Source organism: Sceloporus occidentalis, unplaced genomic scaffold (genome assembly GCF_023333645.1).
Source record: "Sceloporus occidentalis isolate IW3139 unplaced genomic scaffold, rSceOcc1.0.p SCAF_3, whole genome shotgun sequence".
Lineage (NCBI taxonomy): Eukaryota > Metazoa > Chordata > Lepidosauria > Squamata > Phrynosomatidae > Sceloporus > Sceloporus occidentalis.
The window spans coordinates 161,666,645-161,810,823 of NW_028316983.1; the positions used below are offsets into that span (position 1 = coordinate 161,666,645).

General features: G+C 40.5%; 1 protein-coding gene across 1 annotated transcript; it reads right to left on the bottom strand.

The window, feature by feature from the left end:
* Positions 1-9,190: 9,190 nt before the first annotated feature.
* Positions 9,191-119,326, bottom strand: F13A1 (coagulation factor XIII A chain). The gene is made up of 15 exons (XM_089516681.1): positions 119,261-119,326; positions 118,469-118,646; positions 93,056-93,244; positions 79,009-79,260; positions 76,376-76,494; positions 67,225-67,332; positions 62,868-63,042; positions 52,449-52,587; positions 44,469-44,572; positions 34,265-34,353; positions 33,252-33,405; positions 31,648-31,929; positions 23,377-23,537; positions 17,094-17,230; positions 9,191-11,709 (listed from the first exon to the last, which is right to left on the bottom strand). Exons 2-15 carry the CDS (start codon positions 118,617-118,619, stop codon positions 11,562-11,564), a joined length of 2,208 nt encoding a protein of 735 aa, XP_089372807.1. The 5' UTR covers positions 118,620-118,646; positions 119,261-119,326; the 3' UTR covers positions 9,191-11,561.
* Positions 119,327-144,179: the final 24,853 nt, after the last annotated feature.

A 144,179-nucleotide genomic window follows, 5' to 3' on the forward strand; every position in this document is an offset into this window, starting at 1 on the left:
CATGTCTCCCAAGACAGCCAGGGAGAATCCCTTCAGAGAGCACAGAGATCAATGGGGGAGGCTGCTGGAAAAGCAGGGAGGGAGCACTCTTCCCAAAAATTCTCTTTCCAGGGTTGGAGGAGAAGGCAGATTCCATTTGAGAAATGGAGGGAGAAAGGCTCTATCCCCCCCCCCCATTGATCAGAGCCCTTCCTTGCCTGGGCGAGATCAGATGCCTCCTCGCGAGGAGCCTTCCCTTCCCTGTCTGGGCGAGATCAGAGCCCAAGCGGGCAGGGAATGCCTCTTTGAGAGGAGCCTTCCCTTCCTGCCTCTCCTCCGTTAGAAATGGGCTCTCCCCACACAGAGGGGAGGTTGCAATCCACCGGGGGAAGCCTTGAGCAGCCGGGACTTCAGGTGTTTAAAGCGCTGAAGAGATTAAGCGCCTGTAAACCATTAAAATAAAAAATAAAAATAATCCTTATCTCTTATTGAAAGACCACAGCGGACAAAGGGGTGAGGGAAGCAAAAATGGCGACAGCCAGATGGATGGGGACAGAAAGGGCAACTCCCCCAAGGCCAGCCCCATCGCACTCCGCTCCTCCCATCCATCTAACCCGATTTCAAAGGTTGTCGTTCCTATTTAAATGCTCCGGTTCCTAACTCGAATCAAGGGAAAAACGTAGGTCGGACCCTAGTGTTTTTTTAACACGCGTTAAATGAGGAAAACTCGATTTAAATTTTTATCCCGCTCTACGATTCGATTTGTAGTGGCGACGATTGCGGGTTGCTCTAGAACCGTTCTAGGTTTAAATCGGATCCTAATAGGAACGCCACTCCTTGGATTCAATTCAGAACGCGGGGTTTCACCTAGTGGGAACAACCCCCTTGACTACCAGAACGGAGGGTACGAGTGGGACTGTAGGGAGAAAGAAGGTCTGATAAATAAGGAGGGGCCAGCCCATGCAGGTGTCAACAACAGAAGCTTATACTGAATATGGAAAGGGAGGGGGAGCCAGTGAAGGGATGACAATAAAGGAGAGATATGGTTGAAGTGGTGGGCGGATGTCATAATGTGTGCAGCTGAATGCTGGACAGAAATTAAAGGCTGGAGTTGAGAAAGAGGAAGCCCTGCCTGAAGGATGATACAGAAATCAAGTCGCGGTACTACTAGGGCATGGACCAGAATCTTGGCAGTAGAGGCAGAGAAAAATGGTTGGATTTTGGCAATATTGTCTAAAAAGAATTTACATGCCTTAGCTGTGGTCTGGATCTGGGGGATACATGACAGAGAAGAATCAAAAATAAAACCAAGACTACAGGCTTCCTGGACTGGTCGAATAGAAATGTCATCAACAGAAACAGAAAAGGAGTATTGAAGAGTAGACTTAGGTGGAAAACTGAGAAGCTTCAAGCGTCGATGCCGCATCCACTGAGAAGCAGCTGTAAGACAAGATGAAACTTGCTGTTCAAGACCCGGAGAAAGGTCAGGGGCTGCTAACAATGGCCGCCAGATCCCTTCATCTAGATCAACCTTGATACCAATGAAGCCTTCAAAGGGAATACATTCTACAAGCAGGGTGCTGTAGCAGAGAAGACCCTTTCTTGTGACTCCACATAGTGTATTCCTCCTACTAGTTAGAAATGGAGGGCTTGCCTACTGCCTAAGTAGGTATATACAAGGGAAGAAACTACCTTATATATTGACATTTATTATCTATATGTCATCTACACTGCTAGATGAGTCTAAAGGACCTACCTTTCTACAACATGTAAAATACAGGAAGTGTGTGGAGTTTATCAGACAAGGGAAACTGGAAGTATAATCCAATGGCAATCTGAACGCAATCGTGGGGTTTAATGTTATTACGTGATAGCCTACTACACGCAAATTCGGGCAATGGGAAGTCAGTCTGAGTGCAATCATGAGGTTTCACATTATTGCATGATAGACTACCACATGCAAATTCAGGCAATGGGAAGTCAGTCTGAGCGCAATCATGGGGTTTTACATTATTGCGTGATAGCCTACCACATGCAAATTTGGGCATTGGCATGCTATTTTCAGGCAATGGGAAGCCAGTTCGAATGCAGTTTATATTCAGGTAAATTCACTGAGCTAGCAAATTCACATGAATGCGTTCTGGCCCCACTTCCCATTCCTCACATGTGATAAAGTCCTGTGTAAAGGCAAATATCTAACTGACCAGAGCTTAATCAAGACATTTTTCTGTCTGAGAAAAGGAAAAGATGGCACACTTTTTCTGTTCCATGTACAGAAGTTGACCAGACTAGCAACTAACCTTACTTCAACACTAACAACATGATAGTATTTTCTATGTTGTAAGGCAGGGAGATGTACATCTGTGTTCCCTAACATATTTCTGCTCTTTTCTACCTGCTAGTATTTGTTGATTCAGGGAGCCACCTTAGCCTGCTTCATAGTAGAGCCCTTCCCTGTTTCTGATCTCCAAGGTTATTGATTTGACCAAGTGATTCATGTTAATTTAAATAGGCCATTATAATGTTTTCATCAGAAATATAGTCCATTCTTGAGACATCACAACTAGCAAACTAGGGTTGTGTTCCTTCCTGGTTCCCACTGGACCACCATGTGATTTGTTTCTTGGAAGCATTGCTTTCATAGTGCTTAATCGGTTAGAGGGTGAATTTTTTATGTTCTTTCCCAGATGGTGCCCCTTCCCCATTTCATGTTGTTGTTGTTGTTGTTTTTGTTGTTGTTGTTGTTACTTTCAAGCTATTTCTGACTTAAGGAAACCCTAAAGCAAATGTGTATCATGGAATTTTCTTGGCAGAATATGTTCAGAGGAGGTTTGCCTTTGCCTTCTTCTGAGGCTGAGAACATGTGACTTGCTCAGGATCACCCAGTGGGTTTCCATGGCTAAGCAAGGATTCAAACCTTGGTCTCCCAATTCATGTGCAGAAGTTAATTGGCCTGACCATTTAAGTTTATCTCAGTGTCAGACAGAGGACAATTCTTCACTGCATCTGAAACTGCAGGCTAGTTTAGGGACCATGGATACAATACTGCCCTCCAACAGAGGTGAACATGTAGATGCTGCTACTGCTGTCCTCCAAGCACCTGCTTCCTGAAGCAATCACCTATGCAATGATAGGCTCAGCTGTACTTTCAAAGAAGAACCCCAACACTAATAACACAGGGAAACCTAGGTTTAGCTAACAGCCATTATTTGCAATATGCACCCTGACAGGACAAATGTGTGCCCCTGTGTCTGGATAACTAGGAGGGACAACCTTCTACAATCAACATTTCCTGGGGTCCCCTGTAAAAATGCTAAATTCTGTAGATAGGCTGGCAGGTGCCCTGCTGTCATTTGACCAAAGACTCTTTAGCCCCATCTAGAGGCAAGAGGGCTAGGAAATATTTAGGAACAAATCTAGTCTGACCTATTTATAGGGAGACTTAGGCCTGTTACAGACAGCCAAAATAAAGCTGCTTCGAGTCACAGTGGAGGTATGGTGTTTCACTGATGCATGCGTCCTAAGAGTCCGGAAGCCACACCAAAGCCACGCTCCAGTCCTTAGATTTTCTCTTCCCAAAATACAGGCCCGTTACAGACGTGCACCCTAGCACGGACTCAGTCCGTACTAGGGTTAGAAAGGGGCGTCTCTTCCAGACACCCCTAACCCTAGCACGGGCTGAGTCCGTACGAAATGGTGGTGGCCGTTCCACACGGCCGCCGCCATCTTGACGTAGCGGACGCGCTGTGTCTGCATGTTGCACCCCGGAAAAGACGCTGTGAGTGCGCGCTTCGGCACTTACGGCGTCTCTTCCGGGGCACAAGAAGGAGCACGATTTTCGCGCTTCTTCTTTGCAGCATCCAGGAACCGCACCGTTTGGCTGCTGTGGTTCCCAGATGCTGCAACTGGCAGCGGCGCGAGACTGCCCCTTCTGGGTGGTCTGTAATGTGCCACAGTTTCCACTTTCTGGATTCCTTTTCAAGAATACAACATAGCAGTGGAGTGGTCACTATTGTATTCTTGCACTAAAGCACTTTATAAGCCTCATCACAAAGGGCAGAACTAGCACTTGGAAAAATTAATTTTCTGAACGATGACTTCCAAAAAGGCACCAACCAGCAGGGCTAGTGACTACAGTGGCTGGAGAACCCTGAAACATTCTCCAAGGTCCAGGTAGGATTATAGCCAAAGCTTCATGATAAAGTATAATGAATAGCTTGAAGGGGCTTCTGTGTGAACTGCATTAAACAATTTCCATAATAGGAGCACAAGCTGATATTGCTGTCAGAACCGGCCCTGTGCTTCATTAGATCAAGGAAGAAATTGGTTTTTGAATTGCCCAGCAAGGCTTTTTGAAATGTTAACTCTGTTTTGGGAGGGCAAAGGCCCTGTCTGATCCATTCAGCAGAGTAAAACATCCACCTTAGGCAGCAGATTTGGAGAATAATCACAAGTATTAGCAATTAATTTGCTATGACTGTATGTTTATAGCTAGAGATAAGAAGTAACAGAATTTTCTGCCTCACATGCCAAAATAGTGTTGGTGTCTTTGGGTCCTGGGCACCGGAACTGGTCTGGTTCGGCAGCACTATGTCATGGGCAGATACAGGGAGAGACCAATTTGGGTTCTATTTCAGACAGAAAAATCTCTTGATTTCTACAGTTCTTTTGTAGCCTGTCCTGCTTAAGAGAGAAATGACATAGGTATCCGGCTTTTACTTTTGCAACATTGGTTGAGCATTTCCAATAGCGTCACTCAGGGAGTGTGGACCATACTGGGTGACACTCAGTTGGCCCCCTGCCCCTGTGGGTGCTCCTTGGGTCTGTGTGAGCGCTTTTCAAGTTTGTGTGGGTGCTTCTCAGGCCCACGTGGGTGCCCCCTAGGGGTGTGCAGGCACTCCTCCATCCCACATGGGTACAGTTCTGGCCTGCCTGGGCGCTACTGTGACCCACACGAGTTCTCTCTGCCCTGGAAGCAGGAAGTGCCACCCCAGAAGTCCGGCTCCTCACACCAGCTCTGACCCGGTGGGGGACCATCACTGAGTATGTCTCTAGCCAAGGTTAAGGTTGTGTACTGTCAGTCTCTGCATCTAATGTAACACACAACTTGCGCTCTGAAGCCTTTGTGCCGTATGGCAATGCTTTACAACTCAGTGCATAACCCAATGTATATATTCATGTCCAACAGCAGTGCACACTTAACACTTTAGCTAAATGTTGCATATTGAACAAAAATGTAAAACCACTTCCATGGGAAAACCGATGCATACGACACTACAGTGTGCAAGGATGTTATTTTTTTCTGTTACTTTATTTAAATGTGAAGGAAAGAATGTATTTGGCAAAAGGCATACATCGAACAGTATAGTGCAAGACACAACCCTAAAAAGATTCCTGAAATGTGTGCAGGCATGCTTCTTTCGAAGACAAAGCTGAAGAATACAAAGCTGCAGGAGAACAACCATCATTTGAAATGTATGGATTCTCTTCTCTTCCTGTTTGCCGGAATGTGATTGTCACTGTTCCAGCTGAACACTGGTGAGATCTGCTTGACAAAGGAAGACTGAGAAAAAATGAGGGCTGGACATTTTCTTTTGAAATCAGGACAGGGTTTTTTTCCATCCTTGATATATGTGCTAGAATATGTGTTCATGTTTTCATGTTGCTCCTCAATATTGTGTATTTGATTCCACTGTTTTTTGTTCTTCAGTGAAGTGCATCAGTAAGATTCAAACTAGTTATTGCTTGAATCTTACTGATTGCTATCCCCCCCCCCCCCTCTTCTTAGTGATATGATACAGTATGTAGTAAAACAACTATATTTAAGGGGAAGGAACTGGAGCAGTGGTGAGAGCGCTGGAATTCCTCCTCAATACAAGAGGAAACCAATGAAATGGAGGGATGGCCAGAGAAATTCCAAGACTGGTGACATTATGTCACATATTTTGATTGGCTAAAAGCTTAGCAGGGTCAGCCCTGGTTAGTATTTGGATGGGAGACCACCAGTGAATGCTGTAAGCCAGTGGTTCTTAACCTTTTCTTTACCAGGGATGCCTTTTTTGTTGCCACAGGACCCCCCCCCCCCCCGCAAGACTTAAGTCAGGTATGATGATGATGATGATGATGATGATGATGATGATGATGACGATGCCAACTGAAGCATTAACAATTACACCATCTATTAAACCTTCCCTCAGAAGTGCTGGAGGGGGAGGGAATACTTTTCTCTTGCTTCTTCCTGCCAGCTTGTGGCTGGAGCAGATTGAACAACAACACACAGGCCCAGCCAGTCACCCAGCCAGCCTTTGCCTTGGCTCCTGACACATAGCCACTTTGCTGCAAGGAGAAAGTAGGCTTCAAGCCTTTGCAGACCCTCTGTAAAGACATCACAAACTCCTGGGAGTGTGTGGAACACACATTAAGAACCACTGCTGTAAGTTATATTTAAGAGGAAGGAACTAGAGAAACTACTTCTGAGTATTTCTTGCATAAGAAAACCCTATGAAATTCATGGGGTTGCCATAAGTTGACAGGTGACTTGAAGGCACATATACTCATAAGCAAAGAGGATAGAATAGCTGTTCTCAATAGGGACTAAACAGAGTGCTCCAAAGCTTATTTTATTTTATTTTATTTTATTTTATTTTATTTTATTTTATTTTATTTATTTATTTATTTATTTAATGGTATTTATACCCCTCCCTTCAGCCCTAAAGGCTATCAGAGTGGCTTACAATTATTATTTTTAGCTTAGCTCTGGCCTACAGTTATTTGCTCATTTTTAGTGTTGTGGAAGGGACACTATAGGGACTCAGAACAAGAGTATTAATTGTGTTCTAATGGTGTTCTCCATTAATCAGCCCTGGAATTTCTATTATGAATTAATAGATTATGATTAAACTAGGCAATATATAAAGAGTGTTTCTGTTTAGTGGCAAATGTGCCATTTCATGGAGGATGTTGGATAGAATGAGGATTATCTTCCTGTTTAAGATTTGCATCAGGCTTGAAAAGTAAAAAAAAAAGTGCATCAAAAGTGTGATACATGTTACTCAAAATAGAGGAAAGAGGCAAATTACTGATACTGACACATGATAATCTGCATATGTAACAATCTAGAACAGGAGTGGGAAGCTAGGTTTTGGTGAGGGTTAGGATGCCCCTCCTACAGCCTTCTGTAGGCCAGATACTATCAGGATTGAGGACTGAGTTGACTTTCTGTACCTGCTAGTGTTTTGCCTGGAAATTTAGCTTCTCTTCTTCTTTTCCTTTTCCGTAGCAGTGAAGAGAAGTTCTGTCAGTTGAAGCTAGCAAATGCCAGTTGAAATTGGTTACCTTCACACTCCTCTCTCAATTCTCATTAGAAAAGATAGCGGCACAACTGATTTCTTGCTGTTATCCCCTATCACAGATCAGAGAAAACAGCAGAATATTCCCCACCCAAATTCCAATGCTCCAGTGGCCAAAAGTCTCCTTTTCAGGTCCTGGCCCAAGTTCAGACTTGTCGCCAAGTCTGGTGTGTACTTTGTGGCAGTGGAATAGTGTTCCCTCATCTCAACATGCACATCATAAAGCCATGTTTGCACCCCACAAATCCTGACATCTTTGACAATTTATCCATCAAGACTGAGCATCTCAATAGCCAGATGAGTAGACAAATAAATTACCTTTGGAGGTTAGAGACAGGTGGCTCTGACTGCTACCGTTTGAAGACACTGTTGTGATTGTATCTTTTTTTCCTTACAGATTTTTATTTTTATATACATAGACACACAGACAGGAAAGAAAAAAGATAGGTGGAGCAATGGAAAGACATGGGAGAGTTACAAATTGAAGACAATGATGTACTGATATCCTGTAAAATTAGGTGAATGAAGTAGGGTTATTGCACCAAAAACTTTCATCAGGAAGCATACATACTTGGTCACACTCTTTACCACTATGGTGAGAGACATTGTCTTTCTATTTAAATTATGGTGATTATTCCCAAGTTTGCACATACACATAAAAGCTGCATACTGTATAAAAATTTTATGCAAAGATGTGTACATTTTTTCCTTCTATTGAGTGATGATGTGGGAATGGCTAGGTTTGTTGTTTGCATTTGTGTCTAACAGCTAGGTAAACCACAAGTCACTTGTCAACTATGAAAACTGCTGGTATAATATTAGTTTATCTGCCACTCCTGTCATCAACACACATTTTAATTGCTTACATTTGATTTTCCCCCTTCTCACGATAGCCAATGGGATTCTTAGGAATTTACTATTCAAGTACCATTCAGATTTATATCTGTTTAGCCTCAGATGTAGAAATAACTAGATATACTGACGAGACACTCAAATCCCACAGTTTACCAATGCAAGAGCCAATCATTATCTATATATTTTTAAGTTAGATGGTACAGATACCTACTGCTAAAATTAAGGATGTCAACATAAAATCATTTAAAGAGGAGTACAAGGATGAGGGAAGAATGGGGGAAGGATTATTCCTAATTAACAAGAAACAAGATTCAAGTCCTCAATGATATGAACTTTAGAAATGGATGAAAGAACAAAACAGATTGGATCTAGAAGTGTCATTGATCATCATGTTTTCCTTCCTGATTGTTCACAGGCCTATGAACCTTGCCTGACATATATTTCCACCTTTCTCCCTTTCCAACCTGTATCCTAAGAGCCAGGGAAAACCAACACATTTTAAAATAGTTTGGCTATACCAAATAAAACTTCTCTGATCAAAATTACTTGATAACAGAAAGCTGGGATTTCTAACATTAAAAATGTTAGTGATTAAATTCATAATCTGCTCCTGTGGCATGGAATGAAATTCTTTGATTTCTCTTCCTAAGAACTATAATGCCCAATACATGTCTGACTGTTCTTAAGATAACCCTGTTTTGATGTGAAGCTGGTGTTTCTGGTAGTAGTAGTAAGAGATGGGGAAGAGCATCTGTAAGAATAAATGTGAGTATCTCAAAGCAAAAGGCTTTACAAATTTCCTCAACCTCTGAAATAAACATGATTGTCACACCTGAACCTATGTGACCTTGCTGTCACTCCAGTATGGCTTGACTACAGTGTGTGAGCGTAGTGGGGAAAAACTGCAGGCATCAGTCCTGAACTTGCCTTATTGTATTTCTATAATATAAATTGTAAGAAAGTAGCTCAGCTAAACGTCAACCTGAAATGGAGGCAACACAACCAAGTAAAGCAATCTTTTTATTGCATTGTTTTGGTTGATAAATGAGACAAACAAGCTTTTAAGGCACAGAAGGCTCTTTTACACAGAAGTGAAAAGCTGGCAACATGATGTGTACAAATAACATAAACCAGAGCTTACATGCAAACTATGTTCATTAACACTGCACATTGTAGTTAAGAGGTTATCTCAAGAAATAAGCTTGACCAAAGCACCTTCAATGGCAATCCTATGCATATTTACCTATGAGGAAGCCCAACTGAACTAGCATTATCAGGCAAAATAAGGGATGAGGCAATTGTACCTTTAATGGTTGTGTAACAAGTGACACTTGTACTCTCCTTTTCTGCACAACTATTAAAGGTATGGAAGCCCTTTACCTTATTTCGCTTGGCAACCCTACACTGAACTCAATGCAGTTGTATATAGGTAGGCATGTATGTATGTAGGCATGTATATAAGGACTGGAGAACCTTCAGCCCACTTGATTCTTTGGACGATCACCTTCCTAATTCCTAACCATGGTGACTGGCGACTGAAGGCTGAATGAAGTCCCTCAGTGTTAGGTTTTAACCCCTGCTCTCACTGTTAAGGCAGGCAAATGTATTGAGCAATGGAAGGGTAGTGACAGTAGTCTTTCAGGACAGTGTTTCTTTTATCCCTTTGTATTATTGTAATAGAATTCTTTTAGAATTTAGTTTAGATGTGTGTCACTGACAGCTTTTATTAATCACGTCTGAGTGATTTTCTACCAGGCACGAACTTATTTAATAATGCTAATAATTGTTTAAGGACAAGAAGTTATGAGTAAGGATATAAATCTACATTTATTTCATTTTGTTCTTGTTTGCTTGCTCTCCACTGGGCAAAATTATGAGTGTTTTTGCTCATGTTTAAATTGTTTTTCACACATTATAGCTTTAAAACAAACAAACAAAAATATTTGCCCAAATGCTCACCCCCCCTCCCCCATTAAGCAATATTTTACACTGAAGAAGTTATGGGATTACAGCTACTTAGTTAATAAAAATGGCCTTTTAATGATATTTGGCAGTTTCTATCCTGGTTGAAAAAATAATGAAATATCAAGTCATAATTACAAGTGAATTTTAGAGAGTATGAACCAGCAGGAAAAACATGACATGATATTTCACTGGACTAATATTATTTAATCTTGAGCAATTTTTGTGCTTTGAAGTACTTTGGTTGTTCTGGTTCCTTCCAACACTGGATATGCACATATCCAATTCAGTGTTAATTCTAAGCAGAGACGATTTGGGGTGGAGAAGAATGGTGAACTTGTGGGTGAATTTGTGACAGGTACCATAATCACTAGTATGACATGGTGGCTAAAGAGGGGTTGTCAGCCACTGAAGTCTCCTCATTCTCACAAAGTCTCAGACCTTGGACAGATGCACCTGCGCCTTTCTTTAAAACTGGAAATGACCAAAGAGTAATTTCTCTCTTCAATCACAGACAAGAGGACTGTATCTGGGAAGAGAACAACAACTCAGTGATCTGGTTCTGGATGCACAAGCGTGAACTTCAGTGCTGCCCTTCCTGTGGGATCCATTTTAATCTGGTCCCCCATTAGCTGCCATGATCTGACAGGTCTGAAATCAGCTAAATTCTGTATTTATTTATGGTATATGGGATCCAAGCCTAAGTAGTGCAGATGTTTTGATCATAATATACCACATTTCCTGCAACTAAATAAAGTATTTGGACTCCATGGTTTAAAAAAACAATATTAAAAAACAGGCCAAGGGATTGAAAGAGCCTTTAAATGTCTCTTTCACAGGGAGGCAGGAAGTGTCCAAGAGCCCTTGGATGTTTGTGGGCCACATGGGAAGCCTTGAGAGTTTGCATTTGATCCACAGGGCAAACAGTTCCCTTCTGTTGGCTAGAGTATTGGGTTTGGATTTAAATCTCCACTAGGACAAGAATCTCATTGACCACCTTGCCCATTCACTGCCCCTCAGACTAACCTTCCTCACAAACACGTGATGAAAAAAGAGTGTATGTACATTATACTAATTTGAGGAAAAGAAGGGTATAAATGAAATAACGGTAAATACTGCCTTGGCTGAAAATCCCCAACCTACTGACATAGTCCGTGTGAGAATGCACTCCTGCAATGTTACACTCTCTTTCAGTGGGGCAGGTTCAGTTCATGGTAATCTGCTTTTTAAAGAATGGGCTTTCTGATTTTTGTGAGGCAGTTTCTAAAAAGCAAAACAGCAAATTACTATGGACAGGATTTATAATTCAACTCTTGGATTATGACCCTTGCAGTTATACTTCTAACCTATGTTTTTTTTTGTAATGAAATTTCTGAAATACTAGGAGGTGGGTGAGAGAAAGAGGAAGGAAAAGCTTTACACAGCACTCTGAATATTGATGTCCAGCTCCCCATAGACATGTCGTAAGGCATCACAATTCAAGCTTGCAATCAGCTTTCGGTGACCAGCCTGCTTTGGAATGCATTTTTCTTCCCAGGTCAAGGTTGAGTTCCTTGGAACCTCTCTGCAGTGAGAGAAAGAAAAATGTAAACACTGTGGCAGATGAGCCATAAATCCAACAACAGGAACTGGCATCTTGGCAAAGGAAAATCTACAATCTATGTCTTAAAGAAACATCCGATCCCAAATTGGGACTTAAAAGAGAAAAGGTGAACTGATCAGACCACCTAAAGTAGGGATGGGCAAAGTGTGCCTGAAGGCTGCAGATGACCCCAAGGGCTGTTTTTGTGAGGCCCAGGGCCTCTCGAGGATGGCAGGTATCCATTTTCCCCCCTCCAAAATTTGTTTTTTTCTGAATTGCCTAAAAATGATCTCTAGGGGTGTGGAGGCCATTTCTACCACAATTGGAGCTCTCCTCCCCCCCCCCCCCCCCGGTTGTAAAACAAATTGCAAATATATATATATATTTTAAAAAACCTCCCCTCAAAATATCTTCAAATGCCCTCTATGGGCTTAGGAAGGACCCAAAACATGCTTCAATGTCCCCTAATGAAAAAGGAAAGATTTCTTTCGCAGGGAGTGGAGTGTGTGTGTGTGTGTGTGTGTGTGTGTGTGTGTAGCTCACCACGGACTCCTGGAGGACTAATACACCCCCCTAGTCTTTCATAGTTGCCCACATCTGACCTAAAGGGATACATAGCTGTCAGGTAGAGAAACAATTTCCACTCCTTTTTTTCAAATTTGATTGTCTGTTTTAAAGTTCAAAGCTGAAGGGAGTCATATCAGAACTGTGCAGAGTTATTGTTAAAGGTTGGCAAAATGAGACCATTGTATCCCCCATAAGAATACTGCCCCAAAATGTAATTTTCCTCTAATTTCTAGCATCACAGTTAACATAAAACTTCAATTAAGCTTTTAGAAATACCATTTAGGCATCCAAAGAAATGGTGCAGGCAAAGCTACCATGGGAATGCAAAAACAACCAATATAAGACTTCTAAGTGGGAATGATTTTCAGTATTTCATTCTTTGCAGTGCTGCAAATTTGGAGAGTGAAGGAAAGTTTCATTTGTGGGACAGAATTCTTATTTGGGGCGGCAAATCATTTTGCTCCTTCCTAGCCATAACCCTGGGACTGCAGTATGGAAAATCTTTTTAAAAAACAACTTTCCATTTTCATCATAAACTCCACTTCTCAATAGAGCTATTTGACCTAAATCTTTCCATTTTCCTTCATGGAACAAGTAACAGCATTAGAGGAAACTTAAAATGCTAAAGATGAAAGGGTTAACCTATCCATGACCACCTCTGGTGCTGTAGTCTCAAACTGAATACAAATGCTTGTATTTTAACAACAGCAACAAAAACTTTGCACGGGATAAGAGATCCTATTTACAATTCTACTCATCATATCTGTTTTGGTCCTTACATCCATGATGCCAGGTAACTAAATCCATGAAGTTTCCTCTTCAGGATTGGTACTATGTTCAAAGCAGAACAAAACCACTAGCCTAGTAATACTGTCAGGATGTCTTCAAAATGACCCTCTAGGATATCATTTTATAATGAAAGCAGAAATGTTGATATAGAAGCCTGGAGGGGGTACTTCCAATGGGGTACAGATATTTTTTTTAAAAAAATAAAATAAAACCAAAATATATCCCAGAGGAAAAGAGTATTATTTTAATTTTTTGCTAATGGGATAAAATGGAACTAATTCCATTTGCCTGGAGTAACCTTAGTGATGGATTATTCTCAGTAATGGGCTAAGCTATCAAAAGGGAGCAGTAATTTATCATTTTCAATACACTAAGGCAATATGGGATTAATAATTTAAATAATCTGCAGTAGTTTCATTTTATATGTGTAATTTCCTACTTGCATCCCACCCAATGAAAATGTGATCAACACTGTTTATTTTTTTTATTTTATTTAAGTATTTCTTTTTCTTTTATTTAGGTATTTCAACTGATTTTAAATAAATAAAATCTTGTACATTCCCATGAATAGTCATTTCTGCATATGCAATTTGTATAGTGATTCTTTGGCTTTTGTCTCTGCCCCAAAAGATCAGCTCTGCTGCTCAATTCTAACCAGATGCAATGGAGGCAGAGAAAAATTATTTCTTTTCTGCTACCATTGCCCCAGACTAGGCCTTCCAATGGGCTGTAATTTGTATTTGCTTGGATCTGCTCTGTATTTTCTACCATCAGTGCTCTAGTCATAGGAGATTATCACATAGGGAAAAGGACGAGAGTGAAGTGGATCACTTCATGCAATCATACTAAGATTATCAGATGATGTCACACTTATCCTGTCATTATCCTGTCAATGAAGTGGAATTGACATTTCATTTTTCAATAACAGAAGTTTACGTTAATGAAAACCGTTGGGACAATTCTACTTCATTGACAGGATAATGATGGGATAAGCGCAACATGTGTGATAATCTTCCAAGTGATTGTATGGTAAGGATGACATAAGGATGGGAGCAATCCGCTTTATTCCTGTCCTCATCCTGCATGTGATGATTTCCTTTGTCCCATCCGTTTCATCACTGCTGGTTCCCTAGTTAACCAAGGATCTTGCAAGCAAAATGTTTCAAAATAGACACAATTTAAAGACAGCCAATTAAAATTTCCCACTAAATGCTCCTCTGCAGCCACTGGAAAGGCCCTCTTCCCACTTCCTAGACATATCTCTGAAACTGTGGGAATATAAAAAGAGTTTATTAAATTGATCACCACATGATCTCATTGACAGAGCTTGAAAAGTTATTTGGTTGACTATGGGCCGGTACACGCCGCCATAAAGCGACGTGCTCCCGGCGATACTAGGGTTAGGGAGCATGCACCGACTGCACATTCCCTAACCCTACTACATGTGGGGGGTGCCACTGTTATGCGGTAATGATAATGTCATGCACGCACATCATCCAAACGGCACGGTGCACATGTGACATGGCCACACTGCCCCAGGCTGCTTACGGCGGCCTGGCAGAGGTGCGGAAAGCTCTGAAATGGAGCTCCTTTTGGCCCCCTGCATCATTGGCGTGGCAACCAAATGGCTGCACCAACGATGCAGAGGAGATAGGAGCCGCGGGAGCCGACCTGTTCTCCTCTTTAGCGCCAGGGTTCTGTGGATGCCTAAAGCACAAGGGCACCCCTTCTCCAGGCCAAAGAGAAGTGGCATTTTGCTGCTTCTCTTTGGCCTGGAAAAATGCTGGATTGGGGTTGCAGGTCTGCCGGTGAGGTTGCCCTGGCCCCAATCCAGTGCAAAAAGGGATAGCTACAGGCCCCAAACTCCCAGGATGCTCCAATATTCTGAGAACTGAACTAAGAAAAAGGCAACCTTTCCAGGTTTATACTGTGTGTTTCATACAGGTTCAAGAATCTCAGCTGTTAGGGCTTTTTTTAAAACAGTGGGTTCTAGTCACCATTTCATAGAACCTCCTTAGGGTTGTCTAAAATCAGATTTTCGTGTGCATTATTTATTTATATTAGTTTTAAATAATGATATCTTCTCTGTGGGTACCTTCAAGAGCCAGCATAGAGCAGTGGTTTGAGTATTGACCTCTGGAGATCAGGGTTCAAATCACCACTCAGCCTTGGAAAGACCTTGAGCATGTCACCCTTTTTCAGCTTCAGAGGAAGGCAATGGCAAACCCCCTCTGAACAAATCTTGTCAGGGAAACCCTGTGATAGGTTCCCCTTAGGGTTGCCATAAGTCAGAAAAGACTTGAAGGCACACAACACCAAACCCCTATGCATAGGCTATCTTATTCAGCTTAAAGGAGAAATCCGATCCTATTTCTTGAACAAATTAAAAGTTTAACATATTCTGAGTTTAACAAGCAGGATAGTATAAAGTGCAGGGAACACTATGCAAATTGTATGGAGGGGGAGATGGCACAAGATTTTCCATATTATAATGAGGTAAGGTAGCAATGAGGGAATGAATGGAGTGGTTTGTGAGTAAAATGTGAGGGGGTAGAGGTATATGTAGGTATATATATAAGTGTGAGTAGGTAGTTATATTTACATTTTCTTTTCTTGGTTTTTTTTTCCTTTTTGTCGGCTTTGTTCGGGGTTTTTTTCTGTATTTTTGTGTTGGTTTTCCCCCCTGTATATTTGATTTATGTTATCATTATTATTATGTGTGTTTATGTGAATGGTTGTTTCTCTTCAAATTTAATAAAAAATTTATATAAAAAAATTTCCATATTAAAAATCAATTGAAATACCTTACCAAATTTAGACACTAAAATGTGTAGTAATTTCTGTCCCCATCTAAACTTTGTAGAGTATAAAAACAAGACTCATACATTTAGGTCCTCGCTGCACTGGCCAGAAGACTCCAGAGGCTTGCAGCCTAGAATATTCCTACCCCAGAGCTGTTCCAACCTCCCTCTGTTACCTTGGCCCTCTCTGCTGTTTCTGGTTGGCTGTTTCCACATGTATCCTGCTGTGCTGCCTGGTATAGTGGCTGCTGTCAAGAGATACTTGCTCTAAGATCAGAACAAGGCATCCAACTTCAATCACATTGCTGAGTCTCACATTCTGATCTCATAGCAAGCATAGCATGCAACACTGGTGGCTGCAGCAAGTGTCACAGTGGGATGCATTGTAAACAGCCACCCAGCAATGGTGTCGAGTTCTCTGGATCTTCTCAGAAGATCCAAAACATATAGTAAGTTTTTAAAATAATAATAACAGTAAATTTTTAAAATTCAGTATGAAGGTGGCTATCCCCTGGTTTTGGTGCTGAATTTGCCAGACCACATCTGGACTGTTTGTACCAGAACTTGGGTAGCACTATCTGAGTGTTGAAAGACCTTGGTATATATATTTTAGGATGCTTACAATGACTGTCTATTGTAGATCAGTGTTGCTATCTCCATAGCAGAAAAGGAACTGGAAATGTTACAATTTATACTGCAACTCCCAGGTCGGCTGAAGAATTCTGCAAGTAACTTTTCCAGGCTCTGTTACACAGTATAGACATGAGAAGGTGAAGCAGAGAGAAATGCTAGTTTAACTAGTATTTAATGGCCTCCTGACTTAGACAAACTTCTAAACCTTGTGCTAACTGGTCACCAAACTATACTATCACACTACTTTATAGGTCAGTGTCATATATCTCTGATGCCATATTGGAAGAAACAAAACCTCATGAAAATCATTTAGAGGGAATCCCCCTACTAATCTACAAAAGGTGATGCTTTGTGATATGGGAGATTTGGAGCCTCTGTGGGACATATCCTGACCCTCCACAGAATGAGTTAATTCTACGGATGAGACCTATCCCAGCCTGGATTTGAGATTTAGATATAATGCAGATAGTACAATAGATGCAGGTCCATTGTATCATCCCTGGTGTAAATGTAACTGCTCATTTTACTATAAATACACAGTGTGGTAAGCCATAGATATGAAGCTTTTTGAAAAACCTGAACAGTTTTGAGGTTGGTTTCAGAAGACCAGGTCCATCCAGTCGAAGCCAGACATTGTTGAGGTCCTGATTCAGTGGGTTGGAGAATTCCACAATCACTGTCATTTCCTTACCAACTGCTTTCTCTCCAGGAACCTGCAGAAAGAATGCAGATCAACATGAGGTAACAGGACACCATATTGCTGCAGGCCTCCCCAGTCTGGACCTCTCCAATTGTGCTAGACTACTGCTCCCATCATCATCAGCCATTATATCTTACACGTTCTAGTAATGTGCATACCATCTCTTGCAACTCACCCTAAGAAGCTCCATTTGAAGACAGTTCAGAAATATAGCTGGTGAAGTATGCAATTATCTGATTGCTTCCAGGGGGTAGGTGATCAAAACAAAAAAGTTCTATTCTGTGTCAGCTGTATATTCAGCCTTTGGTACCCACTGTGGTTTGGTTCCAGGACCCCTTGTGGATAGCAACATCTGTGAATGGTCAAGGCCCATTATATACAGTGGTGAAGTAAAATGGTCCCTTACATAAAATGATACAATCAAGGTTTGCACTTTGGAATTTTACAGGCAGGATATTTTCAAGCTGAGGACAACTGAATCATGGATGGAGAATCTGTGGATACAGAAGGCCATCTGTATACTGTTCCTGATTTCCATCTGGGGTCAGTATAAAGTGTTTGAAAGCCCTAAGTAGTTAGGAACTGAGTTATTTTGCTGCTCTCCCCCCCCCCCCCCCTTTCCTTGGGGCAATAAGAAAGAATCAAAGTGTGAATTTACCTTGAAAAGGGTGTGTTTTCCTTTTTAAGATGTGGAAATTTTATTCGAATTACATACTCTGTGCAACTGTGGCTGTATGCTCAATAACTCATCAAGACCAACTGACCCACTGTGACATCACAGAACTATTTGTGTAGAGTTTGGAAAAAGATCTACACAGTGCCTTTTAACTGGTAATGCTAGGAGCTCCTCATCTGGGAGCACCCAACATATTGCTTTTACCAGTCTAAGAATTCACTCTAGAATAAAAGGTATTTTTTTCTCCTCTGCACTCCATTAAAGCCAAGGTAAGATTGGATACAAGGATCCTGTACAGTTCATTATGGCCTTCATAAAATGCATGTTTGTAGAGAAGGGGACAGATTGCTATTGGATTTCCAACAGTTGCTATATGAGACACTCAGTTGTCACCCAGGGAAAACCTCCTGAGATTTAACTGAGTCTTTTGTCTGGGAAAGACATAAGGAACTAGCACTTAAAAAATAAAAGGGAAGGAATGAAAAACCCTACCATGCTGTGCTATACATACATAATTCATAGCAACATCTGTGGTATGTCACATTTATCTTAACACATGAGAATGAGAGAAGTTCAGCCTATGCTTGTTAGGGGTTTATAAATTATATTAAATCTTTATTTCTCTCTCCCAGGTCTTTCTGAGAAAGCTGAATCAGAAGGCAAAAGCTATCCACTGGAAGGTAATATGCATCATTCTGGATTTTCACTCAAGATAATAAGAACAGGATCTGGGTATCAGATGTATTAAACTGCACTTTAAACAGGAATACAACTAGAAATGTTGACATTGTTCAGGTTTGGGTATAAGAAGAAATGAACCCGGCTTCAAACTAGTCAACTTCAATTCATCTGATATGAAAACTGGCTTGTTTTCACTACTCATAGTTAAGTTTAACTACAGTTTAGGAACTGTGTAACATACTAAACTGTGATTAACCCAAAATGGAAGCAGAACCTTCCAATTTACTCTTTCTGGTGGTGATGGAAGCAGAAAGGAAGTGAGGAGGGAATATACAAACCATCATTAAACCTTAGCCCTATATCAGTGTTCAGATTTTACTCCCCCCCCCCCCAAAAAAAAAAAAAAACCTAATAGTGTTCAAGACCTTGGAGTAAGAGAAAATATTCATTTTCTTTTCTTATTTGTAGGGTATCAATCAATTACTTTATTTTTATCCCACTTTCCCCCAGGAGTCAAGGACTCAAGGGAGCAAATATATAGCAGCGCTGAGAATCATAGGGCTCTCCAGATGTTGTTGAACTGCAAGTCCTAGCATCCTTAGAAAATACTAGTGCTAGGGAATGCCGTCCAACAACATCTGGAAGGTCACATGATTCTCACCCCTGGTATAAAGCATCTATTCAGGGAGTATCCCAATCAACAGCCTGAATAAACAAAGCAATGGAGACCTGGAGGCCATACTGTGCTCCTTAGCTTTAGAGGGATACGATGTTGAAATTCATGTAGAGTGTGGTCCTTCAATGCAGGGAAGGTACCAAGTGATACTTCCCACCCACCACCCACCCCACTCTTCTAAAACTATAGCTAAGATGAATATTACAAGAGGCTGGAGTGAAGGGACTCCTTGCCCAACAGCTTTTCCTTCCTTTCCGCCTTCCTTCCTTCCTGCCATGGAATGTACAATTGTTTTAACTTAAAAAGTCACAGGGTGGTGGTTTGCTTTTCTTGATAACTGGAGAGAAGGCAAACACAGAGAAATAAACAGGAAGTACCATATGAATGTTTGAAGCACATCCATTTGACTAATACAAAAATGAGAGACAGGCTGACAGGTAGGTATCTGGAGACAAAACAGGGTGTGCTAGATGCCAGCTGCTTCCTTTTGAAATATTATGCTGATAAAACAGAATTGCTTGACCAGTTCATAACCGAATTATGTTTTTGTTTTCTGGTTTGTCCATTTTTTTTAAAAAAAGCAAAACTTTAAAGATACTTTTTTAAAAAAAGAAAAGGAAACAACTGGGCACAATCTCAAGTTTTTGTCCCTTTTGAAACATGTAATGTTTTTACTCTCTGCAGAAGCAATGATTCTAGGGTCTGTTCCCTATACTAATATTCCTTTTTCACAGCAGAAGGGTAGGCCTAAGTAATTTAACGGCTTTAACGTAGGGAAAGTCAGTATATGCCATTCAGCTCTGGTATAGATTTGAAAGGATTATACATTTTTAAAATGTGGTTATTGAAGATAGCAGCTCAGAGCAAAGTTTATTTGACTTATTGGCTCCCTCTGTGGAATGCTCGGAAAAGACATAATATTATTTGAGGACACTGCTGATAAACATTTGTCCTGGCTAATTAGATACATGAGTGGTGAAGCTGAAGGAGAGCTTTCAAAACAAACTTTGATGTTTGATAGGGGAAGCAGTTTCATCAAACTTCAAGCCCTTCCAAGTTTCTACTTCTTTTTTTTTTTGCAAATATGTTTTATTTATTTCATTTCTACTTCTGTAATATTGTTACACATTTTGCTTCTTCAAGAGTGCATTTGTGTTTTCCAGGGAATTTACTAGCACACGACATAGTAATGTCTGCCAACTTGGATGACTTTACAAGTAACCTGGGAAAATTCATAAAGGATGGGATTATCACCAGCTGTGGTGATGACAGATAAGCAGTGGTAGCTGCTGGAATTTGGTTCCTGGAACTCCTGTGGATACCATAATCGGTGGGTGCTCAAATGCCATTAAATACAGTGGTAAATAAATGGTGTCCCTTATATTTGGATACACACACACACACACACACCATGGATGGCTGAATCCATGCATAGGAAATCTGTGGATACATAGGTCTGACTGCATGTTCCTTCTAGCATCAGAGGCAGTATGTTTCTATATATCATATATCATTTACACAGAAACATACATATCAAGAAAGAGATCTCACCTATATATTTGAGGAAAGTGGGTGACAGGGTGCTGCTGTTGCACTTAGTGCTTGCTTGTGGGCTTCCAATAGGAAGTGGGTTGGCTACTGTGAGAACAAAATTTTGAACTAGATAGGCCTTTTTGTCTGTACCAGCAGGGCTCTTCTTATATAGCTGTTCCCTGCCCTAAGGCTGGGACCTACCAGGGCAAAGTAGCCCAGTAGAAATCCCTTTCCTGTGGGATTCTGGTGATCCTGGGGCTGCCTTATACAAGGCCTGGAGCCTCCTTTTCATCTCCTCTAATCCTCTGATGTACCAGAATTCAGTAGACCACCCACAACAATGGTTCTCTTTGATTCCTAGATGTTGTTTGACTACAATTTCCAAAAGCTCCAGCTAGCAGCTTTCAAGGCTTCCAAGAATTGTACCATTACTATCGCTATAACGGAGTCAAGGGTGGTGGAAGTTTGCTGATGTAAGAATCAAAGTGTGTGGGGATTCCTGTTTTAGAAGTCACTCTCTTAGCTACCGCTTATGCTACTCCAGCTCTCTAATCCAGGATAGGGAACATAGGGCCTTTCAGATGTTGCTAGAATAAAACTCCTGTCATCACAATTGTTCATACTGGTTGGGACTGAAGGTGTTAGATCCCAACTACATCTGAAGAACCTCTTGTTCCATAGCCATGCTCTAATATCAGGTGATCAATTATGTGTCCACCATTTTGCTCACCAGTGGGGTCATTAAGATTGTCATCACCCGGTGTGGTAGCTCATGGTGTCACCCATCCCCATTGACCTCCTCCCATATCACACCATACAGAATCCTTAGCAATTTTTTTGTACAAATGTTCTTCATAAATCATAATTCCCATATATCACTGAATGTAATGGAAATAGTTGTGACTAGCAAAATTAAAATTATTCCTTTAAATTACCACATCATATGCACAGTCTAAATCTACTTACATATACATAGTTTCATGTAGCTAAAGTGAAAATTTGGTAAGATGTGAAGTTTTTAAAGAAAAAATTAAAGAATTTTTTATTTTTTATTTTAAATTTTAAATAATAAAAAAATAAAACCTGGGGGCTCTCCTTTCTCTTCCCACTTAGACTCACTCCATTCATATCACCTCTTTTGCTGAGCTCCAGCATTTTAAATGGACACAGGCAAACATCACAACCCATTCTGCCAAAAGGCAGATGTTTGGGGAACAGTGGTGTCATTCCTCTTAGAGTGTCACCTGGTGTGACCCACACATCCTGCACCCCCAGTGACATTCCTGCTTCTTCCTAAGAATTTTTGGAAGAATGAGGTGTGGACTGAACTTTGCAAATCTTTTGCAGATTATACATACAGGTGCCCCCAGAAGAATGACTCCTCCCATGCTATAACACTTCTTGTCACTCTCAGTCAAACTAGATGTATCTATAATGGGTTTTCCTTTTTCACAGGTGCTCCTTCAAGAGGTAGAAGACACATGCTCAGTATCACATGCTGAGTGTGCTTTCTGCAGTGAAAGGTGGAGATAAATTTGGATTTAATATTTGAGTCTCATTGCTGATGCATGCACCTTCAAGGACATCCAATGTGAGAAACAATGTGCATTAGTTTGGTGAAATATAAATTCTCCTTAACTTCTTGTTTAACACTCAGATGGAATGAGAGAATGTAGTGAGACAGAGAAGCAGGAGAAGGATAAGTTACTCTTTCTTCTCACTGCTCCCATGTCCCTGCTGAAAGAGGGGTTAATGTCCTAAGGGTTGGGAATTGTATTTTTTGTGGGACAGGAGAAGAAACCAGAAGGGTGCAGAATGTTGCTACTGAACACCTGGGTTTTGATCTAAGTCATTTATAAGCCAGAAATTGTTGTTGTGTGCATTCAAGTCATTTCTGGCAACAGTCCTAAGGTGAACCTATAATGAAGTTTTCTTGGCAAGATTTGTTCAGAAGGGTGTCTTCCTCCAAGGCTGAGAGAGTGTGACCTGCCCAAGATCATCCAGTGAGTTTCCATGGCTGAGCAGGGATTTGAACCCGGTTCTCCAGAGTCATAGTGTAAACTCAAACCACTACACCCTGCTGTCTCCATAAGCCAAAAGACTCACCTCCTATTTTGAGATAGGATGTCCTGATCCTTCCAGATCTGTACCCAGGAAATTGCTTAGACGTTTCTAGTGGGGACAATTCTCCCATCCCATCCCATTCCATCCCATTCTAATTCAGCTACCTATCTGGTGGTGGATAAACCATTGATAGGGCAGGAGATATCTGTGTTCAGCTCCCACTTCTGCCATGAAATTCACTGTTTGACCTTAGGCTGGATGCTATGTTTTAGCTTAACTTTCCTCTCAAGGTTGTTGTGAGAATAATAATAGTGAAGCAGAGCATGTATGCTGCCTTGTGATCCTTGGAAGAAAGGCAGGATACTAACATAACAAACACACTAAACACACAATAGACGTATGTACTCATAGAGACTGAATATGAGCAAAATGCAGTTAACATCACAGTGGATGGGCTGAGCTGCAGAATGCACCCAGACTTGGAGCCGCTCTGTTGGCCTCCTTGCTTGTTGCGTCTCCTGAAACTGACCTTAAGGAGAAGCTGGGGGATTTTCAGCGCTACGCTTTTCTGCCGGGCCAGGATCTTTTGTGTTTCGTTGACACGGGCCGTGACGAAGAAATGCAGGGAGGCTTGTTCCAGCAACTGGCTCATGTACTCCCTCGACTTGATTAGCACCTCGACAGTTTGAGCTGACAGGAGGAACAAACAAACAGAGAAACACAACTGAAGCCTGAAAGCAATATAGTTGCCAGTTATTACTTCTAGACCTGCTGATACTGTATTACCCATAGGCCATCAGATCCAATAAAGATGCTGCATGTAGAGAGGGCCAGTGATTTTGAGAGACACAAGGAAACCTGCAGTCACTGAACTGCTGCTTGTTCCCCTCTCCTTTTTCATTCCTGGCATGGATCCAAACATACTAGTGATGCTGAGGGATTTAAATGTATTTAAAGATTTAGAACACTCCCACTGGTGAAATTAAAAGTGTTTCTCTGTACTGCTGCTAGAACCAGCAATAAGAGGGAAATAAGCCCCCAACCAAAGGTATTTAATTAAAAAGGTACCTCCTTTTGTGTGGTTCTGAGCCACTGTAATAGTTTCAGTTACAAGTGTGCTGTAATTTCTCATAACATATATTTTTTTTCTGAGACAATTTCTCCAGTGGTTTCTCCAACCTTGGAAAAGGAGAACAATTCTTCCAATTTTTCTATGAGTATTTCCCACTATTTTGGGTCAGCAGCCACTAGTTTTACTTCCACAGTGCCCTGCACTTGCTCCTGGTGAGCCTGGAGAATTTTTCTTCCCTCTGAGGAAATACAATGAAATGGTCCCCCACCGTTGGCTTCTTTGTCCACAAACCGGATAAAACATTTTGAGACACCATGTATATATATCTCTGGTTTTGGCATGATGTTTTTCTCCCTTTCCATGCTTATCCTGTTAGTTCATGTGGGCTGGCACCAATTTGAAGGAGTATCCTCTCCCCTGCCCTAACATCAGTGTGTGGCCTCTGGGGAATAAGAAATGGTCTACCAGCAGAAACCTATGCATTTATCCTCAGAAATGATTCCCCCTGAGTTCTAACACATGGATCTGGGGTCACATTCTAAATCAATATAGGTAAGGTGATACTATTGCTTTTCTTTATCAGTCTACTCATATGGGACAAAATAGCTTTTGTGCAAAAACAAATTCTATTTACATTGGTATAAGGGAATCCTGTAGCACCATTCGGATTTAACTTTTGTGGACTCCAGTCCACTTCATCTAATGCTGTCTCCTGCACAATAAAAATCTTACACAACAAAAATGTTGCACAGAAAACAGAAGTGCTGTACAGCAAAAGCCACGGGCCTTTTTTGTGCAAGATTGTTGGATTTTGAACAGCATATTTGTTATGAAACTTTGCTGTTTTCTACATCAAAACAGTAATCTTGCATAACAATATTTTTTGTGCAGAAAACACTAGTCTTGCACAACAAAACCACATGTGGCTGCCCATTCAGTCACCCAAGGATTCCCCCCCCCCCCCCTTTGTGTAACATTTAGGCTGCACAGTTTTCAAACAGGCCAAGGCTTCAGCCTTTTCAAACAGGCAACACTGATCCCTTCACTGTGTTGATTGTATAGGGGTATCACATGCAATGTAGTTTTACATTTTGTGCACTTTTCTCAAGTATATAGAGAAAAGCAATGTGAGTGAATGAAGGTTTTTTTTTCTCTCTCAGAAAGCTTCATGGTTTTTTGTACATAGTATAAAGACTGTGAGTACAAACCCTGGTGGCACAGTGGTTAAATGCCTGTACTGCAGCCACTCACTCCCAAACCACAAGGTTGTGAGTTCTATACAAGCCAGGGGTTGCAGGTCGGCTCAGCCTGGCATCCTTCCATGGGTTGCTAAAATGAGTACCCAGCTTGTTGAGGGCAATTAGCTTACACTTTGTAAATAGCTTAGCACATTGGTAAGCAGTATAGAAATGCACTTGTCATTGCTAGTATAAGATTTTACTGCAAATCTGTGCCATTTCTCAAACTCTGGGGCAGTTCTCAAAAAATGCACAGCTTATGTTGTGTCAGGAACAACAACAACAACAACAACAACAACAAAAGCCCCTGTGTTTTGTGGTAACTTTCAATGTGCCATTTTAATTTCTGCCTAAATTTCTTGAGTGTACAGGAACTGCAAAACTGACCCCAGTCAGGAAATTGGCAGATTTCTCTTGCATCACTATCTTGGAATAGATATGTAGGACTGTTCTCTTAAAATGACTTAATCTGAATAAAACAGCATTAGAATCTGCACAGCCTATTGAAAATATGCACATCTTAGATTGAGCAGACCTCTAGCAGGTGGAGGAAGAGAGAGAGCAATCATAAAGAACAAATCTAGCTATCTGACCTCTTGCCTTGATTTTGTTACATTTGGAAATTCCAGGACTCTGACCCTTCATACTAAAGCAACCCTGTAAAAAAAAGGAAAGCTGCTTTCCCTTCTTTTGTTCCATCAGTATCAAAAATGGAGTCCTTGCTTTCATTCTCATAACTTTTCCCAGGCAACCATCTGACCCAGATTTCCAGGATCTGTCAGAAGTTGTTTGATGTGGCCCCTATGCTGCAAAGGAATTACACAATATGCCTCCAAGTCTTAACCTTAGATAAAACGTAGAGGAACAGATCTCAAACAGAAAGAAAGAAAGAAAGAAAGAAAGAAAGAAAGAAAGAAAGAAAGAAAGAATTTTTTACAGTTTGAACAAAAGTGTATAGGAAACATTTCAGATTAAACCTGCAATCTTAACTGTTTCTAGTAGCATGTCTCATTGAACAGCAAACACAATATGCAGCTGGTCTGCCACGTTGGCAGGCTAGTTATCCATGGATTCAACCACCTGTGGATTGTTATGCCCCATATTATTAAATTGTGGTGCAGGCATGCAGATGTGCTGATGCAGATGCATACACATTGCCACCCACTGAATAATATGGAGTGTAACTGTTCATGTTTTTTCCATCTGCAGGGGAGAGGGAATCAAACCCCCACACATGGGAAGGATCCACTGTAAAACTGTATAGGATCTATGCCCCCCCCCCCCAAAGCATTGGGATTGTGCCAATTGGCCTAAACTTCACTGATTCAATAACTCATCTCCTCAGGGATGGCCCTACCTTTAGGTGGAGTGAGGCACTTGCCTCAGATGGTTGAGCTCCAATAATGGAAAATCACACTATTCTAAATACTGATAACTCCTCTGGTACCACTGTTCCAGAAAGTCTTGCTCTCCAGCACCTTCAAGGCCCCAAATGCCTGCTTTTAGGGATCCTTATATTCTATTCTGTGTCTAAAGGCAACAAGTGACAGGAGAGACAGGCTATAGTAGGGAGAAGCAATTTTAGATGAGTCAAGCCAGTCCAGGTCATATATAGGTAATCAAAGGTGTTAATTGATTCTTCTTCATTTCTAGACTCCTTTCCTTTCACCTGTCCAATCCTACAATCCTGGGGGGAAATGAACTTACTACAGTGTAATTACAGGTGTTTTATATCTGTGCATTCACAGAACTAGCCTACTGTGTTCTGCTACTATAAATACCAAGTTTTTACTTAATTACTTTGGACCTGGAGAGTGTGGATGACAGAGGCGTTGAGGGTGGTCAGTATTTGCTTCAGATGGCAAGATAGCTTGGTCTGCCACAGGACCCGATGGACTCACCTGACATCTATATGGTGAACATAACACTCAAATGGAACTTGATCAGGCTTCAAAGAAACTATCTGTGGTGCTGAACAATATTCCCCAAATAACTTCAGCATGTTGAATAGTTCCTTTAAATTTCACATTAAAATCCAGAATGGTTTCATTGCCCCACTGCCATTGGAGCCACCAGTTAATAAAACAAATAAAGCATAGCAACCATAGGAATTTCATCAACACAATTTAAACAATCATCCCTTCTTTCAATCAAGGGACACCTTGCACTACATCAAAAAAAAGTTCTCCTGTGTGATTTTTAACATCTTTACCTGATGAAGAAGCCAGTGAAGCTTCAAAAGATTGTGACATGTATTTTGTACATTTCAGTTGTTCCAATAAAGGTATCACTGTTTTGTGGCTTTTGGATGTTATTGTACTTTGCTCTATGGCCAACACAGCTACCCCTGGATATGCATCTGATGATGTAAGCTATTGTCTGTGAAAGGCCAAGCTATAAATAAACATGCGCATCCTTGAAGTGCACAAGACTTTTTATTGTTTGCGCTGAAGAAGACTACCCCTGTTTGAAGTACATTGGTCCATTTAATTGTTCATTTTTCTAAATGGGACTAAATGTACAAACTGTGGATTGCCCCACCTCCAAATATAAGTTTCTAACAAAGAAACCTATGTGGCCTACATCATGATGTTGAAAGAGGAAGGAGAGGCTAATCACCTTCCCCTTCTCTCCTGCATGATGCCCCACACACATAACAGACAACCATCCTTGCAAGCTAAATTTAATGGAGTAGAACTGAAGGCCCCTTTGAAGACACTTGAAGTATTCAAGTCTTCAAGTGTTGTTTTCAGTCCACACAATCCCTTTAATCATGATTCAGAGGATCATGTGCTCCATTTCTCCTTAGAAATCTGTTTTGCTCTTTTCTTTCAGTAGCACAGCCTCTGACAAAACTGTAATCATAGCACTGCCATCTATCATCTCTAAAAGATAATTGAATGCACGCACAAGTTTTGCAATATCACTAAACCAGCAAATTCTAAAACCTGTTCAAATGTCTGATCTATGTGTCTGTGTATAAAGTGGGTGGGGGAGTGGGCACTAGAGATACAAAAGGCCTTGTTCAATTTACAAATGGAAATGAATTTATCAGCTTCCTGAATCAATGTGCAAAATGCAGCATAGGTGTCCTTTGGTGTGTGCAGTGCTCCAGATATTGCAATGTAGTTCTCTGAACCAAAACATGTGTGACAATGCACTATATCAAGGGAAAGTGCACAGAAAGGTGTGTACACTCATCCCTCCACATTTGCAGCTTTGACTTTTGCAGCTTTGATTATTCACGGATTTTATAAATATGTTCTCTCTAGGAATCTCTAGGTCTTCCATTGCAATTCTGTGGTCAACTTTAATCAAAAGTTACACTGAAGGACCAAGAGATTCCTAGAGAGAACACTCCATTATGCATTGGTAGCTCCTCCAGCACAATTCTATGGTCAATGTCTGGCAAATGTTAACCACAGAGTTGCACAAGAGGACCTAGAGATTCCTACAGGTGTTCTGTCAGGTAAAAACATACTGTTTTTGTTATTTGTGGTTTTTCCACATTCACATGGGTCCTGTGCCCCTAACCCCAGGAAATGTGGAGGGACAAGTGTATATTTAGGGAAAATATGCACAAGGATGTATATGTCTAATAGAAATGTTTAAAGGGAAACTATTGCAAAAATGCATATATTAGACAAAGCTGAGTACAGAAAAAGTGTGTACAGAATTCACATATTAGGAGAAACTGCAAAAAAAAAAAAAAAAACCTGAACAGATTTCCAAAGACTAAGACCCGGAGCAATGGATGCAAGCTACAAGAAAAGAAATTCCACCTCAACATTAGGAAGAACTTCCTGACAGTAAGGGCTGTCTGACAGTGGAACAAACTCCCTCGGAGAGTAGTGGAGTCTCCTTCCTTGGAGGTCTTTAAATAGAGGCTAGATGGCCATCTGTCGAAGATGATTTGATTTGGATTCCTGAATGTCAGGGGGTTGGACTGGATGGCCCTTGTGGTCTCTTCCAACTCTATGATTCTATGATTCTATGATTCCTGGTGGGTTTTTTAAAAATTAAATTATTGTGAAAATAGCATGAAAAAAATCAGAAACAAACTGAAACTAAGCTTGATGAAATTTACAACTTTGGGCTCTTATTCCATCCTCCATCATGTAAAATATATGCAAACAGATGGCACTGTATATATGACAGAGCTCAACCTATCCAATCATGATGTGGATCTAAGGCCCTGTCCTGTTAGAGTTTGTTTCTGAATGCAAGGTTAACAGGACTAACACAAACAAAGCTGGAAAGCCAGAAAGACTGATCCTAACATATTTATGGTACCTCCTCCCTAATGTCTTATAATGTTCTATAAGGTCAGCCAAAAGTAAAATAAAATAAAATAAAATAGAAGTGCTGAGTTGTGGTATGCTTAATCATCTTCTATTAGTGCCATGAACAAAGATAGAAAGCTTTCTCCAATTGATTGGAACAATTAGTCAAATAATGCTTTTAGCACAGACTAACATTTGACTCACAAGTTTGAAATGGGAAAGTTGGAATTACATACTGTGAAACATTCTAATATTATTACTGCATGGACAGTATTTAAAAAATGATAATTATTTCACACTTCCAATACGCTATAATGCTATTTAACATCTTCAAAACAGGCATCATGCTATGAAGTTTTGCAATATGTGAATGTCACTTTATTTTATTGATTAATATACTTACATCAAGAGAAATGATCAGCTCAAAAATCTTCAGGATACTTGCCACTATAGCTACATAGCAGTTCTCTTCTGACCAGCTGGCCAGAGATTTTTAGCACCTCTTATACTTTGAGACCTTCTACTGTGTTTTTTTTTTTTTTAATTAAAATGCAAATGAATTCACTTTGCCTATGCCAAAAATATAAAAATGGGTTTCTGCTTGATTTCAGGGGTGACTCATAATTCTTACTATCCATCAGTCTCAGGCACTTTATGTGGACCAAACTAGCAGGGCTCATAACTATTGTCTGATATATGATTGGGTCTGCCTTTCTGCTACTCACAAGCAGAGCTAGATTCTGCTAGATTCTGCACAGAAACATCAATTTCATGCCTGCTGCAACTCATTGAATGACAAGTGCTCTTTGCTCCAGAAATCCACACATCTGAGAGGTTTGCAGTATATTTTAGATAAATTAGATTACCACTGAGGCTGCTGCCATACTGCAAGAATTAATGCAGTTTGACACCACTTTAATTGTCATCCTATGAGATCCTGGGATTTGTAATTTGTTGTGGCACCAAGGGTCTCTGACAGAGAAGGCTAAATATCTCATAAAACTACAAGTCCCACAATTCCATAGCATTAACCATAGCAGTTAAAGTGGCATCAAACTACATTATTTCTGGAGTGTTGATGGTTTGTTCATTTTAAACATGTAAATAGATTTTTAAGAAGCGCACCCCTGAAAAATAGAAACAAAGACATTTTAACTGATGAGTCGATATGTACAATAATGCATATATTAAGGGCAATGTTTAGAGAAATGTGCACATTAGGAAGATGTGAACAGAAAATGCATATGAGTTGGTATGTGAATAGAGGAAAAATCATGTTGCAATGTGAAATGAAAGGAGGATGGGGCAAGAAGGTAGGTGGGATTTAGAGAAATGCAATGAGAGTGAAATTGACTGTTTTCATATCCTACTGCCCAAGCACTACCTTTATCAAGTTTATCAAGCAGTAAGAGGCTTCACCCTGATCACCTTTTAAAATTTACCATAGTAATGTCAACAGACTGTGGGATATTTAAAACACCAGCCAGCTCCCAGCAGAGTTTGCAGCTCTGCAATCTGCTACTGGGTTCCAGTAAACCTGTGGAGGACTTTTATGTCTCTGTGTGTGCTGTGTGTCTGTGTGTGTGGAGGTGAAGAGGATGAGAAGACATTTTGAATATGAAGTTGGCCTATAAAGTCAAAAGGATCTGAGTCCATCATATCTGATGGAGCATCATTTATTTCGATGATCTGAACCTCCTATTCAATCCTACCATCATCATCTTAGTTTCTCCCTGCTTTCTAAAAGTGCTAAGAGATTGCTCCTCTCTCTCTTGTGCTCCTGAGTCTTTGGAATGCCTTCTTCAGGGAGACCTATTGGGCACCTGCACTGCCACATTCAAGTGCCAGGTAAAGATCTTATTTGTTTTCACCAAACATTGTCTGACCTGATTCTACTGCTTTGCTGCTGCTCCTACCCTTTTGTTGTTCCTGTTCCAAGGTTTTTAAACTACTTTTTAACTGCTTCATGGGGTATTTATTTTTTGTAGATAATACAAAACACCATATACCTAAGCATACTCCTCAATTATTGCAAGATGCTTTTAAAATGTTAAGAGTAAATTGAAACAAGTATATTTTAAACCAACTTCAACTTCATGAGGAATTCCTTATTATACCCTTATTATCATTAGCCTTCAAGAAGTCATGAGGTTGTTTATTTTAATTTGTGGTACTATATGAGACACGGAAACATATTTATAGCTTACCTTGCTTTGGTTCCAATGTTACATTAAAACTGTGGTTCTTGAATTCATTCTTTGAGACACCAGTATAAAATACAATGTTGCCAGAAAGATAAGATGTCGCAGTGTAACGGCTTTCGGTATTGTTTCGGAAAGTAATATTGACATTGAAATCACTGCCAAGGGCTGCGTCTTCCACCACAAAGTCCATGTCGACCTCCATGGAGGGTGTGATATCTTGGGTCATACTTTTTTTAACACCATACATCAAGGCAGTCTCCAGAGCCAGTCTCTCTTCCTCAGTATCTGAAAAACAAAAAGATGCAAACAACTGAGTACAAATTCATGTTGTGATAAACTGCTTTAGCATGGTATCCAAGTTTAGGAAGGAACTACAGGTTAACCTTGGCTCCAGGCATTCCACCTCCACGAGCACTTTTTGCATTTGCTTCCCCTTAATCATAGTTTATTGTGTCATAGGATGAGATAATCAGGTAATCATAGTTAATCAGTGACTAAACTGAGATTCAACATTGTGTAATATTAATGGCCAGCCTTCTGGTTAATAAGATTCTGTATCAAGTTCTGGGCACCACAATTCAAGAGAGATATTGATAAGCTGGACTGTGTCCAGAGGAGCATGACTAAAATGGTGATCTGGAAACCATGCCCTATGAGGAGCTGCTTACGAAGCATATGTTTAGCCTGGGGAAGAGAAGGTTAAGAAGTGACATGATTGTTGTTACTGTTGTTATTAACTGCCCTCGAGTTGGCCCTGATTCATGGAGACCATATGGATGAGACACTTCTAAGCTCCCCATCTTCCACTGCTCATCTTAAGTCTTGTAGATTCATGCCCATGACCTCCCAAATTGAGTTTAGTCATCTGGTATGTGGTCTTCTTCTCTTTCTACTGCCCCCCACCTTTTCTAAGCATTATTGTCTTTTTGACTGAGTCATGCCTTCTCATAATGTGCCCAAAGTACAGCAGCCTCAGTTTCATCACCTTAGCTTCCAGAGGGAGTTAAGGCTTGATTTGTTCAATGACCCATTTGTTTGATTGTTTTTTGGCTGTCCATTATATTTTCAGCACTCCTCTCCAGTACCACATCTTAAATGTGATGGGTTTTTTTTTTCCATTATTCATTTTGTTCATGTTCAGCTCTCACATCTGTACATGGTGAGGGGGAATAGTATGGCTTGGATGATTCTGACTTTACTGACAGTTGTATGTCTTTACTCTTTAGGATCTTATCTAATTCTTTCATAGGAACTTTTCTGCAAATGATCTACAGTTTCCTTTTTCATCCAAACTTGGAATTAACAGGCTTAAATACAAACTAGGATATTAAGACATGACTTCATATTCTGTCTTGTTCCAAAGTTGTTAACCATGGTTTCCTGGTTTGGAAGAAATCAGAAACTATGATTAAAGATTTTTGGTTGGTCACATGAAGGGACTGCATGTCATGCTCAAAGGACATGTCTCAGTTTATTAAGATGAGATAAGATTGTTCAAATGTGGTCACTGAGAGAAGCTGATCTAAATGGGCAAGGAGAAAGGCTACTCTGTAGATGTGTGCACTTAAATAAATGAAGGTCCATGCTGAGTTTTGCCTTGGAATTACCTTCTTGGAATTTGTATTCTTCAGTGATGTTCTTCATTTTATCTGTACCTTCTTCTTTTGTTACAATTAATTTACCAACCTGGGTCTTGTCAATGTGTTGCACCAACTTAACTCCATTTTTCATTGTTTTTGAGTATACAACATCACTGTTGACCTAAAAATAAAAATAAAAACAGACACAAAGTATCACCACTCACTGAACAGCTCAAGAATCTATAGATCAGTGACTTCACTGTCTTGCAAGAACTACATAGGAAAAATTTTAAAAAATTAGAAGTACTTGTGATCCCAAAGCACACATTCAAAGGGGAGACTCCTTAATATACCACTGCATCATTCTCTACTCTCCATCCAATAAGTGCATGTTTCTTACTCTTTCACACATTTGAGGTATAAACCTTCAGAGCAGGAGCTCAGTAATGTGTGGTCCTGGGGCCTTACATACCTCCCTGAAGCTGTTCTTCAAACCTCAGCCCCTCCAGATTCCAGGTTCTTTTGCACCAACCAAATTCTTTGCACTAATGCATTTTTCACAGAAACACAGATGAGAATGCCGTTATTCTTCAGATGGCCCACTTCTATGAATTTTCAAGAGTTTATAAAAAGCAGATCTTCTAGTTTACAATTCCTAGTACCCATGCTAGCATAGACATTGGTCATACTAGCTGGGGGAATTTGGAAATTGTAGTCAAAAAAATCAAAATTCCAACTTGTGACAGGTAGTATGTTCTCCCCAAGTTTCTGTACAGTACTGTACAGTAGTATGTGTTAAGTAGTACATGTTAGTTGTGCTAATATGAGTAACAATAGTAGTCATAATAGTATGAAATTATGTTTTTACCTGAAAATGTTTTTACTTTGAAAATGGGACACAAATCTAATAAATGAATGTAATTTAATGGACAATGTGCCTTGATTTTATATACACCTTCTTTTCTCAATCACTACACACTTGATCTTAGCCAAAAGGCTTTCTTACTGAGACCATTTGATAAAGAGAACTTTTCACATACCTCTGCAAAAACAAAAGGTGTATCAAACTGGAAGCAGACATGGCCGTGTTTAATGGCTTTAACAGAAGCTGGACCGCATCGATACATGCCTGAATGTGGAGAATCAAAAAGGGATATAAACACTGAAGTTTGTGCACTGTCACCAGCCCCCCCCCCCCCCATCCTTGCTTGTGTGATCATTTTTGATTTCAGATCTTTAAGTACTGTCTATGTCATCAGCTGTCAGTCAGGGGACATTGCAAAAAGCAGAGTTGCAAAACATTTACATAAATTAAAATAATGTCACTGGACACCACATTTACAGACATCTGTAAAAATAAATTCACATCAACACATCAACATGCAATTACAGTGTGACCTTGATATCTGCTGGGGTTTGGTTCCATGTCCTCCCATGGATACCAAAATCTGTGGATGCCCAACTCCTGTTTAAATACAATGGCATAGTATAATGGTACCCTTTATATAAAATGGTCAAATCAAAGTTTGCTATTTGGAATTTATATATTTTAAAAATATTTTGAAATCTTGGGTGATTAAATCTGTGGATAAGGAATCTGTGGACATAGAGGGCTGATTGTATCTGCCTCTTCCTGAGAGCAAAAGCATACGTAATCTCCATGTTTATGTATTTACAAAGGAGCATTCAGACGAACATACAAACAGGTTATAGATGCATCTCATTAAATAATAATAATAATAATAACCCTGTCTAATAAAATAATATTTTAGTTTAGTTTTTTCTCCTTAATTTAATAAAAGATTATATTTTTGAATGGCCACCAGAAACATCCCATGACCATTCACTATGCTTAAACAGGTCAATTTGTATATATGTAGCTACTCTACCCAGAAATAAGTCACATTTTTGTCAATGGAACTTTACTCTGTCCTGCATTCAGAAGGCTGCATGAGAGAACAAGGGAGAGAAAGTAAGTCACACACCCCACTCTGCCCTTGCAAATGGGAAAAAATCCAGCAGTTTGGTTTAGTTTCACTTGCCTGAGAATTAAATGGGCAGTGAATATTACAATTTGAAAGGTATCATTCAAAATTCTGACTGAGTCAAAATGTGTGTATGTCTGTGGATTTTACAGTTTCTTTGTATGAAGCTATGAAGCAGTTCACAAGAAGATGGGTATTAGTATGAGGAGGATGGAATGTGCAGATCTGGTTCAACTTGTTATGGATAGTTGGACAGAATATGGATGTAGATATACATTTGGGTAATCATTCAAATGTATATCCTATTGCAAACAGTGCACTACAGATGGACAACATGTCCATCCAAATGTTTCTCTAATTCATGTGCCCTGTGTTACTTTGAGGAAGGGCTGCAGCAGCTTCAGGGTAGATATATCCAACAATTCCAAGTAAGCCTGGGAAAGATCCCCTCTAACTGAAAACCAGGGAAGACTCTGGGTGCATCAACACTGTAGAAATAATCCAGTTTGACACCACTTTAAGTGCTGTAGCACCATCCTATGGAATTCTGGGATTTATAGATTTACAAGATCTTTAGCCACAGTGTAGATGGACCCTCTGTTCTCACAGCACATCATCTCTACTAACCACACATGCTTTCAGATGTATCAGACTGAGAGTGATGAGGAACATGAATAATCTTGTGTGATGATCGAGTGGGTATGCCACAATCAATGTAGGTCATCTTTGTTCCTTAGAATAACAACTTCCTTTTCTCCCTTTTCACTTTTAAATGATTATTTTTCAATGATTCTTAACCCATTGAAACTTTGAATGGTACAACCAAAACAAGTCTATGCAGAAGTAAGTCCCACTGCCTTCAAGGGAACTTAGGGGTCATTCACATTTATTTTTTTGATTTATATCTCCATGCCGATTCAGAATAAGTTCGTTGTTCCCTGTGATCAAATCTCTCCATGCCATTTTAACCCTGTTGCCATTCACATTTTTCATCATATCAGTTTAAAATGGAGGTGCCTCCATTTCCAGGAATGATGCAGCGTGATCCAAATTGATTTGGTATCATTAAGTTGCAGATTGTTGCAGCTCTTAAAAAAATAACCGCTAAGGAGTCCGGTGCCAAACGCACTGGTTTAAGTGGGCTTTTCAGTTGCTTCCCTGCAAACTGCACCAAGTATAGTTGGGGCAGGTGTGAAATTCATGGAAATAAACTGGTTCCACACTGGTTTATTTCCATAGTGTGAATGGGCCCCCATTTCCTGGTTGAGGTGTGTTTGGTCAGAACTAAGCTGAACAGATGTCATTGGAAGAGTTACTCACAGATAAATTTGTGTATATGTGGCTATTCAAGAGTAAGCTACATTGATGTCAGTAGAACATACTGCCTCTTGCACTCACACAGCTCTGGTGGGAGAACACGAGAGTGAAAACAAATCACTGCCTCCACCCCACCCTTGCAAATAGTAAAAATCCAAGAGTTTTTAAAAAGAAGCCATAGTGTCCTGTAGTGTTATGGCTTTGGAAATATGCTATGTAATCATATGGCTCTGCAGATATTGTTGGACTTCAAGTCCCAAGCACTTTAACAAGAATAACCAATTATGGGAAATGCTGGACGGTGCAGCAAAATAACATCTGGTGCCCACCCCTGCCCTAGACATTTCATTGATTGATTGCTTCATCTTGTTCTAACTTTTTATCTTGTGGATTTTGAATGATGTCTTTTTTGACTGTTGTTACTGCCAATCTGGGGGAATCAAAAGCAAGATAGAAACAACAACTATTATTATTATTATTTTCAATATTGTAGCTCTCTGAAATGTCCTTGGGGGACTGAATTTGAAAAACACCATAAAAATGTCATGCTACACACAGTTCTTTCATGAACTGGATTTTTTTTTATCAATTCAGTTTTATCAATTCAGCTTCAATTAAGTGTGGATGGTGATGTTTCAGGGCAATTTTTTTTAGTGCTTTTGTATTAATTTTTTTGTTTCATATCAGAGAATAAAGGTCTTTTGAAAATCTAGTAGAATACTTGAAGCTCTTCTACTCTTTCCGGGATCATTTCATTTTGTCACATATTAGAATACAGAAATGCCAAAACAAGTTGCAAAAAAGGAAAAAAGAAAGAAAGGAAAGAAGAAAAAAAGAACTGTACGTAATGGAGCAAATCTGAGATCAGTTTTGGATTCATAATGCCAAATACCTATAAAATCAACTTTTTAAAAAGTTTTAATGACAGTTTTGCACGCCTATGTTGTTGTTGTTGTTGTTGCTGCTGTTTCTGTTACCATTATCATTATTATTCATGGGCAACAGACATCTGTAGGAATGTTAGTGCAATGGATCCTCATCTTATGTTCCACCTATACATGTGTGTAAATAAATCTTGTATCACAGAAATATTGTAAATCTCCAGAATGCTGCTTTAAAGGAACCTAAATCCCAAGAGTCTCTACTGAAGCATGGAAGTAGAGATCGTGAGTGTAACAGTATGTAGAAGTAGGACTATAACAAAGACAAAGTTGTACCAGGTGGTTCTAGGGGAACAATTAAAGTGCCGGTCCAGCATCTCAAGGCTGGGAGTGTTAAGCAAACAACATGCAACCCTTTACCCCAAATTACAAAGAGTTAATGCTTATGAACAAGCATGAAAAAATACAGGAAGAAAAGAGAGAGACGGAGGTGTTTTTTTTAAAACATCCCTGAAATGGCAGTAGCAAATAGTTCAAATGATTATAGAGTTCTTCCAGGATGCTAGAAGGCAAAATTTCAGGAAAGAAGTGATGTACAAGAACTTTTTCTCTAAGCCAAAAAAAAAAAAAAGGTAAAAAAGGAAAACATCCCCCCCCCCCAATCTATAGAAAGTCTAAGAATGAAAAATGCCACAGGGAAGATACAGATTTTGAAGTGCAGCAAAAGCAGACTAAATTTAGGTATAATTGAACCTGCAATCTAAGAGGCAATTATTTGGGAGTAAAACTCATTGAACTCAATGGGCCCTGTCTTAAGAGCAGTGGTATCACTGTGGGGTGCGGGACATTCAGACCACACCAGGCCACATCCCAAAGGAGGGGTGACACCCTATTGGGCCCTCCAACCTCGTTAGGGCAGGAGGGGCAAATGAGCGTCCTTCCCAGCTGCTCCATTATCAGGCTTTCTCCCAGGGGAGGAAGCCCTGCAATTAGGCTTGCCATATCCCGCTTGGGGGCAGGACTTTCCCGGTATGGGGTGGGTCCGCACAGTCCCACCCCGGTTTGGCCCCACCCCCAGGATTCCCCCTCCCCAGCCAGGCCCTGGAGGCGGCTCCGCAATTGCGGAGCCGCTTCTGAGGCCTCTCTGGGGCCTGAGAGACAGCATCTCCCAAGCCCCAGAGAAGTCTTGGAAGGCTCCGCGGCTGCGGAGCCGCTTCTGAGGCCTCTCTGGGGCCTGGGAGACAGCATCTCCCAAGCCCCAGAGGGGCCTTGGAAGGCTCCGCAGCCACGGAGCCGCTTCTGAGGCCTCTCTGGGGCCTGGGAGACAGCGTCTCCCAAGCCCCAGAGAAGTCTTGGAAGGCTCCGCAGCCGTGGAGCCGCTTCTGAGGCCTATCTGGGGCCTGGGAGACAGCGTCTCCCAAGCCTCAGAGAGGCCGTGGAAGGCTCCGTGGTCGGAGCTCCAGCTGCAGGGTCCTCCAAGGCCTCTGCGAGGCCGGGGAGGAGGAGGAGGCCGCTTACCATCGCAGCGATTGCTGCGATGACAGGCGGCCCCCACACTCCTTCCCGGCCTGGGAGCAGGCCGAGGCTTCCTCCCAAGCCGGGAAGGAGAAGGAGGACAAGGTTTAAAAATGTAGGACCTTTTTTTTAAATTTCCTGGCCAGGAAATTTAAAAAAAAAACTCCTACATTTTTAAACCTTGTCCTACATTTGTCCCAGTTTGGAGGTCTTCAGCTATGGCAACCCTACCTGCAATAGAACATCAGGCCCAGTCACCCGCAATGCAGAAGTTGAAGAGGGGAGGCAAAGGGAGGGGAAAACCAGTGGAAAGGGGCAGCCAAGGGAGGGGGCAGGTGACCAAGGACGGGTATTGAGGTGAGCAAATTAGCAAGAGAAACAGGGGACCAGCAGCCCTCCACATCAGGTGTCACCAAAGATCTAACCCCACTGTGTAAGAGTAAGCCTGCATGGAGTTGCACTGCAGGTATGCTTTTTGGTTAAGATTTGTCCCAATCAGGTGCATTTGTAGTTAATTAAGCAAAATGAAGGTTACTTTTTATTGCTGTATGCCTTCAAGCCATTTCCAGCTCATGGCAACCCTAAGGTGAACCTATCATAGAGTTTTCTCGGCAAGATTTATTCAGACGAAGGAGCTTATCACATGGACTTTAAAACCATCTCAAGCCTCCTAGGCTACAGCTGGGATGCGGGATGTAGGCAGGGATTATTGCATGCTAAATCGCTGCCTAATCACTGCCTGCCATCAGCCTGGGTCCCAGCCATGTTCTGCCAGCACTTTTAAGAATGTGGAAAGCTTCCGACTTCAAAAAAGTACTGGCGGAGTGTGGCTGGGATCCGGCTTGGACCCAGGCTGATGGCTGGCGGTGATTGGGTGGTGATTTAGCATGTGATAATCCCCATCTCCAAACTGTGTCCCAGCTCCAATCCGGGAGGCTTGAGACGATTTTAAAGTCCATGTGATAAACTCCAAAATTTACCATTGCCTTTCCCTCCAGCTGAGAGAATGTGATTTGTCCAGGGTCATGCGGTAGGTTTCATGGCTAACCTGGGAATTGAACTCTGGTCACCAGAGTCGTAGTCCAACACTCAAACCACTATGCCACACTGGCTCTCTACTAACAACGAACCAAAACTCTTTCAAGGAGGCAGATTGAACCAACCCTCTGGTCCAAAAGTGATTTCTTAGAGTGCACTGTAGAAATAATGCAGCTTGACACAAGTTTAACTACCATGGCTCCATCTTACAGAATCCTGCGATTTGAGGTTTTATGAGCCACCAGCACTCTTTGACAAAGAAGACTAAAAGCTTTGTAAAACTACAAATCCTAGGATGGAACTACAGCACTTAAAATAGTGTCAAAATGCATTATTTCTACAGTGTAAATGCACCCTAAGGGACATCTAACCCTCAGAAGGCCTAAATATCGTAAAGGCACCATGTTCTATCCGATTTTTGAAGCTAAGCAGGATCGCCCATGGTTAATACTTGGTTGGGAACCTACCAATGAATGCCAAGTGCTGTAGGCTTCCTTGAAGGTGCGCGCTCGCACACACACGTGCACACACACACACACACACTCTCCTCAGGAGCAAGAATTTTAATCAAACTGGGTGCCTCTTACCTTCTGAAGATAAGCAGTATGCATGGGAACCACAATATCATCTCCAGTCACAGAGTCAATATGATTTCCCCTTATCCTGCTCATCTTCTCAATTGGGAAACTTGGTGAGGTGGGATATGGATTCTGTTGTTATCTCTGATCACTGATTTAAGATAGCAGCGAGATCCCATTTTATTCTCCAAACAGGGAATAGAAACAGGGCTTGGGAACATGACACTCTTATATCCAAAGTGATATTTCAGGAAACAGCAGGATCTTACCCCCCCCCCCCAACCTGCTTGCATTCTAAACTAGGAAGATAAGTGGGGTGGGTGTTAGGAATACCGTTATTATCTCTGGTAAGAGATAATGGGAGTTCCCTTAAGGTGCTGCTCATTGTCCAATGGAATGATGCGTGACATGCAAAGGGACATTTTTCATGCAGAGAGAGAGATACAGAACACATGAAAATAGTAAAAGTGGGTGTTGGTTGAATGGCCATTGCTGGAAGAGAAGGGGACACGGCTAGAGGTGGAGGGAGCCTTACGATCATGAGCTCATTCTGCTTGCTGGATTGGTCCTGAAGAAAGTCTGGCTACTGGAACTAACACTGCTTCCTCTTGTGGTGGTGGTGGTGGTGTGCCTTCAAGTCATTTTTGATGTATGGCAATCCTAAGGTGAATCTATCACAGGGTTTTCTGTATCTGAGAGTGTATGACTCACCCAAGGTCACCCAGGGGGCTTCCATGACCAACTAATGAATTGAACCCTGATCTTCAGAGTTGTAGTCTAACACTCGAACCACTATACCACACTGATTCTAACCCTGTTTTAAAGTACAACTGAGGTTTCATGATTAGCCAGGGGAGCAAAACATTACTACCATGTGGGGAGAATCCCAGGCACTAAGGCAAAACCAGAGAAGGCTCTAGCCTCCCTGTGCTTCTGGGATACTTCCCAGTCACATTTGGCTGGCCACTATTGAAAAACAATGCTGGAGCAGTGGTCTTTTGGTCTAAATCAGTGGGCTGTTCTCATGGTATTTTGTTGTGGAGTCACTCAAACATCTCCCATTGACTGAAATGGATCAAACTTCATGGCTAATTAATGCTGTTGACAGTAAGCTAGGTGTTATTTGGGAAGTGAAATGGTCTAATTGCCTCTCATTAGTGGCCAAGCCACTTTTGTTTTGTTTCTCTGTGATTGAAATGCTCCTTGGATTAAAGTTAATATGACATGACGTCCTGTCCTATGGCTCATGTCAGATACCGCTCTTAATCTTTTGCTATTTTTCTTGAATGCAGATGCTGAAATCTGACTCAGCCTTCTGTTGTCATACCAATTAAATCTAAAGATGAAAATCCTTCCCTAATTAGTTTGGCAATCCTTTTCATATGGTTTACATCAATCCCATTCAATATGGTGCTTCACTGAAGTCTATAACCAAATGTTCTTGATGATTCTGACTTGCAAGGGTGACAAGTTCTGCCTTGTCTCAATAGACAAGTCAAAATATAAACACCAGGCTCACACACTGTGTGAAATTAAGGACTGCACCCTTTCCCTCTCCCTGCTCCAAATTTGGAACAAATTTGAAAAGGGGGGGGGCATTAATAGTTTGTCTTCTGTATGCCTAAGAAAATTAACTCCGCTGATCTGGTTGTGCCCACTAATTTGGTTGCTGCCTTTGTTAATTGTTGTGAAGTTGACTTTGACTTATGATGACCTTATGAATGAAAGACTTCCCAGTGTCCCTGTAATAAACAGCCCTGCTCAGGTCTTTCAAAATCAGAGCTGTGGCTTCCTTGATTGAGACTATCCACCTGTCATGCAGTCTTCCTCTTTCCCTACTGCATTCCACCCTACCAAGCAACTCGTTTGGTACTGCTCAGCAAAAGCACTCCAAATAACCTGACAACACAGAGTGTATCTACACTGCAGCATTAAAGTAGTTTAACACCACTTTAAATGCTATGGCTCTATCTTACATGACTAGGATCTGTAGTCTGGTGAGGCACCAGAGGTCTGTGACAGATCAGGCTGTGGCCAAAGAAGATCTGACAGTCTTGGCCAACTCCAGCTCCAGATATGTTTGGGAAGTGTTTTGCTTTCATTGATCTGCAGCCAATGCACTCTGAGTGATGTTTAATGCAAAATCCAAAAAGGCCACTACAACTATCTGCAAGGAATGGTGGCAAGGCCTCTTGGTATTGCCACTGCACAACTAAGGTGTTTCAGGTGCCTTGGCAATGGGGCAGTCACACAACTTCAAATGTACAGTTTTCTTTGTTTAATACTGAGAACTGCTGTAGCATGCTTTATTGGTCTGAAATCATTGCATTAGGAGGCCTATATGACAAAAAAGCACCACAGCTCTTTAGCCAATGGATTCTAGTACTCCCTCGTAGTAAATGATAGAACTAGGCCCCTAAACAATGAATTCTGCCTAGACTATCCTAGGGCCAACACTCCAGATTTCTGTGGCCAGATAAAAGGTTTCTTGAGTTGGACTCAAGCATGACAACCAGAAGATACATTCCTGGGATTATATAGAGCAGATCTAAACAAAGGAAACTGAACTCTTCAGGTGTGATCCATCTTCCATCTGAATGAATATGAGAGGAGTGTAAAGAAGTGGCTAAAAGAAAGGTGTTATCCCCTGGTATCCTCTGAATCCTTGAACAGCCAAGCTAAAACTAAAAGTAGGGCCTACCAAACACAAAATATGCCACTGGAGGGCTGTTAACATTTTGCCATGATGCTGACAAGGATTCATGAACCCATCCAGCTGGTGGCATGGACCACATCCAGTGCACTTTCCACTCAATACTAGAACTAAGAAGGAGGCTAGACCAGCAAGCAACCTTTCCACCCAAGTGCTCCAATACTGGGGAAAAACCTGTGGCATATCAAACTCACTATACAGTGCCAGCACATTCATCATGGTGAACGTGGCAAGTAAAAAATGTGGAAACCTGTTGACCAGAGCTTGGAAAAGTTACTGGTTTTGGATACCACACTTTGGTTTCCTCAGACAGCATGGTCACTGGCTATGGGATTTGGGGAGTTATAATTTTAAAATATGTTTTTATATGACTTCCATGAGCCTGTCCGGCATCACACTACTGTACTACCTTCAATTTTAAAAGAACAAAAAGAAAGTGTTGCAACAAAAGTTATGTGGTTTTCATACCTGTCCATGGGCAAGAAGGGTTAATCCTCATATCACAGCAAATTTATGTCCTTTCATCATATTCACTTAAGAGCTATTCAGTCTTCCTTTCACATGTCAAAACAAATTGTTTGTGGTTTGTTGAAACCTGCTTTTACTAATAAGGCATGGTTTGTTAACCAGTGACAAACCACAATTTAGACTCAAGGTTTGTTGCTGGCTTATAAACTTTGGTTTGCATAACCGACTGCTTTATCACATTAGGGGGCAAACAGGATTTAAACAAGAGTTAAACGAGAGTTAAACAGGAAATGCCTGATGTTTATCACACAACATTTCCGGTTTAACTCTCGTTTAAATCCTGTTTGCTCCTGAGTGTGATAAAGCAGCATGGCTCAAAGTTGCATCCAACTTGCTTGTCTCCCCAGCTGCCCACCATGAAACAGGAGCTGGCTAAAGGAAAGAAACCAACCAGAAATGGGGAAAACAAGGATTAAGAAACAAATTATGTGACAGTAAGGCTGCATAAGTTAATTATTCATTATATGAATCATTTCCTTTGGGCTAATATGTAACTATTCTTAATCATTTTAACAGGAAGACCTACTTTCTTGTATTATGAGAATGGGAGAAAAGATAAATTCTCTGTATGCACTAGTTTTACACAGTACAGATATATGCTACACTGCCATTCTACCAAGTAAGAATTAATTTCAAATAAGAAATGGTCTTACCCATGCTTTGCAGCAAGGAAGAGAAAGTATACATACCATCACTGTTCTCTTGCGGAGTGCTATCTACAGCTTGCCAGCCTCCAAAACCAACAGGAAGGTCAGGTCTGGACATCCAAGCTTCATTCCAGCAATGGTAATTCCTTTACACAAGAAAATAAAGACATTAACACTTTGAGCAACAAATGAAACCCAAAGTTTGGAATTAATAACTGTTTAATAATTCTTTAAATTACTGATTCACTAATTTTTCCTAGTAATTTCACCTAACCCAATTAGTGCTGAATTTAAAAAAAAATTATTTAGGGGCTATACAGACAAGTGGCTAAATGCATGCTGTGGTACCGATCTGCGCCCCAAAAGAAACTGCTCTGAGCAGCTTCCTGGAAGCTGTCATTGGCATGCGTACATGACATCATGACACCCCTTCTGTCCAGTGCTGTTTGGGTGCTGTGTCCGGCGCACATCATCATGGGGTGCGCCGTCTGAATGAGCGCGCACCAAAATGGTGCCCAGACGGTGGAATAGGATTTCTGAGCGTGTAAACGCTCAGCCCTTATCTAGCCCTAGTCAGCGTACAGGCCAGCATAAAGTGCAGGTGTGTACACCCCCTCAGTGAATTGGATCATTAGAATTCAATGTACCTTTATGTCACATGTCGAAAAACAAGAAGGCTTGCTGCCTTGAGAGAAGAGCTGTTGCAATTGAAAAAAATGTGCCACATAGTCTTTTTGTTAGGCAAACTAATCTGTATAATTTGTTTGAGGGGTGGGAGAAAACTTTCAGAAGCCCAGGTCAGTTAGTTGGAAAAAGAACAGCTAAGTTTGGGGGGAAAGCAAAAAGTAAAAATGGAAGTGAAGAAAATGGGATGGGGAAGAATATTGGAAGGGAATGTTGATGGGAAAAATTTGTTTGCTTAGCAGGAGACTAAGGCCTTCAAACAGCTGGGACCTTTCAGAATGACTCATGGGTCTATATGGAAGGAAAGTATCTTTCTGGGAGGTGGGGTTGCATAGTGACTCTGGGGTGAAACAGACAGTCAAAATAAGCAGGTTTCCAGATGGCTTTGAGCCAGGGTATTCAGATGATACAAGCCTTGAAGCTGGCTGGAAAGTGCTCCCAAACCGCCCAACAGGAAGAAAAGCTGCACTAAAAAGGAGCTGGATTTTCCCATTTCTTCCCAGAAAATGCTCACCGTCTCATGTACATATAAATGCACTGCTGCCAGGTGGCTCTAAAGGGGTGCTCTTTCCAAACCCTAACCCCTGTTGTGCATGTAAACATCCCATCACAGGAGCGCATTTAAAAAGGATGGAGCTGCCGTACCCAAGGAGTGAGGGTGGCCATGCCCAAAAGAGATACCGTGATACCTCTCATGAGTACAACATACACAAAACAGAAAGTCAAAGGGGCATGGGGTGAAGGGGGTGAAGGGGGGCATGATTGTACCTTGCTGGTATCTGCATGGGCACTCTTCTGCTCCAATGCCCTGTCCTGTTGAAGCGCTGCACATGTGAATGTGTGCAGGTTCACAGGGACAGCCATGCAACAGGATAATAATCACTGGTGGTTCACATGGATGGTGAAGGGAACAATATTATTGTATCCCTTACCCCTTTTATCGACGACCCTGGAACGTGTATATTGACTCCCCCACCCATCTGGCCCTTTGTTGTTATGATCATTGTGCCTTTTTTATGCTGTTTTAATCAATTTTATTGGAATGTTTTTTATATTATTATTGGATGCCGCTTTGATCAAACCCTGGAAAAGCGGGTTACAAATAAACCATATTATTATTATTATTATTATTATTTAAATGTAAACAAATGTCTTTATTTTAAAAATCTAATTGTCGGCAACATTGGAGGAACAAAAAAAATCATATTTAACGTGAGGAGAAAGGAGTTAAGCTTCCCATATACATGGCCACATAGCCCGAAAAACTTCTCATATACATTTGATGTGCTTTCGAGTTTTAAATCTTGAATTAAATCTTGGGGGGGCAACAGCAATGAAGGATATTTAAAGGAGGTCCTGGCAAAGGAAAGGTTAAGAACCACTGTGATACACAAAGGAGCACTGGATGGGCTTTATCTGGGTTTAGAATAATAGGTATGGCATTTGAAACTTTGTTATTTGATATAATGTAATTAGAACTCAAGGAAGATTTATGATGATGTCAAATGTAAAGAGACAACTCTAAAATCATATTCAGTTGGAAAGACATATTGGTAAGAAGTCTGAAGGTTTAAATGTTCAAAGCCAGCATCTCTGTTGTAGTTTTAGAGGTTAATGGAAGAACAAAGCAACTTTGGCATGAGAGGACTGGAGAATTAAAACATTAGATTTAGTTTAAAAGGTGAAATTATTTACTTTAATGGAGCGAATTATTTTCTTTTTCCTATCACGGGGGGAGTTGCTGTTTTAACTGGTTTCTTATGATGTTTCTAACCTGTTGTTTTAACCTCTAGATTGTACGCCATAGGCAGGCTTTTTATATATTCTTGATTTTATTTGATTTTCGTACAGCGCCGTGTACATTTACGGCGCTTTATAAATAAAGATAATAATAATAATAATAATAATAATAATAATAATAATAATAAGTTTCTAATGAAAGACTTAAAGTTTTTAACTGTTTTTCTAGTAGTTTAGTGGGAATGAAAAAATTAAATATTTAATTTTTTTAAGGTAGGACAATATATTAATTGTGCATTTTGAAATTAGTAGGAATAATTAAGGGGTAGATGTAGGAGACATTTGTTATGCAAGGAGAGTAAAACCGGATCTCACTTATAACCATCAGTAAGGAAGTTGGAAACAATTGGGTTTGGGGGGGCATTTTTTGCACTATTTCTTACTTCATTCTTTTTCTTTTATTTCTATGTATACTGTTTTAATGTAGTTAAATGTAGTTAAAAAATAATGTCACCACTTTGTGAAGCTTACTGCTCATACCTTTCGCCTGCTTGTGGACACAGTCTTCCCAGAATATTTCAAATAAGGTTTTCTCTTCTGTCTTTTTTAAAAGTTTGACTTTGTAATTTTCATCTCACTAGTTTATTAGAGGTGAAGAAAGAGTGCAAATAAAGGGGAGAAATCCCAGAAGACACTTTTCAGAACAAGAGAGTTGAGCCGTGGCAGAATAAAAGAAGAAGGGGAGGAGGACAGCAATTCTCTCTTTAAAAATTATCTACTTCCTGCTAGGAGATAAAAGCTAATTATGTTGGTGTAGCTACTGTTACCGATACCCATGGAGACAATATTAGCAGTAACGTTTCAGCAAAATGGAAGATTGTTAAGCTCAGACCGTTTCTCATTAATAATGGGTGGAGGAAAGGCGGGGGGGATGAAAAAAAGGAGGGATCTGAGACTTGTCTAACAAGACATTTCAAAGTGGAAAAGAAAAGCCAGGATGAGGAAGAAACTTGTCAGATGGGTGAATTAATGAAGCAGGACTGGGTGGGGGAAGGGGGAGAATGATCCAAGGAAAGCGATGCTTGAGTTTTTAATACAGCTGGGAGTTCTGGACTACTAAATCATTCTTGCAGGGCCTTGCCAATGGTGGCTAGCAGACAGAAAAGAAGCAATTCACATTTACAAAGTTTAGAAGTCTGCTCCTGTCAGGAAGAATCAGTCGCATGGATGTTCTTTCTCAACTTCTGGTCTGCTTTTTTTTTTAATTATTTTATTTTCTGCACAAAAAGTAATGTGCCTTTTTACAAAATGTGGACATTTTTGCTTGCCTTTTCTAGTGTACAAATCTGTGTACAGATTTTTTTTCAAGTCTGTGCATTTTTAACTAGTATTTCTGAAATATACACTGGATTTTGTGTGATGCTCCCCCACCCCAAAAAATGCACCCCAAACCTCATAAATCTAGGATTTCCAGGGGAACATGTGTTCCATTTCATTACCAATCTGGATGGGTGAATTTGGGGGCTATTATCGTACGGATCTGTAAATCCAAGAAATTTCTTCCCTGTGACAGGGAGGGAAAAGACAAGAATACATGGTACAGGGACGTAGCCAGGATTTTAGGAAGGGGGGGGGTCCAGACTAAGTGCCACCATTATAATGGGGCTTGGGCGTGGCAGCGCAGCAGCATGCACCATTCATTTTTCTAATGAAAGGGGGGGTCCGGACCCCAAGAACCCCCCCCCCTTGGCTATGTCCCTGCATAGTACGTTCATAGTCAGGTACTACAGTAAACATTACTTTCCCCACCTCGACACATAATACCCAATTGACGAATATAGTAGCTATTGACTTTGTGGCTTCTTAGAGTTGGATGGACAAAGTAGCATGATATTGGCATGCCCTGTGGGAGTTTTGCAAGAATTGTTATGGCAATGCATGTGAGACTCTTTGAGAAATTAGAAGGGCCCTCACCAATGGGTGAGGTGGTAACTGCAGGACCAGAATATCAGCCTCATCTATCCATAGTCATCTGGCCACCACTGACAGTAACTCCCCGTGTTACAGATATTTTTCTGTGTGCTGGGGAAAGGAAATGCTGCAGAGTTGGGTATTGTTGTTCAGTACAAATGTTTAATGAAGCCCAAATTTCAAGGAGCTGGGATTTCAGCATCTTGTGAGTTATAAAAAGTAAGATCTATAGTTTTGAGATCATCTCATGAAATTTGCAAATGAGATATTATTTTTACCCTCTCCGATCTATAAAAATTGAAATTTTAATAAGATTAATACTTCCCCTAAGGATTTCTGAGCTAATATATGTGAAATATTTTGAGTGCTTAGGAAGCATAACATGTTCATTATTGCTGTTGTTGTCATAATATCGTACTATGAAGAGCTGGAATTCACACCTGTTCTTGTTAAGTCTCTTTTCATTGTCTTTATCTTGTGATTTACCCATTGAATATATGAGCAAATCAGGACTGAAATAACATAAGGAATAGCTGTCAAAGGACAGTGGGACTGAATGTGTAAGCAGTCTCTCAGGATTATTACCTGGGTCTTAATCTTACCTTGAGGTGGACTTGGACTTCTAATATCTACATTGTGTGTTCTTATCCCCTGCACTATATAACATTTGTTATTTTCAGTCAACATAAAAGTCCCACTCAGGTGTCACAGCCTTTGTGGACCCCCAGGGGAGCTGTGATGTCTTCATGGAGGGGGCCATGATGGAAAGAAAGAAAGAGTCCCTAAATACACAACTAAAATACACAAAATACATGATACAAGCTTTCGAAGCTCCACTATTGCCTAGATCATAGAATCATAGAATCGTAGAGTTGGAAGAGACCACTGGGGCCATCCAGTCCAACCCCCTGCCATGCAGGAAATCCAAATCAAAGCATCCCCGACAGATGGCCATCCAGCCTCTGTTTAAAGACCTCCAAGGAAGGAGACTCTATCACCTTCCGAGGAAGTGCATTCCACTGTCGAACAGCCCTTACTGTCAGGAAGTTCCTCCTAATGTTCAGGTGGAATCTCTTTTCCTGTAGCTTGCATCCATTGTTCCGGGTCCTGTTCTCTGGAGCAGCAGAAAACAAGCTTGCTCCCTCCTCAATATGACATCCTTTCAAATATTTAAACAGGGCTATCATATCACCTCTTAACCTTCTTTTCTCCAGGCTAAACATCCCCAGCTCCCTAAGTCGTTCCTCATAGGGCATGGTTTCCAGACCCTTCACCATTTTTGTCGCCCTCCTTTGGACACGCTCCAGTTTCTCAATGTCCTTTCTGAATTGTGGCGCCCAGAACTGGACACAATATTCTAGGTGGGGCCTGACCAAAGCAGAATACAGTGGCACTATTACTTCTCTTGATCTAGACACTATACTTCTATTGATGCAGCCTAAAATAGCATTGGCCTTTTTAGATGCCGCATCACACTGTTCACTCATGTTCAACTTGTGGTCTACTTGGACTCCTAGATCCCTTTCACACGTAGTTTCATTCAGCCAGGTGTCACCCATCCTATATCTGTGCATTTTATTTTTCCGCCCTAAGTGCAATACCTTACATTTCTCTGTAGATAGATAAAGATAAAGAGGAGGAATGGCCTCTGCCTACATGGGTATGTACCAGCTTAACTAAGAGCAACTATTAACAGCATATTGACAAAATGTAGGCCTATGACTCCAACATCATATTTTTTCCCTTTATCTTGTTTGATTTTTAACACCTTTGCCTGATGAAGAGGCCAGTGGAGCTTTGAAAGCTTGCATCACATATTTTGTGCATTTTGGTTAGTCTGATAAAGGGATTTTGTAGATTTTAGGTGTTATTGTACTGTTTTCTGTGAACCAGTACTGTCCCTACCATTATGTATAGTAAAGCAGCCATCCTACTTCTTAAATTATCAGTTGCTGGGCATACACTCTGGAAACACTGTTTTTGGAATCCCTGTAGTTGGTTTTAAAGTTGCACTGTAAGCAATATTTTGTACTTCTAAGTTTGTTTGGGTTAATAGGTGTTTTTTAAATTAAGACATTTTACATGCATCTTGATGCAAGACAGATGTATACAAAATGGACATTGCACATTTGTAACCTCTCCTGTTTATATATATTGTTTATGCATTGTCCCTTTTCCTTTTTTAAATCTTTTATTGACCTCTGAATAAGGCCTTTTAATATTACCAGGCTAAAATGCATTCAGCTAGTTCCAAGAATAAAATCATCTTTTTCAACACCCTAAGACTTTGTCCCTTCCTTACAACCCACCCTAATAATTTCTACAGCCAGAGGTATTCCTAAATTTAAAAAACAAAACACACACACATAAGAATATTACAGAAGTCTGTATTAAAATCCTACAAAGATTATAATGCAAAACAATTTAGAGGTAAGGTTTCCACTGAACAGTAGAAAGGGAGCAGAGAGAAAGGACACAGAAGAGAAATGGAAAGAACCATAGGTTAAATTAATGTATGCCCCAAAAGGTTATGTGCATCGTGTAGCAATAAATACATCATGAAGTGAGGAGATTAAAGGGGAATTTCAAAAAGTAATCAAGCCCCTCAAAGGAAGCAGAAAGAGAGAGAACAAGATTTAAACCACTGTGGAACTTACTCTTCACCAGAATAGATCTGCAAAGCTCTATTTAATTTTGGAATAGGCTTAGAAGAAATACTAAGAAATGAATGACTCTATGCGATGAGACAGATATGAAAATGTTAAATATACATACTGAAGGAGCAAAAGCAAATCTATTGACTATGGCAGAGCATGAAGAGCCAAAATGTGGCTTATGGGCCCTATGCAGGGACGTCACTAAGACGTGTGGGGAGGTGCAGTGTGGGGCACGGACCGCACCAGGTGACACATCTGCCTTTTGGCAGAAACAGTCTGTGGCATTTGCCTGCATCCCTTTAAAAAGCTGAAGAAAAGGTGTGAGTGATGTGAGGCTCAGTGGGAAGAGAAAGGAGAGGCCCCAATATATTTAAAGAAAATAGCAAAACTAATCAGGGTCCAATATTACTCATCAATATATATATATATATATATATATATATATATATATATATATATAAAAATGATGAATTAGTTTTGCTGTTTTCTTTAAGGAAAAAAATCACCAGCATCTTACTTACTTGGCCTAAACTAAACCCCCTCTTGTTTTTCCTTCTTTGGGAATCTTAGCAGCAACACTTCTGAGAAAAGTGCTTTCTAGACTTTTAGAAGAATTATTATCTAATGAATTATGGAAAACTCCTCCTTTTGTTTCTAAGAAGCACCCATCCTTTGGAATCGTGACTTGAAATTAGCTGCTCCTACTTAGGTGATAGCCAAAAATGGTATCAGATTTTTTGAGGTGTCTAGCACAATGTCCCAAGGAGTTATGACTGCCATAGACAGACAGAAAGACAAAAAGTGATACTCAGTTTTACCATTATACGGAATCTGTGGGTACCAAGTGACTTACATATTGCTAATTTGGCCTAGTATTCTAAGTCCTCCCCCAGAGTATGGGGAAGTTGCCATTAAAGTTAAAAATGTGAAGCTAACCTGGATTTCTCTAGAAAACTTGGAGAAAACTTACCAGATTGAGTCTTTTGTGAGTCTGGAATCCACCTTCCCATTTTCATCCACAAAGACATCCATCTGCAAATTGGCATCATTGTCATGGGCTGAGGAAAAGTTAGTGATAACTCTTGCAGGAATCCCAAGGCATCTCAAAACTGTAAGAGAAGCGGAAAGGAGCTAATTTTTTTTTTTGGTTCAAGCCAATATGGCAACATTTGAATGGCGAGAAGATACATTACCCAAGAGGAAATGTATGCTGGCTACCCTGTCAGATTATTCTGGGAAGGCCAAGCTATCAATAAATTCTGACAAGACTAGGGTTATTGATTTTCATTTATTCATTTATTTTATAGAAAAGTTGAGAAACATACTTGGAGAACTGATGATCAGAATATTGCATGCTTTATTGGAAATTCATTAATCAGAATTTAGCCAGAGAAATCACTTCCAACTCATCATATTAAAAAAGTTAATCAGACAATTGACACTTTCACACATATAACAATAACAGTGGCAAGCAAAGTACAATGACATCCAAAATTCACAAACCAGTTATACCTTTACTGGGACACAAAATGCACAAAATACATGTTGCAAGCTTTCGAAGCTTCACTGGCTTCTCCATCCGGCAAAAGTGTTAAAAATCAAAGGTGAAAAAAATATATGACGATGTTAGTCACAAGCCTGCATTTTGTCAAGACGTGGTTATTCTCAGTTCAGGTGATATTGCAGGCAGGCTCCTCCTCCTTCTGGCCATGTGGATAATCCAAAAAATAAAATTTTAAGCTCCATTTGCAAGACAAAAAGAGATGCTCCTCTTGAGATCCAAGTTGCCCCCATCTTTTCTGAAGCTACAAGCTCCTTTGTTAGGCAGAGAGAATTGAATTTCTACAGAAATGTATTGGTTGTCCCAATAAAGGTATCACTGTTTTGTGGATTTTGGATGTTATTGTACTTTGCTACATGGCCAACACAGCTACTGTTGGGTATGTTTTCTAGTGTCAACTAAATCTCAACAGATGAAAGGTTAATTAGATACTTAATAATATTTCCAAATTCTGGAAGATAATGGGACAAATAAGCTGTTGTAATTCTTAAATTTTCCAAGGGCTAAATGGTGCCTTTAGTCTGGAGCCACTTTTTATGTCTTTACTAGTCTGAAGCTGCTCTGACTACAGCTCTTATATACTGTGTGTATGTATGTGCCTTCAAGTCACCTATTGACTTATGGTGAGCCCATGAATTTCATAGGATTTTGCTTCCTCTGAAGTATAACCTACAGCACCTGGTATTCATTGGTGGTCTCCCATCCAAGTAATAGCCAGGGCTGATCCTGCTTAGCTTCCAAGATCAGACAGGATTAGGGGCCTTAGGGATATTTAGGCCTAGCAGTTTTGTATTGTCTATCTTGACTGGCTGTGGCTCTAGAAGCTCAGACAGAGGTGTTTTCCATTACCTGCTAGTTGCCTATTTTAACTAGAGATGCTGCCATCCTCTATGAGACCTTTGTCTATCTGCATTTCCCCCCCAACCTATTTCTCTGGTTCCTACCCTGTTTTCTCCATAGGGAAAAAAGCACCTTACTTCTTGAAATAGATATATACATAATATACTCTTAATTGTTGGCTAATTTTTTTTTAATTCCCACATTTTTGCCTTTTGGACTCATCCCAAAAAAAGTAAAACAACAACAACAGCAACAACAACTGCAGAGCATGGGAACCAAGGAGGAAAAATTCTTTTGGATTTAGAGGACAGAATGCTTGCGCTTAATGAATGGATTCCCCCTGCCATATTTCAGTAGCATTGTATTAGTGATGGAAAAATTGCAATATAAAAATAGACTGAATGATATATCTATGCAATCTGATTTGTCTAATACAGCATACATTAAAATAAGTTATATTGTTCAATCTACTCCTCCAGAATAATGCAGTTCCCTTTTCCAGCCTAGATTATTTCATTTGGTAGAGTTATTTATATATTTATTTGACTTTTAACGAGGAAAGAAGCTGGCACTAAAATGGTGTAATTATTAGGTTTTAAGGAAAAGTATGGAAATTGGCAGAGTATCTTAACTAAGAGCCTGAGGCAAATCACATCACCCTACGTAATTTAGGCTGTAGTCAAGGGCTGGCTGGTATGCTTATAGTGCTGAAAATACTTCATTGGCTCCTAGTTATTTTCTGGGCATGAGTCAATGCGATGCTTGACCTTTTAAATTCTCCATGACCTGTGAATAAGGCACCTGAAGGTTGCCCTGTTACTGTATGAAACTGCTAAACAAGTAAGATCCTCATTAAAGGTTCTTTGCCTAGTTTGTCATTGTTGGTGAGTGCCTTCAAACCATTTCTGACTTATGGTGGCCCTAAGGTTTTTCTTGGCAAGATCTGTTCAGAGTAGGTTTGCCATTGCCTTCCTCTATGGCTGAGAGATTGTAAATTTCCTAAGGTCACCCAGTAGGTTTGCACCGCCAAGGGGAGATTTGAACCCTGCTCTCCTAGAGCTGTAGTCCAACACTCAAACCACTACATGCTGGCTTTCTCTTTGCCAAGTATCTTCCCATTTAGAGATCACACAGGGATGCCTTTGAGAGAGACTCGGGCCATTCATCCTTGTTTAGTATTGGTTGCTGATATTGGCTGTGGAAACCTCCAAAGTCTGTGCAGCCTGCTAGAATTAACACCTGGCACTTGGCATCTCCTGTTAAGAGGACTCCAGTGGCAAACATTTGTCTGTGACTGGGAAGCACTGGTGGTAGATGGCTCCTATCCTACAGGCTGAATGCTAATTTGGGTTATATTTTGCAAAATCTAAGCCCCTGAAATCTGAATAAATTCCTGTAAAGCAAGAGTGTTTGTGTATTACCAAAGACATAGGCACTGACGGACAAAATGATAAAGGGAGAAACAAAATTATAAAGGGAGAAATGGCTTGAAAGAGAACATAAAGAAATGATTCACTTGCAATGAACCCAACTACAGAGGATTACTAGTTTCAGATGGCTGGTGCAATGTGTCAGAAGACAGCCACCAACCCCTGGCTACCAAGTGTTACATCACAGGGTAAAGATCAGGAAGATCTCTGATCTGACTGGCTGGAATAACATTGTTTATGTTAGTGGAGCCTAGTAAATTTATTTGATCTGATTGGATGGATAGATGCTGAGGACATTATAAAACAGCTCAGGAAAGACAGAGTTCAGGCTTACTGTGAGTGTCAGCCTCCAATATATTTACATAGCTGTGTATGACAACTTTGTTCTTCTTAGCTGACAAAAACCCAGATAATGCTGGTAAGACACGGGCTACAATAAGAATTTATTCCCCACTATACTTACAATGGATCATTATCTTCCTTGGATGTCTATGTGTTTCATCCACAGATGTTATGTTTAAGATATTAAATGTAGGTTTCTCTATGTGTTAAGTATAGAGATACCTCCTAAGAAAAAGTAAAATATATAAGGATTCAGCCCTTCTGAAAGTATATCTTATCTTCAATATAATTTGATGCATGTACAGTCTGCCTGCGCCATATGTGGGCTTGCCATCTGCGTACTTGAGCTCATGCGGATGGCAAGCCCCAGCAGGCAAAATGGCACAGGTGCCATAGGTTCGCATGCACCGCCATGCATGGGAGCATGCTGCCATAGGAATCCATAGGATTCCAGCATAGGTGGTTTTTCCTATACACAAGGGGATCTGGAACAGATCCCCCATGTATAGGAAGGGCCCACTGTAATATGCCTAGACACCCAAAAGTCTCTGTTCTTCCCTGGGGGGCATGTATATGTATATATCTATGACTGTATTTAATAAAATGGCTTCAAAGAATAACAGGGAGCCCACCCATTCCCCCCATATCCCACATTTAAGAGTTCTTAAGTGAAATGTTGATGTTAACTCAGTCTGTTTGCATATGCCATTGTGAATGTTACAGCCCAAAGCTGGGAGCCCAAGTGAGCAGAAGGTGATGAGAGGAACCTCCAAACAGATATTTAGCTGAAAGTTGGCAAAGAACCTTCAGTCTCTTAGTCTAACCCAGGCTTGTTTCAGTTAATCCTTGCTTAGCATTATTATGCTGATATCTGACTGTAGAATGCTCCAAAGTATGTGCAACTTCCCAGGATTAACACCTGGAATCTCTATTTAACAGAGCTCTAGCAGCATAACTGTCTATGACTGGGGGGCAGTGGAGGCCGATAACTGCCACGTCACCAGGGCAATGAATTCGGTTTAAGTTTTAATCTGAATAAAGGAGCTATTCAAAGTCCTATTTGGGCATAGAGTTCAATATCTTAAATTCAGGCTAAAACCCAGAACTGGTTCATCATCCCGTTGATATAGAAACCACCAGGTACCATTGCTTAAAAGTTACAGAGAAAGGTTTCCTCAAAGCTTTGCCTCTGCAGCCCTGTTATTGGGAGATGTCAGGCATTTATCGTACAAAGTGAATACATTCTCCCCCTGAGATATGGGAGTAGTCAGTTAGATACCAAATCATCAGTTTCACCTTCATTAAATATTGCTTTTCATATCTAGATGGATGAATGAACAGATAATGAGACTGACAGACTGACAATTTAGCCATTGCATTTGTCTCTTGAGATATGAAACAAGGTAATGTTAACTATCCTTACTAAATTTTAGTCCCACTTTCACATTTTCTTCATACTCATCAATACCCATCCCATCACACCACACCTTCATTGTAAGTATGAAATCTTGGCAAGAAAACCTTTAGCTAGCATTGTCATACATCTTAGGTTGCATCCACATGGCAAAAATAATCCAGTTTAACACCATTATAACGGTCATGGTTCAATGCTATGGAAATCTGGTATTTGTAGTTTGTTGTAGAACAACTCTGACAGAGAAGGCTAAATGTCTCACAAAACTACAAATTTCAGAATTCCACAGCATTGAGCCATGACAGTTAAAGTGGAGTCAAACTGGATTATTTCTGCAGTGTGGATGCACCCAGAATCAACACAAAGGCACATAACAACAAGGACGGAAGTATGTTGTAGCATAAAATATATATCTGGACTGATATATGGGCAAATTTGTAGCCATGTATCTACAATGACATTGGCTTCTACACAGGAAGGCAGTACAATAGTTTGTATAATAGAATACCAGAAACCACACAAAGACCCCTTAAAGTGTCTACTAAGTTTCTTGACCATTCTTCAGTCATCAATATAGTGGAGCCTGGAGGTGGCTACGGTATTTTATGCAGACAAGTAACATCACACATTCATTTTAATTGTCTCATGACAAATTACCTGGATGCATCCAATACTATATGCAGCTATTGATTAAGCTTAATTCGAATGTTCTCCCAGACTTCCAGCACATGAGCCATCAAAACTCATTGGAAATAATTTGGCTGACTATTTCAAGATTAATGACTTTGCGCCTTCTTTTTCAGAATGTTTTAGCATTTTTAACAGATGACTGTCCCCAAATATTCAATATGGTAACCTTGGAAAGCTAAAGTGTTGCAACCATAAAGTGTAAAAAGCCCAAATGGCTGAAAATTAAAACTGGGTGTAATTGGTGTAAGATATGCACATATTAAACACCAAATGTGTGTTTTCAAAGATTAATGTGATTGCCATTGGATATGGATTTTATTGGGAGGCTGTGGAGACGTTCCCTAGAGTTTAGTTGAAATTGAATTGTTATTCATTAATGTGTAGGTCACATGATTTTAAATGTTGAATGGTTCCTTCTTGTTTAAAGAAGCTTAGGAAAAGTGTGCAAAAAGGAGGGACTCTATCTACCACTCTACAGGCCCAATTCAGTGCACCCACAGGGCAGATTACGACTAAAGGCAAAAGTTTCCCCTTGTCTATCTTAAAGGTTTCACAGAGATTTTTGGGGGGTGGGGAATAGCATTGTATATGATTATTTACATTCTTGATATACAAATACTATGCAGGAATCAAGTGGTCTTCATTCTCAGGTACTGCTGGCATTTAACTGAGAAGTGTCCTGAAAGATTCTCTGTATCCTATGCAGAGACTCCGCCCTCCATAACTGCCATCCGCCGGCCTGAGAGGGGGTTCACCAGGCAGGTCCAGCTCCATCAGGGCCAGCCTGAGAGGAAGGAGACTCCGCCCTCCATGACTGCCATCCACCGGCCTGAGAGGAAGGAGACTCCGCCCTCCATAACTGCCATTCGCCGGCCTGAGAGGGAGTTCACCAGGCAGGTCCATCTCCATCAGGACTAGCCTGGAAGAAGGAAGAGCCCTCCCTCCAATCCATCTGCCTTGGTCCAGGCCTCAGAAGGAGAGAAGAACCACTGGACCTCATCCCTTTTCCCTCCACCATTTCCTTCTCCTTTTGTTTCGTGTCTTTTAGATTGTAAGCCTGAGGGCAGGGAACTGTCCGATTAAAAATAATAATTGTAAGCCACCCTGAGAGCCATTAGGGCTGAAGGGCGGGATATAAATACCTAAATAAATAAATAAATAAATAATGCAACTTCTGCTCAAAATTAATAATGTCAGGTGGAAATTCTACAGCATGCCAACAAGCCTCCTGATCTCAAAAGTCCAATGGCACCAAATGGCCAGTCTTGCACCACTGGCTGATATAAAGTTCCCAGTTGTGCTGACTTTTCTTGGTGTTGACAACTTGCAACTAAGGGTGAAAACTAGGACCTCTCATTGTGTCTCCAAGTTACCACCTTTTCCTTTGTTCACTTTCAACTTTCTGCCTCTTCCCTTAGATTCTCAACAGTTGAAGAAGCATGATATCTCATATATTTGCATGGATGAAGTAGCAAGCATGGATTCAGTTATTGTTTTTATTTTAAAAGAACTGCTTCCTGCAGTTCCTGGTTTTTGGGGGACAGAAAATATGACTATGCTCTATATCAGTGATGGCAAACCTATGGCACACGTGTCAGAGGTGGCAATCAGAGCCCTCTCTGTGGGCACACATGCTGTCACCCTAGCATAGAGTTTGCCAGAGTTTCTTACTAGAAAGCCAGAGGGATGTGGCACTTTGCAAAAAATAAGTGGAGTCTGGGTTGCAGTTTCAGCACTCGGTCTGTAAAAGGTTGACCATCACTGCTCTATAGCATCTTTGCCCAGCCAGGGGCCGTTCAGCTGTTTTTGCCTACAACTCCCATCAGCCCCAGAACATTGTGAATAATTTGGGAGTTGTAGTCTAAAAACAATTGGAGGGCAACAAACTGGTAGACTGTCTTAATCTCCCCACCTTCTGGATAGCAGAATAATTTGTTTCTCCTTTTCCTGTTTCTTTTCATATAGCAGTATTACTGGAGGAAGCAAGCCAAGCATGATTGCTTTAATAGTACAGAGTCCACAAGATAATATGTTAATTTCTTTGTAGACAAGCTATGATACTTCAGTACATGATTAGACCCTTACTTTAACAAATCCTTGCAGCATTTAGGTACATTTATTCTGTCATGTCTTAGTTGTGGATATGACCAAGCCACTCTAACTGATTTAAGTGACTGATCCTTCTTTTATTTTGAGAATAACATTACTGTAGCTTGATGCTTTGTGCGTGTGAGGTAAATCTTCCCATATTTCACTGATGAAAAATCAGGCACATGTGGCCAAGCAGCATCAGAGTAGGGTCAAGATGACAAAAGTTAGTAATGAGAAAGAACAAAGCAGGCAAGGATAGGATGCAGCAGCATGCTTTTGTCTGCTTCTTCTGGGAAGGGCAAGATGCCACCCCTTCTCTTCTCTTTCCTCTGCTGAGTTAACTAGATGCAAACTACTTTTAAATTTTGAAATTAGTTTGTGACAATTAAATCATGCTGAGTATAAAGGAAAGAAGTGAGAGGAGAGGGAAACTTGTACATTTTAAAAGCAGCTGAAAAATTGAGAGGACAGAGGATTAATTGGTACTGTCCCTGCCAAATCAGGACAGTTGGAGGGTATGAAGGTATACAACATTTTCCTTATTTCTGCAACTGTGCCTTAATACACTATTAATATGTGTTTATATATGACTGAAAGGAAAGACAGATTAGTTAAGAAGCAGACATGTTTTAATAGCTGGCAATGTGTAAGAATATTGGCATGAATATAAAGTGGAAGATAGGTTGCACTGGAGTTCTGCCAACTGGGATATAAACCAGGTGTTTGTTATCTTGATTCTCTTCCACATGAAGTGATATGTGTCTAAACAGAGCTGTACATTCCAACATCTTGATTTTCAAAAACAAGCTATGTCTTGGATATTTATCTCTTGGCCAAGTCACTTTGAAACAACAGAAACAAACATCTCCCACATCCCAACCACTGCATTTCAGCATCGCAATATTTTTTATGAACAGAATACAGGGGAGCAATGAAAATTGCTCCTTGTAAGGAAGGCATGGGGAACATGTGACCATCAATGTTGTTGACCTACAACTCCCATGATCCTTCACCTTTGGGAATGCTGGGTAAGGCTGATAGGAGTTGCAGTTTCAACATCTGGAGTGCCCTATCTTTATTGTAAGGGATAACTGGAGTGTCAGTCTGAGAGATTCAGGAACATACTCAGAGCTCATTTCAGAGTCAACAAAGTTATACCATTCATATTACTAGTCATATTAGTAATATTAGAAATATTATTAGTACTAGTCTGGAAAATCAATATGAAAATGAATCTTGTAGCACTACTACTTTGTGAGAAAGGATTGTATTATTATTCCACTGTTAAACAGGGGGCTAAGTCTGGGAGAGAATGCTTGCTTAAAGTCACTTAGTGCAAAAAGAAATATGAACTTCAGTGCTCTGTCCTGTATATGACAAATGAAAATAAGAACATAATATAACTTTGTATGCAAAGTTCTTGTAACACCTTTGAGACTAACTGAAAGAAAGAAGTTGGTAGCATGAGCTTTCATAGACTCAGGTCTATGGGTCTGGTGAGAGTGGTGAGGAATCTGAGAAGTGTCGCTGTCCTTGTTGCCAGAAGTGATATGCTTACATCGTCCACTGAGGTCTACTGGGGTCTTTTAGATGTCTCAGCTGATGATAGAATCATTTTACATTTGCCCATAGGAACACAGCCAGACACATCTATCCTCTACTACTCTCACTCGGCACAGAATAGGCTGCAATTACTCTAAGGCCCGAGACAGATGGGCACGAAACGTCGTGCCAGCACCAATACTAGGGTTCCGGAGCGCACAGCAACCACATGCTTCGGAACCCTAGTCATGCGGCATCCCATCCACATGGGTGCCTCCATGATGATGCTGCCACCATGCAACGTCCATACGCCTGCGCCGGGAAGAGACATCATAAGTGCTGCATTTCGTGTATCATTCCCACGGCAGCCACACGGCCACAGGAACAATCCAGAGCAGAAAGGGGCCACCCCTTTCTCCTCATGGCTGTCGGGGTGTCCGGGGGCACGAAGCTGCATGGACACCCCTTTTTCTGGGCCAAAGAGGGGTGGCATTTTGCTGCTTCTCTTTGCCCTGGAAAAACACCGGATTCAGGCCACAGACTGAGTGTCCGGTTAATGTGGGCCCCAATTCAGCACTTCCAGGTGCGACACAGAGCCTGGTTTGTATAGCCCCTAAGATAGGTCTGGGGAGGGGGGTGGTTAGACAGTGTGGAGGGATGAAGGAAATACCAACCTCCTCATAAACCCAAAACAGACATATGCAGGCATAAGATCAATTTACACCTTTGTGTGGCACTAACAGGATGCTGGCCAATGTGTGATTTTATAATGTTGTAGCATATATTGCTCCCATTCTGCTTCTGCCACTTCCAGTGGTAAAAAAAAACCCTGATGCACCAAAATTCTGTGTTATCCATGTTGGGTTTTTGTACAGGTTACTGTGGTAGACTGAAAGCAAAGAAGCATAACTGCTCCTTTCTTTATTTTGTCCAGTTCTATCCTTGGTGTGCATTAAGATGGCAGTTTTGGTGATAATAATGTATATGAAATTCTGAGAGGAATAATCTCAAATAAAATAAAATCTTTTATGTTTGGTTTATATATTGCTATATAAGCACCGCTTAAATAACCTGGCTTACCTCTTCTGAACTGAAGTCTAATTCGGACTGCTGCTGGGTCTTATCACAAGGATTTTGCCACCAAAGCCACCAGGTGAGCCCAGCCCAGTTGCAGCTCAGGTTCCCAGTGCACCTCAGTGGCCATTTTTGTTGGAAAGCTCCCGGTTTTGAAATGAGGCTCCCAAAGCACGCTTGGGATCCAGGCTGCAACCAGGCTGGACTCGCCCAGCAGCTTCAGCAGCAAAATCTTTGCGATAGGACCTGGCTGCAGTCCGAATTAGACTTCAGTTCAGAGGAATTAAACCATTTTATTTAAGTGGTACAGTAAGGTCCTTTGATTCAATCTAAAATGAAAGAATACTAAAATATTCTAAAATAACAGAATTCAGTTGTTTATTGCACATTGGCTCTCACACTTACATGTATTGAACACTCCAGCAAAGACCCAGCATTGTCCATATCGCACTGGTTCTCTAGAACTATGGTATTCCAGCAGGATGTCTACACTGCCAGTCCAAGCTGATGGTGCGACTCCATAATCATAAATATTGTCCCATGACCCAACGATCACACCTTCGTCATCTTTGGAATTAATCTAAAGGAAAAATACATTATAAAGGCACTGCTGATATTTATAATCATAAACACAGAATATATATGTACATATAAGAACTCAAGTTTCATCAACTGCCAGCAGAAATGTTAGCCTTATTGCTTCATCACTCTGCCGCTGAAAGAAGGGGATATTTGCCTCTTAGTAACAGTAAAGAGCCTTGAAGGAAATGTTTACTGTACACACAGGATATATACTCAACATAAGTCTGCGATGGCTTTCATGTGAAACTGAACCAATGGATGAAACAAGATGGCAGATATTTCTTTTCATAACAGAGTCTGAGAAAAAAAAATCAAGATTAAAACATATGTCAAGTTCTGCTTAAAAACCTTATGACTCCAAGACAGAAGGGTGTGTTATTTTTATGGTAAAACTTGAGATATGAAAACCCTAGAGTAAAAATTGTCACCAACAAAATATTTTGCTTAATTTTAGCCTAATTGGCTTCTGAAGGCCTATCGAAGCCTTCAGTGAATCCTAGGAACTTTAGTTCTGTGAGGAGTATGTTAAACACTATATATAATAAATATGCGTAACTTTAAAAGAAGGAAGAAAATGTTGGTTTCTAAACTCAAGCTTGTTTAAACCACGGCTTGCTGTGACATTTGAATTTATGGATTGTTCCTGACTTGTTTTTCAGGTTCCTATCCTGAAACAGGAGAAAAAATGTGGGCTGTGGAGGTAGAACAGGCTAGAAACAGAAATCAAAATATGGTTTCCTTTCTTGTCTGGAGGATGATTTGTGGTTAAAGTAACAAACTATGGCTATTATACAACATGGATGGTGTCACATGTGGACAAAACCAATGTGTAAATGCCTGCTAGCAGCAGATATTAAATTCCATTTGTTCTTCCAAAATTTAGATTACAGTACAAGACTCTAAAGTCCCAACAAGCATTAAGGCATAGTTTTTTGTGGGTGTTTCGGGCTATGTGGCCATGTTCTAGAAGAGTTTCTTCCTGACGTTTCGCCAGCATCTGTGGCTGGCATCTTCAGAGAAAGCATTAAGGCATTCCAATAGTGTGCTATATACCCAAAGTTTCAGTTCTTCATGGATTCCCCATCACATCAAAATGTTCACACAGTCCAGCCCCAAACTACCATTATTTACTGCATAATTAAAATGTCCTAGAGAGAAAATTTGGCCTATTTTTGCAACAAAACTTGGACATCTAACTTCGGGGATTTATTCCACTTTTACATCCTTGCAATTCCACTTGTTTTAGCATCGTTTCTCCGGAATAAGTGGTGTATTGGGGGGAGAGTAGGCCCACTGTGATTAGCTCGTCAAGAAAATAAGAAAGATTTTTCTTGTCTAAGTTTGCTCGAGGTAAGGCTGTATGAAGTAAGAGTTTTGCTGACTAATGACTAAATGGATCGCTATTAGGGAGCAATACATTTCCTCCCAGCAATTTGAAGCAAATCAGTGGAGGCTGGGTAGAAAAGTTCTGTTGCTCTGTACCTTCTAATTATGTTAACACCAAACTGCTACATTCTGGCCAAATAAATCACAGCTCTCATTGGAAAGCTTTTTGGCTGGATTAACTACTGGTTTCTAATTAGAAAATCGACTTCCTGTGAACCCTGGGACTGAATGAGATGCAGCAGGAGACCCAAAGGAGTTTCAGGGTGAGACCCTTAGCTCTTGTCAAAAATATGCCACAACATAAAAAGGCACTTGATGTATCAGGCAGTAGAATTTATATTTACATGTTGCAGACAAGTAAAAAAAAAGAAAACCCTACCCTATAGCTCTTCACTGGCAAACATAGGCTGAATCCTGACTGCAGAAATAACCTAGTTTGACACCATTTTAACTGTCGTGGCTCAATGTTATGGAATTTGGGGCATTATAGTTTTGTGAAACATTTAGCCTTCTCTGTCAGAGAGCTCTGGCACCACAACAAAGTACAGTCCCCAGAATTCCACAGCACTGGGCCATGGCAGTTAAAGGAGTGTCAAACTGGATTATTTCTGCAGTGTGGATGCACCAGAGAGAACGAAAGAATGTCTGTAGAATGATACCTTATCCAGCCTTCACTACATAATCATTAAAAGATCTTCAAGTTAAAATATTAAATCCTCTACATTTTCCCTTATGAAGTATTATAATAATGCTTAATATTTCTATAGCACTTCCAAGTACCTAAAGTGCTTCACATGCATAATTTAGTGGTATCTCTTAAAACAACCCTATAAACCAGATGTGGAGAAGTTTTTTTGGCCTGAGGGCTGAAATAATTCCAGGCAAGCAGGTCAGGGCCACATGCCAGTGATGGGCAGAACTATATCCCAAAGTGGAAAGCACTCACATATTCTTGCATCAAACATAAACAGTCTTTTATTTTTCAATCCAAGAAAAGAGGAGTAATTTTATAAACAAAAATATGCAGTATGAAGATTTTATATCAGATAATCTAAAGAGTTATGGAATCATTCCTGAGTACATTGTAGACATATGCAAAACATATGTTTTTAGTGTTGTTAAAGTATATTGAACCAAGCTGCTAGTTCTTATCATTAGAACCATATGAGACTGCTACTGTCCAAATAATGAATTCTTTACAAAACAAATCACAGCCATGCACCCTTTCCCACCTCTACTCAGTTTTATAAAGCCTCCTTTCATGGCAACTTTTTAAAGCCTAGTTGCAGCAGGGAAAAGTATGATTTTTGAGCATAGGTTGCAGTTTGGGAGGCAAGGAAAGGTTGAATGCAGCAGAGCAAGACAGACTTTTTAAAATAGTATATTTAGTGGCATGGCTAGTATGGCCCAGAGAGAAGCTTCAATATAGTTCATAGTGTTTTCAGGCTGGGTTCTTTCAAATGAGGCTGAGCTGACAGACTAGTTTGACATGGGCTATGGACCTTACCACACAGGGATTTTTTGAGCGCGGAAGTAGGGTCAGTTCGCATTGGTCGATGCGTATTTGCGTTATATTGCATTGGTGTTCCACACCTGTGAGCTCAGAATACGTATTGACCAATGCGATATAATGTGAATATGCTTTGGCCAATGCGTATTCACAGCTGGGTTCCGAACGCATTGGCCAATTCGCAAAACCTCGATGCGGAAGGCCGCCCAGGTGTGAATGAACGATGCGATATGACGCAAATACAAATCGGCAAAGCGTATTCAGAGAGCGCGAGTGTGAATGAACGATGCATTATAATGCGAATACACATCGACCAATGCGAACTGACCCTACTTCTGTGCCCTGTGTGGTAAGGTCCTATGTAAAATAGCTCTTGTTTTTAATTATTTCGCACCGCAGACAGTTTCTATCAGAAAATACAACCACTGTGATCAGATGCATGGAGTCCTAACGTTGGGAAAGCTGGCATTGCACTGGGCAACCTTGACCAAATCAGCAGCAGTTGCTGGTGGTTCCCATATCAGTAGCATGATGAAACCATTCTGGAATTTAGCCCAAACTTTGAAAAAGCTACCAGAGGTTTTCAATCTGGTCCCCTAGAAAAGGTTCAGCAGCTTAGATAGGCTTAAACCAAGAAGAGATGTACTGCTCCACTCACAGGGATGCCCCCATCCACCACTGCAAATTATTGATTTCTCAGCCTTGATTCGGATGTGGGCAAAATTAGAAGTTTGGTACACTGCCTTGGATAGCTGTTGAAAGAATAAATGTTTTGTGGACTCTAAAGCACCTTGCATAAAGAGATAGCCCAAGGTATTTTGTCCCTGAGGTGTTAAAAATAAGATGAATATTTATCAGTCAGATCCTTTTCAATGGTCCTCCGAAATTTTTTGCCTGGGGGCAGCTCACCCTACTGAACTGTAGAACCAGGTCTGGTGCTTTATAACTGATACATAAGCTTAGGTCCCAAACATACTGCAGAAATAATCCAGTCTGAGATTGCTTTAACTGCTCTGGCTCAATGCTAGGAAATTCTGGGAAGTGCAGTTTTGTGAGACATTTAGCCTTCTCTGTCAGAGAGCTCTGGTGCCACAATAAACTACAATTCCCTAGCACTGAGCCAGGGCAGTTAAAATGGTCTCAAACTAGATTATTTCTACAGTGTGTTTTGGACCTATATAAGAAAAAACACATTTAGCATACACCTAGGTGGAATAAACTTTGTAATATATGAGGGATATGTCAAGACACACATACTGTACCCAGGACATATTTATTGCCTACCACTGCAGCGCCCACACGGCTGATTTTCAGTGGATTCCCTCGGCCGGAGAGGTCCAGTTGTGCTCTGTCCATCAGGTAGAGGCAAGCATCCAAAATACCCTCTTCAAACTAAATAGAGGATGAAAAACAAGCAACAGAGAATGGATTCACTGTTCATTCTGGAGAGCAAACAAAAAGCGAGCGTTCTTTGCCTCAAAAGTGAAAACTGTAGCAATGTTTCAGCTCCATACAAGAAATGCAGATAGTACTGTATATTAATTATCACCTTGTAGCATTAGTTGTGTCACTGTAGAAAACAAAACAGTCAGTTTCTAAATAAAATTTGTTTGAGATGACAATTTATACATCTTTGCACACTTCACAGGATAAAACAGGAATTTTGATTATACTTCAGGTTGGCTCTTAGATATTTTTGATTACAACTCCCATGATCTCTCAGCATGAATTATGCCAGCTATAGCTGATGGGAGCTCTAGTCCAACTATAGCAGAAGGGCCACATGTTGTCCACATACCTGCTGTGCTTAGAGAGGGATTGAAAATGGCTTGCTGTCTGTGATGAATACATTCATTCCTTTCTTCCAGCTCTCATCTCCAGTGGCAATGATGTTACAAGTTTTTGAAGCACTACAAAAACTTGTCATAAGTGTCCACCACAGGTGATAGTAAGGTGAGTGTACCCATCATGTTCAGTGATAAATCTTTCACACCACCAAACTTTGAAAAGATTTATTTGTGGAAAAGCTTTCATGTCAGAGATGCAACAAATCTGCTCTGGGTTTTAGTCCAAACTTTAAAGGAGTTATCTAGAATGCAAAATCCTATCCCCCAAATAAGTCCATCACCTTGGATGGTTCTTTTAAAGTCTGGGTTAGGTTAGGGCTAGACCCCTGAGGGATTCACCATCTTGCATACATTGGAGCCACCAGACTACAGCATGTGTCTGCATCATGCTAAAACCATAGGCCTCGTAGAGACGGGCGGGAAGTGCCATAACCGGGCCGAAACTAAGATTTGGGAGCATGCAGCAACCACACACTCCCAAACCCTAGCACGCGGCACTGGTGCCATCATGCTGGCCTCTGGTCTACGTACAGCATCCGCACATCGCAGACAGTAAGTGGAGTTGTAGCAGCACCCTTTCTTTTTTGTGGCGCTGCGAAAAAGAAGCTGCTCTAGGAAGCTTATTTTTGACAGTGTGTCGGTGCTGCATGGTGCAGCTGCTGAGGCACCGGTGAGGGAGAAAGACGGGCGGCATGGAGTCTTGCATCTGTCGAGCCCCCATAGTTAGCATGATAAGAATAAGCTGCAGGGAATTTCTAGCATATTTGGTCCCTCTCCTCCTTCCACCCTCTTTCTATGGCCCAGCTGCAAGGCTGTTACAGACCAGATGAACATATACCATTAAAATGTTAACATATGATTTAAAAAGGGCATGTAACCTGAGGGAAATGTATAGGTGGTAGAATATAGAGCCTAAGATTCATGATACCGTCTGCTCATTTCCTGTCTTGTAATAAAAGAAAAGGAAATGTTTGTTTAGATTTCAAGTCTGGGAAGAATGCTAGATGTTCTTTTAAAGAATGTAAATAGAAACCAAAGAATGATCTCAGGTCACCCTGCAAGGTAGTACATTAGAGACACCTGACAACGGTTAATAGGGTGTATTATAAAACAGGGATGTACACTAGACTCTAGTATACCAAACAAAAAGGTAAGATCTAAACCTCTAATTAGCTAAGCAATGCCCAGCATGGATGTTAAGGGAGAATGAAAGAGCTAAGTCAGAACCACAAATTAGTTTGTTTAAGCATGCCTCCAATATAGTAAGAGAAGGCAACAGTGTGGCTTTCCTGAGGAAAGCCCTGACATGCCACCCAAAAATACTGATTCTGGCAAAGCTAGGAGATACAGACTTACGTATGAATAATGCAGTTAAGATGTGCTTAAGATTGAACCCTTGAAGGTTTGTGTTACAAAATGTGTGTAAAATTTCTCAAACAAATGAGATTGTCATAGATAAGTGTAAAATGGCTTAGAATGTAATAAGGAACAAGATTGTGGATATATAAAAGCCTGTACATATACTTATATACATGTAAGTCTGTACTGTATAATCACTTAGCAGACCCTATGGAAAACTGCGATTAGGGAGAAACTAATTATAATGATACAAGGAGAATGTTACATGTTAGAAGGCTGATGTTCTTACATGTATTAGTTATTGCCAAGTCTGTTCAAGAGCTGAATAGAAAGATTAAGGGGCTTGACAGGCCGCCCCTTTCCTAGCCAGATTGGGGTCATGGCAACCTCATGCCATGGCTTCAATCCAGCCTTTCGAGGGCGCAAAAAGGAGCTGCAAAAAGCTGGAGGCACACCATGATGCCATGTGCATGGTGCATGGCATCAGGGTGTCCTGGGGGGGGGGGTGGACTCAGGTGTGCATCTTGAGGACGCTATGCCCTGACTCTGCCTCCATGCCGGCCTTTCAGGCCAGTCTATATAGGGCCAAAGTCTCTATGAATGTCCTGATGAATATGATGTGATGTGATTTAACTGAAATGGAATAATGCCTTACTTATGAAGTTGTGGACTCTAACTAAGTTGAAGTGTCCACACAATGCTATTTGAGTCTCCCTGAAGAGAATGCATAGTGTGTGTGTGTGTGTGTGTGTGTGTGTGTGTGTGTGTATCAATGAATACTTATAATAAATAGTTTAAGTCAATCAAAACAGTCTGTTCATTCCTATGTAAATATCCTGGAATTCCAAGACTTGAAAATATTTAAGTGAAATGCTTGTTGATGTTAATCTGGTCTGTCTGGTTTAACCATTATCATAAATTGGGTGATCAAAGGTTGACAAAGGTGACTCCAAACAGAATCCAGAACTAATTGACAAGTGGCAAGGACCCTCGATCCTTCACTTAAAGAGATGTAGGTGGGGAACCATGCCTGTTTCAATGAGATATTTTAGTTCCATTTAAAGACAGTTTAATGCGTTAGCGCAATTCTAAACTATTGCTGATGTTAATCGTGACACCATTTTAACTGTCATGACTCCATCCTATGGAATCCTGGGGTTTGCAATTTGCTGTGGTACCAGACCTCTCTGAAAAGGAAGGCTAAATATCTCACTAAACTCCAATTTCCAGAATTCCATATCATTGAGCCATGATAGTTAAAATTGTGTCAAACTATATTAATTCTGCAGTGTAAATGCTGCTCTAGAGGACCAAAGTTTGGGACTCACTGCACTAAACTATAGTTTGGTGAAATGTTTAAATGTGTTCCTAATTATAAATATCCTTAGTCATTAATATTCTTCCTCTATGACATCCAAGACAGCTTATAACATTAATATAAACCACATATTTACAATAAAGTAAACATTAACAACTTTGTTCATCATTAAACTACAAACCCAGAAAATTGCAGTAGCAGCCATACAAGCTTTAAATAAAAATGTCAACAACCCAAAGCCCATTGCCATGTTGCTGGGGGGGGGGGGGGGGGTCTGTCAGTTGTAATTCAAAAAAGTAATATTTCCAAGTTTTACATTACACCTTCTCCAAAAAGCAACCAAAAGGAATGAATCTGGACCTTTTTAAATATGTTACTCCTTCTGTGATGTAGGTACATGGTAGATTGGAACCCAATTTACAGATCACAGGCAACAGTAGAGATCATGTAAGGAAAGATGTATATTGGGGGAATGATATGTAAAATAATTATGATAAAAATGTACCACCACATGACCTTGTGCTTGAGGCTTCAGGGCGCTTCAGAAACACACAAGCAAACAAACAAAAACAAATATAACTAACAAAAATAAATGGGAACATGTTCATCTAGGAAAAACCTGGTGCATGAAAGGACAGGCCTGGTGCAGTGGAGATGGAGGTAAGGTTGGTTGACAGTGGTCCAGATTGTGTAGGTCAGCTGCATATCAGACCCAGGCTAATTTAGAATCTAGTGAATATCTTGCATGTTTACAGATATTCAACAAATTCCAAGTAATGGTCAGTACATCTTAAGAGCACAATCCTAATGAGCGAAGATAGCCAAGCTGAGTTGCCACTCGGCCAGATGAATCCAAAGCCCTTACAACCAATGCTGGCAGTTATTTATGAGTGCACTTCCTTAGGCCTAACTTACTACCAGTATGCAGTATGTCTGGGACTGGTATAACCCAGCTCCCATCTACCCCAACCACCACCAGAAAATAGTTCTGCTGGCACATCCCTGAAATCAACCAGAAGAAGGTTCTTCCAGCAGAAGGGTGCTTCTCTTGTTAAAAGAGGCCTGTGCCTAATCCTTAGCCCCTATTACCAGTGCATCTTTGCGTTAAATGAGATGATACATTAGCCACACCTTTCAAGTGCTGAAAAATGTCAATACCACATGATGGTCTTCAAATGTCGCATCTTATACTTTGCATGTTTTGCTTTGAGATTGGTCACTGGGAGTAAACAAGGGCTTAATTTACAGGTCTTCTTGCTGAAACATGTATCCCCAAAGAAGCATCATTGTGAGAAGTAAAATATATTAACCCAGCATATGCATTCCCTTTTATGTAATCTGAAATTTTGCATTAGGAAAGCACCCACCACCATTTTGAATTTAAATGATAGTTTTATCTACAATTGTCAAGTGCCATCACATGCTCCTGCACTGAGCTTGGGCATTAGAAATATATTGTATGGGACAACACTAGAGAGCCCTGTCTCAAATTAAATCTATTCCTTGTTCTCTTCTGTCACTCTGAAGAGAGTTAGTTTGTCAACTGTCACAGTCCCTGCTGATTAATGGTGGGCTTGTGTCTAGCAAGTCTTGTAAAGGGAGATGAGCAACAGCAAGTAGCCTGAAAATGCCTTCTTTGAAAATGAACTCTAATAAAGGACTTAGAATTCTGGGATCCAATGGCAACAAGGACGGGAATAAATAGGGGGCAGAAGTGCCTAAATAGAGCAGAATTCATTATGAAGGAGCCTGCCCTGTGGTACAGTCCAATTTGTTCAGAAGAAATTGCATGGCAACCAAAAATGGTACTTTGAAAACAATTGCAAAGACAGTGGCAAAGGCACATGAATTCAATTATGACCCTCTCTAAGGGTGGTAAACAAATGAGACAATTATATTTCTATTGCAAAGCTGGACCATAACAATATTCAAAGCTTTTCATGGTGGATTCAAGTTTGTGTCTGTTTCTTTAAAATTGCTAACTGGTCCAAAATAGCAACAATCAAGCTGATCATGTCACAGATTAGTTAACATACCAACATGATGCTGAACTATTTAATGCAATTGCATCCAGACTGGACATGGTGCATTTATCATAATTCATCTCCTTGGCTCTGTTATCTATAATTGCATTACTTTTTCCCTTTCTTTTGGAGCTGAACAGAAGCTCATTACTAAATAATGAGGTATAATCCTATAATGTGAACCTGAGTTCATAGTCAAGATCATCACCTCTCCAAAGGAGATGCTTCTAGAAGCAATGCGATCTTTTAAAAAATGAATGTTTATTCAAGGGATTGGCCAGCAAATCTTTACTGGTGTTTTTGTATATACAATCATGGTCTGAGAACAGGTTATTAGAAACGACTCTTTCAAAAAGATGATCTATATTAAGTCCAGTAGAAGTTACCTCAATTACCCTTTGCAGCAAAAGCAATTGGACCCACACAAAGCTTGAAACAGGTACTTTTTTGGACAAAAGGTTGCAAAGTCCTTCAAATAAAACAACCAGTGACCACAGTGGCTGAGGTTTCTGAGCGCTGCAATTCAAAAATTAACTTTCCCAAGTTATGGTCTCACAGAACTTTAAAAGGTAACAGGCTTTTCATAATAAAGGATCTCCTGCATCAGATGCAAGATGTTTTTCTTGCAGCTGTTGGTTGAATCAGTCTGATCTTAGCTTGACCACTCTGATTGCTGTCAAAATCAGATTTCTTAGCATTGTCTTCATCACATCAATTATACAAGTTAAGTCAATCCAAAGTGGATTTTGCACCCCATTTATTACTACTTGTGGCTTAGAATGCATTAATCTTGTTGCACTAACAGCTTAGTTTTGATCACTCATTCCAGGGACGTAGCCAAGGGGGGGTTCTTGGGGTCCGGACCCCCCTTCCATTAGAAAAATGAATGGTGTGTGCTGCTGCACCGCCGCACTCAAGCCCCATTATAATGGTGGCACTTAGTCTGCCCCCCCTTCCTAAAATCCTAGCTTTGTCCCTGCTCATTCATAAACTTATTCCTGTTATATTTATTATGAAGACACTTTTAAGAAGAATTGGACCATAAAACAATGTTTGGATTGTTTGTGATGGCCTTGAGGTGTGTTTAGACCAAAAGTATCATAATCCTTCAAGAACTCTGACATGAGTACTTGCATTTGCAAAAGCTATCATATGTCTAAAATACACATTTTAGCTAGTTAAATGCCCAATGTGTGCAGCTTAAATGCCTGTTGACTAATTTAGACAACGTTGTGTCCCCTTGTTAAAGGATGCAGTGGTCCTGCAGTTAGGAATAGTGAAGCAGTTTTGATTATACTTGTGGTGTAGCAACATCTACCCTGCACTACAGTTCCCCCTGAATCTCCTAAAGTAACCTACTGCACACCCCCTAAACCAGCATCCTGCTCATAGATGCACTGGAGGATGCTACCTCATCACTACAGCTAAAATAAGACTGTAGCCAAAAGGCCCATTTCTGGCATCATCCTGTTCAGACAAAACATAGCCCAAACCCAAATTTTGGTGCAGACAGTCCAGATGATATCTGGCTTGCTCCACACTGGAACTGGGGTATAACAACATTAACATGGAGCTTAAAAACCTTACCTATTGTTCCAGAGCCCCCAATTTCTATTCTGTGGCAGTTGTCTGCACCGGTGTCCCAGTGGGCACATCTGCCAGCATCATGTGACCATCACTGGGCACCTCATTCTGACCTCAGACGTAAGTGACCCACAGCAGCGGCAAATGTGCCAGGTGGCCCAATGGGACACTTGTGTAGACAACTGCCATGGCTCAGAACAGAGGGTGAGGTAACGGGGCCAGGCTGGCCCTGGACTATCCTGGCCAGTGCAGACAAACCCTCAGTTACCAACCTGGACAGGTTCTGTCCTTGGCATGTGAGCCCCATTTTGCTTTTTTACCTCAAGCTGCAAATTATAGGGGGTCTTCTCTATGAGTTAGTGATAACTTAAGCACTATTAGCCCTATTTCAAATCTTTCCTTTGAATAAACTTGATGAAATGTGGCTAAACAATTACATGATAGCTAAACAATTACATCCTTTCTTAGGCCATGACAGGCATACCTCTGGCCAGGACTAAATGGTTTTCCAGCTTTGGCAATTTTCATAAATGATCTGGATCTGATATATGACAGTCAAATTTTCCAGCACAATACTTTGGAGGCATTTTGGTGTCTTTTTAATATAGTGGTTCAGTTAATTTTGTTAACCTGGTTTTACCAGGTTGCAGGGATGTAATATCTAACTGTCAAGTGGTTCATTTTCTCTTAAAATGAACTCTTGGTCATCATTGGCAATGACCACTCAGCTCTCTGGCTGTTGATGTATGAGGTTCCACAAGGCTTGGATTTATTCTTTTATCATTTATGCTGCTTAACATCTATAATCTAAAGGAAGCTCTTGACAGAAATCATCCAGAGCTTTGCTGATGGGTATCATAAATAAGCCAATACTGTTTCCCTTGAGTTCTATATTTTACTCACTAAGCATTTAAGACCAGCTTTCTCATTTCTTGAGGCTATAGTTTTCTCTGTTCTTGAAACTAACACTGAATGGATGAGCTTAAACAAGCTGAAATTGAATCTAGACAAAATGGAGGTACTGCTGATACAAAACTCTAGCACTGAAGAGGAGCTCATCTTTCTTTTGACAAATGGGTTAATAAAATCCCTATCTTATCAAGAAATGCATCTGGAACCACTTTGCTGCTGGATAGAAAGCTACAAGCACTTGCCAAGCACACTGTTTATGAAGCTATGTTGATCCATGGCCAAGATTCCCCACTGGGAGAACTATGTGTCTACTGCAACTACATCTCCTGTTGCTACTTCCCTCAACTCTTCTTGAAAACCATGTGGCAATGGCAATGTCTAGGTTGTGAGAGAATCAGTGGAGCTTTGTCCAACTATTCTTTAGCAGGACATGCTGTGACAGGCATCAGCAGAGATGTCCAGGGTCCCTTGGACATCCCTGCAGGTAACATCCTTGTAACAGGTCCATCTAAAAGAAAATAGTGGAACATTTTGCTGCTAATCCTTAAAAAACAATAGTCTAGTTTGAGATCGCTTTAACTGCCCTGGCTCAGTGCTAGGTTAGGGAATTCTGGGAATTCTAGTTTGTCAAGGCACCAGAACTCTCTGACAGAGAAGGCTAAATGTCTCACAAAACTACAGCTCCCAGAATTCCCTGGCATGGACCCAGGGCAATTATTATTATTATTTAAATTAAAGCTGTTTCAAAGTAGATTATTTCTGCACTGTGTTTTGGCCCTCTGACAACCTGGAAATGACCATGTTGGGGGAGCTGCATGGATTACACAGTGGGTCTGGGGTCATTGCATGTTCTGAACAGAATTCTGATGTACACAAAGACTAAAAATGTGAGTTGTGATGTCATCAATCAGGCTCATAATATTACTTGATCTACCAAATTTCTAGTATTTCAGAGAATGAAACACTGAATATCATTCATACCCAGATCTCTTACATTTGCTGTGTTTTCATTCACTTGGTAACATTGCCTTCTTTGGAGACCTAAACCTTATTTCTGGATATTCAGCTGAAGTTACTGCAATGCTAGACATTTGGGACTGAAGGAAAAATTAACTGGGATGGGGGAGAATGATTAATTGGGGGGGGGGGAGGTGGGATCATTGAGTCCCTTATATTTTGCATAATGAATTCACAGGACAGTTCCAGATCAACTATGCTAAGAATTTCAACCAGCACCCACTCTTTAAAATTCTTTATAACCAAAGCACAAGAGAAAAAGATGTCAAGATTGCCTCACAATGCCTTAGTATATTTGTTTGCTACTACAGAAGCCCTCAGAATTGCATAATTAAGCAGCACAACGTTTACTCACTCCATTCAAAATGACTCACCTGACCATAATTCCAGCTCCTGGATCTTATATTTTCAGAGTCTCCATAGAAAATAACCCCAAGGTCATTCAGGACATATTCTTGTCTTTCTCTTTCATCATCCAGAAACACGGGGTCCTCTGTATCAGAATTTTGTTAATTAAAGTGTGTTAATGCATACATAATACTTATAAAAGATGTCAGGATTTCAGAATGCTAGATGATAAGACAATAAGGAAAAGTCTGTCTTTTTTTCATCTAGCATACGAAAAGGATATCCATTTTCCCCACACACAATACCCTGTAACTAGAAACCAAGCACATTTCAAATTTTAAAAAAAGGTGGTGGGGGGGTGGCAACTTCCAACTATTTTGAAGAGGATCTATAAAGCATGATTAAAATGTCATCTCTTATCAAGCATTTTATGATTCTGCATTGCTAGGTTGAAACGTCTGAGTGTCATGATGCAATTAGGCAGCCGTGTAACAGATCAAAGATAGATTTCAGAACTTCTTAAGCATCATGGAGAGCAACTTAGTGTCAAAGCATTTAAAGGTAAAACCTGTGCTGGGCTTCACAAAAATTTTTATAACTATTTAGATCAGAAGTAATATAAAAACGAGATAATTCTGTTGAAAGAATATACATACTGAGTGTTAGGCTTGAGAAGCAGGAAATCAAGTATAGTTTATGTTCCTGGTTTAAAGGGGGATTGTGTTTAAAGTTTATTGCTTTAGTTTTGTGTAAGGGGAGAGTGTAGGTGGGATGGGGAGTGGGTACTATGTAATTTGGTATAGTTTAGAATAGGTTTTCAGTTTAGTGAAGGATTGTGTTATGTGTGTTATATGTGTATCTGAGTCATATTTCTTTTTCATTTGTATTTTTTATGTTGTAAAAGTTAACTATTTTTTTAACTGAGAAAAAAACTGTTTAAGGGCACCATGGCCATTTATTTATGTAAGGTAAACTTCTAACAAGCTATTCAAATGATGTGATTATTAAGGATGGATTCCCAAAGGATGAACAGACATGCTTTGTGAGAGGTGGTTCTTTTTTTGGCTATTACTAGGCCAGAAGTGGGGAACCTGTGGCCTGTCAAATGTTGTTGAACTCCAACTCCCATCAGCCTGGAGAGCATGGCCAATGGGCAAGAATTCTGAGAGTTCCTGCCCAACAGTATCCAGAGTGAGCCAGGCTCATCATCATTATTTTGAAACACAAATAAGGGTGCATGTCAGGAGTGGAATTGTGGGCCACATTAAGTCCCCCAGGGTATGTGAAGGATTTTCACTATGTTTTGGCCCCTGGGCCATTTTAGGCCCAGGAATGACCTTTTTCTAAAGCAGCAAGAGGCTGCCAGTCACCTCCTGTTCCAAAAAAAGAGAAAAGAAAAGAAAAGGAGAACTCTCCTGGACGTAAAATGGCCTGTAGAAACCCCAAAACATTGCAGAACTGATCCCACATACCTAGAAGGCATGGGGGATGTTGTTTTTATTTTTTGTGAGGAGTTTGATGATAGAGGGATCAGCCTTCCAAGTCTGCACCGGGGGGTAATGTTGTCCCCTAATCTTCCACAATTGCCCTGTTTTATATCTACACTACCATTTATTTCCAATGAGAAACTGAAGTGAGTTATCCCCCATCATCCCAGAAGATTATTCTGATGATCTTTGATTTTGCTTGCAAATAACAGCAGCGGAACAGTCACGAAAAAGAGGCTGAGCATTCATTGTTTACTCATGCATCGGCCTGGTGACCAGGATGGCTCCAGTTTCTTCTTTGAATGAGAATCATTCCTGTACCAGCCCTAGACATTTTCTTTAAAAACTCTACTCTTTCTTTTATTCCATTTCAGCTAGATGAGAACAAACAAAGCTTCAGATATCTAGACACCAATGCACAGAGTTTGAGTAACAAACAAGATGACCTTGAAGTCCTAGTGCAGGAAGGCAAATATGACTTCATAGACATAATGGTGACCTGGTGGGATGATTCCCATGATTATATTAATAAATTGATGGGTATAACCTATTCAAAAAGAATAACTAATTATGCAAAATGTACTGTGTTCAGTCCTGGGAGCCCCATTTTAAGAATGATATAGACAAATTGGAGCAGGTTCAGAGAAGGACAACAAGAACTGGCTTCATCATCAGGCAAAGATATTAAAAATCATATAGGAGAAAACAAATCTCCTGTATGATTTTTAACATCTTTGCCTGATGAAGAAGCCAGTGGAGCTTTGAGAGCTTGCAACATGTATTTTGTGCATTCTGACTGGCCAATAAAGTTATTACTGTTTTGTAGATTTTGGGTGTTATTGTATCAGAACATGGCTAAGTTATGATTTTGAACACAACTCCCAGAATTCCCCATCCAGTATGGCCGTTGAGAGTCCAAAAAGTAACTTTCCCCAGTTCTGAAGTCCATAAGTATTGTTGTTCAAATAAGTAACTTTTCCAGGGTCTGCCAACCAGAGAGTACTGGCCACAGCCCAGCCAGGATAATGAATACATATCTGGTATGCAGAACAATAAATAATTTGGGTTTCCAAAGTTATTGCATATTTTATAATGTAATGCCTATTCTAGTCACATGGTTCTCATCACCACCCTCAAAAGTAAGAGATCTACATGCTGCACATGTGCCTTACCAGTGCACCAGGGGTTGAATAGTATGTAGGTATCCGTGGCTGGGTTTCGTCTCGTCCTGAGAATGCCAATTGGAGTCAAGACTGCAATGTACATGCGGAACTTTCCCACGACGCAGTTTGCAGCTGGCATGATATTTAGGGCTACTGAGTGCCCACCACTGTGAGTGATCTTTGCACCCCACTGCCCACTTTGCAGCTCTTGAACCAAAGGGACTTGGATGTATGTGCCTTTGTTTTGCTGTGGGTATCGCCCTGCAAATAAATAAATAAATAAATAAGAAAGAAAGAACAGAAAAAGGGCAATTGATCTGTGCATGAGGGCAGGAGGTGAATAATTGTATTTTGTTGGGTGAGTCTTGGGCAAGTCACACTCTGTCAGACTTAGGGGAAGGCAATAGCAAACCCCCTCTAAACAAATCTGACCAAGAAAACTCCATGATAGGGTTGCCTTAGGGTTGCCATAAGTCAGGAATGACTTGAAACTACACGACAACAACAAGCTGGCATAAGGCACCTTCCTGTGGTCCTATTAGCCCAGTTTTGTCCCAGTAAGAATAACCTAGACAGTATAAATCCTAGAAAGATGCAATAAAGGATTGAGTTATTTCACTTTTTTTAGCAAAAGATACTCCTGCAGAATCATATCTGCAGAACCCAAACCTTGTCAGTGATAATTGTATCAGGAGCTTAAATTTGTCACCAATAAAATCTTGGGTTGGCCATGCCATTCCATTTTACATTTTAGTTTCTAAAGCTCAGGTGATTTAGTGCAGGAAACTGTCCAAGTAACCTAGAATATTTGGGCCACATGGCAGAAAGGAGACTTTCAAAAGAAAAGAAAAAAGAAAAGAAAAGGCAAATCAATAGGACATTTGGAAAGATACAATAAAAGGACACTTCAGAAGGGTGCTTCAAAGGGAATAAAGTGTAGAGAGATACACTAAAGAGGCAACCAAGATGAGAGGCTGGTGGCTGCTAACAATTGGATCTGCGAGCTGAATGCAGAATCGTTCTTTGAACTGTGGCTAGGCTTGACCTTTCCTCTTGCTACAGCAGGTGCTGAGTTTCAGCTCTGATACAGCAGAACAGCAAACCAAGCCCAGAAGAAAAGCCAAGAACGAAAGAAACTGAAATGCCAAAAGATTTTTGAAAATCAATTTGCTGAACATGACTATTTGAAATATCACCCGTCCCTATTTTGGGAGAGGGGTGAAGGATGTATTTAGAATCTCTTCTAAGCTTTGCCTATGGAGCCACTTTTGACATTGCTGATTTATTAATGCCTACACAGGCGACACATGAAAATTCTGGCACAGATGATAGACACTCTTCATAGGTACAGCTCCCATTCTCCTGACTAGTTTCCCTCAGAAAGGCACCCGGTATTTTCAAAATAGCAAATCCCCAAATTCACAGCAATATTTTTCTCTTCCCTCTTCCCCTTAATGATTATTATTATTATTATTATTATTATTATTATGCTTTATTTATATAGTGCTGTAGATTTACACATCGCTGTACATACAAACAATTTAAATGATAATGTAAGGGTTAATCCTTCCAGCAATGAAATATCTCTTTAAATTATTTGTGGAGCTTTTTCTCACAAATTGCATTTGGTTTTGTTTGTTTTTTTAATGAGCATATATTACGAAAAGGAAAGGAAAACCTTAAAGAACCCAAATGATTAGAAACCCAGTATCCTTAAAATGATGAGAGAGAGAGAGAGAGAGAGATATTGCGAGAGAGAGAGAGAGAGAGAGAGAGAGAGAGAGAGAGAGAGAGAGCTGTACAGCTATTACATACTATTATTATGTGGTGCAATTGGGTGTGTGTTAGCATGTGTGTTTCATTTTGCTTGCTTGCCTATTTATGGGACACTTCAAGAAGAACAAAAGACAGTTTGAGCTGTCTGTGATTTGGGGAGCATATGGCATATATGGATACACACACACACCATACATCTATACCTTACTATTATTGTGTGGTGTAATTGTGTGTTTGCATGTGTGTTACTTTTACTTGCTTGCATATTTTGGGAGCATATACATGAGTATATACAGTAAGTTATTTTTGGTTGCAATTTTAGGTCAATTCCCTGTATTTTGGGGGCTGGTGCTGCCTGCTGTATTCGTCCTCCCCAAAACTACTACAGTTAGGTCTGTTGTATTACCAACAAGATGTTTCCTCTAATGTTCAACCCAGATTTGCTTTCCTGTGACTTAAATCCATTAGGCCCAGGCCTGACCTCTGAAGCAGCAGAAAATAAAGTCTGCCCACATTTCTATGGAAGAAGCCTTCAGGCATCTGAAGAGTGTCATCATATCCACACCTCTCTTCTTTTATCCAGGCTAAATATACCCACTTCTTTCAGACTTTCCTCCTAGAACTTATTTTCCAAAGCTTGGATCATCTTTGAGGCACATCTGTGAATCTTTTCCAATTTGTTTAATTCAAGACTGAAAAACGTGTAGTCTTCCAAAGTTTGCTAGACTGCAGTTCTCAGAAGCCCCTAGCCTGAACATCTAATGATAAGAGTTTATGGGAGCTTCAGTCCAACAACAGCTGGAGGGCCACATTTTGCCTGTTACTAGCCTATATACTGAAGAGCCAGTAAGGCGTAGTAGTTTGAGTGTTAGACTACAACTGGAGACCAGGATTCAATTTCTAGCTTGGCCATGAAACCCACTGGATGACCATGGGCAAGTCACATGCTCTCGCCCTCAAGGGAAGGCAATAGCAAACCCGCTTTGAAGAAATCTTGCCAAAAAAATCCCATGATAAGTTCATTTTAGGGTTGCCATGAGCTAGAAACAACTTGAAGGCACACAAAAACAACAACAGCAACAACAACAAAGCCCATATACTGTATATACTCATATATAAATCTAGAAAGTTAAGTAAAAAATTGACCCCAAAAAACTTAGTCGACTTATCTACTCTTATTTTTTTATAAACAGGAACTACCCCCTGGTGAAATGTAAGAATGTTGTCTGTCCTGGAAGCACTAACCTCCCTCTGTTCTCTTATCCATCCAATCTTTAGTGTGAGCACCAGCAGTTATGCCTGGTGGAATTCTGTAAGTTCTTTGGCATTGTTTTCCTTTGCTTCATCCTTTAGATCCTTTGTTACATGCCCCTAAGTTTTACCCTCGACTTATTACGGGTCATATCAAAATCCATACGTTTGGCCCCAAAACTTGCCCTCAACTTATACATGAGGTTGACTTATAGTCGACTATATACAGTACTTCTCAAATTGTGGCACTCAAAACTGGACATAGCTTAAGGCGGCATGTAGTCACTCCAGCCAAGCTTGAATTAACTAATTTCCATGTTTTAGTTATAGAAGCAGGCATTATTCTGAAATGTAGGTGAAGACAGGATGGTGGAAACAGCACTTCCTGCACAGTATACACAAATTCATTTCTTTTGTGCCACTGGTGAAAGGTAAGGGTTGGTGAATAGGTTACATTACTCCACACAGCCAGTAGAGGGAACACCAAGCCTCAAAACAACAGCTTCTGGCCTGGTTCCCATTTTAGCAGTTGCTGTGTTCCCCTCTGAATGCTTTGGCCAAATTCACATTTTCAGTCTTTAAAGTAATATTTTGAATGCAGGAGGTGTTCTCTTCTCTACAGCAGATTAAAGCATAGCAGGGTTGTGCTTTTAATTATTTGGTGGTGGTGCCACTTTTAACCAATCTCATTTGCTTTTAGACATCTTTGTGCCTTTGGGGAAGGTATTACACATTGTGACGTTAATACATCTTCCATGTGATTCATTTGTTTTTACCCATATAGACCCTTCATTCCCAGCATAAAACACACATGCTTCTAGGCATGTCCAGGAAATATAATAATTGTGACAGAATGAAAAATGACTAAGGTAGCTTTGTCAGATGGGTGTAAGCATTATGTAGCACAGCAATAGTAGGTGGAGTTTTTTTGCACAGAAATCTTTCTAACAGCTGTAAAGAAAATACTCCTAAGGGAGAGAGAAAAGATACACCAGTGAAAGAAATCACAGTAAAGTCAGCAAAGAAAGCCAGAAAGAAATACATTCTTGCATATGCCTGACAAAACCCAGCTTACATGGGAAGGTTGTAAAGGTTTTAGGCAAGCACTAAATAATACGTATTTAAAATATCCAGCCTGATAAGTCACAAGCTTTTTAGCAGTGAAGGATGCCTGTGATGCTGTCTTGGGTGTCAGGAGTCACATGTTGCATTTGGACAAAGATCTGTGCACATGTGCAAACACACACACACACACATCTCAGCAATTCTCTTTTTCTGCTGGTAAACAGATGTATTCACTACATGGGATTAAATAGTTATGGTAGCTTTTTAGAAGGTAGCTTTTTAGATTTCATATATGTGGGTACAGTTGGCCCTCTGTGTCAGTGGGCTAGCCATTGGCGGATTGGAGCATCCATGGATGTTCCTGCCCCGTTGATGTCAATGGAGGTATACAGTATGTTCATGCAAGTCAGCATCCATTAATGCTAATAGGACTTGAGGTCCTACACTATTTGGTATTCATGGGGGGGGGGGGGATGTCCAGAAAATGAACCCTTACTAATGCAGGGGGGCAACTGTATGTGCCTTCAAGTCACCTGTCAATTTATGATGATCTCATGAATTTCATAGGGTTTGCCAGTTCCTTCCTCTAAATCTGAAATATAGCCTACAGCACCTGGGACTCATTGGTGAAAGTTTTCACATACTGAATCAAAGAAGTAGGATCTCCTACAGGGGATGGAGAAGAATAGAATAGGAAAAGACAATAAGGCTTGGTAAAGTAGGAAAAGAGAAAGCCAACATTACAGGTGGATTGACTCAATCAAGGAAGCCACAGCTCAGAGTTTGCAAGACTTGAGCAGGGCTGTTGATTCTCAAGACTCTTGGAGGTCTCTCATTCATACAGCTGTCATAAGTTGAAACCAACTTGACAGCGAAAAACAACAACAGACAGTACGCTGTGTAAAATTAAAACTCAAAGTTATCCACATTCCAGCCCTATGAGCCAGAGATTGGGAAAATTACATTTTTGTCCCAGTGGAATTTAGACCAGAAAAGTAACTTTTCCGAGCTTTGCTAGGAGGACTCTACAACACGTATTTTTAGGTATATCCCTCAAACCACATTATTTATCTTGTAAGAATATAAGAGAATGTACACTTTAATGTTTTTAAATGACTGTGAGATAAATGTTTTTCCTTTATTTTTTTTACTTCTCTGGCTCTCCACAGACACCCTTCAGCTCTTCTGTCTCTATTTCCTATGCACTGTTGGATATCTTGTGTATGCATACATATTTTTGTCACTGAAGGTTATTACACAATTACACTTTGGTTTCAAAAAACAGCTCAGCATTCTAATATGTGAAAAATTTATAAAGTTCTGACTGGATCATAATCATTTCAGTCTTTATAAAAGTTAGTGACAATGATTCATTTTCTCAACTAAATCTTGTTCATTGTGACAATTTCTAAAAAAAACCCAAAGACTAGCTTTCTGATCATGTCATTTGTTGGAAAGATGGTTTTGTGGATAATTAATCAAATGCCAAGTTTCTGTCAAAGGAATGTTTCTACATTTTTAAAAATATGACAAATGTGGTCACATTGACTTTAGCAAGTTATTTCATATTGTTCCCATTCTCAATGAAAGATCCCAGCGTTTGAAGAAAGCATTATTTACAACTGTTGACCCAAGTTTCCTAAAATCAGTTCAACACATAACATTCCAGAAATTTTGCATGGCAGCTGTTAAGCTAGGAAAAACAAATATGTGAGCTTTTAGCACAATGCTGTCATCCTTCCCAATCTAGTTCAGAAGATATGTATAGAGTTCTTTTTATGGACTGGTAACCATGTGCACAACCACAATGCTCATTTACAGTGCCCCTCCAAACATTGCTTCAGTGAGCATTGTAATCTTCATTTATACCTGACATTTAAATATACATACATAGAAAGATTCAAACAGAAATACATTACATTTTCTACAAAAATCCCCAAACTTATTGAGTAATCAAACATTTGTTAAATGAAACAGTAGGGATGGGTGAGAATTTCATTCAGTTCATTGTACTTCCAAAAGTTGTTTTAAGGACAGTTTGATAAGAATTTTTCAAATTTTATGGCATTCTCTGATCAATGCTTGAGTTTTGTAGCAGAAAGGAAAACAAAAATAGCCTAAAGAAACAAAACAAAACAAAAAACTCAAGGAAAAAGACAACAAGTAATTCAGCATGTTACAAAGAACTGCAGCTACTTTTCAGATATTTTAATAAGTGGGGATGAATTACTTTTAGAAAATAACTTTCCAAGCTCTGGCCACAAGTTACACTGCCCTTTACCATTGTTCCAACTTCCACAGGGCTTGGGTTACAGCTGTAGTATCACTGAGCAGTAGCAAAGATCATGGTGAGTTTTTAGAATATTAAGTTTCCGATACTGAGTTAGGATTTCTAGGAGTTGCAGTCCAGAAGGTAAATTTTGTAAGTTCTGAGCAACAGTGGCTATTACTGTGAAGAAAAAGAAAAAAGTAACCACTACTCTTATCCCAGTCCAAAAATCCTTGAACTTGCAGGATCATGGAAGCTACAAAAAGGTGAAATAGCTTTAAAAGGTCAGCCGTGATTTGAGACCAGCTGCTTAGTTAGGGCCCAAACAGACAGGCCAAAATAAAGCTGCTTCAGGTCAGTTTGGAGGTATGCTGTTTAAATACTGCATGCATCCTAAGAGGGTGGAAGCTGTGCTAAAGCCATGCTCCAGTCCTAAGGACTAGAGCGTAGCTTTGGTGCAGCTTCTGGCCTCTTAAGACACATGTGTAATTTAAACAGGATACCTCCAAACTGACCCAAAGCAGCTTTATTTTGGCTTGTCTGTTCAGGCCTTTTAAGTTACTGTGGCAGGATACAGGTCTGCCACCGCCCTAGTTTGCTGTGCAAGGGAGCCACAGCAGACAAACCGTGCGGCTCCCTTGCGCAGCAAAAAGAACCTACAAAAAGTGGGTTCTTTTTGCGGCTCCATTGTGATGTCGCAAGGCGCCAATAAAACACTTGTGGCATCATAAAGGCACTGAGATGTGTGGACGCTAGGCGTCCATCAGGTCAAAATGGCAGTGCCCATATGTACAGGGCACCACCATTTTGACGCCCTCGTCACATGCGAGGTGTGAGGGGCGTCTGAAAGCACCTTAACCTAACTAAGTAGCATCCCTTAGTCTGACTCCCTCTCCCTATACTGATTTACTGGGTATCAGCCATTGTGAGGGACAACAGTCTGTTCTCCTGTTGATCAGTAAACTGAAATGTCCATCTCCCTCTCTACATTGATCTCTAGTACAGCAATCTGAAGCAGGATCCTTGTAAACTATTTCTCCCTGCACTAGAGATCACTAGTAGGACATCACTGGCAGGAGGGGAAATGGGTATATCAGTCCGCTGCACCCCAATCAACCTCTACCACTTGCAGTGCCTGCTGCCAGGTGAGTCATGACTGGGGGACTTCTGATGACTGTTACATATTTCTTACATCACTGCATTACTGAGTACATAGGGATTGTGAATATGAACCAGTTAACAAATGTGTAATTCTAGGTTATGTATTCATAACTATGACCATGAATTCCAGTAATCTTTTATGGATGCTTTGATGCATATTGGTCAATTGACATACAACAAAATTGTTTAGAGACCTGACTGATATATATGGCTTTTATGAAGCCATTTTGTCTGAAGTTAAATAGCTCTTAAGATTTATAGCTATGCACTAACACAAGACACTCTCTCTCTCTCTCTCTCTCTCTCTCTCTCTCTCTGTGTGTGTGTGTGTGTGTGTGTGTAAAATCAACAAATTTATATAGAAAATCAACAAATTTATTGTCCAACAAATAACAATTACATTAAAAGTGAGACGGAAGATTGCATTAGCAGACAATGTTTAATTATCTCTCAAATAAGCCATTATTAGACAAACTCCTTGTTTCAATAAGGATGTCTAATTGTTGCTTTATCTAATAGAGACTACAAATGCAGACAGAGGTTGGAAGTAACTTTTATAAAAGTAATTCTATTCTTCATTATAGTAACACACTGCCTTTACTTGTTGCAATATGAAAACAAGTAACTTGCTACATTACTTGTTACAAGGCTCATTACTTTCTGTTACTTCTTTGATGGAAAAACTTTTAAAGATTAATATAAATAAAAGATTTTAAAATCCTATCAAAATGACTATAAATATATTCTTACAGATCACTAGTAAAAATAACTAAAAACCATTATTTCTTACACCAACGAAGTGGCAGTCATTATATTAAGTTTGAAATGTGGCTTCGTTGTACATTCATTATCCCAAAGAAGAAATCATTTTTGTAGGCCAACAAAATCTGTCTCAGTATATTGCAGTTTTCTGTGTTTAACTCCTCTTCTGCCTGCTACTTTCCCATCACATCATCTTGGCAGCTGATTTCACCAACAGATGAATTTTCTCATGTTGCACACAAAGGTTGCTAGACTGAAATGTGGAGAGTGCTTGTCCCTTTAATAGTTGTGTAGAAAAGGGAATTTCATCAGGTGATGTTTCTCATGCAACCAGGGAGCAAGCAAAACTTGCCGAAATTCCCCTTTTAAACAATCAGTAAAGATATTTTTAAAGTCTCAGTCTGTCAATAAGAGCCAGAATTGTAGTCCATAATTCTAGGATTTGAAGAGATAAGAAAGACACACTAGGAATTTCGGGGGGGGGGGGGTGTGAAACCCACACTGATATGCATGCTCTACCATTAGACAGACTGAGGCTGCTGTGGTGTTATTGCACTTTGACTATTGAGGATAGGGTAAAGTTTGTGGTTTTGAGTCAAATTAATTTGGGCCCTATACAGACCAGCATTTTGTGCCAGACTGTGGGCAGAGTTAGGGTGCAGCATCCGCACACTGGACACCCTAACTCTGCCCCAGGGCACCATATTGGTGTAAGCCAGTCTACATGGCATGCACCATCATGGTGCAACTCCAGCGATGCATCTACACAAAAGGGCGTCCCTTGGAGAGTGCAAAAAGGAGCTGCTTTTTGTGGCTCCTTTTTGTGCTCTCCAGAGGCCAGATCAGGGCTGAGGCATGAGGTTGCCACGGCCCAAATCCGGCCAGTAAAGGGGCAGCTGCATGCCACCCATCTGTAGAGCTCCATAGTTGGCATTGGCTACTATGCACCTTATTGGAGGGGGCACCATTTCTGTTCTGCCCCAGTCAACAAAATGTTTTATGTTGCTCCTTTTATGAATCAAGAGAGAAGTAGAACATGAAACTCAGAGATGTATGCCTCTGTATACTACCCTAGATTGCCCTAAATACTCTAAAGGCACTAACCCTGGTTAGTACTTAGATGGGACACTGCCAGCAAATACTGGGTGCTGTAGACTATATTTCAGAGGAAGGAACTGGCAAAAACACCTCTGTGTTTTCTTTGCCTAAGAAAATCCTATTAAAAATTCATAAGTTGACAGGCGACTTGAAGACACATACACACATACTACTCTACACCTAAGGATGCCTGTTTGCTTTCCCCAAAGACATGGACTCCCTCCCTCTCTAATTCTCACAAGAATAGATAGAAAAGAAAATCTGAAAACAGCACATCTTTTCGCTGGGTATAAATGTAAAAGCTAAACGCTTTCTATTTTATAAACAGCAGATTTAATAAATGGCTACATGATTATTATGCAGCAATAGAAAGGAAGGAAATCGATAATACAAATGCAAAAATGCAGCCAGTTCCCAGGAAGATAAATTAAATGTCAATTCAAAACCAATTCTCAGGGAGTTTATAACAGTAGGGGAGATGGCAGGGAAGAAAAATTAGCATCAGTAACTCATTTAGAGTGAATAGCTGATTTACCACAAACTTGATATACCAGATATGGGGCAGTCATACTGACTCAGGAACTAAAAATTCTTGAAGAACTTAGATCTTTGTGAATTCAGATTCAAACTGACCAGACCTCTATCTCTCGGGCTAATGGACAAATTTGAAATATAATTATCCTTCATAATTTACATTTCTCCAAAACATATTTTACATATTTTACATTTTTCCAAAATTTGTTGATGCAGTTCTCAAGTCAAAAAACATACCAAAGTGTTTAAAAGTGCACATTTTATGATACAACGTATTAATAAATGAGTACATTCAGGTACCAAACATTCACAAATTTGTAATTTTTTTCTCCAAGAATAAGTATTATAGCTTGCTTAACATAGGAAACCAAGAATAAGTATCATCGCTTGGGGGTAACATAGGAAACCTTGTGAAAGTCATGAGCCATAAGTCAACAAGTGACTTGAAGGCACATACACAAACAACAAGGCACAGTAATATTGTTTTTGGGAAATAAAATAATGACTTCAATTATCATTACCTCTTAGTACATGTAATTACATTTACTTGTTGCTTCTAAAACTTAACTGGTGGTTTACTGAGGGGAATTTGGGGGCACTTTTGTATTTTTACAAAACTGACACTGATTAGAAACAAACTGCCATTTTTACCAGGAACAGAGCCAGAATGCAAATTTTTGTTACATTTTATCAGTGTAACACCGAGTGATGACTGCCTGGACAAAATAGCGATTGCAGTCAAATCACTGCACACAGCGCCTTCATGTTTTTCAGCGCCAATTTTTATTCAACATAATGCTTCTCTTTTATTCAACAGATACTCCCCCCCAATACGGCCACAAGTCAAATGTTGAGTAATCAAAGACTGATCAGTTTAATATGTGGCAAGTTTGAGGCAGGCAAAGGAAATCATTTCCTTACACAATGGATCATAAATTTGAAATAATTAGTTCCATAAGATCTGGCCACTAGCTTAGATGGCTTTTTAGAAACAACCAGACCAGATGGTGGGGAATAGGCCCATAAATGGTCATTACCCAAGATAGTTAAATGGAATCTCCATGTTCAGAGCAGAATTCTGAAAAAGTTACTTTTCTGGACAAAAACTTTCAGATGTCCCCTTTTGGCTGCACAGCTGTAATTCAAAAAAGAGGCTTTCAAAGCTCTGTTTTCTTTCTCTTAAGTTTTTTCTTCTTCTTTTTTTCTTTTCATAAGAAAACGTTTCACAAGATCTTAACATCTTCAGTTTGCACTGTTCATAGTTCTGGAACTCACGCTGTATGCTTTCTGTTTGGTGGCCAAACATCGCCTAAAATAGTGGCAGTGGCTGCTATCATTACCAGCAGGACAATGAATCTGGTCTGGGTTTTAGACAAATAATTAATGGGGGCTATCCAAGGTGCTGAACTATTTTGGGAAAGGGCTTTGAGAGTTGTTATTTATTTATGTATCCTGCATTTCTTCCAATAATGGGGCTGAAGGTAACTCACAGCATATGTTAAAACCATACAGATTAAAACTAAACCAAAGTAATCAGTAAAAGTAAATATAAAAGTGATTAAACAATTTATAAAGTTAAAACATTAAAAAAACCTAAAATTCATTAAAAGACCTTAAAAACATTACAGCATAGCATTAAACCACCAGTTAAGTTTTAGAAGCAACAAGTAAATGTAATTACATCAGTCAGTTTTTAAAATCCTGATAACGCAACAATGTTTTAACTTGCTGATAGAAGGACAGCAAGGATGGGACTATCCTGGCCTCCCTAGAAAAGGATTTGAAAAGTCTGGGAGCAATCATCAAAAAGGCCTCTCCCTTGTTCTCACCAAACACATCATTCTACTGACATGGAAGCCCCCAGCTGCCAATAGCCTCATGTTTTGCTATACCTGACTTTGTATGCAGGTACTGTACTCTTGCCAACGGAGGCAAGTGGAGGCGGTTGGATTTACATGGACAGTGAAGAAAGCTTACAAGATCCTTCCTATAACTCCTTTGAAATGTGATTCTGCATGAGTGTTCTACAGATACCATGAGTTCAAAAATGACCAATAAATGGATCCTAGAAGAAATCAAACCCAAACTTTCACTAGAAGCCAGGGTGACTAAAATAAGGCTGTCATACTTTGGACATATTACGAGACAATAAGACTCATAAGAATGATAGCATTCAGCGAAGTTTGAAAGCAGTAGGAGAAAAGGAGGACCACATTACACTTGTATTCATTCAATTAAGGAAAAGGCAGTTGCAAGATGTTAGTGGGGCTGTTAATGATAGGGTATCTTGGAGATCTTTTTTTTCATATGATAACCACAAGTTGAACCCCACTTGACAGCAAATAACAACAAATAGATGAAGGATTTTTGTTGTCATTATTTTGCTTTACCTTTTCTTTGTAAAGCAAAACTTTGGGGATTTCCTATAATGTCTAACTTAAAATCTATATAATATAATATAATATAATATTGCTGGAAATGCAATAAAGAGGTAGGAACCTACTGTCAGGGATTTGAAGAGTTAAAAACACAGCACACAGGGAAATGCTTGATGTGTGTGTGTTTGGCCATGAGCATTCAGCAGAGTGGCAAGGCTGATCAAGCTCAGCTGAAGCTCATTGGCTCAAGGACACTTCAGTGCCCAAGTGCACGTAGCCATGGATGATGAAACCATGTGTCTAGATTGCACAGGAGACACATGACATGGCTACACACCTGAACTCACTGGGTTTGGGAGACCACATGGTCTGGAGACTATATAAGCCCAGGGGTTGCAAGGGTGTGATGTGGGTTTGTAGAAGGAGTTGGATTGGTATGTTTTGGAGTTTAAGAGATCTGGATTTGTATTATAGCACTGTGAATAAAGAGCACTTTAGGGACTTTGTTTCTCTGGTGGTTTATCAGAAGAAGCTACAGCATCGGTTTGCTGTGTGTCCCCAGAGGTTCCTGCATTGCTGCAGTTCCTGGAAGACATCCAGTTGCTGTCACCCCAATTGGACTTTGGAGCCACGCTTCGGCTTCTGGAAATTGCCAGCTCTGCTACAAGGGTCTGATTTAACCCCAGGACTCGTTTGAGTTGCTGATAATGGTTGTTGGACCCCAGCAGTTGCGCTGACACCTACCTACATATGTGGTGGAATTGTCCTATAGTAAAGAAATTTTGGAAAACTATACACACAGAAATGAAAAAAAAATTTGGATTAAAGGGAAGACCGACTGTTAAGTTCTATCTCTTAAATATGACGGAAGACCTAGAGCATAAAAAAAAAACATGAACAAGTCATACTGCTTGCCCTAATCATGGCCAGGAAGATATTCACCAAGAATTGGAAAAAAGAAACCTGCCCAGGAATCGAGGACTGGAGATGGACGTTGATAGAGATTTATGAGATGGAAAAATTGACACAACTGGTAAAAGATAGACCTTTGGAAGAATTTGACGAAGAATGGAATGTGTGGAAAATATATTTGAGTAATTTAAAGGAAGACAAGATGTATAATGTCATAGAAGGTTCATAGGATAAAATAGGAATGTTTGTTTAGGTGTGATAAATACATTTTTAGGTCATTTTTTGTAAATGTAGTTATTTTTTTGTTATATAATAACACCTCTTGATTATTATTAGATTATTTTCTATTATTTTATGATTATAAACAAGAATGCTGATATCAACTGCATGCATACAAAGCTTAGAAAAGAGAATTATATTATGTGCTTATAAATATATGTTAAAACAGGGGAAAGGAGTAGTCGTTAATACGGAGGGATATGAAATAACATATTTAGTTAAGAAGATCTGAAGGAATCACGGAAGAGTATGATGATGAAATAGGGTTCAGTAGGAAAAGAAATAGACAATGTTAGAACTTGCTCAGTATCTAAGGAAGTCGTGAAGGAGAGAAAATATACTGTTTAGAATAGTCATATTTAGATATTGGAGTATATTTTGCATATAAGATTTTTATTCTTCTATTGTATGTCTTTTGTTTTGGGTTTTTAATATAATAAAATTTATTTTAAAAAAAGAAAATTTTTTATATAATATGTCCTTCCTCTACTCATTCTGCAGATGGAGCTTAGTCAGTAGAGGAAGTGATGATGGTAATGACAACAGAAATGGCCACCATGTTGAAACTTACCTATAAGATATTCAATCCAAAATTGGTCCTTTTCTGGATTGTATGGGCGGTTGAATGAAAGCTGGATATGGAATGACTGGCCTCGGCGCACAATCAGCTTGAGGTTGTCGTATTTGTCTGTATGGTGCTGCCGTTTATTGATTTCATGTTCACGATTGAACATATGGACTTCCTGGACTTCCAGAACATCTTCAGGGGCACAAAGAGATAGAAAACATTATATTTTAGCTGCTTATGTACCATATCCCCACAATTAATTATTTTGGCTTAACTTTAGTTATCTTAACAAGTGTTACTCAAAGAACATCCATGGAAGCCAACATTTTTGTTTTAAAAAGGAAACTAAAATCCAAAAATATGAATCTTAAAACAGTAAAACACTAGGCTTCTAGTATTAACACCTGTGCTAGAAAGGAAATGTATATGATCTAAATAGCTTGGAAACGTGACATGCACATAAGAAAGATTTGTCAGTCATACTTCCTAGGTGAAATATTCTCAAAGATGTCCCACCAAAAAGACCCTGCCTTCAATCACTACCCACCATTCACTCAAGAAGGCAGCACAACTGAGGGTGCATTTACATTGTAGAAATAGTGCAATTTAACATCACTTGCATTTGGTGCCATTCTACAGAATTCTGGGATTTGTAGTTTTCTGAGGCACCAGCACTCCTAGCAGAGAAGGCTCCTTTTTTTCCTTCTAACCAGTGGTAAGAATGTGTTTTGTTGTTGTTGTTGTTGTTGTTGTTGTTGCTGTTGTTGTTATGGTAAAGGAAATATATATATATTTATCAAAAAATTCTTCTCCTTACTGTAAGGAATCTAGTTAGTTTCATGATTTTATGAGACCCAAACATTAGCAAGAAGAAAAGAAACCATCAACATGATTGAAATAAAGAAACTCTGTGTCCTCTAGTCTTTCATAGTGCTGTGTAGACCCAAAGTATTCATTTCCATAAAATGAACTGAGGAAAGGAAATGCGGACCAGGAATTATAATGATCTGATACTTTATATTAGGCTATCTGATGAGGAGAACTAGCACTTGCCCCTGAATGCAGCAAAGTCCAGTACCATACTTGTGCCTATAGGTGACAACTGTTTTTTTTTCTTTCCTTCTAAATCACCACAGATTGGCAGCTGGTTGTTTGTGCAACTGCACAGCTCTATGGACCACCACTTCAATCAGCACTGCTGTACAAAGTCTTACACAAAAGTCTTCTTGGTACAGATTTTTTTAGAAATAATGTGCACACCCTGTCTTGCACATTTCATTCATAATTCTGAAAGGAAATATTCCACAATCCACTTTTGCCCATTTTTTTCTGTCAAAATAGTGTGCCAGGGGAAAAAATCCCATCCCCCTGAATTTTTTTGAGTTCTCCTTGCCAAGTTTTTTACATCTGTAGTTTAGTGAAATATGCTTCATCTCTAAGTACAATTCAAAGTGCTTTTTAAAAAATCTTTATGACTTGGGTGCTTTCTGTATGAAACTAACTGGTGATTAAAATCATCCTTCTTAGGCCCTTCTTAGGGTGCATCTACACTGTACAAATAGAAAAAGGCTGCTTCTCCAGATAAATGTGCATAGATCTACATCTAAAGTTCCCTCTCCCTCCTATATTCAATACAAATTGAAGAATGGCAACATATAGCAAGAATCAAAATTTTTCAATAGCGCCATATCCTGGCTCCCATTTGAGAAACAGTGGGGAGACTCATTGGGTAGTTTGGATCATGTATATCACTGAAACACCAGAATAACACAAGAACTTCAGCAGCCCACAGTGTCCTGCAGTCTGTATTACAAATTCTTTGATTATTAATATTGAGAAACAGGACTTAATAGATAGCATTATCATATTTGTCACTATCTTCCAAGCCCCTGTTCAAAGGGACATTGCATCTGTATATGTGGTTTGGAAGGATGCACATTCAGTTCTCTTTGGAGTTCTCTCCCAGGGTGTTTCAAGTTTAGCCCATGATGTAACTGGCTTCTTTTTGGTATCTGTTTTCAATTCGGCAGCAAATATAGCACTGGGGTAGAAGCATGCTGTTTTGTTTATTATTCTGGATGTAGACTGATACACTGGCTAAAGAAGCCTCTGGTTTAATGGGTGCCAATTCTAATTTTGAATTAGCAGTATTCAAAATGGAGTATTTATTATTATATTTATTTATATTCCACTTTTTCTCCAGGTATATCCTGTCATAGGTTCATCTTAGGGTTGCCATGTCGGAAATGACTTGAAGGCACACAACAACATCAATGAAATAAAGCAGATTGACAACACTAACTAATTTAGCAGCGAAACAGACAGGCAAAATAAAGTGGCCTCCAGATGCTTTGAAGGCAGGGAGTTTATATGACACATGCCTCCAAAGAGGGTAGAAATTGAAATGAAGCTGCACTCAGAGGCTAAAAAAAACACAGATCAAAAAGAAGCCAGGGTACTCTGGCTTAGCCCAGAAAATGCACATCTTTATGCCTGCATATAAACACATTAATGTGAGTGCAGGGCTTCAGCAAAGTAAAAAAATTAAAGTGCCACAACTCCAATGGATTTGATTACAAAATACACAAAACATTGGGTCCAACAGGAGGCACGGGGTGAGGTGGGGTGAAGGGGGCTTCCGTGATTATGGTTTCCTAATCTATCATTTGCACACTGATGCACAGCTACCCAGTACAGGCAGAGCATTGCCTGTGAGACTATGTGTCCAATCAAAGGGGCAGCCATGCAATGAGATGGCATCTGGGCAGGCGTGGGAGGTACCTGGAGGTTGCAGGTGATGTGTTTGTATGATGGTGTGCATGTATGGTGAAGAGATAACAAAAAAAAAATTACCCAGCAGTACAGCTTGATGCCACATGGTGCAATCAGGCTGTGTGTATTTGGCCTGCCTTGGAAGCAGCTCATGCGGACAGCATGGTTTTGACTCATTTTCAGAAAAAGCAGGATTGAGCTTCTTTTTCCTGGTCGCCTGCTCTGACCCCATATCTTTATTCTACAGAATCCTGGGATTTGAAATTTGATGAGTCACCAGAGCGCTCTAACAAACCAGGGTTACAATAAAATAAAAGTCCCAAATACACAACAGAATAATACAGTGCTCCATTAAAGTGAGCCATCTATTACAAGCACCAATGGCTAAAACAAACATTAGAAGAAGGCTAAAGTATCATAAAAGTTACTTTTAAAAAGCAGATTACAGAGGATTAAAATGCCTGCTAAATGTTATAAAAGTCATTTGCCTGGGACTTAAAAGATAATGGAATAACCATGAAGTGGGCCACTCTGAGGGAGGTTTTGTCTAATTGAGGGCTACTACTGAAAAGGCCCTGCTCCCAAGTAGTCACCAACTACACCAAAGCACAACAAGGTTTCTGAGTATTTCCTCAAGGGAACAGATAGGAACAGATGGGAAGATGTGTGTCTTCTGGTCTAGCATACAGTGCGCCCACGTCATATTCAGGCGCACTTTACGTGGCTTTCAGCATATCCTGAAAGCTGCATGGGGAGAAGGGGTGGCTCATCCCATAGGGATGAATGGGGTGTGTGCCCATGGTATGTGTGCATCGCAGCGCCGCTGCACTGCTGCATGCATGAGCCCCATTCATTTAAATGGGGCTCGAGCATAGGCGGTATTTGCTTTATGCGGGGGAGTCCAGAATGGATCCCCCACGTAAGGTAAGGGCACACTGTATATAGAATCATAGAATCATAGAGTTGGAAGAGACCACAAGGGCCATTCAGTCCAAACCCCTGCCATGCAGTAACACACAATCAAACCACTCCTGACATATAGCCATCCAACCTTTGTTTTAAAATGTCCAAAAAGCAAGACTCCACCACACTTCAAGACAGCATATTCCATATTAAAACACTGTCCTGATGACAAACCTGAAAACTTCCTATGCTCAGCATCTGACCCAGTTCTAGTATTCTTCCTATGTTATTCTTTCAGGGCTTCTTGATTTTGTTCTGTAATTTTTATAATGCTCAGCAAAAAATAAATAAATGAGCTGAGTGCATGTATAAATATATATAAATCTGAGCTATAGTATCTTTAGTTAAAAGTTCTCCAGCAGAAATTCAGAAAAAGACTTGACAGATAAGGAACCTGCTACCAAAAAGGGTCAACAAATTTTTAAAAATCATCATTTTATGTAGATCATGTCACTCAGTATAAGGCAGCACCTTGTACTTTTATGTAGCAATACCAAGCCTAGCCATGTTACTACTTAAAATCCCCACAAGACACACATCTAGATTTGGAAGTGACAAGCAAGACCTATAACAAAACACTGCAGTAGAATGTGCTCCCATTTAGAATTTCAGCCAACCAGCTACATCTTCTTCTTGGATAGTTTGTTGTGGGGTGGACAATTCTGTGGTGTTTTTGGGAAGAGACACATTGCCCTCTCCACCCTACACTATACCATTAAGAACCACGATATTTCTTTTTTAAAACACAATTTTTACACTATAATATATCAATTACCGCTCTGCCCAGGATATATCAATCCATAATACGAGTGAACAATCAAAATACAGTACAGAAGTTTAAAATGTCAAAAGTATTTCCTTACATAATCAACCAGAAAGACCTGAATGCCTTTGGAAGTCCAGGCTTATCTTTTATGTGCATATATTCAATAATAAAATCCAAATCATAGTAAAAGTGTTTTTTCTTTCCTTTTACCAGATTGACTTTATTAATTTTTCATTCAGACTAACTGCCTCATCTTCTTTTATCAGGCCATCACTGATGTCTCATTTAAATCCTTCCAGAATTGGGTCATGGCCAGTTACTAACAAATAACAAACTATGGCTTTATAAGGTATCCTTGCATTCTGACTTTAAAAAATAAACCAGAAAAGCCAATTCCAGAGTCTTTGGGCCCTAGCAGACAGGCCAACATAAAGCTGGTTCAGGTCACTTTGGAGGTATGCTGTTTAAATTACACATACGTCCTAAGAAGCCAGAAGGATGCATGCAACATTTAAACAGCATACCTCCAGAGTGACCTGAGGCAGCTTTATTTTGGCCTGTCTGTTTGGGCCCTTTGTAAGGCATTTCGCCTGTCATGGTTTGAAGTGTTAATCTAGAATGGGATAGTCACATTTCTGGTGTTAAATTGGGTTAATATATTATACCATACTGAGGTGAAATGATGGGACATGCAATGGGAAGTTTATTGCCAAGAATTGGTGATCTCACTCCTTTGTGGAGCAGAAGAAAGAGAGTTCCACTTGGATCAAGACTACTCAAAATCATTTTCCTGGGAACAAGGCAGAAGAAATGAAAGAGATAGTGGTGTGGGAAAAGAAAAGCTAATGAATGAGAAGGTGGTCAGCCAAAGATTTGAAATTGTGCATGCTTTAATTATGCTTTGCTAATGCTTGCTGTTTATTTCTTACAACAAATGTCTCTGGAGTGCATCTCTAGTTACTGAATGAAAGTTTTCTGAAGGTTTACTGCTGAAACCTGGATTTCTGAGCTCAGGGAATTACTGCACTTGACAGGCCTTGATCAGTAATATTTATTTAATTTTTAAAATACAAGCCAGAATTTAGGGTATAATGACTGTCTGCCATTACTAATGTTGCAGAAACTGGGTGACTACAACAGCTGTACTATGAAGAAGGACATTCATGCTCCTTCCAGAACATAAACAGAATGGGGAGTGGAATTAGGGCAATTCTGTCAGCAATTTTGGCAGTATGGTTAGTGGCAGTGGCAGAATTATGGAGGTGCAAGAAAGAGCACAAGTGCCATGTGTAGCGTGCTGGCAATCCCTTCTGTATTCTGTATTCTCATTTCCTCTTCTTTTTCTATTATTCCTCGATCAGTCACCAATCTCTGCCACTGAGCATGCTCAGTCAGTCTTTATTGTCCTCCTGCCAACATAGATTTCTTCAACTTCATCAAAAATTTAGGTCCCTCTAAGCCTGCTAATGCCTCCCCCTTGTTTTTGAATGGTACCATTTGGGCTACAGAGTTCAAAGGATACAAATCTATTGTTAGTATATGATGAGCACTCAGAGAATACTAGTTCACTATTAGTATACGGCTGTTCTCTACAGGAACAACAACTATCTAAACCCTTTGAGGTGAGAGTGTACCTAATAGCAAAGGGGAAGAACAGTAAAGACGTTAGCCGTTCAGACAGCTATACTTTAATAGCTCTTATTATCGCAAGCCCTTCTTGGCTCAAGTCATTAGAATTTCCCATCCCTGACTCCTGAACACATGACTTCTGACCTTAAGGGACGTAAATGAGGCCTCATCAATGATGCAGGTTCTTTGAAGGCACATAATGCTTCCCGGAGGCAATCCCACTACCTCCAAATTAAAATTTAATTCAACAGCTGAGCGCCCTTATTGTAATGTCAAAGCAAAGAGCCCCATGATTGCCCTAAGAAAATATACTGGACCATACGCCACCAGCCATTACAGGAATGCTTTAATAAGGCTTGTCCTTGGGTGGATGAGAGAAAATCATACAGCTTGCTCTCGGAGGATGCATCATATAGTATCATTGTAATAAAGGCGTGTTGCTTGCAAGGTGGTTTCAGCTTCATAAAATGCATTCCCAGTTTATAATTTCCCCACTGCTAAAGTACAAGTTGAACTTTGTTCTCTTGCCTGGATCATGCATCAGATATTCAGAGAGAGAAGCCTCTGCTTTTCCTAAGGCACAGACATCCCCAGTTATCCCAAGCAAGGCTCTCAGATTTTTGTCTTTGTTTTTTAAAAAAATTCTCTGACACAAAGGCTGCACCAAGTGCATACTTACTCAGGAATAAGGATCAAATGAGTCAATATGTTTAGCACATTTTAAAAGGAGCTGTATCTTCAAGTGGTGAAATATATCTGTTTGTCATAAGAGGTGATTTCCCTCAACTCTGTATCTTGCAATTAGTATGTTACATCTTGTGATTGGTCACTGGAAGTTAAACACAGACTTAATTCTGAAGTCTGAATAATGGGAGATGTACCCAGGAAATCCCAATATGGGAGAGAAAATGGGTTAATAATAAAGACTATACATTCCATTTAATATCTAGTATAATCCTTTACTTGTGTGTGCTCAGGGTGTGTTGCTCAGGTGTGAAGGAGATGACACAGGAAAAGTCCTATATACCAGGTCAAACCATTTAACCTATTGCCATACTGCAGAAATAAAGCAGTTTGACACCACTTTAAGTGTCCTGGCTCCATCCTATGGAATCCTGGGATTTGTAGTTTGATAAAGTATTCAGCATGGTCTGTCAGAAAGCTCAAGTGCTTGACCAAATTACAAATCCCAGGATTCCACAGGATGGTGCCAGGACAGTTAAAGTAGTGTCAAACTGCTTTATTTCTGCAGTATGGATGCACCCTTGGCTTTCTAGCCCAGAATGGTCTACTCTAACTGGAAGCAGCTGCCCAGGGGCTCAGCTAAAGGTATTTTCCTTCACTTGCCATCTAGTCCTTTGGAAATGACAAAATCTGAACTGCATTAAAGGCAGGAGGTCTAGTACAGGACTGTACATAAAGTCATTCTACCCACTGGATGAGATGACTGTGGCACACTGGCTAAGAGACCGGGCTGTGAACCAAAATCCCTTCTACAAAACCTTCCTCTGTCTGGATCACAGCACACATGGCAAGAGCTTAACCATTTCTCTTGAAGTCCTGAAGTCCCCCAAAGACCCTTCCCAAGTGCTCATTTGATGTTTAAGCAGCAATGTCAGGGAGCCTCAGAACCTTTTGATTTGCAGGGACAATAACCTCCAGATTTCCTTGGCCTCTGAACTTATTTGCAATCCTTACAGGAACTGGGAATCAGTGGAACCACTTCTGGGGTGCGGGGAGTGCGGACTGCACCAGGTGACACCACTGCTCTTCATAAAATATGCAGTCTGGCAGAAACAGCCTGTGACCTGTTTCCATTTAAAATTTTGTAAGAAATGGTGTAAATATGATGAGGCTCAGCAAGTGGAGAAAGGAGACTCCTCAGAATTTTTAAATTAAAATTTCAAGTTTTTAATTTTTTCAAAGATATTTAAAAATTAATTAAATTTTTTATTCTTTTAAAATTTTCTTCAAATACATCACATTTCACCAAATTTTCACTTTAACCACACGAAAATATGCATATGTTAATACATTTGGGCCATGCAGATGATGATTGTAATTTAAAGGTATAATTTTAATTTTGCCAGTTGTTTAGGCCGCAACTATTACCATTACATTCAGTGTGATATATGGGAATTATGATTTATAAATAACTTTAGTACAAAAACATTACTAAGGATTCCATATGGTGTGTTCATGGTAGAAGGTCAATGGCGGGTGATATCATATGTTATTGCATCGGGTGACACCAACCCTAGTGTCATCACTGCAGGGAAGGAATGGATTTTTCCAGCAATATTGTTGCAAATGGTCATTGTTGTAATACAAGGATTTGTGGGTGGCTTGAACAAGTAAGAACCAGAATGGCACAACAGATATATCACTTCTGATCAGTGGTAGCTGGTGGATCCTAGATCAGTGGGGTGATGATAATGATGATGATGATGATAAATATTTATGAATCCTCCCCACTTTTAAAGGAACTACCCAAGGGGCTGGACTGATTTTGAGTTATATCGGTAGTGGAAATAAATCCCTCAGACGTGATCTATGGTTCCCAATGCTTCACTACACTGCAAATCAACCACAAAAGCTTCTGTCTGTTTTACATCCCACACTGATCACTATAGCATTCGAGCACTTTCTACATGTACCCAGGGCCAGCTCATCCATATAGGCAAACTAGGCAACTGCCTAGGGCAGCAAAATTTAGGGGCGGCTTGGTGGCTTTTTTGTATATTTTTTTACATAATTAAACAATATTAAAGTGAAAACTCATTTCAGCAAGCGACGTACAATGACCAAAACATAAATGTGTGCCCCCCCTGTGTCCGTGGTATAGTCACATGGTACATCATCCACCTTCTGCATGCTTCTTGAATGTAACTGCAAGGTCAACGGCCCCCTTTCCTCTCACCGCCATCTGCCTTGCCCTGAGGGGGGGGGGGGCGACAGCGGATGCCAAAATATTTCTCACCTAGGGTGGCCAAATACCTAGAGCCGGCCCTGCATGTACCCTCACGATGTTAACAACTAGTCTGCCTTCCTCTGTGTATGAGTTTCAGAATAATGCAGGAGCAGTTCTGTGGGCATTTTTCAATAAACAATTGCTTCTGAACTAATTAGCCAACTGACCCTGCAATTCAAAAGCAGGTCACTGTGAGCGAGCTTGATCCATTTTTTTCCACAGGGAAACCCCGTGGCTGCAAGGAGGTGCATCAGATATGAATTAGGGTTTCTTCTGAAAATCAATTATTTTTTACCATTCATTCAGGTCTCTCAGTATGATCCCATAAGAGAAAGGACCAAGGTACAATTATATTCATCCTCAATGTATTGGTTAGAATTTTCCATTTTCCAACCAGTTATTCCTGCAAGCAGGGTTTCTATCCCCGCTCAGCCATGGAAACCCCCTGGCTGACCTTGAGCAGGTCACACTTTCACAGCATCAGAAGATTGGAATGGCAAATCCCCTCTGAAGAAACTTCACTTTGGAGTCATTCTAAGTGAGAAACAACTTGAAGGCACTCAACAAGAACAAGATGCCAACATTCTTGAAACAAATTTAAACACAAGGAAGAAAATATGTGCAACTCTGTATACTCAGTATATACAGCTATGTCAAGCCAAAGCCTAATGGGGGAATAGAGTCCCACATCACAATATTTTCTTTCATACTGGCTTTCTCTAAGCCTCAAGTGGTCATTGGGGACAAGACATTTTCAGTGGGGGCATCTACATTAAGAAACCCTCCCCCCAGAAAAGCCCACCTCGCACCAGAGCTTAGATAGTTTTTAAAAGTAGTTTTCAGCCCAGTACAGATGAGAAGAAAGGGACGGTCAGAGGCTGTCCCTTTATTCTCCGGATTGTTGCTGCACCAACCGCATGGCTGCGGCAATGATCTGCAGGAAAAAGTAGCTCCAAAATGGAGCTCCTTGCCGTAATGCTGCCAAAACGTGATTTCTGCCCTGGGGCATCACGGTGACATCACAGACATGCCGCACTGTTTGGATGTGGCGCTCACATGATGTCATCGATACATGCGCTGTGTGGACGGCCCTGTGTAACAATGGCACTGTCCACACGAACTAGGGCTCAGGAGCATGTGGTTGCTACATGCTCCTGAGCCCTAGTTTTGGCCCGAGGGTGCCACAAGGCACCCATTTGTATTGGGCCTTCATTATCACCTCTAGCCCTACCAAAAATAATTAGTTACCATTACCAGTGACACATGGTAGAAGCAGGGGAGGCACTCAACTCACAGTAGCAGAATGAGGGCTTCTCCCCTGCTCAGTCCATGGCCCACTTTTCCCCCATGTTTAAAGTCCCCCAAACCCCAAAATGGTACTATGCTAGCATGTGGTACAAAAACACACTATAAATGCATATATATATATATATATATATATAGAGAGAGAGAGAGAGAGAGAGAGAGAGAGAGAGAGAGAGAGAAGATCTTTTGCTTTCATAAAAATGCAGGGATATGCCCATAGAACAAATATCCTTTGTGTTGCTATCTCTGCTAGGACAATCCAAATAAACAAAATGCACCACACTAGTTTTTGAAGCCCATTGGCTTCTTCATCAGGAAAAGATGGTAAAAAAAAGAGTCATACAGGAAAGATTTTACTAATGAGGCCAGAGCATTGGCCTTATGGAAAAGGAACAAAATGAATGAGAAATCACAGGGCAGCAAAACACACATTCCAAAGAAGGAGATTATCACACCAGGGTGATAATGGAGAATTCCAAAGACAGTGAAAATTACAGCGACTGATCCTGATAGTATACTTGTGTTCCCACATTTAATGTTCCTATTCACATGACACACACAAGCATCTCATGGCAAAGGTAACCCTTCCTCTGGTCCCCACTATTGCTTTGTAAAAGCAATAACTTAAATTTGTTCTGAATGTAGTCACTTCGGAGATTATCACACAGGGAAAAAAGTCAGGAGTAAAAGACATAATCCTGGCATAACTGTAAAGCAGAAGATTTTCAGACACTGCTGTGCTCATCCAGGACTTGTCCTGTGAAGAACCTAGTATGCTTCTGGAAGAAACCATTCATGGGGAAGTCCCATGAATGGCTTCTCAATAGCATGAATGAATTGTGAGAATGCGAAAGTTCATCACACGTCATTTGCGTTACTGTGGAAGCAACAAGGGTTATCCAGAATGCATTGCAGTGGAGGCTATCTGTACTCTTTGCCAGGATCAGTTTTGCAGTTGATTTCAGTCTTCTTTTGAGGTATGAAGCATAATTTTGTTTATACTGGATTAAAACAATGTGGTGAAATCATAAATTTTATTTTATTGTCCTTTACTCTGTGTGGGATAGAAATATGATTTCAAGACATACACCTTATTGCCGTAGCGCCAAAACAGCACATGTGCAACACGATCAATTCCAATATACTAATGATTCATTCATGGATGCATAAGAAACGCGAGTGCAAAATTATATGGTAATGTCACAATAATGGTGTAATTGCGTGACTGTGCTAAAATATTGAGCGCTATAGCACTACTGTTGCATTAGTTTTCATTACCACAATTATTGCTGAATTGGCCTTGGTGTGATAATCTCCTTCTTAGAAATGTGTGTTTTTTCATCCCATGATTCCTCATTCATTCATCAAAATAGTGGGGCAGCAGCACTATGGATGTGTTCAAAACACTGGCAAACATGGTCTCCAGGGTCCTGTCTGCACTGGCTATGGGCAACCCGAGTATCCTGACCTAGGACTGCCTCAACCATCCCCCATCGCAAAGGCCTTCAATTCTAATACTGGGTGGCTGGTAACATATATGCATCCCACTGACCACCTGATACATCTGGCCACATTTGTGGTCACTTCACTCTGAGGTCAGAATGAGGTGCCCGGCCTCAATCATATAGCTGGGTGCCTCATTCTAACCTCAGAAGAAGTTATTGGTGATAGCGGCAGACATGCCAGGCAGCTCAACAGTGGGATTTGCTTTGGACTTTGCTCTCAGTGAATCTCTTATTGACTGAGATCTGCTTTTCTGAGGGTTTTCAACTCCAACATAAGGCAAAGCCATCTGAATTTGGCTTTTATTGCCACAAGAATTTGGCTCCTACACCTACGTTTATCTCCAGGTGTGGTAGTATAAGAACTTCTTAAGAGACTCACTGTATTCTGCCAACACTGGACAGATACAGACCCAGTTCTCAAAAAAGGGTGCTTTGTTGCTGCCAATGAAGAAAAACATTTTATTGCATTTTTTTTCTGCTTTACAGCCATGAAGGGCCCTTTCTGCCTCACCTCTTCCTCAAGAGCATCTTAAGCAAACACTTCAAGCAAGCTGAAGACATGTGGGCCAAGATCCTGTATATGTCCATAGTTCCATATCCACATTAACCTGCCCCCCTAAATAAAGCCATTTCAAGACTCTCAGAGAGCAAGGAACCAGTGGTAAGGTGTGCAGCTGTTATCCTACAGCTGGACTCACTCTGAGAAGCACCACCAGTGATTTCCCAGAATCCTTGGGATGCATCACGTCCATTTAAAAGAAACTAGCTGGAAGCATCCCCACTCATCCCCTCAATTTCAAAAAACATGGAAATGATTATAGGGGAGCAGGCTGCATGGCTTACAAGATGGGTTTGGGGATTGGCGTTTGGTTATTGAGTAGGGCAGACCAGAATTCTGAAGCATACAATGGCCAAAAAAAAGTGAGTTATGATGGTGTATGTCCAAATTATGCCATTGTAACTTATTAACATGATGGCAGACTGCCAGGATCTGGCACATTCTGTCACAAGACTGTTGCTGTAGTTATAATATATATCATGTTTAATGTTTTAAATATAAAACATTATATAGATTTATTGGGAAATGATGAGAGTGATGGGAGGTATAGTAGTAATAGACATAATTGGTGTTGGCTCAAAGGAATGCTGTGGCCTGACACAGGAATGTGCAGATGTGTGGAGGCCAGTAGTGTGGACTGGGCTGGGTGAAGGAAGGGGGGCATGGAAAAAAGGGTGATATGTTTTAATTAGTAAATGAATTAAGATGAAGCCCATGAAATTTTGGAGTGGGTCATTGCGTAATTTTATGCCAGTGTTGGTGGATGATGACACTTCTGTCTGCAGATGTCTTCCTGCGAACATATATGTGTTTCTGAACTAAAGTTTTACTGTTTCCAACACAGAAGACTTATTTACTGAACTCTGGGGACAAAGGCAGAAGACGAGGTCTTATTTTTCTTGATTCTTGAAATTAATTAAATAGCTATTTCTTTAGTACTTTAAATAAATATAAATGCTCCAAACAAAACACACCCTCTTCCTTTCCATCTCATCATTGCATCTTCATCCACAATAGTACATGAAACAGCAGTTGAAGACATAGCACAAGCCAGCTACTTGAACCATGTTATATTTTCCCCCCTCCACCAAGTGAGTAACCAAAGAAAAAAATAGTGTTAGGGTTACATTGTAAAAGGACTATAAGAATCTGTTATCCCTTACAATTATAACATAATGCATTTACAAGTTTGTTACTAAGGAAAGAAGTTTTGTACAAGTGACCTGTTTACTTGTAGCTAGTTACTCCCAAGCTCTTCCTGGCACATTCCTTGATTTCTTTTTGGCAGGAGGCAAAGACATTTACAATTTTTCCATGTCTTTTAAGAGCATTTAGACACTTTCTGTACCTGCTTGCCCAGGAATGAGCCCAAATGAACTCAGTGGGACTTAATAAACATACCTGTATATGATTACATTGCAAATCAGTTTTTTAAAACCACAAATGATTCTGTGCTGGTTTTTGTATTGTTGTTACTTTTGCTGCTCCCTCTAGCCCATATGAACATTTTAAAACTTGTTTTTATTTTCCTCTTATGTAAACTGCCATGGGAACTTGGCTGAAAGGTTAGCCACAAATGCTTAAAATAAAATACCATATATATTTGTGTATAAGTCAAGAAATCTTAGTCAAAAATCGACTCACAAAATCCTGGTTGACTTATCCATAAGTCAATGTAAAGGTGAGAGAAAGATGAGAAACACATCATTCAGTCACTCCTTGCACAGGAGTGCAGGTGCCACTTGGAGAGTTGGAGGGGCTTTTTGTGAATAAGCCCAGATGCGGGATTGGGGATGAACCAGAAAATTCACTCTGGCTTAATGTGAGTTAACAAACCAAGATAATTAGCTTGTTACTGACATTAAGCAAGCCCACACATCCTAGTTCAGATGTAATGTGGAACTCTCACTTAATGAAAGCCAGAAACTCTAGACCAAAAGCTAGTACACCAGGGAGAAGGGAATGGTTATACAATCAGGGCCAACCCAAGACACTGACTGAGGCATAGAAGATAACATCCTCTCCCAGTCCTGACACAAAAGCTAACTAGGCAGCTGGGTTTATGCAACACAGATCTTGGTGGGACATCCTTTATCATACATGGAGGAAGCAGGCTAGCTTAGAGGATACAGAAGGAGAAGCATGGCACACAGCTCTGTCTTCCATGCTGGCAGCTCCCAGTGTATGCCACCAAAGTCATATGCCCCATTCTACCTAGTAAGGTTAGGGATAACCCTGCATGCAGGCACCACCACATTCACCCACAGCTTTGTAAACCATGGTTTATGAATCTGAGGAAGAATGTCCAAGGTTAAAAGGTATAGGTAAAGCTTTCCTTTTACAAAATTGCATAGTCATGTAGGGGCAGTGCTCATCTCCATTACTAAGCCAAGAGAGCCAGCGTTGTCAAAGACAATCCCATAGTCATGTGGCCACCATAACTGTACGGATGCTGTTACCTTCTGAAGTGGTACCTATTTATCTCCATGCACTTTTACATGCTTTCAAACTGGTAGGTTGGCAGAAGACGCTGGGGCTAGTAATGGGAGCTCACTCCATCAATTGGCATTTGGGTTTTGAACGGGTGATTTGCCAACCTTGTGGTCATCAAGAGTCAACATCTCAACCTCTGAGCCACCGCATCATGCATGCCCAAACTTGGGCCTAAATCCAACTGCTAGTCTCAACAATGGTAGAGCCATTAGATCAGTAGGATTGTGGGCTGAGATCATACATTGCATTCATAACTGCATAAAAGTAGGTACAAATACATCAAGGAATCAGCCTCTGGAATCTAACTTAAACTCAAGGGAGCCACTCCATGCAACAGAAATCAGAAGCACAGGCAAGTGGGGGGCTAGCCTCCTTCCACACCTGAGATGTGGTCCATTGAGACCTCCTGCCCCCAAGCTGCACTGCAAAGAGCAGAAGCATGCACTTATTGTGTTGCAGCTCAAGGATGGCAAGTGCTAGTCATGTCATTCTGAAGTGCCCCACTCCCCCTCACAGACCTCCATCACACAGAGTGACTCCCTCAGGTTTAAGGTGAGTTGTGGAAGGTATTTATGATTGTCACAATAGTGCCATGATTTGTGTGCCTCCACATCATTTCTGACTTACGGCCATCCTCTGAGGCTGAGAGAGTGTGACTTGCTCATAAAGACTCAGGTCTTTATGCTCGAGTGGGGATTTGAATTCTGGTATTCAGAGTCATAGTCCACTATACCATGCTGGCCCTTTCCTGACTATGTACCATAGGTGAAAATGGAACAGGTATGAATCTGTATCTCTAGGTTACAAATCCATAACTGCAATGCAGAATGCCCTCTGAGGTAGCTCAAGACTTAATGTAAATGCTGTTGATTCCATTGATTTCCTCTAATTGGAAACCAGCAATTGTATTCAAGCCATTTCCATTACTATTTGCTAGAAATCCTTGCCCTTTCCCCCCTCTGCATGTGTGCCTAGACTGCAGATTCCTTTAGGGGGGAGGGTTGCCTTGCCCTATTTTTGGTACCCTTCTGCTGGCTCTTGAAGTTTCTCTCCTTCATCAGGCATTTGGTTTTACCAAATCCCTGATGTTTTAAACAATTTGTTGTCTAACTCAGTCTGTCAACTCCTTTTTTATTGCTGTCTTGGTAGAATGTGTATTCCTTATTGGATTGCCAGTTTTGACTGCATCCCTATCCATATCTTTGGTTACAGCTGCAAGTCTGCAGAAAAGATAGGATACAAATCAGGCATGAGCAATGCGGTGCAGCCTGCAAATTCCATGCAACCACCCAAGGCCCCCAGTGGTTAAAAATGTTCCAAAATGTCCCAGAATTATTTCTGTAGGGAGTTGAGGAAATTTCTACACATTTTGACCCCACTCGACAGCTGAATATACTGTCTGAATTTAAAACAGCATTAAAAACCAATCTCTTCTGGCAGATATATCCTGATCATTTTTAAACTTTGAAATGTAAATGTTGAATTTTAGACGTGGATTGTTATAATATGTGTACAGTTTATTTGTCCATTTAAATTGATGTTTGTTTTAACAAGTGTTTTAATTTATGTTGTTTGTTAATTGTTGTTGTTCCCTGCCTTGATCCATAGGGAGAGGTGAATCATCATAATCGTTACCATTATCATTATCATCATGATCATCATCATCTGGGATTCCACCAGAGGTCAAAACAAATGTTTGCAAAAAAAAATTCAAAATCTTCCCCCCCACTAAAAAAAATCCCTTCAAAATGCTTCCGGGGGGCAGGAAGGCCCCGAAACATGTTGAAAGTGTCCTCTAAAGGAAGTTTGTATACATTGGGGGGCAAAGAATTTGATTTTTGTTTTGTTGGAACAGGTACAGTGGGGGTGTGACCTTCCAAGGTTTTCTGGGAGGTGGCTAATGCAACCCCTAGTCTTCCACAGTTGCCCATCCTGGGTATAAATAAAGGAGGAAAAGGAGGACGAGGTGGATGGGTCCACCAACAACATCTAGATCTGCCCTAAAGAGTACCAGCAAGTTGTAGCAAATTCTAGCAATGCATCTATTTCATTTTCATTGCTGTGTAATAATTCACAACATCTATTTTTTTTAAAGGGGAGAGGAGGGGAAGGAAAAATTGAGCATGTGACCAGGGGAGTCTGTGAGCTGCCTGATGTTGCCGTGTTAACTCCTTCCTAGAAAAAGGTCACTGAACAAATCAGGAGTGCATCCAGCTCAGCATCCCAAATGATCCAACTCTCCATGATATTCCCCATCTCCATGGCAGCAGATTCTCATCGACATCCCGCCCCCACTGGTTCTTCCCGCCGGGACCATCTGCTTACCTCATTCCCTTGTATACATGCCAGCAACCAATTTACACAACAACCCTGGCAACACTGTTGATAATTTATGTCAGGAAATCCCTACGGGGTTTTCTATCAGGATGATGGCAGTGCATGCAGCAATTGTCTCCCCAGCCCCACAAACTGCATCCTCAGTTCCATCAGTGGCCAAAAAATATGCAAAATTCCAAAGTATGAGAGATGCACTATTTAAATGGTTTAAACATACATAGAACTGGAGAAAGTGGGATAATGATTAAGGTCATTGCCTCAAATCAGCCTTTCCACATCCTGGCACCCTCCAGATCCAGCATTCTCCCACCTTCCCCACTGATATTCAACTGGGGATGAATATGCCACATCTGGACAGTGACAGTTTGAGGAGAGACTGCCTAGTCCCTTAAAGAACATTGAAGGGATAGTTCAGGGAAGAGAATGGCAGATGAGTAGAGATCATCATCCTGTGCTTTTGGGAAATAGTTGCATAGGCTCCTTTCAATACACTGAAACTGTGAAATCATTCTAGATGACTCAGGAATGGCCTCTTCTGATTTGACTAAATCTGTGCTGTTTGCAATGTATTGACACCAATGGGAGAGTTCTCCAAGCACAATTAGGATACAGCAAAAGAGCACTGGGGTGTAGCTATGGCAGGGAAAAGGAAAACAGGGCATCACTCTTCCAAATAAGAATTCCACCCCAATTAAATTTTCCTTCAGTCCCCAAATTTCTAGCATAGCAGAGACACTCAAAATCACTCACAGCTAGAACACTTATATTTGCTGTCTTTGCAATTTCCTTGGTAACTTTGCCTGCTTTGAATGCCTAAACTGTATCTAAATGCTCAAAATACTGGAACTTTGGGGACTGAAGGAACATTTAATTTAGGAGCCAGATTTCTTATCTGTTAGGGCAATGGCATCGCATCTCCCCCTCCCCAGCAGATACACCCTGAGAAGAGAAATTTTCCTCAGAAGCACACTGTAAAATGTTCCCTCTATGTTTTGTGTGATCCTGATAATTGCAAACACACAATATCTAATGTTATTTGAGTGGCATTTAAAAAACAACAACAATACTTGAATATGAAATGCAAGGTGTCATTTCTAGTTTGGCCCTTACATTTGGGTGTGACAAAGCCCAAGCTCAGATATAAACACATGCTTGCTTTCGGGCAGGTCACTGTAAACATCAGTTTTAAACCTGTGAAATGGGAATAACTATGATCTGCCTCATCAGCTGTTGTGAGGTTGAACTGAATATGGTAGAGTAATCAATAAATAAAAACAAATAAAACAGATGATGGGTTCATATGGGCACAGGTTCACTAATAAACAAATGGGAGCCAAGAAAAGTATATGATAATATTCCAGTGAAATCAAGGCATTTTCTTCTTTTTTAAAGTGGGGTTTCTACAGAAATAAGAACTCATAGTGAAGTGATGAGTGTGGTAATGCAAATCTCAAATGACACCTTCTGTAGCTCTTACTTTCTCCAGATGGAGGATATGGCCTCCCACTAACAATTCCTGGTTCAAATATGCCATGAATGTCTTTTTAGAATTGTTGGGGTAAGAATTAGGAACCTTCTGTTCAGTGTGCTGTCAGTAATGTGTCCTGTAACATCTTCATGGAAATAAAAAATGCTCAGGCTTTGTAAAGAATGCTCAGACTACATCCGTCCATGCTGGGCATTGGGCTCTTTTGGGTAGAAATCATTTCCTAACAGGGCTGGTGACTTTGCTGTGCAACTTCCTGCTCATGCATGTTACTCAGCTGAACTCCTTGTCTGATAGACTGCATTAGGGACTGCTCCCAAGCCAATATGCATGTGTTTCCTTTCATTAATGCAGTTGTGGCAAGAATGGGGGCTCATGTGATAAGCTCCTTTGTTTCAGCTCTGAGCCCACCTGTGATAGGCACCTACACATTCAGCTGCAGCAGTCAGTAATGAGTTTGAACAGGTGAACTGTCAGGAAAGTCCTGTGGTTTTTCTTCCTGAGCCAGAACAACAATGCTGCCCCATTCCCAATGCCAGATCATGGCACAAGAGTAGCTGGGCACAATGGTGATGAGTTCACCATTAAGCAGTATAGAAATGTAAATGCTATTGCTAAATGCTATTTCTAATATGAAGGCATGGCTGGGGAAGTGCCATTGTACCTACCAGCCACACATTCAGTCTTCTCTGTGTTCTGCCAAAAGTTTAAATTGGGTTGGGAAATATTATTGAGCCAAATTAAAACATGAGAAGAGTCTAAGAGGAATGTATGCATTCAAGCCATGAGTTAGGCCAGATGGAATTCTTACCCATTTAGACTTTTACCCACCAAATATACCAAGCAATCCTCAAGTGTGTGCATGCCAACACAGGAATAAGCCTCAGTACAACAGTTTCCTGAGTTGCAAAGCAAATCTCAGTTCCATGCAACTACTCCCTGGCTTTAAATGGCCTCTCATCTACAACAGGTATAACAGAAACAGCTTGCATCCTAATCAAGGAACCACTACAGGCTGAAGGCTCCCTACCCTAGTGTGACAAACCTCTTCTTCACTAAACCTCTTTTACCTCAGTGGGCAGCCCTAGAGGATATTGTACACCCACAGCTGTCCCAATATGTAAACTTTCAGACTACTTTTATTTATAATCTATGGGTTTACTTTGTTAGTCGTGTGGAAAATAATTCCAGGTTTACACAAGCTTGAATAAAAGAACAATAAAATTTTATTTAAATGTTGGTTGTCAGTGTTGCATTTGTTATAAGATTATGTTCACTTGTTCATGTTACACTTTGTTTCAACTTTGTTTCAACTTTATAAACAACAAGTATTCTCTTTTAGGACCCTCACGCTATCTTTATGTGCTGTGGTCTTTCCAACCTTATTTCTATATTAGCCCTCAGGCTCTCTATCCCCAAAACTCCCTCACTCTGAGCTTGGTCTTAAAGCTCAGTCCTTTCCTTCTGAACTTTTTAGTCCTCACAGTCCCTCACTTCTGGATTCTCACAAAACCAGACCTTCACTGTTTGAACCAAAACCCTATCAAACTCTCCCTCTCAGCAACAGCCCTATTTATCTTCTCCAGCCTTCTCTTTGACTGGCACCAGCTCTCTTCATATTAGTTGTTGCTAGAAAGGTCCATCTCTGCCAGCTCTCCACACCTAGATCCGGGCAGAGCAACTGTATGTGCAAGGACTTTATCTTGCAAACCTTGTCAGTCACACCTACAGATATTCCATGTACTGTACACTTTGTACATTGGGGGCCACTGACAGTTCTGCCCCCCACCATTGACATGCTCATATTTTCCAGTACATCATACGATCAGGACTAAGCATTCATGCTCATACTCACGTCCTCCTCAGAATCATCAGTTTCTTTTTCCTTGCAACAGATTGGCTAAGATTTGTATGTACAGTCTCCCCTCTGTTTTCATGGACTTGAGATCCGCAGTTTTGATTATTCAGGGAAGGGCAACCTCCATTAAAGTTAATGGTGCCTGTGCCTGTGGTGGGAACGTACGTCCATTCAAGCCTATGGGGCTTCAATATATGTGAATATCCAAATTTATGAGGGGGGGGGGTCCAGAATGGATCGCCCGTGAATTTGGAGGGAAGACTGTATTCAGAAACTCACATAATATACTAACAGGGTTGCCCTTTTGGATACTAGCACAGAGTTAAAGTGTTTCATTGATTTCTTTCTTCGTAGCCCCCCCTCCCCAAAGTAGTAGTTTTTTAAAAACTGGTTTGATTTATCGTGAATATTGGTTGGTGCTAATAATGCTAATAATTAAGATATTGGATTACTGCCATCTGTAAAATAATAATAGAAGATATTTTTGTACATCTCTTGACAGCTACAAAGTTTAAGTAACAATTGTCAGAATCAATTTGTTTGTATTATTAGTACAAATTGAGTCTCCCTTATCTGAAATTCAAAAGTCTGGAATATTCCAGAATCCAAAATTGTCCAAATGGGTAGCTGAGATAGTAACACCTTTGCCTTCTGATGGTTCTATGAATACAAACTTTGTTTCATGTAATTTCAAAATTACTTTCAATATATATATGGTATAAACAAAAAAAATGAATTTCGTGTTTAGACTTTGTCCTATCTCCAAGATAGTTCATTATGTATATGCAAATATTCCAATATCCCCCCACCCACCCCCCCAAAAAAAATCAAAATCCAAAACATTTCTGGTCCCAAGCATTTTGGTTAAGGAAGGCAAGTTACAGACTGCCCAAAACAGGCGGCCTCGTGCTGCTGCCGGTTGCTGCGTCCAGGAACTGCAGCAGCCAAACCGCGCGGTTCCCAGACGCAGTGGAGAAGAAGCGCCAAAATAGCGCTTCTTCTTGCACCCCGGATGGGACGCCGCGAGGCACTACTCACACACTCGCGGCGTCACATCCAGGGTGCAACGTGCGGACGCTATACGTCCGATACGTCAACATGGTGGCCCCTGTCTATATAGGGCACCACCATTTCCTATGTGCAGAGGGTTGGGGCATGAAGAAGTCACGCCCCTTCCTAACTCTAGTACGCGCTCTGCGCGTACTATATGCCCGTCTGTAATGGGACGAAGATTCAACATACATTATTCTTATTCTTATTACAATACCATCATAGATTGTCATAGATTGTAAGCATCCCTGATGACTTACAATATGAAATATGACAAATGGAGAATAATACAATGATTGACTTGTGGATGAATTTAGACCCTGCCTTTCTCCTGCCGTGGGACCCAGGAAGACAGGGATGTAGCTGGGAGGGGAGGATACGAGTGCACTGTCCCCCAAATAAGAATTCTAGCCCTTCTCAAATGTTTGTTCAGTCTCCAGATTTCTAGCATTGTGTTAACTTTGGTTGACTTTTAGAAATACAGGTTAGGTGTCCAAAAAAGGGGGATAAGCAAGTTACTAAGGGAATGTAAACACAGCAAACATAAGATTTCTAGGTGTGAACAATTTTCAATGTCTCAGTCTCTGCAATGCTAGAAATTTGAGGACTGGAAGAAATTTTAATTGGATGAAGAATTCTTACTGGAGGGTGAGGCCATCATTCCCACAACCTATAGCAACACCCATGGTACAAAGAGAAGGAAATGTAGCCATAAGCAGTGGAAGACTATGTGATTGTTTCAGCTGGACATGCTTAGACCTAGATCCAAAAGAGCATGGGAACATCCCATGTGTGTCATGGCCTATTCCATCAGTGAGTAATTTTCTGCTGAGGAAGAGTGAAAGTCAGAGCCAAGCCAAGACACTTTGTTGCTCAAAGCAATGAGCCAGGTGTCATGCGCACGCGCGCGCACACACACACACACACACACACACACACACACAGTCCTGCCACAGGAAGAAGCGAATTAACCTATCAGTTCAACACCTCAGTTCAACTGATGTGTTAAAAACATATTTAGGGAGTGCAAAACAGCTCTATCAAATAGAATGGCCAGAGAATGAATGGCTGGGCCACTGCTATTGCTGTTCCTAGCATTTGCCACCTGAAACTGTTGCCTCATTTGATTTCTAAGCTTATCTCATTAACAAATAAGCTGGCTTACCTCTTCCAGCTTGAATTCAGGATGCGGGATGCTCCCGAATGTTATCATATCTAAATTGCAGCTGATCTAGCCTAGATGCTGCCACCCAGATGCATCCCGGGCCAAAGCTTCGCTCAGCCAGCACTTTTTCAGTCGGGAGCTTCCAACTTCAAAAACTGGCCAGCTGAGAGAGACTTTGACCAGGGATGCATCCAGGCAGTGGCATCTTGGCTAGATCAGTGGCGATTTAGATATGATAACATTCGGGGGCATCCTAGATCTGAATTCAAGCCGGAAAGAAGCAAGCCAGCTTATTTGTTAATGTAATAAGCTCTTTCATGTTAGAGCCATCCAGGAAGAAGCAAAACAAAACAAAAACCATACTTCATGGAGCATTTATCCCTGCACACTTGGGAACACCTCCTGCATACTCCACCTTGCTGCAGCTTCCTAGGATCAAACAAGTGGTGCATTTTAATAATAAATTCATACCTTCCACCTGTCCCAGTTTGGCAGGTACAGTCCACATTAAGCTTTGGCCTTCCCTTGTTTTTAGCTCCTTTTAAAATACCCCTATTTTAACTACTTTCCACCTTTCTCCCCAACTTCCTTGAACTGCTGCAAACAGAGTTCAATGTGCCAAAGTAGCTTGCACCTCATTAACTGAGAAAGGGTGAGAAGAGCGGTGGGAAAAGAATCTTGCCTTTCTCAGTAGGCTCAGGCTAAAGCAAACTGCTACAGCATCTCTTGGCTTGTGTGCTCTTCCTCACTAACAACTTCTGCCATTTTGAACCACACATGTCCTGGTTTCCATCTCTGAAATGTTGGAGACTATATAAGCTTGCTTAAAAGTGGCCATTTTTATTTTGAAGGAAAAGAAGCCATAAGCTCCGGTCTGATTTAGAAGATTTTTTTAACAATCAGAGACCGACAGCTGCTTTTTCATCAAAGAAAGTGTAAATATAAAAGCATGAATAGCATCCTCTGTAGTTTGGTCTTCAGACTAGATGGAACATTGCATGGGAAATCCTTTGACCTACAAGAATACCCTTGTAGGGTATGCCATCCTCTCCTATCTTGCTTAACAGCTAAAGACACTGCACTGCTCAAGACAAAGGAGAAAATGGTTTCCCAGACTCTAGGTCACTGTCTGTCCCTAGGTCATTTCCCTGTCCCTAGGTCATCTGTACTGACACTTTAATGTTACTCAAAAGTTAGAAGGGAGAAACTAACAAAGCACTAAGATATGGTATGTCAAGTAAATTCTATATATCCCAAAGAAAAGTAACCACCAGTTAAACATGAATTTAATAAATATGATACTAAATTATATTTTGCAATGATACCATAAGTTTAGTTCCTTATAACTTTTGTATTGTTTGTGATACCCAGCATCAATAATGTGACAGTGTTCTCTTCTCTGCCTGATGGGAAAGAGCTACTTGTGGCAGTGTAGAACAGACCTTGCTTTCAACAAAAGGAAATGGTGGGTTGGGGTGGGGGAATTAAGAAGGAATGGCTGAGAAACTGCCAGTGCTACCACCAAGCACCTGCCACCTGAGTCGATTGCCTCCTTCTGACTAGGGTTGTGTCTGTATTGCAGAAACAGTGCACTGTTTTAACTGCCATGGCTCCTTGGTTTGGAATCCTGGGGTTTGTAGTTTGCTGTGTCACCAGAGCTCTTTGACAGAGGAGGATAAATATCCCACAATACTACAAATCCCAGAATCCCAAAGCATTGCGCCATAGCAGTTAAAGTAGTGTCAAATTGCATTATTTCTGCAGTGCGGATGCAGCCTAAGACTACAGACTTCAGGTTTCTACAAAAACAAATAATAATAATAATAATAATAATAATAATAATAATACTGGGAACTATGTTGAAAATCCAGGCTACTTCATGAACCCATTTATCTTGTGCAATTCAGGGAATGGATAACTTTTTAAAGACTTTTGTTTGAAGAGATTCTCTGGGTATCCACGTTACACTGAGGACCTTTATTTTGTGTTCCCTTACTATCAGTCAAATTGGGTGAGCAATTACAACCTTTTACCCTGTAGCCAACCCTATAATATTGGGAGACACATGCAACATCATGTAAAGTGTCATGTAAATCTGTTGCTCCAGATTTCTGATCAGAGGTTGATATGTACATTAATAAAATCTCAAAATGCAGTCCGTGGCATCAGATAACCAGCACCCAATGTGACTCTAAGTCTAAATGATCTACATGAATCCAGTGGGATTGCAAGATTATAATTCTCTATGTGTACTGGCATACCCTCTTCACCTTTTGTTCTGTTCAACCAAAGAGAGAAAAGAGGAATTGCCTACAACCACCAAATTAAGACATGATGGATAAAGGCCAGGATTTCAACATAGATTAGATCCCTTCTGCACAGATGACTCTTAAACCCAGGTTCGTGTGTGTGTTTTAATTCTGAGTTCATATTTTAAGAAATAGTCTGGAATATATATTCTCTAAACCTCAAAGTTTTGCATCATGTCTGATCTAGATAGGTGCCTGGAGATCTCACAAGTGTGTTTATCGTAGTTAAATGATGTGACTCGTCATACCTTCCAGCTTAAATCCCCTTGGCACCACACCAATCGTCTCCATGGTAGGAACCTCTTCTTCTTCTTCATTGGAGACATTAGGTGGGAGTGCTCTTCGCCCACTCAGAACCACTTTCTTCTTCTCTCTCTCTGCAGCTGTTGGTTCAGTCATTGCTGCTGTCTATCTCTCTGATATCCTCTTAAAAGGAAGAAAGTGGGGAAGGGGAAATGTTGGTGAGTCAGCACTGTTCTAAAGCTGCTGTGCTACAAAGATAGGATTTTATTTTGTAGTCATAGAAAAGATACAGGAAAACCAAATGCATAAGACTTAGCCTGTCAGAATATTTATTCCCTAGGTTCTGCTGATGGTGGCTGCATGACAAAATATAGCTGGAAAGAAGATCAAGAATTTTTAAACTAAAGAAACTTCTGAGTAACTAAGCAATTCCAAACTTTTTTTTCAAACCGCATGCTAACACATTTGGGTCGGGGAGACGCTTGAGCGACATGTTTTAAGAACTGAACAATATACAACATACAGATCTCTGCATTATTTTTTTAGAAAAAGAAAATTTTGTTATTTCACATACAACAACTGATTAACAAAAGAGATCTCCCTGGATGACTGGGTCAAAAACAGGGGTGGAGAAGGCTTTCTGGAAATGCCTCTAAAACCTATGACAGCCTGCTTGCAAAATGCCTCATATTAAATCACTCCAGCTTGCATTTCAAACTCCCAGTCAAGCAACTGTGCAAAACATGGACAAATTATTGGACTAGCATTAAGCATTCAATCTGCAAGAAAAGAGATACCTTGTGCTAATAAAGGCAGTTCCCTCTGTTTTCTCCTCAGTTTCCCAAATACAGCAAACTCGCAAAAGAGATGCTTCAGCAATTGCTATATATGGTCTCTCTCCTTCCCACCCACCCTCCACCCTCTTTTTCCTCCTCCTCCCTTCCACGCCTGCAACAGGACAGCTTCTTTCCTCAGACACCAAAAACTTCAGTGGAGACTTGTTTTACTCTGCCTTTCTAGTTCATCCTGCTTTAACACAAAGAAAACTGTTCATGGGAGCTGGTGGGAAAATGTTTGGTTCTTGTTCCAAGAGGCAAATGAGTACCAAACCTCAGAGGTGTGCCTGGGGAGAAAAAAATATAGCACAGCTGGGCTCAGACAAAAGTGGGAGTGAGGACTTTGTGAGCCATTAAAATAGTCTCGATGTCCTTGTTGGATGATGCATCATATATGTCCTAGGACAATCCCAGAACATGGACCTGCAAGTACTAAAAGCATCTCAGCGTAATTGAAAGCTCAAAATAGCTGGTGCTGAGTCCAGTATAAATGTCTTTATCACCTCAAGGTAGTTTGGAGAGAGGCTGGAAAATTAATCATCAATATGCTTAAAAATCTCATTCAATTACATTTACATGAAAAATGGGACTTTTTTGCTTTCAGTTACCAAAAGCCCTATCAGAATGAAAATGAAAAATCACATCCATGATTTCACTTCCTATGCCATCTTCGTTTTGAGGTTTGGAGAGAAGGAACTACTGCATAATTTTTTGGAAACTTCATTCCTCACCTACCTCATCAACACCCTTCCTTTCCCTTTCCATCATCTTATCACCTCACATACTTTCTTTCTTTAGGTTACTAATTCTCATACAGATTCCAGAAAAAGTCCCAGTGTTAAGCATTTCAACATTAAGTTACCTGGAACAGATGAGGAATTTCTCCATACTGTGTCTAGGAGAGGAGAGATTGTTTAGGTGCAAAGACTGCTATAACTCAAGGTGCCCTGTGACCTGCAACTTGTAATTCCTCCATTCCAAGGATTTTTTTTCCCCCAAACAGTGGATAATAATTTTGCAAGAATCCAGGTGGCTTTGGTCAAATAGTCAGTTGGATAACATATATTTTAATTAGTTAAATCTTTAATTAACAAATAACTTAATTGATAACTTAACTCTGGAGAATCATATTGCTGAAATTCCAAATCTAATTGCTTTGGTTTAAAAATACAGTTTCTTCTTTTTGTTTGCAAATTTCCATCTTAATTCATTTTAATTACAGTGTGTCCTTGATATCTACTGGTAATTTGTTTCAGGACCCCCCATAGATACCATTATCCATGGATGTGCAAGTCTCATTATATAAAACAAAACAAACAAGCTTCATTTATATACCGCTTCATACTGCCTAAGCAGTGTCCAAGTGGTTTACAACTGTAAGCTAATTTCCCCCCAACAACCAGGGTACGCATTTTAGCGATCTCGGAAGGATGCAAGCCTGAGTCAAGCTTGAGCCCTTTTGCTGGTCTTGAACTCACAACCTTGTGGTTTTGAGTGAGCGGCTGCAGTACAACCATTTAACCACTGCACCACCACAGCTCCTACCACCAGGGCTTCTGGTGGTATACAATGTTCTGGTAAAATGGTGTCCCTTATATAAAATGGCAAAATCTATAGGACAGGGATCAGCAACTATAGCGGGTCTGAATTCCAGTTCCTTCATTTGGGACCAACATGGGCCACACCATACTGCGTCTATCATGCCACCAAAATTCAGATGCAAACCAGAAAAACTGTGATAAAACAAGGAGGAAGGTCATGTTGTAGAAAGTTTTTCATGGCCGGCTCCAAAATATACTTTAAAGGAGAATTGCTGAAATTTGGTCACATGATTTTGGGGATAGGATGAGTCACAAGATGACTTTGTGGTCCACATGAAACTATGTCTTTTCTACCTCTGCTGCAGGGAAACCTGAATTACTCAACACAGAATGATAAATTGGGTCAGCAACACAGCAGAAGTCATTAGCAGTCTGCTTTCCTCTAAAGATATGTTACAATTACATGTCTCATTTTTTGGCTCACTGATTCCACCACAAAACTGTTTTCTTATTCTTATAATAGATCCTTAATGAGATGAATTCGGTCCTTATGGGCCCAAAGCATGTTGTCAAAAGGAACACCAAATCCCACTGCATGCTTTGATTACGATTGTAGAATTTTATTTATCTTGACTGCCTCCTGCATCAAATGATGTAAAAAAAGAAAGTGTCATGTGGTTAAATAAGTTAAAATAGACACTTCCAACACCTCTGTTAAATTTGGGGGGAAATTTGAAGAAAAATGCAATGAAAGATTGTTATGAAAGCAAGTTTTTTTAAAAAAAAACCTGGAATTATGTTGTCATATCAAGAACAAAGGTATGTTTCAAAAATTAATTACTAAGAGCTGTCATGTCATTAACAATTCTTTGACAGCAAGTCTAACAAATACTCACTGGGAATAACATTTCCACGATATTTTCAACATGGTAGTAATTCATTCAGAATCTCAGAGTATTAGCTGTGAACTTTCGTGATTGGATCCATGGCCCCTTGTTAGCATCAGCAAGGTGGAAGGTTTAATCGTGCAACTTGCTAATAATAAAACCTCAGGTGAAGATGGTATACCTAGCAGGATCTTCAGATACAGTTTAGAATTCTGGGCACCTATTATTGTTAGACTTTTTGAACTTGTCAAATTAATGGGATGCATACAAACCCTTCCAGTTGGCAAAGGGAATAGCTCAATGGCAAAGTACATGTTTTGCATGCTAAATCTGAATATTGATTGCTGGTTTAACAACAGCAATAGCAAATACATTTCTACACCACTTATCAGTGAACTTAGGCCCGGAACAGATGGGCCTTTGTGGCACCTTAGTCACGTGAGAGGGTTGCCTGGAGGGCAGAGCACCCACACTCCCGGCAACCCTTCTGGGCGCTCCTTTTTTGCTCCACAGCAGTGCAGTGTCTCTACCCCGCCTTAGCACTCTCTAAGTGGTTTATAATATATAAGCCAATTTCCCCCAACAAGCTGGGTACTCATTTTACCAAGCTACAAAAAGATGGAAGGCTGAGTCAACTTTGGAGCCCTGGGATCAAACTTACAACCGTGTGGCTGCAATACCAGCATGTAACCACTGCATCACCAGAGCCCCTGGTTTCTCCACATAAGGTATCCATGCAGCAAAACTGGGATAAATCTTTGCCAAAGGTCTTGGAGACTTCTGACCAGATGTGCTTGACCAACTCCCATTATCACCAGTTGGCCTGGTCAGTGGAAATGATATTTACAGGATGCAAGACTGTGATGTTGAACTAAACAATACGTGGAACCATGATCTGAGCTGTCAGATCAGGAGACTTGTATAATCCTTTCCAGACTAGAACACCCTTGCTGACCTGTCCCCCCACCTCCCTTCATCCCCCATCTTTTATCTTTTACCCTACCCGGATTCCGCATGAAAATTTTTATCTCATTTTAGTATATTTATATATTAATGTTTTTAATTAATTATTTTTTTTTATTTTTTTTATTTATTTTTATTTTTTTGTTTAATCTCTTTTTAGACTCAGTTGTGTTTTTTATGTTAGGGGGAGGGTTGGGGATTTTGGAATTTTTAATGCATTTCTCTTTTAATTGTATGTTATTTTACTGCTGTAATCCGCTTGGATTCCCTGAGAATAAGTGTACAGTAATAATAATAATAATAATAATAATAATAATAATCATCTCTAAAGTACATTTAATCTGTTCAAATTAGAGCAGCCACATGTTTAAGTTTAAACATAAAGGAGAGCTCTGTGCTTGAAGAACTATCAGAGGACAATAATCTGCTTGAAGACATCTTCATTTTTGAAAAACTGCCCAGTCCAAATCTAGTTTAAAGATACAGATCCATAAGAAAGGATCTTGCCATTACACATCAACCCTGAGCACCTGAGCAAGAGACTGAGCGATCACAAAAGGTACGGGGACACAGTATTCCTTATTATGGTGAGTTATATTGTATTTCTGTTCAAAGTACAGTAATTCCAATATATATGTATACAGAAATAATGTATAGAAATACATGTAGATACATACAATGTATAAAAATTTAAAAACGCAGATGGGGAATAGTGATAAAGACTGTGCTGGATGGGGTTACGCTCCCCTGAAAGTCACAAGTTCACAGTTTGGCTGTACTCCTAGACTCAGCCTGGGCCCAGATTTCTGTAGTGGCCAACTGTGTGATCTGACCACAGTGATCTGGCCACAATATTAAAAGAAAAACAAACACTTAAAAAGGATAAAAAGCAGTTAGTACAATTTAAAGCATATTTTAGTAACATTCCATTTGGATTACTGTAATGCACTCTATGTGGGGCTGCCCTTGAAGGGTGTTCAGAAACATACATGGGCCCAAAGAGCTACAGACAGGGTGTTAACTGGGGCTGGTTGCAGGGATCATACAAGTCCACAGCTCCATCAGCTCTGCTGAGTACTTCTCTGTATCCAGGCACAATTCAAACTGCAGATTTCGGGAAGTGGTAGCTTGTTGGGTATTTGTATCAGGAAACAGTAGACTCAGTTGCTATGGGTGAGTGTAAGGGTGAGTGCAGTACGTATAGCCCTCAGAGACCCAACTTGTAGTTCCTAGGGGTTAAAGTCTCCCCAAACTTCAGATCTCTTGATTTTTCACACACATAACCCATTTAAATTGCTGGTCATGAACTTGAAAGCCCTATTCAGCTTGAGTTCAGACTATCTGTAAGATTTGAGCATGTCTACACAGGCCATTTGCAGCCATTTCCCCATGCTTTCATGTCATCCTACCCACACAGTGCAGGCCCTTTTGACAGTGGACTGTCTACACATGGGAAGGGCACTCCAGTAGCAAATCTGGACCACCCTCCCTGAATGTGCTCTAAAAACCCTTATCTTTTTCTATGGGTCTTCCAAGAAAATCTGAAACTCTCCAGAATGATGCTGGATGGCCATTTACACAGTGTCTTACTATGCTGCCCATCAGTGGTGCCAGAAAAACACTCCCAAGCAATGTGATCAACATTGGTCACTTCATTTCTGGCCTCAGAGGCAGTGACTCGTAGCAGTGGCAGGGATCACAAGGGGATACTGTGTAGACAGCCACCCCACATCACTCTGGAATGTGAAGTCAAGGCAGCTTGGGAGGCAGCCTGCAGTATTCTGGCCCGTGTAGACCCACCCCAATCTCATTCCATGAGCATGATTTATTTATGAGATCTTTAGATGAAGGTTTGGATTACCTGCATAATTTAGGCCTGTTACAGACTGCCAAAATAAAGCTGCTTCGGGTCTCTTTGGAGGTATGCTATTTAAATGATGCATGGATCCTAAGAGTCCGGAGGTCGCGCCAAAGCCACACTTCATTCCTAAGCACTGGAGTGCAGCTTTGGTGCAGCTTCTGGATTCTTAGGATGCATGCAGCATTTAAATAGCATATCTCCAAAGAGACCCGAAGCAGCTTTATTTTGGCAGTCTGTAACAGGCCACAGTTTATGCTCTATTATATGAACAATTTAGAATTATTTAAATGAGCAGTTCCAGTTCCAATCTTTTAAACAGTCTCCTTGGTTATTTAAAAAAAGTTTTATTGAAATAATCAGTAAAGAACTAAACTGAAAGAGAGATGAAAGTTTATCATTTTTCATATAATATTTTGATATGTTTGTTGCTGTCTTGTTATTGCCTGTGGCCTTATCCCCCCCCCCCCCCCCCCAATGGCAAGCATACCAATGTAAAACTTGTTGGTTGAAGGTAGAAACTGTCATTTACCAGTGAATAATTACTTACCAATGTAATCAGCTTCCTAATACCATCAAACAGTCAACTCTCAGGTGTCAAACACTGAAATCAAGCATTATGGCAGGCCAAATAGAGGCATTAAATATTTGGAGATTGTTCCTCAAATATTCTCTGCTGTTTGACTGTCTGAGGAACAATCTCCACATATTCAAAAAGCAGAGAGCATGTGACATCTAGGAGGATAATGATGTTGGGACACAACCTTAGCATAAAAATTGTGAAAGCTGTTGCAATTTCGTAGAGGTTGCGTGTGATCCCTCACATAGTCAATCATTCTGCAAACATACACACAACCCTCTCTCTCAATTTTGGTTTAATGAGTGGGTAGCTATGCAACAATTACATAACAAATAGCCTCAGGGCCACAGTGGCCATTGCATAATCAGATATGCAGCTGTGGGTCCAGTGTAACTGTGCTGACTATGCTAAAAGTTCATAAAACCTTGCCCAAAATTTGAAGAGGAGTTGGAGGGTGTGAAATTCATGTCATCTCTAGCAGGGTCAGTGGTTATAAGTTTACAATGAATTAGACTGACAGAAGACAAACCAAGCTATGAACATGGATGGAACACTCTGCCTTTGACATCAGCACTTTAAAATTCCAAAGATTTCCTTCCTGATTGTAAAAAGCTGATTCCCACACATGATAAGAAAAGTAGCTGTCAGAATAAGGTCCATGCCGGACGAAAAAAACAGAGAGCTGAACAGAAAAGGAAGCCATGAAGAAGGGATGTGGTAGCCCTGTCTTGATGACATGGATGAACAAAACAAAGGAAGCAAGAAATTGTAATGGCTGAAGGACAAAAGAAATGGTGCCTTTAGTTTTCTGTCTTAGGCATAGTAGTGAATTTTGAAGTGCAGGTACTAACCATTACATTCCTCACAATACAAGTGTGGAACACTTTACCAAAAATCAGCAATGCAGATCCAGCAGTATTCATCACCAGGTGCATATACTTTGTAAAGTGAAAGGACTTTAATTGCTGATCAAAGCCAAGCCACCCCACATTATTTCATGTTGCAACAGAGGGACATGACACATACACAAGTTGTTGCTAGAAAAATCCATTTCCCCACCCTAAAGCTCCTGTTGAAGACTGTCACTAAGCTCAGAGAGAACATGGAATTTAGGATGGCAAAGATAAATGATATGTTAATCTATGTTAATCAAAATCCTGGGCTTTTGACCCTGTGAGCCCTTGTTCTACTACACAACTGTCTGAGAGAATACAAGGGGGAGAAAGATCACACATGTGGACAAGGAAGCAAAGGGGTAGGAAGTAATTCCATTCATTAATTCATTCATCTGAAACAATGAGATCAAGAATGCCCTGCCTTCCTCCTTCAGAAGTGCTTCTAAAAAATTGATAAAAAGTTCTGGAGACACATGAGATTTTAATTATAAATATAAAAAGAAGAGAAATATACATTTTTCTGCTTCTGTTAATAAACGTGGGAGAAGAGTGCTGACAGAATAATAGCTAAAACAAGGCTACAAGGAAAAAGCGTTGGAATATCAGCCTACATTAAGCTATCCTGAAGTTTGTAGAAAAACAAAATATATTTTTTGATTTAAAAAACAAAACAAAACAGTGAGACAACCAGGCAGCATCTTCCAAATAGCTCAATGAGGACTGTGCATTCTCAGTAGCCATGCATGTAGCATGATAGTCTTATATTTAGGAAATTATTGCACACCTCTTTTCATCTGATGAGCTGAGCACAGTATTAAATTAACCATATCACATGTCTCCGTGCCTAACTCAGCTGCATTGCGTACCCAAGCCAGACTCCTGAAAAGTATCGTTCTTCAAAAAGTACACCAGGAGTCCAGATTGGCTACGCGACACAACTGAGTTAAAGCTTAATTTGGGTGGCATCCTGATCTTATCAGAAGGTTTTTGCCACCAAATATGCCACCCGAATACAACCCAAGTCCATCCCCACTTCCAGGAGCACTCTTCCAGCCATTTTCTTATGTCAGAAAATTCCTGGATCCTAAAAGAGCCACATGGAGCCCTCCTGGAAGCAGGGATGGACCAAGGATGTATCCGGGCGGCAAATTTGGCATCAAAATCCTTCTGATAATATCAGGATGCCACCCGAATTGAGGTTTAAACTAGATAGAGGTAAGCCGGTTTTAACAGCCAAGCGATAAGCTCCTACAGTCTCTGGTGCATAAGCATGCAGCATCTACAACTGATCCTCTATGCACATTCACAGTTATCCAGAGGCCATCAGAGAACTCTCACAAAAATCTGACAATGACAACCAAAAACAGAAGCACCATTCTCAGAAAGGCAGCAGCAGCACTTTGTGTACTGGGAGACTAATGTGCCTTAGTATGTAATTTATTTTCGGGGGGAAGAGACTGCAGGATACTTCCTCTTCTGATAACTCCAGATGGCTAGGGTTTTTCCTCTCCCTTCTGGCTTTGACTTCCTGGCAGTGGCATTTCTTTGCCTATTAGCGTATTCTGAGTGTTGCTTCACAGGAAGGGAAAAGCATGGATGGATGGATGGATGGATGGATGGATGGATGGATGGATGGATGGCTCAATTCTGCTGACATCAGGGGTGATATAAAAGGGCAAATGGAGAGCATAAGGGCAAGATCTCGGATGGGGTAGGCCTCAGGGTGAGTTTCCCCAAAAGAGGAAATGTTGTAACTGCACATGCATACACAGAGAAAAGTCAGAGACTTGAATAAATTTAATTTATATGTATAGAAGCAAAGGATGAAATAATTACCATCATCTAAATAGAAAAACAATTTATCCCTTGTGACAGGGATGTAGGAGTCTTGTAGATCACTAGCTGAACATAAGTCAAGAGTGTGGTGCAGCAGCTAAAACAGCCAATATGATTCTAGGCTGCATGGGAAGGAGTATAGTGTCTAAGATTGGGGGTAGTGAAAATACCACTCTATTCTGTTTTGGTCAGACCCCATCTGGAATACTGTGTCCAGTTCTGGGCACCACAAGAAGGATACTGACAAGCTGGAGTGTGTCCAGAGGAGGGGAAACAAAATGGTGAAACATCTGGAAACTATGCTCTATGAAGAACAGTTTAGAGAACTGAGCATGTTAAGCCTTTAGAAGAGAAGGTTAAGAGGTGACTTGATAGCCATGTTCAAATATTTGAAAGGGTGTCATATTGAGGACAGAGCAAACTTGTTTTCTGCTGCTCCAGAGAATAGGACACAAAGCAATGGATTCAAGCTACAGGAAAAAAAGATTCCACCTCAACTGTTTTACAGTGGAATACAATTCCTTGGAGTGATGTGCATTCTCCTTCTTTGGAGGTTTTTAAACACAGGCTGGATAGCCTTCTGTTGTGGGTGTTTTAATTGTGTATTCCTACATGGCAGGGGGTTGGACTGGATGGCCCTTGTGGCTTTTCCAACTCTATGATTCTATGATTCAACCCAGCCTGCCCCTGCATGCTTTTTTAAAAAGTATTTGCCTGATGAAGAAAGTTTGGTTTGAAAAACTGTTACCAATATTTTTATGTGATTTTGGTTTAATTAATTAATTAAAAATATTACCACAACATGGATTTTGGAACAGGATTCAGACCATAGCTCTTTAAACCCCCAGTGCTACTCTTTACATTATTCTTTTTCATTGCATTCCTATTACTTTTATTTCCTGTTTTAAAAAAGTTAGGGTTGATAAGAGAATGAAGCTCGAGACATTCCTGTCAAAATCCTTCTAATAAAAGATATCTTTAAACAGTAACTAGGAATGGTTACTTGTCTTATCAATGAAGGAACTTTGCACCCACTCTTTAGGCTGCTTTTAAAACATAACTTTGCTTTGCCCATGTTGTAAGAAAGTAACTTATTACAGGAAACTCGGATCCTTGTAGCCCATTACTTCTAAGTTCTGTGAGTCATATAATGGACAGCAGTACTCAAGCTGTACTCCACCTCAAATCTCAAATATGATGCGGTAAGGTTTTTCAGTAGTTATGAATGATGTCATTGCCACTTGGCAATAGGTGGCCATGAAACTCCCAGTACTATATTCCATACTAAACCTCTGGTTGGGTGAGGCCAGTCACTTTCCCAGCATGCATACGTGTATCTTAAAAGATCATAAGAATGTTTTGCACAAAGCTTCAAAACTGGTCTCAACCCACACATGTCCCAAAACACACTACACTTCTGGAAAATTTTGAACAATAAAAACAATGATGATCATAATATTGTGTTATAATAATATACAGAGCTTAGTTCCAGTTTCACAGCATGTGAGTCATACAGAAAACATGTCCTTTGCTCATCATTAAAAGCTGCATAATTATTTTTCAATTAAGTTCAGTAGTGACTACTGAAAACCTGGCAATATCCTCCAGCACCTGGGTTCTTACCTTAGAGTCATGTACATACTCATACACAGCAAGGATGGGCACAGTGAGCCTTCAAAGCTTCATAAAACTGCCTTGATGGCCCTTGACCTCTCCAGATTTCTAGAGATGTGAAGAATATTTGAAAATATTTTTAAAACAGACAAAAAACATGTATCTCAGGACTGATGAGAAGAAACCAGGGCAGATGGGAATCTTTCCAGTTTGGGATTTGTGTGTATGTGTTTTGTGCCTTCACATTGTTTCCGACTTATGGTGACCCTAAGGCAAAGCTATTAATGGTTTTCTTCGCAAGATTTGTTCAGAAGAGGTTTGTCACTGAGAGCCTGTGACTTGCCCCAGGTCACCCAGTGAGTTTCATGGTCACGCTCTTAATCGAACCCATGTCCCCAAAGTCATAATCCAACACTCAAACCACTACGCCATGCTGGGACTTATTCTATGTCAAATTCGTCCGTGATATTTTTGTGCAGAAAACAGCAAAATTTTGCACAGGAAACAGTACCAGTATTTTCCATACAGAAAACATTTTCTGTTCAGAAAATGCTGCCCTTTGTGGGAAAATACTACATGTGAATTTTGCACAGAATAAATCTTAAACAGTGAATAATCTTTGAAAACTAGTTTTCAAATACTTTTTTACAACAAGAAGAAAATTGCTAAAATTATACATTGCTTTTTTCAAGAAGAAAATTAACAAAGAATTACATCACTACAGACCCCCCAGACTACTCCTTTTTTGGTCAAAAAAAGGAACCAATTGCCTCTTCTGGGAGCTTCTAGATACAGTCCTAAGCTGCTGCCACACTGTACAATTAATGCAGTTTAATGCTTCTTTAACTGTCATGGTTCCATCCTATGGAATACTTGAATTTGTAGTTTTTTTGTGGCTCTCTGACAAAAAAAAGGCTAAATATCTTACAAAAATACAAATCTCAGAATTCCATAGCATTGAGCAAAGGCAGTTAAAATGGTATCAAACTACATCAATTCTGTAGTGCAGATGCAACCTTAAAGAAAAGGAATATCGCTACAAGAACCAACCAATATATTAGTACAATGGGTGACAATAAATACTTCATGTAAAGGTGTCAAAAATATGTCACAACCAAGTGAACAACATAATATGTAGTTGCCAACAAAATATATTAGAAAACCAAGCAGTGTGTCAACAATACAATTCAAAATGAAATGCAACTATAACAAAGAATGATAATCAGGACTGTAATATAGACAAGTAGTATTGTGATTTTCACCATATTTAACGTCAAAATGGAGCATGCTCCAAATATATGGTTCTTGAAGTGATATTCCTTTTCTTTAGGACAGTTTTCTCCAGTAAGAGATATATTACCAGTTTCTAGACAAAACAATTCATTTTTTAAAATCAGTTGCAAAGCCTCCTGTACAGTTTAAACTTTACACATGCTTCAAAATCAAAAGTGAACTTCCATCCACTTCCATGTTCCTCTTTTTCTCTTTTTTTTCTTTTTGAGGGGCCATGTTTTGGCATATTGTGGCACACATACTCAGGAGTAAAAAATTAGCTCCTGGTCCTGCCTCAGGTCCCCCTTTCTCTTCATGTACAATAATGCATTCAATCGAAGGATAGATATACTGGGTACTACTGCAGATTTGGGGACAGTAGCTCTTGGCCTTCAGCCCTCCAGATGTTTTGGGCCTTAACTCCCTGGGCATGTCTACATGGGTCGAATGACCCAATTTTTCCCCATCCACATTGTGCCCTGTCTTCATGACACAGGGCCAAAGTCCCAATTCAACTTTGCAGAGTTTCTTCACAATGTGAGGCCAGTTCCTCATCAAATCCAGGCTATCCCTCCCTTGAACTAAATTAAAAAGACTTAACATTTGCTTCAGATTTCCCAGGAAAATCCAGAGTGCTCTGCAGTGACGCTGAGCAGCTGTCAATACAAACATCTCACTGTGCCACCTGGTGCCACCACCACTGATGCAAATTACTTCCTCTGAGGTCACAATGAGGCACCCAGCCATATGATCAATGTTGGGCACCTTGTTTTCGAGCTCAGAGGAAGTGCCTTGTGCCAGCCATGGTGATGCCAGGAGGTACAGTGGTATGCATAGGTAGACTGCCATCCAGCATCACTCCAAAGTGTGGAGATAACAGGGGGAAGTTGGGGCAATGTCAGACTCAGAATACTCCAGGAATATTCTGGCAGATGCAGACCCATCTTCAGTATCCCAGTTTATTGGCTATGCTGGCTAGGGCTTCTGGGTGTTAAAGTCCAAAATACTTGGCAGACCAAAAGTAGAGAACTACTTTTTCAAGGGAAATTTTTGATATGGTATATGCCCTCAATTCCCAAAGTATGCCCATTGAGCCTCTTGGGCTTTGTCCTGGGCTAAAGAGAGAATATCCTATGACATTCCTAGGATGCACATGTGGCTTACACATTGCCAAGAAAGTGTGATAGGGCAAGTGAGATATAAGTCAGGAAAGCATGTTGTCTGTTACTAATTTTCTCATTGAGAAACTTTCTGATAGGCTTCCAGGAAACTCTGTGAACTGCAGGCATGTCCTGTATCATAAAATTCCCTAGAACAAATGGTTCTATGCCTTTTCTTTTCACATGCTGTTTAATGTGTAAGTACTTCAAAGGCAAGATTCAGTTTCAACTCAGCTTTGGAAGCAATCCAATTCATCTTCAGATGCTTCAGAGTAAATCTATTCCACCTCAAGTCTAAAGCTGCATCTACACTGTAGAAAAAAATGCAGTTTGGCACCACTTTAAGTGCTGTAGCACTCTCCTATGGATTCCTGGGATTGTAGTTTTCCAAGGTCTTTAGCCTTCTGTGCCAAAGAGTCCTGGTGCCTTACAATACTACAGATCCCAGGATTCTGTAGGATGGAGCCATGGTAGTTAAAGTTGTGCCAAACTGCATGATTTCTATAGTGCAGATGCATTCTGAATCACAACCTCATTTCAGAAAATCTGAAAGTTTGCTTCCACCCATTGACTACAGCTCTGCAACTTTATAAACAGTTAATACTTTTTGTCATTTGGCATAACTGCATGAAATCTGAAGGCTGAAGCCTGACAAAAAGATGTAAGGGGTGGGGTTATTGTTCCTGTTGTTCAAGCAGTCTTTGAATTCTATCTTTGAAAGACAGAGAGAGCTTTTTTGGATTTTTTTTCCAGAACTAGATGAAATATGCAGGCATAGTAACCCTTTCTGAATGGATTATACCTGACAAGCTTCAAACAAATTGATACAGGGGTATTCATGCAAGGATAGTCTTCATAGCTTCAGAGCACAGAAGAAAGATTTGCTTCTTTCTCTACCCTCCCTGCTTATTTTGAAAGTAATTTTTATTAAAACATGTACATTATGTAAGTACATAGCAACATGCACCTTCCACATGATGATAAAACCCCAGACAACAAAACCTTTGACTCTTCGTACCACCACTTCCCAGAATGTGCAGCCTGTAGTGGTCACTTCAGTCTGCTGAGCCAGCCCTGTTTACAGGCCAGAATATGTGCATCATTGACATTGCATACTTCCCAACATTTCACAGGTGAAAACTGGGAAACACACATGACCAACCAATATTAAGATGACAAAAGTTGTTAATGATTAAAAGCAGACAGGCTAAGAGAGACTGTAGCAGTTTGCTTTTGCCTGAGCCTACTGGGCAGGGCAAGATTCTGTCCATTCTTTTCACCTCTCCCCACTGGTATTAAGTACAAAACTGCTTTTGCACTTTGAATTAAGGTGCATTTATACTCATTTATGTCATTTAACACCACTTTCACAGCCATGGCTCCATCCCACAGAATCCTGGGGTTTACAGTTTTGTGAGGCACTAGCCCTCTTTGGCAGAGAAGGCTAAAGACTTTGCAAAACTACAAACCTTAGGATTATATAAGATGGAGCTACAGCACTTAAAATAGTGTCAAACTGCATTATTTCTACAGTGTAGATGCACCCTTAGTTTGGAGCAACTGAAGTAAGCTGAGACAAGAACAAAAAGAAGGAAAAGGAAAGAGATGGTGTAACTTTTAAAAAGAAGATGAAAAAGTGGGACAACAGAGTGTTAATTGGTACTGTCTCGGTCAAACTGGGACACTTGGAGGGTATGACACCACAGAATATTTTTAAAACAAAGGTTGGCAATCTAATCTAATAACCAGTTATGTCCTCTCAAAAACCATCAGATCACTTCTGTGAATAATAGACTCTAATCCTAGCCCATAGATATTCTGCCACAACCACTGCACATGGGACATCTGTGACTAGGGAGATTATCACACCATGATGCTAACCCATTGCCGTCCAAAATAAATGAAATCGCTACCTTAGTGCTGCAATTGTGTGGTGGAGCGCACTTTTTTCTGAAAACCAGGTTGTATTTGCTGTAAGAGTGGCAGGAATTGGCTGCATTCTGGATATGACCACTTTTAAAAAAAAGTGCATATGTAATTGCACAGCTTCAGCATCACTAGAAGTGAGAAAGCAGTAAAGTCTCATGCTGAGAAGCTCCCGAGATCACACAATGACAAAGCATCCAGTGATCGCAATGGTCGCTGAACACAGTATTATTGCATAATTGTGGTCATTCATGGGTTCTACCTGTGAATGAAAAGTGACAGTTTTAATGCAGGATAACAGCAGTTTGCACACTGCATCATGCCATCAGGACTGTTGCCAAATCAGAACTATGCTGATTGTTTTGTGCTATAACTGATAGTGTGATAAAACCTGACTCTTTCAGAACTAGATTTTAGCTGCACTGAAAAGCTGATGTAAAAGAAGTGTCTGTCTAGTATTAAATATTTGCACTTGGGATTTGCTCAATCTACTTCACAAACAGTTCACAGATGCCTGCTGAAAGGAAGGGAGAGAAGGACAGAGTGAACTGAGGAAATGGTAAACTGAATTCTACTCTCACCTTAATAGAGTATTAATGTATTGCTTTAAACTGTGATGGTCCCTTCTGTAATAAAGTGCTGTGATTTAAGAGTTAAAATGTAGAAGGAGCCATCTGCCTTCCTGGGGCAGTGCAGATAGAAGAAACTCTGGTTGTTATATGTGAAACTGCAAAAACATTTGAAGAACCTTGTTACCTTTCCAAGAAGTGGTTTCACTCTTCAGTGAAAGTCTGAGGAGTTCCAATTACTCAAATCAGTACTAGTAAACAAAAGAACAACATGCCTCTGGCTCTGGACATTATCACACAAGGCTTTTCTCCCACTACGACAATGTTGTCTGTAAAAATGCTGTTCAGTTGGGATTGTTCTCTTTCCAAGATTACAGTGTCCATTTGTGACAAAACCTTATCACACGCAACAGCATTTAGGACTGTGAACAAACTCCTTCTCCAAAGCATTAGCCTCACCCCTTTTCATTGTTTGGCACGCATGCACCAACACACACAGATTACCTCCCTCTCCAAAAAAATGAAAACATTTTACCTTTTAAAAGGACAAAAGTAAAAGGATAGTAGACAGGAAATCTACAAGTAGCACTGTGGCTAATGATGCTACTGGACTCAGTCCAAAAGGATCTTCAGCTGTCTACATACTCAGAGGTGAAAGGAAAGTCTGAAGCCACACAACATATATTATAGGAATATGGAATGTGAGAAGCATGAATCAGGGGAAGCTAGACATAGTAAAACATGAATCAGAACATAAACATTGTAATACTTGGAGTAATCAAGTCTAAATAGACAGGAATATGACATTTTGAGTCATAAAATTATACAGTATTTTATTCAGGAAATGAAAGGACAAGACAAAATGGGGTGGCATTTATACTGAGGAAAGATTTAGCAAAAGCAGTCAAAGGATATAATGTAAAGTCTGACTGAATTATATCATTAAGACTTCAGGAAAAACCCATCAGTATAACCACAATCCAACCAAAGAAGCAAAAGATTAAGAAATTAAGAGATTCTATGTGGGAGTTCAAGAAGAAATTGATCACACACCAAAACAGGACTTCTAGTTAATCATGGGCAACTGGAATGCAAAAATAGGAAACAGAGCAGAATCAAAGATAGTAGAAAAATTTGGCAGGATCAAGAAATGATGCAGGAGACCAACTAACTGAATTTAGTGAGGCCAGCAGTTTTCTCACTACAAGTACATTCCTCAAACAACCTAAGAAATAGCTGTTTACCTGGACATCACCTGATGGCCAATACTGAAAACAAATAGACTACATAAATGGAAGCAGAAGATGGAGAAGCTCTGTGTCCCTTTGAAAAACAAGTCCAGGTGCAAATTTTGGTGCAGACCATGAACTATTAATAACTCAAGTTAGAAAGAAACTAAGGAAGAACTTTAAACCAACCATTATGGCAAAATACAACCTAAAAACCATACCTGAAGAATTTAAAGACAACATGAAAAATAGATTTGTACTATTAAACCTAATTCACCAGGAATCAGATAAACTCTGAACTGAAAGAGGGACATTGTCGGGGAGGAATGGAGAAAGACACTATCTGTAACCAAAAAGAAAGATAAGCCTCAGTGTAGAGAAACAGAAGTTGGCAACAAAAAATGAAGAACAAGATACCTCTTCCACAAAATCCAAGAAATCAAAGGGAAGTTTAAAAAAGAGTGAGGATGCTCTAGAACCAGCAGGGGCCTGAAACACGCAGGCCAAAAGTGCTGGCTTCAGGCTAATCCGGGGCTCTGGCATACAGATGACATATGCCCCTGGATCAGGCCAAAGCCATGCAGCAGCTGCCTAACGTGGCCTGAGGCCAACAGCAAAATGAGCATGAAGCGTTCCTTGCTGGTGGCCTGTTCAGTACCACAGTGGTGACCAGCTTCGGGACTGTGGCATCTGGTCACTACAGTCCCACAGGAAATGGGGAGTGACCGGGGCTGGAGCACCCAGAGGCTGGTTTGCTACTGGTCTGCTTGACCTAATGGGAAACACATTACATGACCAAGTAGAAATAATAAGATGATGGAAACAATACACAGAAGAACTATATAAAAAGAGATGAAAGGATGACAGATTCATTTGAAGAAGAACCAGATGGAGAAAAACCTCTAGTTTTAGAAAGTAAAGTGGAACCTACACTCAGAGCACTTGGGAGACATAAATCACCAGGAGTAGATAGCATACCAATAGACTCTATAGAGCAACAATCTACTGTAGTTCTAAATAAAACCTGCCAACATATATGGAAAACTAAACAATCATCCACAGATTGGAAACACTTTATACATTCCAATCTCCAAGAAAAGAGACACCAGGCATTCCAGTAATCACAGAGCTATTGAATCAATTTCCTATTGAAGCAAAGTGATGGTGAAAATTCTAAAACAAAGACTCTTAACGTATAAGGAGCAAAAAATGCCAAATGTCCACACTAGATACAAGAAAGGATGAGACACTAGGGATCATATTGCAAACACATGCTGAATAATGAAGCACATCAAAGAATTTCAAAAGAAAATCAGCTTGTGCTTTATAAACTATAGCAAAACCTTTGATTGTATAGATCATGAAAAGCTCTGGATCATTCTTAAAGAAATGAGAATGCCACAACATTTAATTATCCTGATGTAGGTTTTGCATTGCCATCCTCTGAGGCTAAGAGCATGTGATTTGCCCAAAGTCACCTAGTGGGTTTCATGGCCAAGTAGGGATTCAGACCCTGGTCTCTAGAGTCATAGTCCAACACTCAAACCACTACAGCATGCTGCCTCTCTATACTACTAGCAGAAAATAGCAATGATTTAAAATGATTATTGAAAAAAGTCAAGGAATAAAGTGCAAAGGCAGGCTTACCATTGAACATCAAGGAGAAAAAAATAACCATAGATGATTTACATAACTTCAGAGTAGATTATGAAAACATTGAAATAATTCAAGATTTTCCATACCTTGGCTTAATCATTAATGAGTGTAGAGACTGCAGTCAAAAAATCAGAAGAAGAGTAGGACTTGGAAGAGCAGCTATGAAGGAAATAGATAAGATCCACCAATGTAAAGATATATCACTGAATATTAAAGTGAGGATGGTCCATGCCACCGTATTTTCCATCTCTGAGTATGGCTGTAAAAGCTGGACAGTGAAGAAAGATGATGGGGGGGAAAAATCAGCTGATTTGAAATGTTGCACTGGAGAAGAGTTTTATGATCACTGAAGACTGCTAAAAGGACAAATGAATGGGTCCTAGAGCAAATCAGGCCTGAAGAAAACAAGTTGATGAAACAAGCCATCATACTTTGGCCATACAATGAGAAGACATGACTCACTAGAAAAGACAATAATGTTTGGGAAGCTGGGGGGCATTAAGGAAAGACAGCATTCCAGATTCAAGGCAGCCACAGTTCTGAGTCTGCAAGACTTGATCAGGGCTGTTGTGGATATGAATACTTGGAAGTCTCTCATTCATAGGGTCAGCATAAGTCAAAGTCAACTTGAAGGCAGCTAACAACAGCAGTAACTGCTCTATCTGCAAATGCACATATGAAACAGGCATCGCAAAAGGTAGCCACATCAGTTGCCTCAAAAGCATGCTGCATGACTGAGTCCCACTGTCATCTGCAAAAAAATGGACTGTTTTGCTGGATACTTTCCAACTTCCAATGTCATTCTTTCCAAGCCCTGCCTAGGCAGCTAAGGGTGCCCTGAAATTCCTGCACCAAGTAGCCACACCTACTAGACAGCAAAAGCCGTTTGAACAACATATTTAACTATTAATTAAACAAAAGCTTACAGCTGGCTGATTCCTCACTTGGCACAATAAAACATTGTTCCTGTTTCTATCATGTTTGGCTGGCTTATGGCTTTCCATTACTAACTCAGCAGTAAAAGAACAACCTTTTCAACATGCAGAGATAGTGCCATCGCCTCCTCTAGTTTGTTCAGATTGTTGCTTCTGGCCACAAGACTATGTGGAAGGAACATTACACTTCCTGATTGCTAGAAAGAAGCTAAGGGAAGAAATACTCTATAAGAAATATCAGCAAGAGGTATCATCTAAATACAGAAGTAGATGCAAACAGCTGGTTAAAGATATCAAATGTAGGAAGTGTCAAACCTGGCACTGAAAGACCAGCTCAACTGCTAGACAAATGTGGCCATTGCCTTACATGACAGATGCTGGAAGGTAGCATCCTGTTGGAGAAGAGAGCTTTCATCTTCCAATCCAGTTACTTTCTGTGTATGGAGTGGGTAGGGGACTTCCTTCAGGCAGGGCCTAGACAGCACAAGGATGCAAGGATGAGAAAAGGACTGAGATTGCTCTTTGTATTTTACATCTCACCGTGATTGGGATTCAGGCGCCTACTAAACAGACTCAAGACTATACAGTATTTCCTCATTTCCAAATCCCTGAACTGCACCAAGAACTCATAGCAGTGCCCAAGAACCTAATGTCCACAGGAATGCTTTTTCTCAATCCTCTTTGACTGATGCTGCATCGGCACTGCAGAAATAATGTAGTTTGATATCACTTGGACTGCCATGGCTCCATCCAATGGACTCCTGGGATTTGTAGTTTGTTGTGGCACAAGAGCTAAATATCTCATAAAACTACAAATCTGGGGATGCATTGAGCCATGGCAGTTAAAGTGGTGTCAAACTGGATTATTCATGTAGTGCAGATGCAGCCTAGGGTGTGAAAGAGCCCCTGGAGAAACCAAGGCAAAGACTAGGGGCCCTGATTGCCTTGGAAATTCAGGACAAGCTCTCTTGTTAGAATCTGGTAACTGCCTCAGGCAGCTGAAGTTGCCCGTTTTGTTGCTGTTAGCATTCTTTATTTATATCCCAGCAGTTTCCCAGAACTTGAACACCACTGAAGGATGGGAAGCAGGAAGAATTTTGTATGGCTCACAGCCTGGCCAAAAATCCCTACCTAGTGCTGTAATCAGGCAGAGTGAAGGATGCTATCTTTTCCTTTGCCTCAGGCACCATGAAGTCTTGGACCAACCCTGATGAGATGTAAGATACAAAGAGAATCTGAAACTGGATCACCCAGCAGTCATTCTCTAGCACAGGAGTCTTCTGCACTGTAGGAGACTTGTCTTATTGTTACCTCAGCTCTGGGCTTCAAAGGTAGCAGCTAGAGCCATCTGGTTCCCTGGGCATTCATTTAGTCATCTCATACCAAAATCCTGTCTCTGCACAGTCGGCCCCATAAAGCCCTATGTTCAGAACTAGTTCTTCAGTCTGAGCAATCCATCACTTTTACAGACTGCTTTGTTTCTGCACCTTTTTCTGGATGATGGCTTGAGTTGCCTCTGTGGTTCCTCTGATTGCAGATGAATGGATGGGGGAAGTGGGGGGGGGAGAGAGGGAGATTGTTGTTGTGTATCTTCAAGTTGTCTCTGACTTATGGTCATCCTAAGGCAAACCTGTCACAGATTTTTTTCAAGATTTGTTCTTAGGGAGTTTGCTGAAAAAATGTGACTTGCCCAAGGTCACCCAATGGGTTTCCATGGCCAAGTGAGGATTCAAACCAGGGTCTTAGTCCAACACTCAAACCACTGCACCATGCAGGCTTTCAATCAACAGATACCCCATCCTACTGTATATCTAGAGGTCATCTTTACCTGATCCAAGATATTTCTTGCCTCTTATGAACCTCATGTGCCTGGTCTGACATAGCAGCACAGGGTTTCCATTTTTACTGGCATCCATCCTGGGACATATGTAATAATCAACCTACTTTGGTGCTTAGCACAGAGTTTTCCTCTCAAAACTTTGTGGTTTCTTACATATAGTTGTCAAAACTATGGGTTAATGTTTGCAAAATGGCTATAAACAGTTTTAGCTATGAATACAAAAAAATTAAAAAATAAAAATAAAAACACACTGAAGCAAATCTGTCTGAGTATCACTATTTATAGAGATAGTTGTGTTGTTTCTAAGTAATTTTGCTATTTCACTTTTTTAAAAAAAATGATAAAATAATACATCTGTTTTCCAGGCAAATAAGATAAAAATATATACTGTTAATCTGGATGGCTCTTTATTAAGGAAAGACAATTTTCAAAGACAGAAGTTGTGTTGTATCTTCCGTGGGTGTTTATCTGAGACAGGGAGGAAAGTCAACATGTGAATCACTTTATGTAACACAACTTTCAGTTTGACTCACAGCAGGTCATCTATGAAACAGCAAAGGCAGCTTATCATTAGTTTAGATACTAACAAATTCTGGCATGATATGACCTTCTTCTATCTTCCAAAGTTTGTAGAGAATTATGAAACTTTATGGTAAAGTCATGAGTTAAGTAAAATTAGAGTATAATTGTGGTCCAAATCTAACCACACAATTCACCAGTAAAGATGTCTTCTGTGTAACTTGCAACCTTTGGGGAAACATGGTGATGGGGGAAGCTGCCAATTGAGAGGAACCATTCAAAAGCTGAATTGAGAGAGAATTCTTCAGCATGTCAATGTCTTAGCAAGTGGGAAGTGCTGTGGTCTAGCATCTTTATTATCCCATGTGTTCCTTATATGCCTCAGGGCCAGAGAATCCAGTGATAGAGCCCCCAGAGCAATTGCTAACTTGATAACAGTGTAGACAGCACTTTTGTTCACAACAGTAGCATTATGTTTCAGGCACAAGTAAATAAGGGAAGCTGGGAGAGCTTGTGTTGTGGATCACATTGATATTTTCCTACAAAAAACATACACTTGTTTAACATGATTAATAGCATGCAAGCAGGACTCACTCTTGGATCATATAATGGAAGAAGAAAGAGTAGCTATGAGTGTGTGCAAAGGGCCTTTCTGTCACTGCTGAAAAGCCACAGCCTTCCTGCAGATGTCTGGGGCTGCTGCTGTACTGCAGAATTAATGGAATTTAACACTGCTTTAACTGCCATGGCTCCATCCTATGAAATCAGGGGATGTGCAGTTTGCTGTGGCAGCAGAGCTCTATGACAGAGAAGGCTAAAAATCTCACAAAACTACAAATCCTAGAATTCCATAGCATGAAGCCACGACAGTTAAAGCAGTGTCAAAGTGCATTAATTCTGCGGTGTAAAGGCAGCCTAAGATTAGGATGCAGAGCTAGTCTGTAGCTCAGTATGTCTGAATTCCATCACTTAATCAGTCACTTCCTGAGGTCTGAGAATGAACAGAATGGGAACAGAATCTATAGCCCTTATCAGATGAGTCTGGAACTGGGGGTCTTCAGCACTGGGCGGTTCGAATTCACGTTATTTCGCACAATACCATCATACCTGGGAGCCCCTCCGAATTGGCATGATTCAAATTGGCCAATACGCATTCGCACGAAGTGCATTCAGTGCAGAATGTTTTGTCACACCGGTGCTCAACATGAGGATTGGCCGATTCGTATCGGCCCCCTCGCACATGCTCAGTGGTGCCCTGCATGGGTTGCGACCTTAAACGCTTCCGGGGTGAAAGGGGAGGTCACGTCATGACAGCCCGGTAAACAGCTGGAGAGCCAGCTCATGCACATTAACAATCGCGATACAACGTGCCCTCTCTACATTCCTCTCTGTTTCCTCTCTACATTCCTGCTTGGTTTTAACGTTACCATGACCTTCCCTTGCAACAAATTAGCAATGCCCGGTTGTACGTGTGTGTGTGTGAGTGTGTGAATATGTATTCTGGGGGGGGGGGGGGGAGGACCAGTTCCAGCGGCTGTCAAAGAGGCTGGATGGCCATCTAAGTAAATGGGGATGCTTTTTTCCTCCTCCTCCTCCCGGCTTGGGAGCCAGCATAAGCTGCATCCCAAGAAGGGAACAGGCGCAGGGCCGCTAGAATCGCGGCGATCGCCGCCGTTCCAGCGGCCCCCGCGCCTCTTCCCTTCTTGGGATGCAGCCTATGCTGGCTCCCAAGCCGGGAGGAGGAGGAGGAGGCTGCCGGAACCACGATTCCAGCGGCCCCCCGCGCCTCTTCTCTTCTTGGGATGCAGCTTATGCTGGCTCCCAAGCCGGGAGGAGGAGGAGGAGGCCGCTGGAACCGCCCCCCCCCCCCCCCGCTTCCCTGGAACCGGCAAGAGGAAAGACCCACCGGAAGTTAAAATTGGAATCTGGGGGTCTTGCGATGGAATTCAGGATTGGGTAGTCACACCAGAGCCATTCGCACTGAGATCGAACAGAGCCCCAATCCAGGATATTGCCAATCCCCTTATCAGCGCACTGGCCAACACGCTCCAAAAAGAGGAGCCAGTACGCATTCAGTTCGGCATCTCGCGCATTCACGTGAGTTCGGATTGGGCCATTCGAATGCTGGTATGATGGTATTGTGCGAAATCACGTGAATTCGAACCGCCCAGTGCTGAAGACCCCCAGTTCCAGACTCATCTGATAAGAAATTATGTATGAGCAAAAGATCCCAGAGACTTGTGCAGAGTATCAGACCCTTTCTGCTCCCTCCATTGGGCCATCCATTATGCTGCAAAGGACAAAATGGCACCATTTCTGTATTCCATGTACTGAGTGAACCGGCAGCTCACCTTTATTTCCCAGTGGCAATGGGAAAGACAGCAGACTAGTTTAATGGGTACAGGATAGACTGCATGGAAAATACTATTTTTTTCCTTCAAGAAAAGGCAATAGCTAAGAAGATAAAAAGGAATAGCTGGGGGGGGGGGGGGAGGGGGGCTGGTTCCATTACACCTGGCCCCAGATCTGCCCTATCATCCAGGATATGGTCACCCGCTCTCATTTTTTGGAGGAAAATAAAGATGCTCGTGTAGCATCCCTGTTCCTATCAGTGGTGCAGCCCAGGGTAAGCTCAACTCCAGTTCTATTTTGGGAACAAAAGCAATGACATCATTGGGAAGAGCAGGACTTGTTTGCTCACTGGATTAACCCCCCCCCCCCCCCCCCGCTGCCTGTGAAGTGATAAGAAGGAGCTTTTACATGTCACTATTGTTTGGGATGATGAGCTCAAATTCAATAGGTGTGTGGATCGAGGAAGTTGAATCAGTTACTTGCCTTTGAAGGATGCTTGCTCCGTTATCTTATCCATATTAATCAGAGAAGCCAGATTTCCAGGCTGACTACAGTACTGAAATGTAATGTGCAGTATAGATAAATGGCGTATCATGCCAGTCAGAAAAGAAGCTTGGTGCTTTTTTCTTTTTCCATCTTTTTCCAGTCATTGTCACTCTGTTTCAACCATGCAAACACTCAACTTTGAATGGCAAGAGAATGTGGATTAAATCCCCCAAATAAATAAAACATAAAAATAAAAGATTTATTGGGGAAAATAAGAAAAAGGAGGGGGAATAAATCAACACAATCTGGATTCTTCTCAGCCATTCTCCAAGGGGGTTCCTGCATTAAAGGAACATCTTTAATGGTTAAAAAAAAATCCTTAGAAATGCAAACAGTCTTACAAACATCTAAAGAATGCATTCCAGGTGGCTGAAGCAACATTTTTCTTAAACAAATGTAGTATTTTACAAGTCTGGATCTTAGGCATGTTTGTCTGCTCAGAATTAAGAAGCTTTGAGTTCTGTGGAGCTTATGTCTGATTAAGTACATGTAGAACTGCTGTGTTAGAATTGAAATGTATAGCTATGGGACTATAGATGGGAAATGGCATCCTGTTGGAAGTTATGTCATTGTAAATCAACTTACAATCATGTAATGGAAACTAAGCAGTGTCAGCTCTGGTTAGTACTTGGATGGAAGCCCTCCACAGAATGCCTGATACTATAGGCGATATTTCAGAGGAACGAACTGGCAAAATTATC

What these genes read in the sequence shown, in the direction of transcription:
- F13A1 (XM_089516681.1), bottom strand. Translation starts at nt 118,619, where the DNA reads ATGACTGAACCAACAGCTGCAGAGAGAGAGAAGAAGAAAGTGGTTCTG. An exon ending in AAGGGGATTTAAGCTGGAAG is followed by an intron (nt 93,245 to 118,468) that starts GTATGACGAGTC and finishes GTGCCCCTGAAG; the next exon opens with ATGTTCTGGAAGTCCAGGAA. An exon ending in CCAACCTCAAAACTGTTCAG is followed by an intron (nt 11,710 to 17,093) that starts GTTTTTCAAAAA and finishes CTCTCACTGCAG; the next exon opens with AGAGGTTCCAAGGAACTCAA.